Source organism: Ictidomys tridecemlineatus, chromosome 14 (assembly GCF_052094955.1).
Source record: "Ictidomys tridecemlineatus isolate mIctTri1 chromosome 14, mIctTri1.hap1, whole genome shotgun sequence".
Classification (NCBI taxonomy): domain Eukaryota; kingdom Metazoa; phylum Chordata; class Mammalia; order Rodentia; family Sciuridae; genus Ictidomys; species Ictidomys tridecemlineatus.
The window spans coordinates 18,408,940-18,553,118 of record NC_135490.1 but is presented as its reverse complement, the minus strand read 5'-3'; the positions used below and the strand labels follow the sequence as shown (position 1 = coordinate 18,553,118).

Sequence of the window (144,179 nt, the reverse complement as noted above, 5' to 3'; positions counted from 1 at the left end):
TTTTTTTTTCACGCTTATCCTACCTTAGCACACTGTGATCTGATCATCAAGTTACCTCATACCCAACCAAGATACATACTCAAGGACAGGAATTTTGAGGATGAAGGGAGTCACTAGAACGGAACTCCCCAAGGCAGGATGTGGTCTGTTATGCTCAGTGTCGTAGCTCTGGATCCTGGAGCAGTCTCTGAGACATGCAAAAATAGACAAGGGTCTCCATCTCCTGAGGGAAGGACACCCTTTGGCAGTAGGCATAACTCAGTAAAAGTAAGAGTTAGGTGAGGTTGTGAAGTGAAGGTTAAGAGTGCTAAACCTAGCAAGCCAGTCTAAGTTAATAGTTATTACCCCATAACCAACATCATAGAGCAGAACCCATCTCACAGTGAAACCCTGAGCACATTGTAATCTGTTCATATTCGAGAGGAAAATGCAACACAAATCTGAGTGTAAACTCTGTAACCGACAAAGGAATCACAAGTGAACCACTGCAGTTTATAAATTGGAATCTTTTCTACAAAAAATGAAAAGACATTGATTATAAAATCCCCCATATATCGATCATATAACCCATATTTTGTCTAAGGAGAAGGAATGGTTGGACAAATCATATTTAGTCAATACTTATTGAATTTATTTATTTAAGTCCTAGGCATTTGAATGATCAGAGAAAAATTGACTTATTAAAAATAAAATACACACACACACATAAATCACAAGGAAAGTTTAGATCATATCTCAGAATTTCTTACTTAGATTCTTAAATTAGTAGTGCCCTGAGATAGTGTGATGGTGTAACATATTTCTTAAATACATTTATAAGGGATAGATAGTATGGAATAATTGGAAGATCAAGATGTGGTAGCAGAAAGGTCTGGACTTCAGTGCTGTCTCTGCCATATTTTTTATAACCTTGGGCAAATGACTTGATCTCCCTAAGCCACACTTTTGTTATCTGTAAAGCAGGAATAATTATACATACTCTAACAGGCTATTATGAGTACTAAATGCAGCAGAGAAAGTGCAGAGTATGCAGTGGGCACCAATGATATCCCAACCCCCGTGACCACACACACAGCCTTTTGATACTTTCCAAACCCCCTTTACTTGCTAACGAAATCAATTAACTCAAATGTTTGCTTTTAACAGAGCAAACATTGGGCTAAACTGACTTTTTTTTTTTTTTTTGTACTGGGAATGGAACACAGTGGTACTTTACCACTGAGCTACATCCAGTCCTTTTTTATTTTTGAGACCGTTCTCGCTAAGTTGCTTAGAACCTCACAAAGTTGCTGAGGCTGACCTCAAACTTGTAATCCTCTTGCCTCAGCCTCCTGAATAGCAGGGATTATAGGTGGGCACCTCCTCACCCAGCTAAACTAGGTTAGTCAAAATCATTAAGCTCAAAATTTATGAAAAAAAATTCTTAATGTTAGAGAAGATTTTAGGGAGGATTAAAATTGTTTCTGCTGTTCTCTTTGAAGGGGAGAGCATGGTGTGGCCGAGCACAGGGCACATTGCTCCAGGGCAATTTGGAAGGTGAAACTTAAGGAGAGTGAGTGCTTTGCTGTGCTGTAGCACATGTAACATCGAGGTGAGCACTGTTACCACTGCAGCTCCACTCCTTTTACTGGCATTTTGAAATTTCATGAGAAAACTAGCAACAATTTAGGACCCATGGAGAGAGGGTAGGTGTGGCACTTTAATCTCATAATTCATCCCACTGGGTTGGAATCGCCCAGAGACCTATGGATACTTGCGTAATCCAAAGAGGGGGTGTCTGCTTGCCATTTCTGAACCCAAGAGCTCCTGGAAGAAATTCTAGAGAGGCTGAGGCACTTTGGCTTCCTAAGCTGGGTCTGCCAGCACATGTGTAGGTTACAGCTTGAGAAGCAGTACCCTGCCTGCCACCAAAGGCCCACTGGGCCAATCCCAGGTTCTCCCATGTACTCCTGCTTGGGCCTGCTGCTTTGCCGGCTGGTGGGCTGACCCCTCTGCATTTCCTTCCATTGTTCGCATCCTACTTTCTAGGTGCTCCAATTACTACCTCTGTTTCTCCTGAAAGATGCCTCAGAAAGGTCTGCGTAGTTGGGACATTCCTGATAGTGTACACTGGAGCAAATGACTAAGTGCATTCTGTGTTATGAATAATATACTTATATGCATTGTTATAATCATCCAAGCCCCATTTCTGTCTCTGGCTCTGGCTCCAGTGACTTGGAACAGGTTATTTACCCAAAGTTTGCTAGACTGCAAAATTCAGTGCTCCAGAATGCCAGGTCTGTTCAACTCTGACACCAAATGCAAGGGGTTAAAGTCCAATTACAAATCTAAAAGGGAAAGTTCACACTAGATCACCCTCACTTCTGATACCGACTGCAAGTTCAGGGGGCTCACAAAACCATGCTCACATTCTCTAATTCACTAGAAGGACTCATGGTACTCACTGAAGGCTATCATACTCATGGTTATAGTTTATTATAAGGCAAGGACACGGAGGGTTCCAAATGTCTCAGGATACGGTACCTTCTCAGTGTTGATATATATATGACTATAGAGAGAGTATTGCCAACAGGCAAGTTGAACCAAGTCTCCATGTGCAGAAATTTTATTAGGGTTGCATTAGCTAGGCATGACTGATTGATTGCCTACATAGGAGAAACTCAGCCCTAGGTTGGCAGATATATGATACAAAGGTCCCACCTTAAAATCACATGGTTGGCATTTCTGGTATGACCAGTTTCTACCCTAAGATTGCCAGGCATGGCCAGGGCCCTCCACAGAGACGTTACTATTAAGTATAACATGAATTATCTTCCAGAAACACAAGCAAACTCTCTTTGGGCAAAGTCAAATTCTTTTTTGTTTTAATTTTAATACCTGTATTTACTTATTTGGGGTCAAATTCTTAACTAGACTTCAATTAACATCTCTGAGCCTCAGCTTTTCATCTCTAAAATAAGGTGATAATCATCTCACCCTAAGACTTTTGAGCTCTAATTCATGAAGAGAGGCAGCAATGATCCAGATTCTGAAACTTTCATCTAAGAGGAGACTTTCAGTTTTCTGGCAAAATGGGCTAGTTTCTATATCATCAAATAGTTCTGTCTCCAAGTCACTTAACTTCTCTCCTCATGTGGATAATATGTATACCTGTGTGTTCTCACAAGGTAGTGATAAGATCGAATGTCAAAATTAATGTATATGTATTTGGAAATGCCCACTCATCCAATGTTATCCTAGATAAGGCTTCATCCCACAGGTGCTGCAACTTCTGTACCCCAGGAGAGTGGCTCTCTAAAGTGCTAAAGAAGTGACTGATGTGACAGTATGAAGTGTCCTTAGGTCACATCTAAATAAATGGAAGAGTTGAAATAGATAATATGGTCTGAATGTGTATGTCCCTCCAAAATTCACATTTTGAAAGCTAACGTGATGAATTAAGAGAAAAGGCTTCGAGAAGTGATACAATTATAAAGCAGAGACCTCGTGATTAAGATTAGTACCTTTAGGAAAGAGATATCCTCACCCCATCCATCACATGAGGACATAGCAAGAAGATTCTGCTGTGAGGAAGCAAGCCCTCCACAGACACTGAGTATAGTGGCACCTTGATCTTGGAGTTCCCAGTTTCTCAAACAGTGAGAGATAAATTTCCTTTGTTTATAAGCTACCTGTCTACGGCATTATGTTGTAGCCACTCAAAAGGACTAATATGATGAGTAACTGCATATTCTCCTCCAGAATACTCTCCACCAGAGTATTTTTATATGTTTTCCATTTCTTGGTTAAGTTTCTCTAGCAGCAAATACACCCAGTTGGAAGGTACAGTTGGCAAAGATATTTTTAGATTATGCAATACTTGGACTGCTGAGGTTGGGAATCCATCCTCCTATGTGACTTTTATACCTTCAGGAACTCAGAGACTCCTTTGTTGATGGAACCTGACTCTAGACTCATTTGCCCTCCCTCACTCCCTGAAACAGCGCACCTCCCACCAGCAGGCCATGTCATCCAGCTCTGCTTCCTTTCCTCCTCCGGTGAGCTGGCTGCACACCCAGGAGGGAAGGATTCTCCTGAGCCTTAACAGACAGCTCCTATGTCTTTTCCAACAGGTCCTGACAAGCATGTTATTATCCAGAGAGCCAAACAGACTTGAGAAGAAAGAAAGAGGAGAGAGGGTACATTCAAAAACCCCCAAAGCCTAGGAACTGCCATAAAACCAAAGATTTCAAAAATCTACAACCAAAGTTCCACAAGCCCATAAAACTTTAGAAACCACTGCCCCACCGTGCTATCTTCATTCTTGAGGACCTGTAATGTCTTTTCTCCTTCCGGAGATCCTTTCTCCCAGCCCCATTCCTCCCCTGTAAAATTAGGGAAGATGGGAGAGAAGAAGGAATATTTATCATCACTGCCTCTCCATGAGTAAGGTTTTCCTTCTTTCATGCTCCCAGGACTTCTTCTGGGGAGACTCCAGTGAATGGGGTCAGTTGTAGCTCCACCCTGGTACCCAAGGAGTTCCATCCATTCTTGGAGACCCTGAGGGAACCGCAGAGCCCCCGATCTGATGACACATTACAATGGAGCGTTGCTTAATGGCACCCTAAGTGCCTAAGATTACTATGGGACTACCCAGAAATGCAAGTTCTTTCCATTTTGTTGAATGATTTATAGTCTCTAAATGGTGTGGTTCCAAATGGCAAAGAGGCCAATTTCCTCACCTGTGCTCTGCTGCAGAGGCGGGCAAATAAGATTTCATAAGCAAAACACAAGACAGATGCAAACATGAATTGTTCCTGAAAGGAAAGACTGTTCTCCACACTGTCTGTGCACAAAGACCAGTGCAGCTTCACTAAAATCAATCCAAAAGACTAGACAGGAGGAGACTGTGTGTCTCCAATTGATGTGGCCCAGAGCCAACCTGTCAGAAACTTCATCTGCTCATTTAAGAGATAGGAAAACTATGAATTTGAAACACAGATTTTTTTTTCTGTAATTTAAACAGGCAATCACTGACATTATTTCTAAACAAACTATTGCTGTGTTTAGTATTGTAATCCATCAGGGTCTGGCAGAGAAGAGAGGGCAACTGGATAAGGAGATAGTAACAAAGGAGTGGAAATGCTTGGGAGAAGCCAACAAAGATGGCGCACTGTTATGGCTAACCACAGCAGACCCTGAGCCTGGGGCAAGGGAAGACGGGAAAAGCAGCTATACGAAAGGAGCCACCTGACAGGGGATGTAGGACCCACCGGACAGAAGAATGTGCCAACATGCAAAGACAGGGCAGGAAGTAGCTCAGGGAATAAATACCGTGATCTCAATCCCTGCCTTCCAGTCTACTGTTGATGCATTCCACTGGCATCACCCACTAGTAAGTCTGAGGATAAAGGAGTCATAGATGCAATCCAGACCAGAGAATGAACAATGGAGAGTGGATTTGGAAGTAGAGGGAAAAGGTAGTTTGCACTAGGATCCTTTATATGTTCAATGCTATGTGGGCAACCACCATGGTTTCTGGTATCACATCTTTTAAGTCTTCTAACCCTCCAGGTCTGACCTACATGGCACAAGTGACTCAGTAATATTAATGCTAAATAAATAATCAGTCCTGGCTATAAACTGGCCCACCTTTGAGATTTAAATCATTTAATAAATTACTAAGCATTTTTTTTAATATTTCTTTTTTGGAAGCTGAGTTTGAATATATATCGTCCTTCGGAACAGGTCATTTTTTGTGTATTTAAACATGCTAAAAATAGAATCTCTTAGTCATGGTAGATTTGCCTAGAATGTTTTTCTTCTTTTTAGCCAAGGTCTTGGAAATTCAAACGCTGACATGATTACAAAATTATACAGTTAAATTAATTAGAAATGACTTGAAGAGTTATCTAACCAACTCCACTTCAGACAAAATTGTACCCAACTCATTTCCAACAGATGAAAATCTACCCTGAGACTTTTTCTGTCTTTAAATTCTGTCACCTTTATAGTGGGTTAAATCGTAGCCCTCAAAGGATATGCCCATTTTCTAATCCTCAGACCTGTTAGTTTCCTTGAAAAGTAGATATACTAAAATTAAGGACCTGGGATGAAAAGATTATCCTGGATTAACTGAATGTGCCCTAAATCCCAATGACAGATGGCCTTTTAAGAGATAAGACAAGGAAAAGGTGATACAAAATAAAAGCAACATGGCTTCATTTCTGCCTCCTAGCATCCTCCTCACATTTATTCAAGCAATAGATAGAACTGTGTTCCCCCCAAAAAAAGATGTTCAAATACTAATCCCTGGTACCTATGATGTGACCTCATTTGGAAATAGGGTCTACACTGATGTCATTAGGTTACGGGGAGCCATACTGGATCAGAGTGTGCCCTAATCCAGTGACTGATGTCCAGAGAAGAGAGAAAAGTGGAGATGGAGATGCAGGATATAACTACAGAGGAAGAGATCAAAGGGACATGTCTCCAGCCAAGGAATGACAAAGCTTCTTAGCAACCCCAGAAGCTGGGAAGAACCGAGGAGTGATCCCATCCGAGTCTTTGAAGGGACTCAGCCATGGCTACACCTTGATTTCAGGCTTTAGTCTCCAAATTTGCAAGAGGATAAATTCCTATTGTTTTAAGTCTTCCAGGTTTGTTGCAATTTGTTATTGCAACCCTAGGGAACTAACGGACCACATGCACAATGTGTAAGAGTGTTTGTGTCCACGACAACAAGTGTTACTATCACAAATGAAAAAGTGCCTCCAGATGCCATGATTTCAGGAGGGAAGACAAAGGACAGCGTCACTAGTGTTCACAAGTTTTATGGTAACCACTATACTATAACCAATACTTGGGTAATACAAGATGATTCTATAATTAATCTGTATGTGACATTTTTGTGATTAGTTTAAAATTTTTTCTAAAGGTACCAAAGCAGTGATTCTCAGCCAGAGGCTATTTTGCACCTCAGTAACCTTGTCCATGCCTGGGGACATTTTTGGCCATTACAATTGAGAGGTGCTACTGGCCTCTAGTATGTTGTGGCCAGGGATGCTGCTTATCATCCACAAACCCAGAACAGTACCCCTACAACAAAAAATGATCCATCCCAAGATGTCGATAGCATCGAGATGGAGAAACCCACTCTAAAACCATGTTCCAGGAACATGGGGCAGGAAAACAATGTGTAACTGTAAAAACAATAAGCAAATCCAGATTGACCCTAGTAATGGCTGTTAGTATAGGGGACACAAGGGCACATCTTAGAGGTGCTAGGTGCCTACTGCTCACTGGGAACGATAGACAAAAACTTCCTGTTCCACTTCTCAGTAGTGAAACAAAAATGTCTTCAACTGTGATTGGCTTTCCCATTTTGAAATGGGGATTTGAAATAGTACATAGATTATTAGGAAAAAGGAAAGGAGAGAATGTAGCAAATATGCTCAATATGGCCCTGGGGGTCCACAGTAAACCCTCCAGTCATGGTGACTACCATTACCATCCACTGTCACCGGACTGTTATGATTGTGACCAACTGACTTGAGGAGGCCACCTCTTCTTTACCTTGAAATATCCCTCTTTTCTCATTTCTGAATTTTCTGCTTTGACATTACCTGATTCCCTGTGATCCTTGGAAAAATAAGTCGAAAAAAAATGTCGAAAACGAAACCCAAAATTCACTTCACAAAAATATATGGTAATGGAACTAAGTGAAATAGAAATCTTATTTTATTTGAACTACCAAATATCATTACCAACACCTAAGCTTCTCTTCTCTATTTCTTTATTTTGTGAAGAAAAAGAAAAAAAATCCTGATCCTTTATTTGGTTTTCTTTTGGTTTGGCCAGAATGGTGCTGGATTTTTCACTACTCAGCTCTGTGTCTGAGAAATGTTTTAATTATTTTATGTAAATTAAACTGGTTCCACAGTTCTATAAACATATTTAATTATGTTTAGTTTATCATAGCTCTTTCTAAAAGGCAGATGACTGCTTTCCCTAAATCATGCATCAGCCCAGAAAAAAGACACTGACTGATTTTGTGCACCTGATCTCAAGTAAGTCACATAATGACCAGGCAAGGGAGGTGTCTTTATTTTTGTTTTTCGATTATGAAGCTAAATCTCTGAGGAATTAAACAACATGCCAAACATCACACCGTCTATAAGCAGCTAAGCCCTGGATTTGAACACTGACATGACCCATTCCAAAGCCCCCACCCTTCCCGTGACTCATCACACTAGCAACCAGCAATCTGCTCCCTGGCACCTCAGTCTCCATATAGGAAGAGCAGCTGTTAACCAATCAGGACACACTAAAAGGTCATTGAAGTAATTATTCCTCCATGGGCTCTGGTGGGTCCAGAACAGGGTTCTGCCTAATCCTTTTGTAGCCAAAAATCTTATAAAAAGCAGTCACTCCGCTCATTATATCTGCATCACTAACAATTTTGATGAGTCAGGAGGCTGAGGCAGGAGGATCTCAAGTTTGAGGCTAGCCTCAGCAACTTAACAAGGTGCTAAGCAACTTAGGGAGACCCTGCCTCAAAATAAAAAATAAATGGGCTGGGGAGGTGGATCAGTGGTAGAGTGTCCATTGATTCAATTCCCAGTACAAAAAAAAAAAAAATTCAAACCCTCCTCATCCTTGCCCTGGTGCCAAATCTATAGCTCCTGTGCCCTTTCCCTTCATGGGCTATTTGATTCTGGGACTCACCCCTACACCTAGTTACTGTTTGTCTTTGAACTCAGAAATAAAAAAAGTGTCTGCTGGAGAAAATGTACTCTGTCTCCAAAGAAGAGTCCAAAGAGAACCATGCCAACCAAACCCAAGCAGAAGGGGGAGGGCAGGGAAGGGGGATATGTTCCTCTTTCCCTGATGCTCTCAGATGGCCACACCTAAATCCATTCCCTTCCTGTTTTCCTTCTGGAGTTGTAGCCAAGGCTCATTTTCCTGATGGGTTCTGCATTCCTTCGTACATATTACACTTCACTGTTAAAAGGATCCCAAGGTCTGCAGTAAACTGGAGACAGACGGCACAGGTAGTATTTGTGGGGCACTCAATGTGACCCAGCCACTTTGCTTAGATCATCAACACATGTCCACATGGAAGAAAGAGGAGAGTTGGAAGGACAGCCTCTGACTTCAGCAAATGTGAAGTGCCAAAAGCTACCTACCATCAGGGTTCGCCTGCTGTGGGATGAGGTTTATATTGGCACCCTGCAATATTTAGTCACCGGCTAACCAGCATCCCCTGGCCGAGTTCTTGTCTCCTAAATGATGGCCTTTAAAGAAAATGAAAACAAGAAAAAAAAAAAAAAGAGGTTCACAAGTTCAGGACAAAGTCTGGCATTTGAAAAGTATCAGAAGTCCATGTAAATGGGAATATTATGAAACTAAAAGGTTGCGTGACCTCAACGCTGCGGGGAGCTGGAGCATAAGGAATATTTGTGGCTGTGTGTTACCACAAAGCAGCCTGAGGCACAGCATCTTTTTCTGGCTTATATGCTGGTGCACCCTTGCTTTTGTCTCTGAGCAAAACAACCCAGTCAAGAAAAAAAAATTAATAGTCCTTTGAAAATGCAGGAAAACTTTTTCCCCAAGCAATTTTGCACAATTTTTCCCCAAAGCACTTAACTGGTTTGCTGTTACTTGGCACATAAATACATGGAAATACACACATCATAATCTCACACGTACCAGCAGAGGACTAGCCTTTTCATATCATCGGTTCTTCTTTTACGCATTCTGTAAAATAAGAAGAAAACTATTTCCAATACTTCCCAAATTATGGGGGAAGTTTAAAGACACCTTATTTTGGCTTTCTCTAAGAATTGGTCATTCTTAACAGGAAATTATTTAAAAATGAAAAAAGAAGCAAGTCTACCTAATATAGAAAATTTAAAAGGCAGAGAAGCATCTGCTCTCCCAGTCTCTCCCCTCCCACCTCTGACTCCAGGATCCATCCCTGTCCCCTGTATGTGTGGCTCATGGTGTAGGACTGCTACCTGCTGCTGAGCACAGCAGGGCACAGAGATACACAGGGCATGGACGAGATTGATAAAACTCCCATATCAAAAGGATATCACTGTATTTTTAGGGTTTTTTGTTTTCTTTTCTTTTTGAGGAACCTCCATACTATTTTCCATATTGACTGTACATTCCCATGAACAGTCTTGAAGAGGTTTCCTTTCTCTCCACACCCTCCCAGCATTTGCTATTATTATCTTTTTTATTTTAGTTGTTTTAATCAGGGGGAGATGTTATTGTGGTTTTGATTTTCATTTTTCTGATGACTTTGATGCTGCCTGTTTTTTCATATTGTTGGCTCTTTGTAATCTTCTTTTGAGAAATATCTGATCAGATCACTCTCCCATTTTTAATTGGATTATTTGGGGGGCAGGATTCCCCTCCTCTGTTGAGCTGTTTGGATTCCTTGTGTTTTCTGGATAACAGTCGCTTCTCAAATGGATAGTTTGTGAATATTTTTTTCCCATTCTACAGGTTCACTCTGCTGATTGTATCCTTTGCTGTGCAGAAGTTTCCTGGTTTGATGTGATTCCATTTGTCAATTTTTGGTTTTTGTTACCTCTGCTTTTAAGGGTTTTATCCAAAAATATATTGCCTATATCAACATCTTGGAGTCTTTCCCCTATGTTTTCTTCTAATAGTCTCATAGTTTCGAGTCTTACACTTAGGTCTCCATCTATTTGAGTTGTTTTTTATATATGGTGAAAGACAGAGATCTAGTTTCATTCTTGAGCATATGGATATCCAGTTTTCCCAGCACCATTTATCAAAGAGACTATCCTTTCCTACAAAGTGGTTTTTTTTTTTTTTTGATGTTTTTGTCAAAAAAATCAGTTGGTTGCAGGCACATGGCTTTATTTCTGAGTTCTCTATCCTGCCCTCTTGTTGTGTGTCTGCTTTTATGCCAGTTCCATGCTGTTTGGGTTGTTACAGCTTTTCAGTGTGTTCTGAGGACAAGATTGTTTCAGCTATTTATAGTCTTCCCCATGAATTTTAAGATTATTTTTTCTACTTCTGTAAAGAATGCCAGATACATTCTTAAGGAAATTGAAATCAGTGTATCAAGGAGACTTGTGATTTTGATTTTCCTGTGTTTACTGTGGCACTGTTCTCAATAGTCAAGGTATGGAACCAACTGAGGTGTCCACCAACAAGTGAACAGATTTTTTAAAAAAGCATTGTGTGTGCACTGTGGAATACTATTCAACCAAAAATATGATCCAGCCATGAAATTCTGTCATTTGTGGCAAAATGGATGGAACTAGAAGACATCATGTTAAGTGAAATAAGGCAGGCACAGGAAGACAAATACTGCATGTTCTCATTCATAGGAAACTAAAAAAGTAGATTTCATAGAAGTAGTGAATAGAATAACTGTCACTAGAAGTTGGGAAGGGTAGTGAGGAGGGAGAGAGAGGAAGCTTGGATAAGGGATGCCAAAAAATAGCTACATAGGAGGGAAAAGTTATAATGTTCTACAGCACAATTTAGAAAGTAGTTTACAAAAAAAATTATATATATATATATATTTTTTTTTTTTAAAGAACTAGAAGAGAGAACTTTGAAACTATCCCACACAATACAATGACAAATGTTTAAGGAGAAGAAATGCTAAGTACCCTGATTTTATCATTATACATTTTATATATGTATCAAATTATCACATGGTACTCACAAATATGTACAATTATTATGTGTCAATTGTTTTAAAATCAAAAGAAGGAGAGGGAGAAGAAGAGGAGAATGGGGAGTTGGAGGAGGAAGAGGAAGAGGTGGAGGAAGAAGAGGAGAGAGAGGAAGAATCGAGAAGGAGGTGGAGAAGAAGAGAAGGCAGAGGAGATGGAGAAGGAGAAGAGAAGGAGGTGGAGGAGGAGAAAAGGAAAAAGACGAGGAGGAGGGAGAAGAACAGGAGGATATGGAAGAGAAGCTGCAGCAGGAGGAGAGGTGAAAGAAGAGGAGGAGGACATGTAGGAAGGGAAGGACGAGGAGGAAGGGAGACTCTGGCTGACAGGCTCTGGCTCTCTTGCCATGGGTTGCCTTCCACCATGTTATGAGGTAGAAAGGCTCACCAACATGCAGCCCATTAACCCTAGGTTCCAGAAGTATTAGCCAAATAAATTTGTATTTTATGTAAATACTTTTTTAGAAAATATAAAGTTGGATGTGAACACCATCCCACAACTGGGCGTGACCCCAACAGCAGGTTCCCTGTGGGTTCCCTGCCTGTGCCCACCACCTTGCTCCCTCCTGCCCTTGCCCTTGCCCTCTACCATCAGTGCCAGTTTCTCTGGTTCCTCTCCATAGCTGTTACATCTCACCCAGAGTTTCTTTTGTATTCCTAAAATTCACTCTGTGTGGGGCATGGCCTTGGGGAGGCCATGTCTGAGGCCTGACTCTCCATCTTTCTCAGGGAATCGACATTACTGATACTTAAGAGTCACACCTTTTATGACCAAGTTTTGTGTGTAGTAGGACACTATTTCTGAGTCATGGTACGTTTTAACCCTACTTAACACCACCTCAAAAAGATTTTTAGTTTGCCTTCCATTTTGACTTTCTCTCACATTCCACAGGAAGCCTCTTTTGTAGACTGACAAGATTATCAGGAAAAGTACTTTAAAGCATATCTTAAGAGCAGATCTACTGTCTTCTAGTTAAATTTGTAGAGCTGCCAACCTCCTTTATTAGACAACCTGTGACTGCTGCTCAAGTCTTGTGAGACTAGTCCAGGGCACTTCCTACTCCCCCATACTGCCTGATCTCCCAGGTTAATTCTTTCCTGGATTCATTTATTGGTTGTAGTTTCACATATTTGTCAATAGAGAGGAAAGGAACCTAACTCTGCTAAGTTTCTGTTTCACTGAGGAAACCTGATTTTATATGTACCCGGGGAAAACCCAGAGTTAGGGCCTGCACTCTGGGGGTCAGGACTGTGGTTGGGTAGTATTATGGTTTGGATCTGGAATGTCCACCAAAAACTCACATGTTGAAAACATGATCCCCAAGGCACCAAGGTTCAGGGGTGGGGCTTTAGGCCATGATTGGACCATGAGGCCTCTGACCTCATCAGCGGATTAATCCATCCAATCGATAGCTGGATGGAGTATTGAGAGGTGGGATCTAGTGGGAGAAAACAGGTCACTGGGAGTGTGCCCTAGAAGGTTTTATCTTCTCCCCCAGCCCCTTCTTCTCTCTCTGTTTCCCAGCTGCCATGAGCTACCCTTCCGCCATGATGTTCTGCCTCATCTCAGGTCTGGGACAATGGAGCCAGCCAGCCATGGACTGAATCCTCTGAAACCAGGAGCCAAAATAAATGGTCCTCCTCTAAGTTGTTGCCGTCAGGTATTTTGGTCACCGTGAGGAAAAAGCTGACTGACCCAGGGAGTTGTAAGGCTTGGGGGCGGTTCCCTAGAAAGCAAGCTGCTTTGAGAGAGTCTGGGGCAGAAAATCCTCTTTTTGAAAGGGCCTTTCCAACGGGAGGGCCTATGGGGAGAAAAAATAATAATAATAAGAGAGCTTATGCTGGTCTTCTTCAGACTCTTTCCAAGGATAAAGTCAGCCATGACATAGAGTCCAGAGAGGCCGAGGCAGTGTGTGAAGAAGGGAAGTCAGATGAAACAGGAGGAAAAGAGGAAAGGGAAGGTGTAGAAGCTTGTGACAGATAAAATACACTGAGGGACAGGTGGCTAGGGAAGCAGTGGAAATGCAAACAAAATGGTCACATATCTTGTTTTGAAAAAAAATCTCGTAAATATAATATGCGGTAACTTATATACGGTTTGAGTGTGTCCTTCCACGCACTGGAAACTTAGTCTCTAATGTGGCAATGTCAAGGTAGGATGGGACCTTCAAGAGGTGGGGCTAATACTAGATAATTAGTGCATTGGCCACATGCCCTCAGGAGGAATTAACACGTTCTTCTGGGAGCCTCCTTAGTTCCTGCCATATGGTTTGTTATAAGAGAGCAATTGTGACCCCACCCCACTCCCCGGCTTCCTATCTTGCCTTGGGATCCCTCTCACAAGCGCTCCTGCCAGGATGCCATTCACCATGTAGTCTTCACCAAAGCCCAGCTGATGCTAATACCACGGTCTTGAACCTCTAAATTGGGAGCTAAATGGTCCTCTTTTTTAAAAAAAAAAAAAAGTAACTAGTCTCAGGAATTTTGTGATAGCCATGAAAACAGACTAATACATAATGCTACTAAGTTTGAAAGTGATTTCTGAATGAAAAAAAAAAAGACTTCCGCTTTTCCATTTTGTTGTTTTTGTTATTGTTTGGGTACAATCTCAAAGAATCTGGGGTGTCTATACTGGGCACATTTCCCATTCATCTACGTGGGCTACATATAGATCATATGGAAGGTCGCTCCCTGCTACCCCAGGTAAGAAGTTAAGTGTTCAGAATCTTGTGCTGTGATTATAGGGGCCATACCCTCACTTCTGCATTTGTGAATAAAAGGCAGAAGATACAACAAAACTAAGTTTGTGCAGGCTGAGCCTCCAGGATCATTCACCTAGTAAAAGACTGAACCAACAATCCAGCATCTGATCCTTCCTTTCACACCTGCCCATCAGCTCAGCTTGTTGGAACCTGGATTGACAAAGAACACATGGTGGTGTGCAGCTGGAGGTGCACAGTCTTCCTTTAAGGACACACATATTTGGTTTCAAAATACTTCTGTGTATTCAATGCACAAGGAAGTGTATTTTAGGTTTTAAGCAATGATGCTGCACCACCTCCTGCTTTAATCCTCTCTGATGAGACCTCGAATCCCACAGCAGTAGCTCATGTGGCCAGGTAAGCCACAGCCACAAATTGATGGAGCTCTTGTTAAATACTATTTCCTCATCACCTCTTCAAACTTAAGATTTAAAATAAACACACAGGGAAGCTGGAGTGAAGATTCTGGAGAAAAATACAATTAAAGACAAATGACTAGTGCTAGCTGATTTTCAGATAGTTCCACTGCAAAGACAAGGAATAGAAATGAGCCTGGCAGAGCCAGGCTGATCTCTCAGAAATTTCTAGAATAAGCATTAGTGTCAATGTAAGTAGAAAATACAATGTAGCCAGACAGTTCACTGGAAAAGTTGTAAATCATCTAAGCAGGATAATAAGAATGCATTATTACAACATTCACACTCAGGATATTTGACAAACTAAAACAGCTATTCAAAGAAAAACAGCCATAGTATCATTTTCTGTGTTGTGTTTTGTTTTGTGGTAATCAACTAGTGGTTTCTTAGGAATTCATTAAATATCCTGCTCATTACAGTTTTCAGTACATGAATAGTGTTTCTGCTAGATTAATTCTAAGAGCCAGTAATGATTTAATTCTGAAAAATCATGTAGAAAGAAAATATGATTAAAAAAATCACTTTTCTTCCAGTTCTGTAGCAGTTGCAGCAGGTAAATTTTAAATGTTTAAAAAGTAAAAGGGGTAAAGTTACAGCTACTTCATCAGCATGTTCTTTGTCCAGTAAATTTTCTAAAAGTGTCAGATTGTTTGCTGTTGGGAAGGTTCTGATTTTATCTACAGTTCATGAGAAAGCTGTTTTGCTCAGGTATCCACAGCTCACCTTTCACCTTGTGCCCCCTCCTCCAACAGCATTCATTCCACAAATATCCACGGGCAGATTCACATTCCAGTCACCCAGAGCAAAACTATCTGGGCAAAGTCCTCTGTCTTCAAGCAACATCACCTTCACACAGACAAAAACTGTTTCCATCAGCTTTTAACAATGCAGGTGGACACTAATCTCAAAAAAATCTTCAAATATAAATGCATTATGGTTTTATTTCTCTTTTTTCTTTTCATCACCATGGCCTTCACACTAATGGTTGGCCATTAAATAGCAATGAACACAAATAATTATTTTAAGTGATTTTTAACTTATTCAAGAACTACTATGGTTGATACTGAAATTATTACCAAAGAATGACCTTTGGTATGAAGCCCAGCCAGCGTCCTCACCACATTGTCAATGCTCCCCACTGAAGGTCATGAGCAGATGCAAGTCCAGTACAGGTCCCTAGACTCATCTTGATCTAAAATAGAGATAATCAGACCCAAAATTTGTTGTAACCTAATTGTATTCCATCGCTCTTCTGATAACTAGGGTTCCACCTCACATGTAAGCACTGGTCGCAGTTGTGGGTCTGTAACTGGGTTTCTTCAGGTCCCTAAGTACCAAGTCCTTTAACTTATCTTGTAAACTAGCACTGATAATAAAAATAGTAACATATCTTTGAGTAAGAGCAACACATTTTTGAGTAATAATAATTATACCTCTTTCAAGTAATAATTACAGCAGTAATTGCATTCATGAGTACCTATTTCATGCCAAACAGATTTTTTATTTGTTTGGTTTTAGGTCCTGGGAATTGAACTCAGGGGTGCCTTAACACTGAGCTACTATCTCAGTTCTTTTTAATTTATTTTTATTGTTTTTTATTTTGAGACAGGTCTCACTGAGTGTCCAGAGATAGGATCTTGACGTGTTGATCCTCCTACCTCAGCCTTCCAAATCACTGGGATCACAGGCATGCGTCACTATGCCCAGGTCTGCTAGGCAGTTTTTTAAGTGCTTTTTAAATTTCAATTAATATGGGCCTATGGTGCCCTCCTCACCAGCCTCACATCTGCACTGCCATCGTATGGTGGCCAGGAACCTTTGTCCACCAGCAAAAGCCTCCCTCTGCATGGACAGCCTCCTTGATGCTAAGGATCTCTGTCTCTTTATTTTCAAGTCTCGTCTACCTCAGCCTTCCACCTGACCTCAGCACCCCTGATATTTCACTTTGTACCTGCCACTCCACCTTGCCACAGTTTTCCCTGACTCTACCTTCAAAACCCAAAGAACTTCAAAAACCAGAACCTGCAGCCAGGCAGCTTCCCAGGAAATCCCTCCCCTCATGGGGAAGTTGGGGGAGAGAGTCGCACTGGCAAGTCCTGAAACATGTCTCTCTGCAGCATTAACATCAAAACCAAGCACAGCCACTGTGCCAAACTTCACAGTATCTACAGGGAACTCAGCAACATCATTGGATCCACAGTGATTCCAGGTGGAAAGAAGATATAAAAGAGGTGTTTATTGCATCTATTTGAGCAATGTTTTAAAATCATCTTCTTTTCGAATAGGTAGTAAGTACTTTCCTGAAACCCAAAATATAGCAGGTAGCATCTGTCAAGTAGTCAGCAGAATATAAAATACAGACACATCTGATCAAGAAGAATCCAGCTCTCTCTCTCTCTCTCTCTCTCTCTCTCTCTCTCTCTCTCTCTCTCTCTCTCAGATGTGCTGAAGAAGGAGGGAAGGTAGAATTAGGATGGGTTTGAAGAGGTCAGGCAGACATGACTTTTAATCTTGCTCTGCCCTTCATGGACTGTGTGAGGTGAGGAATTTAACTCTGAACCTCCTTCTTCATCTGTGGCATAGGAATGCTGCGACACTTCTTACCTTGCAGTGCTGCAATGGGGTCTCAAAGTGCCTGAGTTCAAGTGCCTCATCCAGAATGTGGCACACGATATATGCACAGTAATGGGGAGGGTGACGGTGATGGTGATGGTGGAGATTACAGTGACAGTGGTGACGGCCAAAACCCACGGCAGTGTGCTATTCAAATCACTGGTAGAGAACACAAGGTTAGCATTTAGTCACTGCTGGACGAATCTTCAAAAGAAATGAATGGAAAAGGAAAAAGGAAATGTGTAAAACTATTAGAGTTAAGATACCCTAACACCTAGAAGAGGGAGAAGAAACTATAGCATCCTGCAAAAACTTACATTAAGCCTCTGTTCTGGGGCAGACCACTCAGAAAACATACCAAGTCCATTTTGTCCAAATTGGAGAGTCTTTACTTAGCCAGCCAGCCAGTGACTACTCCCAGCAGGACCCATAACTGTCTCTGCAAGAAACAGCCTTGAGCCTAAGCATTTTAGGGTCTCTAAAGGCAAAAACCACAAAAAAAGACATCTGGGTTAACATAGCTGCAATCAAGCAGGAGTACAGAAGCTGAATTGAGCAGTTATTGAAACAATGCAATGGGTACATCGGTATTTCCCACAGGACTTTCCAGGTTGGCATAGCAGCAAGCAAGCAGAAGAGAAGTGGGTCAAAATGACCCTAGTTGAGTACGAGTTAGAGAATGGTCACTAAAGCCTAGACAATCAATCTCTGACAGGGTACATTGCCCAAGAAAAATGAAAACCAAAGAAAACAATTTTACATTGTATAAGAATTGCCATTTTGTGTTGCCAACATGCTATGCCAAGGAACTATTGATAGGTGCAGAGGTGAGGTGTTTCCATGGGAGAAGCATTTCTTATATGACATAGAATCTCGGGGTAAAATGGAGACTGTTTGGTCATTGCCTATATATCATGGCCCATAACAGCCTCATCAAGGTAATTTTTCTCTTCTGAGTCATCATTACAGACCATATTTAGTACTAGAGTAGATGGCATGGATGACCCTTAGCCCAACAAAGCCTCAGCCTCCCACGCTGCTGGGATTATGTATGTACCAACATATCCGGCTTGCCCTGTTTTTGTTTTTGGTTTTAATTTGTTCTTTTTAGATATACATGACAGTAGAGTGTATTCTGACATATTATACATACATGGAGTATAACGTCCCATTCCTGTGGCTGCACATGATGAGATACACTGTTCAGGTATTCATATATGAAGATAGGAAAGTTATGCCCAATTCATGCTACTGACTGTCTTTCCTGTTCCCATCTCCCCTCCCTTCCCTTCATTCCCTTGTCTAATCCAGTGAACTTCTATTCTCCCCCATCCCACCATTGTGTGTTAGCATCTGCATATTGGAGAGAATATTTGGCCTTTGGATTTGGGAGACTGACTTATTTCACTTAGCATGATAGTCTCCAGTTCTATCCATTTACTGGCAGACGCTATAATTTCATTCTTCTTTCTGTCTTAAAACACTGTTTCTTGGCGAATTTTACAGTGATTTACATTAACCACATAAAACAAGAATTATATACTACCCTAGAAACTCAAATCAAGATAGAGTTGATTCTTAAAGTCATCCTCTAGCAGGCAGGAAGGAAGAGAGAGAGAGAGAGAAGGGAGAAAGGATGGATGGAGGGAAGGAAGGGGAACACAAAGAAAAAGTGTAAAGAATCCGAGCATGGATAAGTACTTAGAATGATGTTCATTTTAACAACAAAACCAGAATGTGATCTATATACAAGGTGAGATGTAAAAGTCTGGGTCTATTCTATCTTGACATTTTTGAGGAAGAAACTCCAAATGCCATCCAATCATAACCACAGAAGACAATCCTCATGAGAATTCTGCGAAAGGAAGTTGAGTAATATGTTGGAACAGATGATGGCTTTTTCAGCCTCCCACAACACCAAATCATGGAAAGCTTTCAGAGGTTGTCTGTATAAATAAAATATGAATATCCAAGTTCAGAGTTCCCTTTGTGCAAATAATGTTTATCTTTGTTTATGTGAAGAATTGGCAATCAAAATATGAGTTAAGGTTGGCCATTCCTTCCATACTATGTCTGGTTTTCTTTGTCAATAAGAGAGAGGGGGAAAAAAATAACAAAGTTCAAAACGTGTTATTTCATTAAAATCAGCTACCCAGGCCCCTCCATTTCATACTTTTGTTGCCTAAAACAATTTGACTCTGCTGTTCATAACCCAGATCTATTTAACCCTCAGATGCATACCCTCCCTGTCCTGGCCCTTCAGTTATAAAACCACATCAAAAATCTCAATGCAGAGTTTCACTTATGCTAAGTTTATGTGAAGCAACAGTATAACATAACTTCCAACAAATGCTCTATATTAAGAGAAGTACAGTATTCAAATGAGAGAGCTGTTGGTCTTTGTTTTTTTGGGGGGAGACCAAACCTATGATATTAAAGTATTACACCTCTTAAAAAGTTTAAGAATTCAACATAAGATATCCATTACTTCTATTCCTATGTTCAGAACCAGTTGAAAAATAAGATTAACCAGAGACCTGAACAGGCAGGTTAAACTGTCCCCTTTATTACTGGTAAATTATTGGAGAAAATGATGTGAGACACCAATTCCCTTCTCTGTCCCAACACAGACTCAAGTCTACCTCAGCACACAAGGGAAAGGCTGGAGCTGCCTCTGGGGAGCAAAAGGAAAAGTTTCCACCCCTTCAGCAGATTTGTGGCATCTGATTTGCACACCTGTCACCACCTAACAAATAGGTAGCTCTCAGTTGACACCTCACTAGGTAAAACAGGAGCTTGGTAAGAGTGTGACCAGAGGAACGAAGATGGTGGACCAAAGGGAGGCAGCATTTCGTGTTGCTCTGTGATCCAGGTCTCACCTAGTCCGAATACTGCGTCTCTGAGGGTGTTGAGGACCCTATATAGCTGATTTCCACAAAAGTCACCAGCGAGCTCTGTGACCCTGCGCAGGGCTCTGGGCCTCTGAGCAGGACCCTGGACTCCCAGCTCTCGACACCCAAAGCCCAAGTTCCAGCATACGTAGAGCTAGGGAGCACCATAGCAGAATCTCCTCTCAGCACCTCTACAGAACTCCCAGATGTCTCTCTGCTCCCAAACAGGTCACTCAGCTGCTCCTACCCACAGCACAACACCATCGCCTGGCTACCCCACCTCACCAGACACCCCACACAGGAAGCAGGCCGCCTCCATCTTGGCTCACCTTCCTCGCCATGTTTGCTGGGGGCAGCTCCTAGATCCGATCTCCAGCTGGCCAGGTACCAGGTTTCCAACTTCCCCCTCTCCTCCCCAGCATGAGTAACCTAACACACTAACTGTCCAACTCAAAACAACTCGCAGTTGGACAGGTGTGCAGTGCGACCAGGAGCCCTGGTGTGAGAGGTCCCACAATTGGGAACTGCTAGGGCAGAGGGAGATGGGGCTAAAGTTTGGAGCCTAACAGAGAGACCAGAACTGGGAAATCTCCAGGCAAGAGAGGGAGATAGTACCAGGCGCTCAAGTCATATGAGCCAGTGGTCCCAAAAAGAGACCCGTGAAGTGCAGTCTCCCTGCAGGGACTAGCGGGTACCACTCCCCACTTCTAGGAGCCCTGCACTAGGGCCAGTCTTCCCACCCTGCTTGCCTCCACCATCCGAAGGGTAGAGTCACCAGCTTACAACAGACAACCCCACCTACTGTGTGAGAAGAGAAGCAGGAAAGATATGGATCTCTAAAACTAGCAACAACATTGGTTTTTTTTTTTTTCTCTTCTACCCCTCTATCCTCCAGGCCTCACATCCCCAACATAATGTGGAATCAAGAACTTTGCATGAAATAGGATTCTGAGGACTGAGTCATCTGAAAAACATAATATATAGGTGTTGTATATGCCTTTTTTTCTCTTTTTTCTTCTTTCATTTTTCTTTCCCCCTCCAAATTTTACTATTTTAACATCCTGTATTTTTCTGAATACATATGTGTGTTTGTTTTATGTACTGTACTGTCTTCCCACATACTTGCCTACCCTAAATTACTTCCTGTCTATTCTCTTGCTACCAACCCTCTTCATTAGATTTATCTTTCACATTCCCTAAGATATATTAACTCTATATCCTCACATCCTACCTCCTCAGCATATTGTCCTATGCCCAACCCCCAGTTCATGGTCCACTGTCAGAAACTGTAAACCCTTTTATAAAACTGCTGATTATATTATAGACAATAATTGAATCCAACATTTACGTACATTGAGACCAAATGTAAACGTCTTAATAACAACAAATTGTTCTTAGGTGGTAGATTGTTGATATTGGGATCTGAAAACATTCTCCTTCCCCCAAAAGGAGAGGTCTTGGAACCCTACAAGAACACTACAAACCTGTAGGGTAAAAACAATAACACCCCAGACCCACAGAGCTGGAAAGGAAGACACACAAGCAACATGAAAAAGCAAGGGAAGAAAGTGCCCCAAACAAATCAAGACATTACATTATTAGAATCACAGGAAGCCACAGCAGAAGAAATAACAGAGAAGGAGTTCAGGATGTACATGGTTAAAATGTTCTATGAACTCAAGGAAGATAGAGCAAATACAGGCAGTGAAAGATCACTTCAACAAGGAGCTACATAAACAAATACAGGAAGTAAGAGATCACCTCAGCAGGGAGATACAAAGGTTCTTTAAAAAAAAATAAAAAACAGAAATCCTTGAAATGAGAGAAAGAAACAATAAACCAGATTAAAAGCTCAAATGAAAGCATCACCAACAGAGTAGACCACTTAAAAGATAGGACATCAGACAATGAAGACAATATATATATAATCTTGAAAAGAATGTAGACCACACAGTGATAATGGTAAGAAACCACAAACAGAACATTCAAGAAATATGGGATAGCATAAAAAGACCAAATTCAACAGTTATTGGGATAGAGGAAGGCATAGAGGTCCAAACCAAAACAATGAACAATCTATTTAATGCAATAATGTCAAAAAACTTTCCAAACATGAAGAATGAATTGGAAATCCAAATTCAGGAAGACTACAGGATGCCAAATGTACAAAATCACAACAGATCACAGCAATCCATTATAATGAAAATGCCCAACATACAGAATAAGGATAGAATTTTAAAAACCCACAAGAGAAAGGAATCAGATTACATATAGGGGAAAACCAATTAGGATAACAGCAGATTTTTCAACCCAGACCCTGAAAGCTAGAAGATCCTGGAACAACATATATCAAGCTCTGAAAGAAAATGGGTGCCAACCAAGAATCTTGTATCCAGTAAAATTAAGCTTTAGATTTGATGATGAAATAGAAACCATCCATGATAAACAAAAGTTAAAAGAATTTATAGCTAGAAAACCGGCACTACAAAACATCCTTGGAAAAATATTCTATGAAGAGGACATGAAAGACAACAATAAAAATCAGCAGAAGGAGGTAGTACCCTAAAGGCAAAACTAATCAAAGAAGAAAATCAAGTCAAGTTAAATAACAAAAATAAACAAATATGGCTGGGAATACAAACCATGTCTCAATAGTAACCCTGAACGTTAATAGCTTTAACTCACCAATCAAAAGACATAGACTAGCAGATTGGATTTTTAAAAAAAGACCCAACAATATGCTGCCTCCAGGAGACTCATGTGATAGGTAAAGACATACACAGACTGAAGGTGAAAGGTTGGAACTAATCATACCACTCACATGGACTACAGAAGCAAGCAGGGGTTTCCATCCTCGTATCAAATAAAGTAGACTTCAAGCCAAAGTTAATCAAAAGGGATAAAGATGGACATTACATACTGCTCAAGGGAACCATACACCAACAAAACATAACAATCATATAAATATGTATGCCCCAAACGATGGTGCAGCTATGTTCATTAAACAAATCCTTCTCAAGTTCAAGAGTCAAATTGACCACAACACAATAATCTTGCATGATTTTAACACAACTCTCTTACCATTGGATAGATCTTTCAAACAAAAGTTGAATAAAGAAACTGTAGATCTCAATAATACAATTAATAACTTTGACTTAACTGACATATATAGAATATTTCAACCTGCATCAAGCAGATACACTTTCTTTTCATTAGCACATGGATCCTCCTCTAAAATTGACCATATAATATGCCACAAAGCAACTCTTAGAAAATACAAAAAAGTAGAGCTACTACCCTGCATTTTATCAGATCATATGGAATGAAATTGGAAATCAATGACAAAATAAAAAATAAAAATTACTCCAACACCTAGAGACTAAACAATATGCTACTGAATGAACAATGAATTTCAGAAGACATCAAGGAGGAGATTAAAAAAATCCTAGAGGTAAATGAGAACACAGACACAACATATGGAAATCTCTGGGACACTATGAAAGCAGTACTAAGAGGAAAGTTCATTGCATGGAGTTCATTCCTTAAAAGAAGAAAAAGTCGGGGCTAGGGATGTGGCTCAAGCAGTACCATGCTGGCCTGGCATGCATGGGCCACTGGGTTCCATCCTCAGCACCACACAAAAATAAAATAAAGATGTTGTGTCCACCGAAAACTAAAAAAATAAATATTAAAAAAATTCTCTCTCTCTCTCTCTCTCTCTCTCTCTCTCTCTCTCAAAAAAGAAGAAAAAGTCAACAAATAACCAAGCTAACATTACATTTCAAAGCCCTAGAAAAAAAGAACCAATCAACACCAAAAGCAGTAGAAGACAAGAAATAATCAAAATTAGAAATAAAATTGAAACAAAAGAAACATTTGACAAAACAAAAAGTTGGTTCTTTGAAAAAATAAATAAAATTGACAGACCCTTAGCAATGCTAATGAGGAGAAGGAGAGAGAAAACTCAGATTACCAGCATACATGATGAAAAAGGTAATATTACAACAAGCACTACAGAAATACAGAGGATAATTAGAAATTATTTTGAAAACTCCAATAAAATAAAAGATATTAAAGGCATCTACAAATTTCTTAAGTCATACAATTTGCCCAGATTGAACCAGGATGATATACACATTTTAAACAGACCAATATCAAGTGATGAAATAGAAGACACCATCAGAAGTCTACCAACAAGAAAAGCCCAGGACTGGATGGATACACAGCCAAGTTCTACAAGACCTTTAAAGAAGAATGAATACCAATACTCTTCAATTTATTTCAGGAAATAGAAAAAGAGGCAGCACTTCCAAACTCATTCTATGAGGCTAATATCACCTTGATTCCAAAACCAGGCAAAGACACATCAAAGAAAGAAAACTTCAGACAAATATCTTTAATGAACATAGATGCAAAAATTCTCAACAAAATTCTGGCAAATCAAATACAAAAACATATCAAAAAGATTGTGCACCATGATCAAGTAGGATTCATCCCAGGGATGCAAGTTTGGTTCAACATATGGAAATCAATAAATGTAATTCATCACATTAATAGACTCAAAGATAAGAATCATATGATCATTTCGATGGGTGCAAAAAAAGCATTTGACAAAATACAGCACCTCTTCATGTACAAAACACTAGAAAAACTAGGGATAACAGGAACATATCTCAACATCATAAAGGCTGTCTATGCTATGCCCCAAGCTAACATCATTCTAAATGGAGAAAAATTGAAGGCATTACCTCTAAAAACTGGAACAAAACAGGGATGCCCTCTTTCACCACTTCTATTTAACATAGTTCTTGAAACACTGGCCAGAGCAATTAGACAGACGAAAGAAATTAAAGGGATACACATAGGAAAAGAAGAACTCAAATTGGCACTATTTGCTGATTATATGATTCTATACCTAGAAGTCCCTAAAAGTTCTACCAGAAAACTCCTAGAACTAGTACATTAATTCAGCAAATTAGCAAGGTATAAAATCAACACCTATAAATCTAAGGCATTTCTGTATATCAGTGACAAATCCTCTAAGAAGGAAATGAAGAAAACTACCCCATTCTCAGTAGCCTTAAAAAAAATAATAAATTAAATACTTGGGAATCAACTTAACAAAAGAGGTGAAATATCTATGCAATGAAAACTACAGAATCCTAAAGAGAAATCAAAGAAGACCTTAGAAGATGGAAAGATCTACCTTGTTCTTGGACAGGCAGAATTAATATTATCAAAATGACCATACTACCAAAAGCGCTATACAGATTTAATGCAATTCTGATCAAAATCACAATGGTATTCCTCACAGAAATAGAAAAATCAATCATGAAATTCATCTGGAAAAATAAGAGACCCAGAATAGCTAAAGCAATCCTTAGCAGGAGGAGTAAAGCAGATAGCATCACTATACCAGACCTTAAACTGTACTACAGAGCAATAGTAACAAAAACAGCATGGTATCAGCACCAAAACAAACTGTTAGACCAATGGTACAGAATAGGGACCACAGAGACTAACTCACATAATTACAATTATCTTATGTTAGACAAAGGTGTCAAAAACATGCAATGGAGAAAAGATAGCCTCTTCAACAAATGGTGCTGGGAAAACTGGAAATCCATATGCAACAAAATTAAATTAAACCCTATCTCTCACCATGCACAAAACTCAACTCAAAGTGGATCAAGGACCTAGGAATTAAACCAGAGACCCTACACCTAATAGAAGAAAAAGTAGGCCCTAATCTTCATCATGTGAGATTAGGCCTCAACTTCCTTAATAAGACTCCTATAGCACAAGAATCAATAAATGGGATGGATTCGAACTAAAAAGTTTCTTCTCAGCAAAAGAAACAATATGTAAAATGAATAGAGAGCCTACATCTTGGGAGCAAATTTTTACCCCTCACGCATCAGATAGAGCTCTAATTTCTAGGGTATATAAAGAACTCAAAAAGCTAAACACCAAAAAAACAAATAACCCAATCAGACACTTCTCAGAAGAGGATATACAATCAATCAACAAATATATGAAAAAATGTTCATCATATCTAGCAATCAGAGAAATGCAAATCAAAACTACTTTAAGATTTTATTTTCTTTTATTGCTCCAGTCAGAATGCAGCTATTATGAAGACACACAATACGTGTTGGTGAGGATGTAGAGAAAAAGGCACACTCATACACTGCTTGTGGGACTGCAAATTGGTGCAACCAATATGGAAAGCAGTATGGAGATATCCTCGAAATCTGGGAATGGAACCACCATTTGACTCAGCTATCCCTCTCCTCAGTCTATACCCAAAGGACTTAAAAACAGTATACTACAGGGACACAGCCACATCAATGTTTACAGCAGCACAATTCACAATAGCTAAACTGTGGAACCAACCTAGATGCCCTTCAGTAGATGAATGGATAAAAAAAAAATGTGGCATATATACATAATGGAATATTACCCAGCAATAAAAAAAAATAAAATCATGGCATTTGCAGGTAAATGGGTGGTGTTGGAGAAGATAATGCTAAGTGAAGTTAGCCAATCCTAAAAAAAACAAATGTTTTATCTGATATAAGATGACTGACTCATACTGGGGTAGGGAAGGGGAGCATGGGAGGAAAAGATGAACTCTAGATAGCTCAGAGGGGTGGGAGGGAAAAGGAGGGAGCAGAGTATTAGCAAGGATGGTGGAATGTGATGGACATCACTATCCAAAGTATATGCATGAAGACATGAATTGGTGTGAACATACTTTATATACAACCAGAGATATGAAAAATTTTGCTCTATATGTGTAATAAGAAATGTAATGCATTCCGCAGTCATTTATTTTTAAAAAATCATTTAAATTTTTAAAAAAAAAAAAGAGTGTGACAAGCGAGTGGTGAGCTTGGAACCCCAATATCATGACAAATGGTTGCAAAGGCAAGTCTATGGATCTGATACCTCCTTCTGAGGGTAGAATGGGTGGGTAGTCCACTTGGCACTACGGCCTGTGGCAGAGACTCCTGCACATTTCCTGCATTCTGTTCACTTAGGCAAGGTCATGCGTGTGACTAGTCATTTTCAGACTCAGGCAATGAAAAGTCCACTCTCTTGTTCCCCCTCCAGTGACAGGGAGGCCGTGCTCCACCTTCCCAGCCCTACAGGGTGCGGCCTTGATCAACCTGAGTCCAGAGTGAATGAGAGAGAGTTCAAGAGAGTGAAGTGTTGGCCATAGAAAATAAGAGAAGGAAGCTCTTCTAAGAGAGTAGGATCAATTCTGATACCAGTAATGTTTTCCACTCCCAAAACAGAGAGCCTATAAAACTTCTGCTCAGAAAGATTTCAGAGTTTCAATAGACTGGGGAGTGTATGTACCTCTTTTTCTTCACACTTCAAAAGGGAGTACTGCTGATTTTTGTCTTGACTCTATTCCACCACCATGTGTTCGACGTGAGGAGTACATACAGCCTATTTAGTGGCCACATGCAGACCTGATCTAAAAAGACTAACCATGACACCATCACTCAGAGATCCAAAAATCATAATTGGATTTGACTTTAAATTGCCTCCCTTGTGGGATAAATCCTGTATTTGGGAAACAGGAGGAAAGTTGTGTTGGCAACCAGGAATGGGGACCATGGCAGAGATGTTGTGGTTCACCAAACATTATTGTTAAGATGGTGACTAGTTCTGGCCAATAAGCTGTGGGCAGGAATGACCCCATTCATCTATCCCTGTGACCAAGACAACAGATCATGTGAGACGGCAGAGCCACAAGGTGGAAACATTCTATATCACCAAGCAGGACAAATTTCCTGGAAATCTACATGAACCTATAGAGTTCACAAAATTTGAATTATTGTTAAGGTTATATAACACTGAGAATTGGGGGTGCTTCTAACCATAACATTTTCTGACATATATAAACCACCACGAAAAGAATTTTGAAGTTCTTTGAAAGCTCAATCCAGACCCTACTTTTCTTCTCACTTAATGGGCTCCTTCTAGGACATTTTATAGGTTCCCAGAGCTTTATGATCACCTATATGTAATTGACTATTTCCAGGCATGCCCTGGACAGTTCTAGATAATACCTACTACCACAACATAATCAAGTGTACCATTTTCATTCTCAAAAGTGTCCCCGTGTAGATGAATAAGTTATATGGCCACCTTATCTACATGCCAATATATCCAAATCTCTATCCCCAACCCCAAATTTCTTTTTAGAGCTTCACACCTAACCGTAGCAAACCCAACCACCCACTCAGCACCTCTACACACAGAAAAAGTACCTCAAATTTAGCATTTCCTATACTGAAGCTATTTTCTTCTCACTTCCCCAATCTGGTTTCTTTTCCCCCCCAAAGCACCCAGGTGCTCAAATTAGAAACACAGAATCATTTATGACAGCTGCCTCTCCCTCATCCCCCACATCCACTTCCTCACCAAGACTTGTCCTTTCTACCTCTGAAATATGTCACAAAACCACCTACTTCTCATCTCTACTGTCACAACCTGGTCCCAGCCACCCCTCTTTTAGACCCCTGCAATCCCGCCAGGTCTCTACTCTTTCTTCTACTCTCTACACAGGAGCCAGAATGATCTTTGACACATAAATTAGATCATGTCCCTTCCAAGCTCACAAACCTTCAGTGACTCTGAAACAACATCCTGAACCCTCAATTCCGGCCCGTCAGACCCTGCACGATTGTGCTCCTATCTACTTCTTGGGCCTTCTTTCCCACCTCTCACAACTCTGCCCTCCAAGCAGTCTTTATCTAAAAGCCTCCTTTCCTCCCCCAGTGCTTTTCTGCCTGCTGTTCCTTCCATCTGGCAGAGACACTTCAATGATCCCCCAAAGTCCACTATCCTCACCGACCCGGAGGCTCTGCTAGACTGCACTTCCCACGCTCCCTCGCGGTCCCCTTGGCCAGGAACCCAAGTCTAAGCAGTGTGATGTGAGCTTGGGTAGTGTACACCATTTCCAACCCCGTGATGAAAACATCCCCCCACCGTGTCTCTTCCATGCACTTTCCCCTTTCCCGTTGGCTGCATGGAGATGACCACCAGTGCCACACGGATGCACACAGGTGGAAGGCGGCCGATCATCTGTCAGAATGGGTCCCCGAAGCCAGAGGTGGTGGTGCATGCCTGAAACCCCAACAACCGGGGAGGCTAAGGTAGGAGGACCCCTCGCTTGAGTGCAGCCTCAAAGATTTGTCTCAAAATAAAAAATAAAAGAGGCTGACAGTGAGGATCAGTGGTAGAGCGCCCCCAGGTTCAATCCCCAATCCCCCCCGCCACACACACACACAAATAATAATAACAATAATAATAATAATGATAATAAAAGGTCGCAGACTATATGGAGAAAAGCTACCTCCTCTTTGTCTTCTGCCCAGTATAGTTATCTAAACAGAAAACACACTTCAGTGTGTCTAAGCCATTATGTATTCCGGGGATTACTATGACAGCAGTTGACACTATTTTAACAAAACTTTTACCTGGAGCATTGATCAACCATACCAACACACACACATACACACTCACACACACACACACACACACACACACACACACACACACATACTCACACATACTTTTTTTCACATTTTTTATTGGCGCTTACAGTTGTACATAATGACGGCACTGTTGTCACCTATTTGTACATGCACAAAACACAGCAATACAGTTTGGCCATTGTCACTCCCCAGCACTTCCTCCTTCCTCCTATCTATCCTCCCACCCATTGGTCTCTTTCCTGTACTGATCTCCCTTTGATTTTCATGAGAGCCCTTCTCATCTTTCTTTTCCTTTTTTCCTCTCTAGATTCTGCATAGGAGAGAACACACATGACTTTTGACCTCCTGAGTTTGGCTTACTTCACTTAACGTGATGGCCCTCCAGTTCATGCATATTCCCTCAAGTGACATATTTCCTTTTTTCTTTATGGCTAAATAAAACTCCATGGTGTGTACATACCACATTTTCTTTATCCGATCGTTTGTTGATGGGCACCTAGGCTGGTTCCAGAGTTGGGCTATTGTGAATTGTGCTGCTTTAAACACGGGTAATGCATGTATCACTGTAGTATGGTGACTTTAATTCTTCAGGACAAATACCGAGAAGTGGTATAGCTGGGCCATATGGTGGTTCCATGCCTAACCTTTTGGGGAGCCTCCATATTGATTTCCACAGTGGTTGTACTAATTGACAGTCCTACCAACAGTGTAAAATTCTTCCTTTTTCTCCACATCCTACTATTTATTATTATTTGTATTCTTCATGGCTGCCATTCTGACGGGTATGAGATGAAATCTGTGTAGTTTGGCTTTGCATTTCCCCAATTGCTAATGATGTTGAACATTTTTTTCATACATTTGTTTCCCATTTGCAGTTCTTCTTTTAAAAGTGTCTGCTTCATTCATTTGCCCATTAATTGGGTTATTTGGTTCTTTGTCACACACACATTCTTATACTTGGTCACTCTGCACTGCCCTCACCCACTCCCATTTTAGGTCTAGACTTTACACATATTTAAAAAAAAAAAAAAAAAAAAAGAATTCCTAATCATCCTCATCCAGTCCAGTTTAAGTCACTCTGTCATCCTTTCTCTCCACATCCTATTCTTTCTTTTCACTTTATTCATCACAATGCATAATTACATATTAATCTGTTTATATTATTTAAACTCTGTGTCCACAAGAAGATCCATAGAATCAGAACCTTTCATCCAACACAGTAATGAACAGCCTGCACACTGCTTGGCATATTGCAGTCAATAAATTTTTAAAATGCAGAAGATAAAGAAATGAGAAGACATTCTCAAGGGAAAACTGCTTTTCATATGAGACCACAACTTTTGACCAAAAATCATCATGAATTAAGATGCACACCTGGAGATGTGTTTTAGCCTTTATTCATTCACAAAGCAATTCTGAGCCAATCTAGGACCAAGAGAAAGACTCTAAACTCTGAAGGAGTGTTAACAGGCTGAACAATAAAACAATATTGCCCCTACAAGTACAAGCAGAAAGTCGATTTTCATTCTGTTCATAAAACCTCTTGGTAAACATACATTTTCTTTCCATCAAAAATGCATTAATAGGATCATGCTTATATAGCTAGTCGGCACAAGAGACGAATGACAATTTAAACTGAACTATTTAATTCTCGCAGTAGAGTGCTCACAACTCCAAGTTTCATCTGTTGACTTTCTCAATGGCATTCATTCTGTGGCATTGCCACCAATTACATTAAAGAAATCACTAATTTTTAAAAGCTAGAACTACCCAAAAAGTTCTGAACTGTAAATAACATCTGGAATAGTGCATTTAAGCCTAAAATGGCAAGATTATTTAAATCTCTTCTATAGTCCTTTGTGTAATATTCGTAGGGAAATGAATGCTAGATATGAGAATGAAATAGATTAGGTTCTTATATTTTTACCTAAGAGTCTATTTAAGTAATATTGATTAATATTTAGATGAGTAAAAAATAAATCAATGTTAAATATTAACTGCACAAAATCTAAAATAAAATGGCCACATTACATCCTACATTATATGACAGATTAAAAGCAGCTAGTTTGAAGACTTTTTAAAAGTTTAAAGTTTCTGACATCATTTTCCACCATTCCATCAATTCTTCCTTCTCCTCTTCTTTCCTTTCAGAAAATGACTCCAGTTCAAAATCAACCTAAAGGAGAAAAATTAGTAACATGTTGTTATCAAACTTCGTATTTTAAAAAAATGAAATAAAAATAATTAGAGCAGCTTTAGAGTTTATAAAATACACTCAATACAGCCACCTAAATTAAAGTAGACCCTTTAAAAATTTTATTTAAACAAACTATGCTTTCAGAAGATAAAAACAAAAAGCAATTAGGCCTCAATTGTGCTTTGATCTAATAGCATGAAGGACAGATGTAGTTCAACAAAAATCCCCTCCCCAGCCTCTTCCACTCATAAAAAAGATCTAACTATAGTGAATTTCATGCCTTTGACAGTTAGGAAGCGTCTTCTGTCTGCAGTGAACTTTCTCCTGATAGGAGGGGAATACAGAACACAGTTCAGTGAGCTGGTATCACAGTTCACCAGACCCTGTTTTCCCAAATTGTGAATGTGTTAAAGAAACTAACAGACGCACATATCTCCATATCACTCTCCCTGGGATGTGGGAGTCTTCGTCAGGTCTGTAGGGAATCCACACACTCCTGCATAAAGTCCAAATGTGCAGCCCCCAAACCAGTCCACCTCAGGCTCCCATCCCTGGAACTAAGAGTTCCTTGATGTGGCCACTGGAACCCTGGATATCTTGGAATGGGATTATGTACTTACTACTTCCTTGGACGACAGCAAATTAGAAAGACTAAGGAGTGTCATAGTTGAACATTTTACAACCTGTTCCTGGTTTATTATTTTTTTCCAGGTTTCAGTAGCCCAAATTTACTTCCTGATCTTAATACTCATATAGCCTAATATACACATAGACACAACCAAAATCAAAACACCAGTTGAAACACTTGAGATATTTTGTTTGCAAAAATAAAACATTTGTACCCCAAAATTCGGGTGCATAAACTAAAATATAATACATGTTTCTCAAGTAAACCTTTTGATTGGAAATCGTATTGGCCACCCTACAGGATTTTGACAGTTGTTAAACCCTGCTCTAGAAATTTGGGCACTATCACCACCACCTTCTTAACAAAATTAATTAGCTCTACTTAAATAAGATACAGTTTTTGACAGTGCTTAGCTCATGGTATGTTTTATTTGTTCTTTTCAGATATACATGATAGTAGAGTGTATTTTGACATATTATACATACATGGGGTATAACTTCCCATTCTTGTGCTTGTACATGATGTGGAGTTTCATTGGTCATGTATTCACATATGAACACAGAAAAGTTATGTCCAATTCATTCTACTGTCTTTCCTATTCCCATCCCCCATTCCTTCCCTTCATTCCTCTTTATCTAATCCAATGAATTTCTATTCTTTGCCACCTGCATCTCAGAGCATTAATCTCCAGGATATATAAAGAACTCAAAAACCTTGACACCAAAATAAATAATCAACCCAATCAATAAATGGGTAAAGGAACTGAACAGACACTTCATAGAAGAAGAAATATGAATGGTCAACAAATATATGAAAAAAATACTTAATATCTCTAGTAATTAGAGAAATGCAAATTAAAACTACACTGAGATTTCTTCTCACTCCAGTCAGAATGTCAATTATCAAGAATATGAGTAACACTAAATGTTGGCGAGGATGTGGGGAAAAAAGTTCACTCATACATTGCTGGTGGGACTGCAAATTGGTGCAACCACTTTGGAAAGTAGTATGAAAATTCCTCAAAAAACTTGAAATGGAATCACCATTTGACCCAGTTATCCCACTCCTTGGCATATACCCAAAGGACTTAAAATCAGCTTCTATGGTGACACAGCCACATCAATGTTTATAGAAGCTCAAGTCACAATAGCTAAGCTATGGAACCAACCTAGATGTCCTTCAACAGATGAATGGATAAAGAAAATGTGCTATATATATACACAATGGAATCTTACTCAGCCATTAAGAAAAGTGACATTATGGCATTTGCCAGTAAATAGATGTTCCATGGAGATTATCATGCTAAGTGAAAGAAGCCAATCCCCAAAATCAAAGTTTGAATGTTTTCTCTGATATGTGGATGCTAAACCATAAAAATATGGTGGTAGGGAATAAAAGTTTGTAGTATGTTGTTTTTTTGTTAGGGAAGTACCAGGGATTGAACTCAGGGGCACTCAACCACTGAGCCACATCCGCAGACCTATTTTGTATTTTATTTGGAGGCAGAGTCTCACTGAGTTGCTTAGTGCCTCACTTTTACTGAGGCTGGCTTTGAACTTGTGATCCTTCTGCCTCAGCCTCCCAATTCCCTGGGATTATAGGTGTACCATAGTATGTTCTTAATACATGTTAATTAATGTCTAAAATTATCTTGCAGCTGTCATATTTTTCAAATACCTATTAAGTAAGGCACTATGCTAGGTGCTAGAGATAAGAGTACAAGGGAAACAGAATTCCATTTAAATTGAAACCAAGGTTAGCAAATAAAAAATTAAATATTTTTAAGTTATTTCATTTTCTTGGGAATCTCTTCAAAAGTTGAGAAACGGTAATAGAGTTTCACACCCAATGGTGTTAAATCATCCAATTAGATCTTGGGCCAATCACTTAACTTTTTTAGGCCTCACTTTGCTCATCTGTTAAGTGGCTATAACAAGGAAGGAAACTTCCTCACAGGGCTATTATAAAGATTAAATATGCTGGACAATGGTGAGTGCTGAAGTCTTAGTAGCTTAATAATAATTATAGTCCTTAGCTATTATTATGATCACTTACCCCAACAGCAGGGCTATAAGGAACTGCCACTTTCTTTGTTATTGCTAAATAGCCCGGAGCTGAGGCTGTAAGTTTATAGTTCCCTGGTACCAGCAGTCTCCAGTAATCACCATCCTTTGCTGTAGGAAAAACAGAACATCAAACCACCAGGCAGGTGCACAAGCCAAATGCATAATTATGCCATCCCAGGAATCTTCATGACAGCTCAGTTCAAGTCCCCATTTCTAAAACAGACACGTGGCAACGTTTGGGCAATGAGATGAAATTCTATGGAAGGAGGTGTGAGGCTCTCCCTCCAGGTCTCATTTCTTAAAACTACGTTATAGACCTTAATGCTAAATTGTCTAATAAATCTTCTAAGATCGTGGATCTTCTACTCATGTCAGGAGTCACACAGATGAAAAAATACACCCAGTCCTCAAAGCAGTGAGGTCAGAGCATCTGGACACCATGATTTGATTCTTTCAGGGGAAGATCAATGTTTCACAAAGTATGGCCCAAAGGTAGTCTCACCAGAATCCCACAGGCACGGTCGGAAATCTAGATTTCTATAGGAGGGAGACCAGTAGAGGAAAGTGAGGGGGTAGGGAGGCACCGAGGAATGAAATTTACCAAATTATGTTATGTGCATATATAAATATGTCACAATTAATCCCACTGTAATTATAATGTACCCATAAAATTAATTAATAAGAAAACAAAAAATAAAAATGATCTATGAAATAAGCCTTTACTAAATTTTATGAAAAGTAGAACTAAGCTTAGCTTCTCCCTTCAACAGGGTTTCTCAACATTGGTGCTATGAAAATGTATCCAAATTGGCTGGAGAATTCTGTATTGTGGGATCTCCTGTATACCACAAAAGTTTGTTTTTTTTTTTTACTTTTTTTTTTAATATTAAGTTTTGGTTTTTGGTTTTTGGTAGTAAGGATTGAACTCAGGGGCACTTAACAACTGAACCACATCTCCAGCCATTTTATTTTTAGACAGGGTCTCAAGTTTTTTTAGGGTCTCACTAAGTTGCTGAGGCTGGCTTTAAACTTGCAATCCTCCTGCCTCAGCCTCCTGAGCTGCTGGGATGACAGGTATGAGCCACTGCACCCGGCCAAAAACATTTTAGATTTCTAAAGATTCAGAAGAATCTGTTAGCCTGGTGCACCTTCCAGGAACCATATTAGCAACAAGGTCTCCAGAGAATTCTTAAGCAAACCTATGATCTAGTCTCCTTTACTCCTCTGGGTTCCTTCCTAACCTATTTTGAGTTCCACGGCCCACCATTATATCACATGCCTTCACCTCACTCGCTTTCCTCCCTTGGCCATACACATTTAGCAAATCACCAGCCTTGGACAATTTCCAACTCCCTACCTCCATGTGGCTAGAAACACACACCCGTGGTGATATTTCTCCAATTTCTAGATATCAGACCTAGGGAGTCACGGTATATTTCTTCTTCGCCTACCTGGCCCATTCAATCTCCCATTTTCCTAAGTCACCACTTCTGGAACTGAAACAGGGATCCACTTCAGGCTTTAAATATAAACCTTGCTGCTCAACCACTTATTCTAAAGCTGACATTTTATTTCCTTCCTCTTTTTCCTGTTCCCATCCCTAACTTCAGGGGAAGTAAGACTAACATTCTGCCCATCCTAGGCCAAGTTATCTTTCCTTTGACTCACTGACCATAGGAATGAAGAAACCTAGACTTGGGAGATGGTACCAGTGGATCAAAGAAATGGCCATCTCTCGAGCCTACCACTTGAACATGAATTACGAGTCCTGATAGGCACACCTGGAGTTCAGCCTTTGCAACCCCTCTTTAAAGCCCACTGTTCCCCTGGCAGTTAGAATCGCCATCTCTGAGACAGGAGTCCCCTGCATTTCTCATTTGCTAGCTAACCAGTAATACCTCTTTTTCCTTTTTTTTCAAAACCTTGTCCTCTTTATTGGATCAGCAACTGAGACAAGGACTTAGCTTTTGGTATCAAGACATAGGTGCACCTCAATAACCCAGGAAACCTGACAAAATGCACAATCTGATTCACTAGCTCTGGGGTGAGGCGCGAGATTCTGCGTTTCTACCCTCCAGAGTGATGCTGAAGCTGCTAATAGGGACCACACTTTCAGTATCAAGATTCTAGTGGTCAATTCATACTTTCTCCTTTTCCCTAAGTCTCTAACACATCCTCATCCTCCTCACTCTTCCTTGGCACTTTACATCTTATTTCACTGTGAAAATAGAAACAATCAGAAAAAAAAAATTAAGCTCTCATCTACCTCTCGATCAATCTCCTTTCAGCTAGTGCAACATTAACTTCTATGCTCAATGCAGAATTTCTGGAACGATTGTCACTATTCTGTGTCACTAAAAGCTCTCTTTTCTTCTCTCTTGGACCCACTTGAATCAGGCTCCTACCACTTGCTCTCCTGAAATAGGTTTTGTCAAGATTCTCCATACTGCTAAATCTATTCGTTCACTCTCAAGAATCATCTTACCAGGCACTTTTTATTACTCCCTCCCTCCCTCCTGAAACACTTCCAACCTTCCAGGACCACACACTTTATTTCTATCTTTGACTTCATTGCTAGTTCCTTCTTATTACCCTGCCCTCAAAAAGCTGGAGATTCATAGAACCCTCAGAAATCATTCTGTTCCACCCAGTTATTCTCTCCACTTTTAGATTTTCCTCAACTTTTTAAGTCATGGAATGCAGAGAAAATGGTATTTACATGGCATTCCTGGGATAACAGAGAGAGCAGGTTTCCGGGAGCCAGAAGGTATCCATACCTCAGTTCCACCCTCCCTGAGGACTAAGGGCATGAAGGGGAAGTAGCATTTTGGCACAGATGCTGGAGCACTGGTTGAGAAGGCACGCTGGTACTTAGCGCGATGTTGATAAATATTTGTTGGATGAGTGAATAAACGGAGTTTTAGAGAACAAATGTTAAAGGTTAAAAAAAAAAAACAAAAACAAAAACTCCAAGCTACAAGTGTGAAGGTTAGGAAAGAAGTAATGATATACAGTGCTTTGGAAAACAAATCAATGATTATTTAATTATAAGGTTTGAAAATAGTATTAAAAGTTTATGGCTAGAAAAATATTGTTATTGTTTTTTAAAAAAATCCCAATAAATAACAGTTCAACTAAAATGAATGAGTAAATATTTAACAGCACGGCTGGGGATGTGGCTCAAGCAGTAGTGTGCTCGCCTGACGTGCGCGGGGCACTGGGTTCTATCCTCAGCACCACATAAAAGGAAAATAAAGACGTTGTGTCCACTGAAAACTAAAAAACAAAAATTTTTTTAAAAAATCCTCTCTCTCTCTCTAAAAAAAAAATTAACAGGAGTAGGTAGATCTTCTGGGGAAATACACCATATTCTCCAAACTGAGAAAATGAAGATGGTGCTTTACACCTAGAAATAACTAACATCACAGCCCAATTCTACAATATCCTGTATCATCCTGAATAACTCTAGATTTATTTTAAGGGTTAAACAAAGAAATGTGTGAGACACACAATATGCTGGGAGTTACCTTACCTTCTACTCTTTTCACTCCCTCCCGACTCACAGCTCTTTAGAAAAGCCACTCGTGGCTTTACCCCGGCTAGTTCATTTTCCTCTGAGCAACTAACTGCAAACCTCAGGCAGTGGACAGCACCAACTCACAGCTCTGGGTGACAGCTGAGGACAGGGCGCCACCTGCTGCACTCAGATTTTTACACGCAGCATAATTTCACTGTGTCTGACCTGCTCCCGCAGCCTACCTAGGTCAACGCTGGGCAGAGATTGTGTAAAGAGATCTGAGGCATCTCACTGTGTTGCTTATAGTGTGAGTTATAATTATGATAATAAAAAATCGTTCTCTTGTACATAATGCTAGATCATGGCAAAGAACACCCACCAGATGTAATATCATGGTCTATTCCTTCCACGGAGATGGTCGCATTGGCAATTGGGTTACCTTGAAGGTCTCGAACAAATCCCTTAACTCCTCGGTGTATCTGTGGAGATCAAGAACAACCAAAAATCTCATATTAGAAATGGCCTAAAAAATATGTTTTATCTTAAGCGTCTTCTTATATTCCTGCCCTGCAGGGAAGGAATATGATTCAATGATAGGTCAGGAAACTCGGGAACCTTAGAAGATTCTGATGTGAGTGGCCAGGAACAAGTCTCTGGAGAATTTTGAGAATCAGCTTATTCCAAAGATAGATGTGGGAAGCTCTTCTTAGCAAACTATTTCCCCTAATTAGCCTGACAATTCTAGTTTCTGCAAACATTCCTTTGAGATTTCCTCTCAGCCAATTACAGAATTAGATGTCCAAATTATCTATTTTCTATGAGTTCTAAACTAGTCTTTGCTTAGATTTTAGAACCAGGTGTTCAATTACCATTATCGCCACCATTATCAAGAAAAATAGGCCCAAAGCAGGACTTGTGACTGTCTACACTGATCTTCGATCCCCTGACTGCAGTATTCTGGGATGCAAGCAGCTGTATGTGCTCTCATTATAACTCCATTCCCACTGCTTCTACACAGCCTGCACCTAACATGATGTTATCTCAAGACTGATCACATAGATCTGTGGACAGAACAAATTTTCATTCAAAGTAGCTTAACGCAGGACTGTGTAACTTTATCCCTCTTCTTTTCAGCTTATTTCTACTATCAGACGGATTGGATGCACGTGTACCTACCACCATAAAGATGACAAATATTATTCCCTGTCCTGATGGCATGAAAATGTGTTTTATTTTGTTTTATATTGTGTTTTTCCTCAAGAACTGAGACAACTTAAGCAAGGCGATGATCTTATAAGCACCAACTATAGCAAATCCTATTTATAACTCCAAGAAGCCTTTTCTGAATTCCCAGGAATAGGTCTGGGAATCTTCTGTGTCCTGCCATTGTAGTTAATTCTGGTAGTTAGTCTTCATTTTTCCTTATGATTAGATATTCATGTTTCTGATCCCACTAATATGAAGCCTTGAGAGGGTGGTCACTAGCCCCAGTGCCTAACATAGTGCCGGGAATATAAAAGTAGCTCAAAACATTTTTTGTAGAAAAAAATATGTAAACAAAATGACATTATTTGATATCTAAGAGAACACACCAAATGTCCCCATCTTGCTTCCTCTAACCAAAAGTGCATTTCTTCCATTAACTTTGCCCTTGTAGGATCCAGTTAAATACAGCTCTCCTCAAAAAAAGAAGTTCTATAGGGATTCCCACCAAGGTTATTCTAGACTTAATATGGTTAATTATTCTTAGCTTTGTGGCAAAAAAAAAAAAAAAAAAAAAAAACACCAGTATACTAACACACAGCAGGAACCCACTAATTGAAAAAGTCCTGTGGAGCAGTTGTTCTTTAATCAGGACCCATCATCGGTGGATCTATTCCACAGTAGTCCCTTGGTAAGGTATTGTTTGAATATATGACATGCATAGAACAATTCTTAAGCTAATTTTACTTTAAAATAAAAAAAGAAGTGGTCTTATACATGTGTGTGCATAGCATATATAGCATATATACAATATATATACACAAGAGATATACAATATAAATACACTATATATGTATATCATATATATATATATATATATATATATATATATATATATATTAAAAGCATTTGTTTTTGACAAATTGGTTTAACAGATTTTTCTGGACTATTTGCTGGCAAGTAAAATCACATCACTCTATTTAACTTTAGGCCTAAGTGGTCACATACAGAATAGAATTTAAAGATGGCCAAGGCAAGGCAGGCAATACACTGAGCCTTTAGATCTTTCACCACCACTGCCCTGATGTCAATGCCTACCATACCACAGAGAGGAGGAAGTCAGCAAGGGGTGACCAATCTAAGTAGGTAAGATATTTTATTTTGACAGGTTGTGAGATCCCCCAAATTCTACACAGATACCTCTGGAATGATTACATAGTGACCGTGGTATAGATCTAGGATTAACTCATGAATGGGGATAGGGCATGGAGATTCCACAACCACACAACCTGGATTCAAATTCTAACTGAATAACTCCAGAAAAGCTGCTGAACCTCTCTGAGCCTCTGATTTCATTTTTTTAAAATAATTTTTTTATTTGTTTTAATTAGTCACACATGACAGTACATATCATACATTTGAACCAGATGGAATATAATTTCTCATTTTTCTGAGTGTACAGGTTGCAGAATCACATTGGTCATGCAGTCACGTATATACACACAGCAATAATTTAACTCCCAGGTGATAATGGTGGTGATAGTGGTGGTCATAAAACCTCCTTCTCGGGTTGTCGTGAGGCTAGGCACATAATTACTACATGTAAGGCATTACATGTATAACAGTAATGATAAACAGTAAATGCTCAATAAATATGCATTGTTGTTATTATTATTGCCTGGTCTCTAGCTGAATCTAGGGTAAGAGAAGTGAGGCACCAGGGCACTGAAGGAGACACTCTCAGGAGCTTTTCTCATATTTGTGTGACCCTGAGAGTGAATTTTTCCTGACGTTGTGCACTCTAAGTGCCTCCTTTCCTCACTCTTGTCCTGCCCTTCCTGGGGTGCCTCCTAGGGCCACTGAGATCAGGCTGGGACATGATCTTAGGACTTCCCTCACCTGCAAGAGTTTGGCTCACTTCTCCACAATTTTCCAGTGGGGTCAGTTCTCAGTGAATCGTCATGAGCCACAAGGTCTATGACAGGTGAAAGGCGAATTGAATCTGCTGACACCTGCTTTCCAATGACAGCATCTTCACCCAGGCTCAGACGGACCTCCCTGGACAGGACTCCTCCTAGAAGACTATTACACCACAGGTCTAAATACTCCTAAACATTCATTTGATGCTGGACACTCTACTTACCTGCTCAAGGTAGCTAATGAGGGAGTTTTTGTTATCCTCCCAGTAGTTCTTCAGAGACTCCTCAGGTGGGAACTTTTCACAGCTAAGCTCCACAGTGATCTCAAAACAGTTGCTGCTCAGGTAATTGAAGTCTTGCATTCCTGCAGAAGCAACAAATGACACGTCAATATATGGATGCGGTGGCTAAAACACACAGGCAATTCTGCTGAACTGAGCTAAATAAAAATGTACCATCCTGGGCCATCTGAGGGAGCTCCCTGGGAAACCACAGGGAAGTCACCTTCCATAGGGGATCTGAAAACATCCTTGCAAGATGAATCCATTAACTCTGCTTCCATAGAGAGGAGGGAATTGTCAAGAGGCTGGCCAGTCTGAGGAGGTGAAGTGTTTTATTTTGGCAGATCATGAAATCTATAAAATTCTCTATGGACCCCACTGGAATGGCGACATAAGTAACTATTTAACTTAATGCATTGCTGTTGCAAAGTGCAAAAGCAGATGTCAGCCACGGTCCATGTTGCTGTAACAGGCTTCAAAAAAGACAAGGTGAATGACTCGATCCCTACTGACCTAAAAGAAATGCACATCCTTCAAAGCCTTCAACGGAGTGTGAGATGATCTAACATACTGCTCTTTCCTTATGTCCAACCAGTACTGCAGTGTACACCTGAGGGACTAGGAATCCTGATAATGCACTATAGATTAATTCAATAGTCATTGAGTGTGCCTATAAAGGTCATAAACTTTAATGATACTTCATAACTCACCAAAGAGAAGATTCTGTATCCAGATAATTTTCATTGAAATTAAATCTAATTCATATTAATAGTGGATACTGTTGGTGCCCACCAGATCACTTCTATGGAGCCAGGGCACCCACCCCAAGCTGCAATAAGTGTGGGCTGTTAGGAGTTCACAAAGGCTGCTCCCCTTTCCTGGAGAATGCTTGATAGGAGCCACCTAATTTGGGAGGTTACACTCTCCCATTTCTCACCCTCACTTCTTTCTGGCAGCACACAACCAATGGCTAACTGGTATGCAGTCACCAAAGACTGTACCCTTACCAGAAAAAGATGACCCTGCCTGTGATTTATGCTCTGGACCCTTCTCCCAATGGCTCTGGTCAAGGCTACACCTCACCTGAGACATCCTTGCTCAGCTCTATCCTTTCCTTTTCCCTGCTCCCCTAAGGATTTTCTTAAAGTGTACTCCCTCAATAAACATCCAAACCACTGTCTCTGTCTCTGCTTCTAGAAAACCTCACCCAAGACATTGATTTTATTCACTATGTGGAGAACTAAAACCATCAAAGCTTCCTTTGACCGTTTGATTACTGTGGAACATAAGCATTAACTAATACTAATATTCTTATCATTGCTATTGCTATGCTAATATGAGCATCAGTATTTTACTAATATAGTTTATCTGATATTGTATAGACTGTATATATTTGTTCAAAAGTGACTGCACAAGGAATTGCTAAATTTTTATGAAAGCTGATGTATATTTTACTTCCCATCTGATGTATTTGATTTATTCCAAATCCTAAATATGACATAGACCTTTGTTCACAAATTACAAAAAAAAAAAAAAAAACAAAGTACTAAAACTGGTCTGGTCAAATGCAAACCGTAAATAAAAACAGTATCAACATAAACCAGAAAAAAAAAAAACAGGAAGAATATTTTTCTCAGGACATAATGCAACAAAATTAAACATATCTAACCAATCCCTGCAGTCATTGAATGCTGCTCTAATTCTCTTTTTTGTTTCCAGGTGGGCCACAGCAAAATTTTCTTAGGCAAAGTGAAAAAAAAAAGTATCAATATCTTTGCATCTCACCCTCATCCTTGGTCGAGGCCAGTAGCATCCTACAACTGTTATTCTTCTGGGTGGTTACAAAAATATGAACTCTGTGAAGTTCATATTGGCACAAGGGAAGCTTCCTTGATGGGCAAAAAGGGATTTCATGCACAGGGCCTTCTCTCTCTTTGCAGACTAAACCCTACCTGATCTGATAGTGTTTATTACACTAGTGAATATAAACTACATAATCCATGTCACATAGTCTCTTTAGCCCACCATTTAAAAAAAAACTAAAAGATGTATGCACCAAGATGTGCTAAAGGCCACAGGATGCCCTCTAAAATACACATTTATCTATTGTAAAAGCAAGATGATAAGGATGCTACCTTATTACCTAAAGCCTGAACTTGAAAAATAGAGCAATTAACAATATTCAAGTTATATTTTCCCACTGAATACTTCAGTTTGTTTTCTTTATGTAGCATCTCAATTTTTTTAAATCCACAAGAAAAAAAAATTACATATTATTCATGCATAAAATTAATGGAGGAATTAGGGGTTCCGCCTACTTCTTAATGACTGAAGAAGACTGAAGAGTCTCTAGGTGGAAATCGCTCTGTAAATCTAAGGAAGTCAACATCATCATCAGAGAACAAAATGGAAACTCACCGCCAGGTACACTGTACCAAGCGCCACCGTTGGTTGTTCCATCTACAAAGCTACTGTCATCGTCATTCTTGCGACAGGGAGGTCTGTTGGAGTCAGACATGGCCGGGTTGAAAGAAGAGTAGGCCCGAGCCACGCTCTTGAAAATGGCATCATCCGGGCAGGAGCTGTACTCATGGGCACTACCTAGAAAATAAATCCAAGAGACGGAAGGATTTGACACAGATCAAAAGGCACCATTTGTTTTCTGAAAAGTAATTTGGTGTTGAGCTATTGCAGATGTATTTTTTAGCTACATTGCTATGGGGAAGAGGTGAAGATTTAACTACCAATTACACTTAGTTATGTAATTTCCATTTCTAATACCAAAAAAAAAAAATGTAGAAATCAGATTGACTGAACATGCTACTTATGAACTGAAATTTCACAAGAAAAAGGTGATATGGTTATAGAAGATTGGACCTGGGAGAATAGCAAGATTTCCATTGTTTAAATTTTTCATTTCAAATATGCGCCCATATCAACCTAATAGCCACTATGAACCACTCTCATACATGCTATTCAGTGTTCGATTTTAATTCTTTTTAAAAAAAAAAATCTCCTATATGTGTTGTATGAGCAAATATTAGGTCTTTTGATCCCATGTATTCTTACTCCTATATTATAAATATGCCTGGCCTACCAGTTTCCCAGCTATTGACAAATCACAAAATCTCTAGGTATATTTAACAGTGTTGTTTAGCCAGACTTTCTTCAAATCTCAAAGTTTCTAATATCCAAGATCCTTATCCTTGTTTACAAAGAGCTTACTCTTCAAAGGTCCCTAAACTAGATCCAAAGCAGGAAATTTCCTGAAGCAACAAAAATTAAGCTGAAACTGTCTATCTGGTTAAAGGGTGCCTTGCGTGAAGCTTAACTAAAACTAGTTAGAAGAAAATAAAGGATCACTTCCCCTCCCTGACACCCTCCGACATGAATCCAATGAAAAAAATGCAAGGGGATGTTCAAAAAATGTACATGGGCCCTGATGAAGGACCAGAGACTGCTTCCATTTTTAGGCTGGTGCACCAAATTACAAGACCTCTGTAATCTCTCCATTTTACCAGGAGCCGGGACTGAACCAAGTTCATGATTTCTGTCTTCTCCCTTTCTCTTCTCTACGTGTTCTCTTAAGGTCATGTTTCTCTTCACCTCAACTTCAAAGAAAGTTACAGTCCTTTTTTGGCAAGTATGCCAACACTACGTGAAATAGGGTATGTATGTTAAACACATGTATTTCTACCGGCAAAACTGACTGGTAGCTTACAAGACTACTCCAGAAGTCATCTTCTAAACCTTTGTATCCTAGTAGTAAGCCTTAAACCACTCAGAGATGCAGGAAGGATACCTACCACTCCGAGTCTCATCGTATGGATAATTGGCGACAAGGTCTCCTCCATGGAGATTGGCGGAAAGCACAAAAGGAATGTCCATGATCCAGTGAATGACAGCCTTGGTCTCAGGGGCAAGCTGTATTCAAGATTAGAGATTAAAATGAGTATTCATTTGATGATCATTGGTTGATCACTTGACAGAAAAGTGAAAGAGAAAAAGAAAAGAAAAAAACCCTCAAAATTATTCATGTTGAGCCACTTTGTGGCTGTTTTCATAGAAAAACAAAAGTTCTTATAAGAGCAGCATTCCCTAGGCCTTTCTCAGACTTGTAAAAAAAAAAATAGTTCAATCACATTTAAATTTTCTTCAAAGTTCTACTTTTTTGGGATGCCAGTTTTCTCTCTCTGTAGCTTGGAAAACAGCAGGCGAATCACTCGGGGACATCATGTGATCTGTAATGGCTCCCGGGTCTTCATGATTAACAGTTAAAAATAAGACAAAGAAAAAAAAATGGTTGGATCACAGAACAAGATCCAAACTCTGTGGTGGTTCAGATATGTGGGAGATTTTATTTCCAATTTCAACTTTTGCTTACTATTTTTCCAATTTCCTTCAACTACTTCAAATATTGTCCTCCTATTGTACTTGGTTTCTTGCAGAGCTGACTATAAAACATCAGTTTACTTCAGAATGCTCATCTTAAATTTTGAAACAAAGGCAACGGTTTCAGGAATCATGTTGTCTTTTGAATGATTCATAGTCCCTCATAACTTGGAAGCAAAACAAAAGAGGGGAAAAAAAATTTATACCAAAGAATTAATCTGCAGCCAAAAACTTGATACTTTTATGTGATGAGTTTTTAATAGCAGCAAGAAAGACTATTAAACTCTAAGTACTTCTTTGATAAAAAGAAAAGCTTTTAACGGTGATGTGATCCATACTGTTCTTTTGGACAGAAAAAAATCTAACAGCAATAGCATTTGATGGCTATAAAAAGATCTTGCAATTGTATGTCTCTGTTCTGTTTAAGAATGGCTTTCACGTGCATTCTTTTATGGAGCTTTACAGCATACCCACTTCATAGAGAGGAATTTGATGGTTGGCTGTGTTAAACAACATGTCCAAGTTCACATGGCTAAGGATTCAAAATCCAGGCTATGAACTGATAAGCCCCACAATATTTTTAGCATATCAGCTAACGCTGATATTAAAACTGTCCTATTTTTCACATAATTATAGGAAAGTGTGATTCAGAATAGGTGTTGTCAACAGATACCAAAATAGAGTTACATAGGAGAATCAGTTCTAATGTTCTACAATAAAGTAGGGTGACTATAGTTCCAATTTATTATATATTTCATAATTAACTAGAAGAATTCGAAGGACAAAGAAATGACAAATGTTTAAAGCAATGGAAATGCTAATTACCCTAATTTGACCATTATACTTCATATGCATGTATTGAATGGCCACACTGTACCATATCTATATCTCCCATATTTACATTACACACACACACACACACACACACACACACACACATTCACACACAATTATGTGTCAATCAAAAAATAGAATGGGATGTTGGTTTTATCAGTCATTTGGTTGGTGTATTTTATCCTTGCTACAAATTAATTCTCATTGTAGAAAATGTAGAGAAGACACAAATAAGCACAAAGAAGAAAATTAAAGTCACTTCATAGGTTTACCATCTAAAAATAGCCACTGCTAAAACTTTCATATATGTGTTTTTGGTCCTTTTTCAACCCACTTACATAAATATTTAAAATGTGATCATTTACATGCCCTTTTATTTACTGTGGTTTTTTTTTCTGCTCAACAAAAAATAACATACCATTTCATATGACTGAATACCTTTCTATAATATATTAACGGCTGAGTAGTAATTATCTGATGCGTGCATCTAGCATTCATAAATAAAATCAATAACAATAAAATAATAGTAAATACTTCTAAAAAATAAATATTAAACACTTTCTATGTGACACGTTGAATTCCCACACCCTCCCAATGAGATAAGGGACTACACTTTCCCCGTTTATAAATGAGTAAATTGAAATACTGAGAAGTTAGGGAACAACATGACGTTATTCAACTGGTAGTGGTGGAGCCTGGCCTCAAGCCCAGTTTTATCTGCACAACTACCTCTCTAGCACTAGTAATCCCTAATTGTTGAGTATTGGGTTGTTTACTATGAAAATTTTTTAAATATTATCAATACCCTTATAGTAACCCTTTGTGCAGATCTATACTTTCCTGGGGGAAATCTCTAGAAATAAAATGACTTGACCAAAAGCTAAACACAATTTTTGCTTTTAAAAAAAAAAAGTTTAAATAAAATTTTATTTTTAACTAACACTGTTTAAATTTAAAAATATTCCAAATTGCCTCCCCATAAGTTATAGCAATGTATTCATCAACATCATATTAAGCCTTGCACCTCTAATCACTCTTACCAAGAGCATATTTCTGGGGTTTTTTTTAAAGTTTTGCACTATGATTAATAACAAAAATTTTAAATAGCCAGAGAAAGTTTTTATGTATTAATTGATAATTTATATTTAGTCTTTCATGACACATTTATATATGTTTTAACTGATTTTTCTAATGAAATGTTTACCTTATTAATTTTAATAGTTATTTAGTAAAAGCCTCTACTATATATTACACATATTTTTCAAATTTGCCATGTACCTTGCAAATTTTGTAATTAAAATGCAGACCATAAAGATATTTATGTTATGAATGATAACATCAAATTTACTGACCTTTTCTTTATGGTCTCTTCCTTTGCTTTTGCGTTTCATTCATAGTTACAAAACAGTAATTTTAGTGACCATCATATGCCTATTTCTACAAAGGGAATTTTAAAAGTTCTGTCTCCTTCAAAAATTATGTATCTGTTTTTTGTTTTGTTTTGTTTTTGTTTTTTCCTCACATCATCATATGTATTCTGTATAACAATGAGGGTCTCCTTCCATCTTCTGTGCAATTCCTTATCCCTCCCTTTCCTTCCCACCTCTCTTCCCTATGTAGAGATAATCTTCTTCCCATGCTCTTCCTCCCTACCCCATTTTGAGTCACCCCCCCTTATAACAGAGAAGACATTCAGCCTTTATTTTTTGGGGATTGGCCAACTTCACTTAGCATAATCTGCTCTAATGCCATCCATTTCCCTGCAAATGCCATGATCTTGTTATTTTTTAGTGCTAAGTAATATTCTATTGTGTATAAATGCCACAATTTTTTTTATCCATTCATCCATTAGATTGGGTAGAGAGAAGTGATGGGAGGGGAGGGGAGGGGAAGGGGGATAGGAAGGACAGGAGAATAAAATAGACATTATTATTGCTGTAAGTATATACTTGACTGTATGACCAATGTGATTCTGCAACCTGTACACTCAGAGAAATAAGAAATTATACCCCATCTGATTCAAATGTATGATATGTCAAGATCATTGTACAGTCGTGTGTAACTAATTAAAACAAATTTTGGGGGGGCTGGGGATGTGGCTCAAGTGGTAGCGCGCTCACCTCGCATGCGTGCAGCCCAGGTTCGATCCTCAGCACCACATACCAACAAAGATGTTGTGTCCGCCGAGAACTAAAAATAAATATTAAAAATTCCCTCTCTCTATCTCTCTCTCTCCTCTCTCACTCTCTCTTTAAAAAAAAAAAAAAACAAATTTTTTAAAAAAGGAAAAAAAATTACATATCTGCCAAAGTTCTCTTTTACTGGTCTCCTACACTTTATATTTAAATTAAATTTAAATTGAAGTTGAATGCATCTAGAATTTATTTTGATCTCTGCTATTTGTGAGATGGATCTGTCTCAATTCAATTAAATAATCCTTTCCACATTGATCTGAAATCTGTCCTCATTATATACTAAACTTTTATACATAATTACATCTATTTCTAAAGTTCAAGTAGTTTAAACTAGGTCCAGTATAACTTTTGATTAAAATAATCTAAAAATAACTTTAAAAGAAATTAAATTTAAAATTCTATAATGCACATTTTTATAATGAATTTATATTTTTAAGCTCAGCACCAACCTGATATTAGTATTATATGGTATGAATCTAACATAAATTCTTCCATAATATTTTGTTCAAAAGTTTTTATTTCGCTGCTAAATTTGTTTTCGGTCCTCTACCATGTTCATCCTTCATTCCCTATTTATTCAAATCCAGTGATTGGTCTGACCAATGAGTAAGAAGAGGCAGAAGTCACTGAGGTTTGGAGAACTATTGAGGACTTCAGGAAAGGGGTAGAACTTCAGGAAGGAAAAAAATAAGATAGGATTTGGATAGGAGGAGAAGGAAAAAAATGAGAAAAGTTAAAGTCAAGAAGAAGGGAGGGTAACCTGGCCATCTTTGGGAAGTAAGCAGAATATTCCCTGGGGTGGGGTGTCAGTGTTAACAGGCGCTCAGGTGCAAAGTCACTCTGCAACTGACTATTTTGCTAATCATTATTAACCTGCAAGTGTTTAAAACAGTTTGCACAACATGCTGCCATGTGTTTATAGGTCAATATGCACATAAAAATAATTTTGAAGGACACATACCAAAATATGAATTTTGCAATAAATGTTTTTATTTTTTAATATTTTTTAGTTGTAGTTGGACACAATACCTTTATTTTATTTATTTTTATGTGGTGCTGAGGATCAAACCCAGGGTCTCACACATGCTAGGCGAGCGCTCTACCACTGAGCCACATCCCCAGCCCCACCATAACTTTTTTTTTTTAAACTGCTATTTGAAATAAATTCAAAGATACAGTCCTGAATACACAAAGTTGTATAAAGCTCCTTGGCTTAGTTCATTGTTAGTTCTTGTATCTTACATGCACCACTACTAATATTCATGTTACAAGTATATTCAAAAGTAAGCAAGTCAATTCCACAATCTGATAAATTAAAGATGAGTTTCTCTTTGACTCTGAATGGCCTTTTAGGCTGACTATATACTTACTGTAATTATAGGTTTAAGTGATCTACAGAGTGGACCACAGTGAGCATCCCTAAAAGCAAGGCCCTGATAGTCTCTAAAACTATTTGTGACCTATTTTTAAAACTTCCATTTAAAGACTATAAGTATAACTCAAATGTTATGCCCTATAATTAGATGGCTTTGACTCTTAAAATATGTTGAAACTATATTTATTCTATTTTCTTCACAACTCCAGCCATTTAAGGTTCAGTGTAATCTTAATAACTTATGAAATGCATTTTATCCATGCTGTTCTCAAGCAATCAAGGCCAAGGTTCACGTGCTAAGCCCAGATCACAGTGAGATGACCAGGCTCACAAGCTCAGGGGAAGATGAGAAATGACAGCAAGAAGAACTGAGAGTATAGGAGACAGCTTTTATATTCAAAGGTTCAGAAGAGCAGGAGCTCATGAGTCTCAAGCATGTGTCTCAAGAGAACGTCACAGCATCTGAAGGATATGCCACAAGGTGCAGGTTCCTTCTCACCTCCTCCCCTACAGCACACACAGCCCAGAGCTCCTGGACCAGCCATCACAGGACTCTGCATTCCTAAGCCATGATTCCCAAGATACCCAACAGAATAACCCTCGAACTTTACAAACCTCTACAAGGAATCTAGATATCGGGCTGAGAAGAATTAAGAAAAGGGGAGTATCTAGCAGCATTAATGAATTGTCTATGTCTCGTACCAGAAGGCTCTAAACACTGTCTCATTTATGATGACAAAAACAAAAAAGAAATGAACTGGACACAGGCAATGTGACCTCACAATTGTCAAGCAGATTTACGGGAGACTTGGAACAAAGTCAACAAATACTGTTAATGTTCCAAAGAAGGGTCTAAAAAAATAATTTTCATATTTCTCGATGGTTTACCTTTATCTAGAAAATAAGTAATGGCATTAAGATCTTTGAAGTAAAAGTTAAGATTTAAAAAGAGTACCATGAACATGTTTTAATCATATTGCTTAAGCTAAAAATATGAAACCACCTCATATGGAGAAGGTGCAAAGATGACACAGTTTTAACAGGAAGGAGAAGGTCATGCTGTCTGGAAATAATGGCACCTACACAAAGTTGCCAATCAACCATCTTGTCGACATGAGCTCATTCGCAGTTCTTCTGTAGCAGGTGATCGGAATTATTTTCCTCATTTCTTTAACAAAGATGGCATTGACAGGGTAATGCAAGCAATGGGGAGTTTGTGTGCTCATATCAGGACTCGGCTTCCAGAACAGTTTTTCATTCCTGTTCCAACTGCTCATGGTTTATCACTCAGAACTTCCCTCTTTTTCACCCAACCATGGCCTTCAGGCTCTCCCTTCTCCCTGAAGATGGTTGTCAAATAACTGGGAAGTAGGAACCAACTGACAAAAGTTGGAAATTGCATGGTTTTGGTGATCAGGATAAGTGAAACAATAGTGGTTCTAAGAGAAAATACTTATTTCTGGACAGTCTGAACCTCAGTCCCAGGTACCACCAGATAAAGGGACCCAGTGAGCAAGTAAAACAGAAAATGTATGCTCCTGGAAGATCTAGAATTAGAGACATGGGTCTGGGAGAGCTGGTATAACAGCTAACTTTGCAGGTTCAGGAAAAGATGGAAACCTAGTGCAGCAGAGAGAGGTATCAGATGGGATCCTGAGGATAGCCAGCATGAAGCCAAGGTAGAAGAAGCAGGGAAAGAAACCAAGCAGTGATTTGAAAGTAGGAGAGAAAAGAGTTTTGTAAAGCAAGAAAGGAAAGAAGAAAGTTCTGTAAGAGAAGAAAGTCCAACAACGTGGAATGCTGCTGAGTTGCTAATGAGATGCACTGACAAAGGACCTCTGAGAGGGCCCCGGTGGCTTCCCAAGATCTACAACTGGCTTCCTTCCTCCTGTTCCTAGCCCAAACTTCTACTCTACAACCCTCATTCAATCCTAGGGAGCAAACCTAATATCCAGGCTCCCCCTCCTCCAGCCTTGGCTTCAGGTAACTGCCACATACCAGCATTTATTACTCCTGCATTCTTCACTATGATAAAGATTCTCAAACTTACTTTCTAGGTAGAGGACAGAAGTGGATCACTGGGGGCATGCCTTTGGGGTATATATTTTGTATCTGGAGAAAGGATTGTCTTTCTGCTGCCTGATCACCATGTGCACCCATTCCCTCCACCATGCTCTTCCACCATGATGCTAGACCTCACCTTGAGCCCTGAGGAATGGATTTGGCTGTCTATGAACTGAGACCTCTGACACTGTGAGCCCCAAAATAAACTCCTCCTCCTCTACAGTTGTTCTGGTTGGTTCTTTTAGTCACAGCCGTGAGAAGGCTGACTAAAACAGTGACTGAATGGAGTTGGGAGAGGACGGACAAGAGGTCTGAACTAAAGCCAGGAAATGAGCCCAAGAAAACTATACAAGTTCTCTACCTTTGTATTTTGATCCACAATTTTCTTCAGATTTTTCAACAGGTGGTTATTTGGACCACCTTCTTTCTCATTAACATAAACTATCCTATCCAGGTCTGGAAAGTTCCGGTTCAGATCTATTCCCTGGGCATTGCTTCGTCCCACAAACCAGTCCTTGAGTTCACCAGGCTAAAAAAAAAAAAAAAAAAAAATCAGTCATTTACTATTATTGTCACTATTTAAGGTCTCAATTAATGTTTTTAAAAATAATTTACTAAGATTATTTATTTTAACAATATCCTTCCACAATGTCATTCTTACTGTTTTACTGATATAAGCATGAAGGTATCAGATTTAAAGGATATGTTATGGGCATCTTAAAAATATTTTCAATCAATAATATTTTAAATATCAATAATAGTATTTAAGAGATATTTATAAGATTACAAAAAAGTCAATACATATTCACTAGTAATAGAGGACCTTCTCAAAGCATGCCACTCTAATTCAATTTTAATAAAATTTTCACTGACTATAAATAATAAGTGGCATATGTTTAAATAATCAAAAGAATAAATAAGATTAGAAGCTTAAAATGAATTAATACACATTTTTATATATTAATAACATATATCTTTCTTACACATTTAATCAAAAGAATATGAGTTTTATTTCAAACTCTGTAAGAAAGTATTTTGAATGTTTTCACCATATGAAATGATAAATGTTTGAGGAGACAGATATATTTACTCTGATTAAACATTACACAAAATATATGTATATCAAAGCCTCACATCATACCCCATAAATATGTATAATTTTATACTTTAAGTATCAATTAAAAATGAATTCTAATTTTAAATAATAATCTTTTTAAAAGTTCTAGAGCTCTGAACAAAAATTCTAAGGTTTTGTCTATATGGGGATTTTTTTTGTGGAGGGTGGCGAGGGGACCAGGGATTGAACTCAGGGGTACTCAACTACTGAGCCACATCCGCAGCCCTACTTTGTATATTATTTAGAGACAGAGTCTCACTGAGTTGCTTAGTGCCTGGCCATTGCTGAGGTTGGCTTTGAACTTGTCATGCTCCTGCCTCAGCCTCCCCAGCTGCTGGGGTTACAGGCACTGGGTGAGGGCTTTGTGGCTGAGGAATTTCTCTTCAATTTAACCCTTTCCCTAATGGTACAACCGGAACAACTGACAACCTTGTAAGACATTCAATTTTACTTTACAATGTGAATTTTGTTGTTTTACTATTAAATTATGTCAAATCTTTGATATAAACAAAGCAATCATCTTTTAAGCCATGTAAGCTAAGACACCTCAGATGGAGAAATAAAAATCTATATGACAGAAAATAAATAGCAAAACAATCTTTTGCTCACTTACAATTCTGAAACTGACCTCAAATTATTAAATAATTTGATTTTATGTTACTAGAATTTTTCTCTCATAACTTTAGAAATCATATCAATGTCACACTTTATAAAAATTCACTGGGTTTCTGACAATATTAAACTACAGGATTACTGGCTTCACTGTAAAAAACATTAATTAATGTGTCCCAATAAAATAAGAAAATGATTTCAAGCTGTAGACAGCAGCAGATATAATGTTCCCATCCCTTCCTAACCAAAAATGGATGTACAAACCATATTATCTTCTCTTCAAAAGTGGTTAATTTCCAGCCTAAGAGTTAAAATGTAATTTAATAAACTTATTAAAAATTAAAATATAAAATATGAATCAAAATTTATGCCATAAAATTATAATTTAAACTTTATAAATTACTTTCTATTTACGGTTGATTGTTTTTTATTTTGATTTTTTAAAATTTTATTCAACATTCATAAAACTAATGATTAAACATCAGTTGAACATTGATCTAGCCGAAAGTTTTTCTTCTTGATTTCAGTAGAGGGCGCTATGACATCGGCTGATCAGATACAACCATAGTATTTATTACACTACAGTAGATATTTTCTGAAATTTTTTAGAAGGAAATTTACCAGATCACAAATATGGATACATAAATTATTTATTTAGCAATACAAACAAAACATTATTAAAATATTAACCTATTAACTAAATTTCTCATTTGCAATCTCTGCTGAAAAAACTCTCTTCCCTTTATTCTTAACTTTTTTTCTTACCAACAAATTGATCATGTATCACTTACACTCTCCACTGAACTTTCTATAAGCTTTGTGCAAGGGTGTGATGCATGTATAAACACATATCTGCAAACATACAATGACACATGAAGAAAGCACGCCCAGCCCAACCTGCCTGTCACTCACCTGAGATGCTGCCTTCTCAAAGCCATCCGGGTTCAGGGAAGGCATGATGTGAATTCGGGTATTATGGATCAGGTTGACAATTGTCTCATTCCCCTTCTGGTACTCGTTACACAGGTACTGGGCTAAGAAAATGAGCAGTTCCCGTCCAACTGCCTCATTACCATGCATATTCCCAATGTATTTAAATTCTGGTTCACCTAAAAGAACAAAAACAGATAGTGTGAAGACATTTTCTGCAACACCAAAGCAAGGGCACACGGTGCCCGATATATAATTTATCTACTAATTTATTATGAATAGGCAACAATTTCTTTTCCCTCTAGAATTGATGCCTAAGAAAATCTACCTTACACATGAGAATACGCCAAACACCTCTTCCATCTTTCCATCCTGTTCCTCTCTTCCTGCTGCCCACTTGTTATGAGCTGAATTGCATCCACACAAAGTACGCGTTTTGGGGGTCTAACACTCATCATGACTGTGTTTGGAAATAGGACTGTGGGGGAGGTACTCAAGGTCAAATAAGGTCATAGGAGTGGGTCTCCAGTTTAATAGGTCATGTGAGGACACTGCAAGAAGGTAGTCTGGAAGCCAGAAGAGAGGCCTCACCAGAAACCTACTCTGCTGGCACCTTGACCTTGGACTTACAGCCTCCAGAACAGTGTCATAGCGCCCTCTACTGAAATCAAGAAGAAAAACTTCTGCTATTTAAGCCACTCAGTGTGTGGTATTTTTTTATGATAGTCCAACCAGGCTAATACATATCCCAACCCAATAACTAGGAATAGTAATATACTTTATGTGCCTTTTACTGGTTAAACATTGCGCTTTGCATTTTTTTTCTTATTTAATCCTCACCAAACATCTAAAAGGCAAGCGCTATTATCCGTCTCCATTTTATAGATGGATAAACTGAAGTTCTGACTGCTTAAGAGATCTGACCAATTCTGAAGTCACAATTCAAAGGCTGATCTTCAGCCTTAGTTAAATGTCTATGCTGTTTGTTTGTTTCCAACCAGAAGGATTAGAAGGATCCAGAATGCAAGGTTCCAACCTTGTAGCCAATTCTTACAAATGGCCTTGAACAAGTACTTCAGCTCTCTCTGGCTCTGTTTCCCCATCTAAAAAATAGACAGGATAGGTTCTACCTCATAAGGAAGGTTATGATGATAAGAGTTAAGTAGAGCTGAGCACAGTGATGCACACCTGTAATCCCAGCAGTTTAGGAGGCTGAGGCAGAAGGATCGCAAGTACAAAGCCAGCCTCAGCAACTTTGCAAGGCTCTAGGCATTCAGCAAGACTCTGTCTCTAAATAAAATATTAAAAAAGGACTGGGGATGTGGCTCAGTGGTTAAGTGCCCCTGGGTTCAATCCCTGCTACAAAATAATAATAATAACTAAGTAGAATTGTGAATGTAAAGGTTTAGAACCTGGAAGTAGCAACTGTTCTGTGTGCTTGCTCTAATTATTTTTTAACATTAGTATAATTACATCACATTATCATGGTGAGGTGTTTGTACCTGATCTAATCTTTACAACAGCCCACTAAGTTGTGGAGGGAAGATATTTTTATTGTCATGATGGTACAAATGCAGCCCAAAGAGGATAAGCAGGGCTGAAGGGCTCAGATTGAAATATAAATCAGGCTGCCCACGGCTGCTGCCTCAGTTGCTTTTGGAGAGGTGCTGTGGGACTGCAGAGAACAAGATTCCCATTCATCCTGCTGTTCTGCTCTTTCGGCTTCATCTATCCCACGGGCCCACCTTCTGCCAGGAAAAACATTCTCCCATTTATAAAATCACTAGAAAAGAAGTTGGACTTATTTTTCTCCTGGAAATGTGTTATCTAACCATTCTTTGCGTGAGATTCCTGCATGTCTGGTTTAATTGACCTCTCAACTGGGCTTATGCTAATCTTAATCTTAGTGGAAGCAGCATCAGCGCTATTAATACCCCCCTGTGTTGATACTTTGAAGGAGAGTCTCTAATAATAAAATTACCCGCCTCACGTCTTGCCCAAAAGGCATGAGAAGAAGTGTTTTCTTTGTTTCTGGTTTGAAAAGTGACAATACCTTTCCCCTTTCTGTTAAATGCATGTCCTTTAAACCTTCCCTTACTGGTTGCATTCATTTAATGGAGACACAGGGAAAATTGCAACAGCCCATTCTTTAAGAGAGAGAGAGAGAGAGAGAGAGAGAGAGAGAGAGAGAGAGAGAGAGAGTAACCAAGCAAGCAGAGGGATATTAAAAACCTTCTGAGAGACTCACAGCAAGAGGTTCTCTGTCCCTACCCCAACACAACTCAAAAGAGTGAACATGGCCCACAATACGTAAGAATAGATGAGCACAATGGATTCTTTTTAATTACTGATCTCATTTTAAATTTTTAAAAATCACTTAAAGGAGAAATAGCAGCCTCACAGTTACATAGCCAAATTTGGCCCCCAGATGTTTTGATTGGCAGAGTGCATTTTGCTTTTGAATGTGAATATTTGGGGGGAGAGTATGCCCTCCCCAGTTCTGCCCCAGGCCACACTGCTCCCTATTGCTTCTTTACTCATTTATGTTTGCAGTTCCAGAATTTCCAGTAAAATTCCAAAATGATTTCTCTTCTTCTTCAACTCTGCAAGAACTTCGTCTCAGAACTAATATCCCTCAATTTGTCTGTTCTATCTGTGAAGAGATAGTAATAATGACAATAACTGATGTCGCAAAATAAGATTCAAGGCACATAGCACTTAGCAAAAAAAAAAAAAAAAAAAAAAAAGCAAGTGTATCCTTGCCTTCTTTTATCCACAGGAATAATTCACAATGAATTCTGGTGGTAACATTATATAACCATGGCAAGCCTGCTGACATGTCCATGAGATGGAAAAGAGCCACAGCATTTATTCAAAGCATATATACAAATCCCAATGTGAGACACTACAGGGGGTCAAAGAGCAAATAAGGCAGCATTCCTAAACTCAAGGAATGTCGAATCTGGGAGGAGGACACAGACATGCACATGAACAATGTCAAGAGTGAGGCAACCATGAAGGAATGTTGGATACATAACTATCCAGCTTCGAGGTTCTAAATTAGAATATTCCCTCCGCCTCTTTGGCTTCCTCTCAATCCTGTTCCCTCCCATTGCCAGAGTTATCTTTTTAAAACACCACTCTTGCCAGGTTGTCTCTACTTAAAATCCTATCTATAACTTCATGATCCAGATCAAAATTCTCTGCAAAATCCTTAACTTCCACGTGGCCTGCCCTTGACCACCAACTCCCTGCAGCTGCCCCACTTCCCTCCTGTGTCTCAGCCATGCTTCCTACAGCGACAGGGCTCTTTCCTCTAACGTTATCTCCTTCTTGTGCACGTGTTGTGTTCACACCCTTCTAGTTTTGGATAAATATGGCTCCTTCTTTATTCCCAGCCCTGCTCCCTTGTTAATTTTAATGCCTCACTTTGAAAGTATGCATTCATCAGTGGGATTATTTGATTAACCCTCCCACCCCCAGAATGTAAAATCTGTTGGTCCCGAGGTGGTTTCAATTTTAGCTCCCAAATGCAGCATCCATGCCCAGCACAGAGTCTGGAACATAAAAACACAATAAATATTTACTCCATACATTCATGAGGGAGGGATGAATGAACAGTCTTGCTTTTAAATCCCCTCCTCACACTCCCTTGCGATGCAGGTGCAGCTGCAGCCGCCTGAAGAGCTCTTTGGCACCAGGAAGGGAACAAATGAATAACTGAAGGCGACTTGAGGAGCGTCAGGGAGTCTGCAACCCGGGCAGAATACCTAGAAGCTTCTATGCTTGCTGTTCTACCCGACAGCCCTTGGAGGGAATGGAAACTCTTCTTTGAGAATCAAGGCAGTCGTGCTGTGAACAGCTGATTTCCCATGAAGAAGATTAATCTCCATGGTCACCACAAAACCTCTCCAGGCAAGTGCCTCTCTAAGGCTATTTTTGTTGTGCAGTCTAAACAACTGATTCTGAAGAGACCTCAACCTCAGAATCTCGAATGCAGAAATAGAGATACAATGAAAGACTTTGGATTTTGAATGACCTTCTCTGTGTCAGTTTCCCTTTGATTTTTTTTTTTTTAATGACAGCTTTTCATTATCACTTAATTTTCTTCCACTAGGAAGGTGACGTGCACAACGGGCTGGCTCATGGATGACATATGCCTTCCTTTGTGCAGTGTTTACATAGAAAAACAAATCCCAGGTGGAGCAGGTTGGGACTGCCAGGTACGTCATTGTCATCGCTGGTGGATAGGCTGGTGATGCCCTGGGAGCTGTGTGCTGCTCACCTCTCTCCTAGCAACAAGACGTGAAAGGAAGCAAGAAGCACTCTTCTCAGTACGCTTGGGGATGGTTGTTTATATCCATCTTACTTTCGTCACTTACTACCAAATCCATTTTCCTTTTTAGGCAGTAATCCCAAGTTCACAGTCTTGCAGTTGAAAAACGATTCTATGAGCACAAGTTACATCGCTCACATTAGGAAGTACCATTCTCCTGTTACATCAATTTTCCCACAATTTTGCGTTGCTATCAGAATTCTAGATATTTCACAGGCACGTAGTTATCAATCAATAGAATATTAAAAGAGAATCATCTCACAAAATTAATCTAACCTGGCTGGGCCAAGTTTCTACCTTTTTTCCATTGGTAACACAGAATACATAACGTACCTGACGAGATTTGCATTCTCAGCAGAATAAGAATAATTTCTACCTTTTAAAAATGAGATCCACAATTTTAATGAAGTCAGAAATAGCTATAAACCATAAACCAGAGCAGGCAAAGGATTTTAAATCTGTACTTATATTTCTTAATTTGCCCAAATTATGTAGTAATATGATTTGAAATAACTTTAAAAACATGTAAAAAAAAAAAAAGAAAGAAAGAAATTCCTATTTCCTCAAAAGTAAAATGTTAACATTTTGTACCCCAGAAATTCATACCTATTAGACTGGGCTTGTGGGTGACATTTGAAGTATAAGGCAAGGTAGCGATGTTCCCAAAGGAAATTTAAAGGTAAAAGGAATTTATACCTCAAAGTGATCTGAGAGACCCTAGAGTGGTTCAGAGGACCACTCTGTTGAAGATGAAAGAAATGACCAAATAAAAAGGCAAGTAGACAAAGACATTGTCCACTTTCCTACCAAAAAAATAAAATAAAATAAAATAAAAATCACTCCTTTATTTGGCCCAGTGGCCTGTCTGTCTCCCTATCTAATAGTTTCTCCTCCTGGAAATAGTAGGCAGGCTGACTTCTGGATACAGTAATCGGTCAGACATCTTGGAAGACCCCTTTCTAATCTCAGAGTCACTGATTCAATGACCTTGATACAGAAAGAAAATGACAAAAAGAAAAAAACTATTAGAAAATGATATAAAAACTAATATGAAAGTGGATTGAAAATTGCAAAATTCTATGCAAGTGTAGCATCATTATTTAGAAAAAATAAGAAACTTATAGGCATTTTTAAGAAAACATCCATAGTAACAGAATTCTCCTTTCAACCTGAAAACAGATGAAATACAGAAATGAATCTATTCTTGCTCCAATATCAAATTTTTGCTAACATTTAAATCCACTAATTCCTTCAGAAGATAAAGTCATCCCTCTGTATCCAAGGGAGATTGGTTCCAGGACCCCATCTCATAAAAGATTCCCAAATTTGAGGATGCTCATGTTCTTATATACATGGTATATAGTTTTTATATATAAAACCTAGTCACTTTCTCTCCTATACTTTAAATCATCTCCAGGTCACTTATAATATATCTAGTGCAATGAAAATACTTTTTAAACTGAACTGTTTAAGGACTAATGTCAAGAAAAAATTCTGTACATGTTCCATAGAGATGATTATATTTTTCAAATATTTTTGATCTGCAGTTGACTAAGTCTGCAAATGCCAAACCCATGCATATGGAAGACTGACCATATATATTTAATTCATTGATTATATAAGTCTTAGAACTGGTAAGAATTTCAAAATATATGTTCCCGGTATATGTCTTATACTAAACATAACAATAATATCCATGAACAAAATCCCATTTCTCAAAGCTATCAGGATAAAATGTACACATAAGCAACAATTTTGAGAAATAAACTGAACCAATCGGATTTACAAACTGCTTTGCAAGCAAGTGGAACATCTTTGGAACAGATGGGCCTTTTAATCAATGAGCTTCCTCCCTCAGTGGTAATCTGGGGTAAAGACATTAGCTACTAATTGTTCCCACTTGTTTGACATTATAACCCATTACATATAGCCTGTAAATCATTCTCACAGAACCCTGTAAACTTCCTAGAATTTGTCAGGAAGAAAGTCGTTAATCAACTCATGTTTTAGCACACTTTAGCAGCCTAAAATGCTGAGCATATTCTTAAATGCAAACCTCCAGGGTCCAAATAAATAATAGATGGGTGTAGTTATGAATATAGACATCTCCTCTACTTAAGAAATTAAAAACAAAATAAAGAATGAAGGGAAAGAAACCAGGAAAAGATAAAAGAACAGAAAAATGGATGCAAAAGAAGTTACAGAATTTCTTTTCATGTGATATCCTCTCTTCTTGCTTCTTACTTCTTTGGAGTCCTTGTTTTTTTGTCTGTTTGTTATGCTTTTGAGGTTGGTAGTGGTACTGGAAATTGAACGCAGGGGAGTTTTATCACTGAGCTACATCCTCAGGGCTTTTTGTTTTTTACTTTGAGACAGGGTTTTAACAAGCTGCTTGGGTCCTCACCAAGTTGCTAAAACTGGCCTCAAATTTGCAATGCTCCTGCCTCAGCCTCCCAAGTCACTGGGATTATAGGCATGAGCCAATGCACCTTCCTGCAGTCATATTTAAACTAAGTTAACATGACATCTTAAAAATGAAGCCTTGACTTCATCTGATTTTTTTTTAATGGATGATCAGAATAGAATACATTACATAATCACCCTGCAGAGATATATTACAGAATCATTGTCTCAAATATTAATTATGTAATACACATAAGTACAGTTAAAGTTATCTTAAACATGCCATCTAGAATGTTTCTGGTAAAATCCTAAGTGAAGAAAGAGGTGTGAACAAAAGAACAGATGATATTTTCAGCCTCAGAAGTCTGTAACGATGTCAGAGTTCCAATATTAACAGAAATGACTTCAGTTTTTAAAAATGAAAGTATCTGATGCTGTCACAAAAGTATTCAAGAAACTTCACAAATACCCATACTCACTGGTTTGCAGGTAAGATGTTCATCAACCAACTTAAGACGCAATACTGTTTATTTCCATGGCGTAAACACTCTTACCCTGGCCAGTTTGAAGCTATGAATGTGAGATCACTTGGTTCACAAATTTCCTAAAATTAAGATTTCATCTCACAGGCCAGTACAAGCCTACTACAACACACTGCTGCATACAGAGAACTATTTGGAATAAATAGATTTCAGTGTTTCCATAGGTTCTCAAAAAAGTGAACTGAGGTTTAAGAGATCTGAAGACATTTTGTGTGACAGATATTATCAGACTAACCTCTACTCAACTGCTTTTTTTTTTCTTTCTTTACTAATTTTTAATTTTTTAAATTATTTATACATGAAAGTAGAATGCATTTATGCACTTTGATATACATAGATAGGGGTATAATTTCTCATTTTTCTGATGTATATGTAGAATCACATTGGTCATACAGTCACATATATACATAAAGTAACAATGTCTTTTTCATTGTACTATCCTTCCTATCCTTCCCCATGTTCCTTCCCCTCCCCTCCCTTCATTCCCCTCTACCTAATCTAAGGTAACTCTGTTCTTCTCTGGTACCCCCCGCCCTTATTGAGAATTAGCATCCACATATTACAGAAAATATTTGGCCTCTGGTTTTTGGGGATTGACTTATTTCACTTAGCATGATATTCTCCAACTCCATCCATTTATCAGCAAATGCCATAACCTCCTTCTTCTTTAAAGCTGATTAATATTCCATTGTGTATATAAACCACATTTTCTTTATCCATTCATCTATTGAAGGTTCCATAGTTTAGCTATTATTTATTGGTTCCATAGTTTAGCTATTATGAATTGAATGACTATAAATGTTGACATGACTGTGTCACTGTAGTATGCTGACTTTAAGTCCTTTGGGTGTAAATGAAGAAGTGGGGTAGTCTCACCCTGCACAAAAATCAACTCAAAGTGGATCAAAAACTGAGGCACTAGAACAGAGAGCCTGAGCCTAATAGAAGAAAAAGTAGGCCCACATCTTCACCATGTCGGCCAAGGATCTGACTTCCTTAATAAGACTCAGAAAGCTCAAGAAGTAAAATCAAGAATCAATAAATGGGATGGATTCAAATTAAAAAGCTTCTTCTCACCAAAGGAAACAATCAATAATGTGAGGTGTGAACCTATGGATTGGGAGAAATCTTTACCACATGCAGCTCAGATAAAGCATTAATCTCTAGGATATATAAAGAACTCAAAAAATCTTAACACCAAAAAAATAATAATAATAACCCAATCAATAAATGGGCAAAGGAATTGAACGAATACTTCACAGAAGAAGAAATACAATTGATCAACAAATATATGAAAAAAATGTTTAACATCTCTAGCAATCAGAGAAATGCAAATCAAAACTACAGTAAGATTTCATCTCACTCCAGACAGATGGCAATCATCAAGAATACAGGCAACAGTAAATGTTGGTGAAGATGTGGGGAAAAAGTTAAACTCATACATTGCTGGTGGGACTGCAAATTGGTGCAACCTACTGCTTTTAAGTTCTGTTTCATTCTGGAAGAATTAATAGAAGTTTGTTTGGTTTCAAGTTGTTGTTATTGTGAGCCAGGCGCGGTGGTGTATGCCTGTAATCCCAGCAGCTCGGGAGGCTGAGGCAGGAGGATCAGGAGTTCAAAGCCAGTCTCAGAAAAAAAAAAAAAAAAAAGCAAGGTGCTAAGCAACTCAGTGAGATCCTGTCTATAAATAAAATTTTTAAAAAACAGAGGGGTAGGGGATGTGGCTCAGTGGTCGAGTGCCTGTGAGTTCTATCTCCATAACCACCCTCCCCCCAAAAATCAAGTTGTTGTTATTGTTTTGTTTTTTTGTATTGAATCATTATCAATTCAACTTAGGAGGAAGGAAAAGTAAAGAGGACTAGAGAATTATTTTGGACTGAGTCAATGAGTTTAGAAGATGATAATTCACGAGATTTTATCACCCTTTGCTCTAAAATTAGCCATAATAGACCACTGAAGAAATTTTAACCTAATAAGGAGATTTTTCTAAAGTATCTAACAGTAATAATATCATATATCCAAAACACCTTCTTGGTCTCCCCATTAACAAGACTATCTTCATAAAGGTAGAGGCAATAGTAATTTTTATGCCCATTCACAGAAATTCCTAACTTCAAATTCACAGAAATAAACTACTGAAGATTATTAATGCAAACACTTTATTATTGTTATGCAAGAAGTTGAACATCCTTAGATACAGAAAAACACTTGACTTGTCTAAGGACATCTCACATGAGCAGAAATAAGTTTTAATATGCAAATCAGATAAGACAGAACTTGTCCTACAGACAGAGCCTCATGATTTGAATTCTTCCTGTAGTTATTAATCACCAAGAAACACCAAGAAGTATTTATTAAGTACTATAATAATTACAGGGGCTGGGGATGTGGCTCAAGCGGTAGCCTGCTCGCCTGGCATGCGTGCGGCCTGGGTTCGATCCTCAGCACCATATACAAACAAAGATGTTGTGTCCGCGGAAAACTAAAAAAAATAAATAAATATTAAAATTCTCTCTCTCTCTCTCTCTCTCTCTCTCTCTAAAAAAATAATAATTATAGACTTCATCAGAATGTCTCTGTGGACGTATTACTGAAGAGGCTTTTGGGATCTTGTATCTTTTAGCAGTATCAGTTTCTAATTATTTTCGATAATTCTCTTAAGATTCTGCAGTCTTTCATGAGTATGCTTATCAAATCAAATAAGATGTAGAGAAAATTGTATCTAAGAAGTCAAACATGAAACAGTTTAATGACTGGCTCTTGACAGTGCAGAGAGAAAACACAAGTGCACTTGACTTATGGCAAGTATTATGACCCAGGTCTTCACTGATTTCTCTCATTAATATATTTTGTGTTGGTCTGTATGCCCACTTGTGGAGTTTCATTTCATAGCTTGAGAACTACAAGTGGCAGTGTCAAGTTCCCAAAGGTTGAAAGTCCCTCAAGGTTTGTTGGTTTGTTTGATTGTTTTTAATATTTTTAGTTGTAGATGAACCCAATACCTTTATTTTATTTATTTAGTTTTATGTGGTGCTGAGATCAAACCCAGTGCCTCACAAGCACTCCACCACTGAGCTACCACCCCAGCCCTCAAGTTTTTGACAGTTGTAATGTGCAGCCAGATTTGATTTCTTCTGCAAAATTCCAGAGACTAAACTAGAGACAGTAACTAGAAGGTTCAGAAACTGGGCATTTAGCACAGCTGAAGAACAAGCTTGCTTTCAGTTAGAGCTACTCAAAGGCAAAATGGCTGCTGGGAAGCCATTAACTCCCACACAGGCAGAAAGGTAACTGAGAAAAATGCTGCAGAGGTTTCAATGATCTCTTAAATCCTATGATTCTATAAAAGCAGACTTTATATCTTTAGTTTGACAAACTAGTAGTATTCAAGCTCCCAAAAATGTCCTATACAAGTCATGCTTCTTAATAAATGTGGATTGACAATTTTGATAGTTCTCTGGAACCAAGAGAAAGCCACAGATCATCACAGTGTAAGACATGATTGCAAAACGTAATGGAAAAACACCAGTCCATTGCCACTAATCATCCTGCTTTCTGCTGGTGAATGAACAGCTCATCCATTCAAAGGTAAATAGGCAGAAGATGAGTAAAGGTGATGTCATCAGAGCCTGTGTGGGTGGAAAACGTCAAACGGTTCCAAGAGACATAGATAAATTGAAGAAGAAAAACTTCAATTGGCTAATAAGCAGATAAAGAGGAAGTACAATTAACTACCTAAAATATAATCAATGATTGTAAAAGCTGATTTGAACAATCTCTTCTCGAAAGATACTTAGAACATTTTTTTTTCAATTCTCTCAGGAAGAAGATAAAATAAAAGTCAAATTGATTTGTCAAAACATCTTCAGGATGTTATTTTTCCAACATGGTAACTAAAGTCTTGCAATGTTGAACATGGACCAGTTTTCATACACCAGCACTTGGCTGGCCATGAGTTCCCCATGGAAGTGCTGGGCCTACCCTGGGCCTCTCTCCAAGAGATCATTCCAGATCAGGGCAGGCACGAAGCATCCTCTTTTGTTCAAAATTCGTAAAGAAAATTGTGCTGACTTACAGCACTCCAGATGAGAAGAACTTATGGAGCTACTTACACATGCAGCTTTCCGAGCTCCATTCCCAACGATCAAGTTCAGAAGGTTCCAGAAGGAGCCCAAAGATCTGTATTCTATAAAAGGTCTACAGGTGATTGTGATGTCCTGCCGGGATTGAAAAGGAATGATTTGGGAGGGAGGCACCAGGAAAGTCTAATAATGGTTGGGTGTTTAGTGACGGCAGCAGACAAGTGGGAATTCCAACAGCTGAGGGTCACTGGGATATGGGATGAGTTGGGTGATGGTTCAGAACAATTTGTGGGTCATGACCTTTTGTAAAAGTTTGACTTAAACAAAATTATGAATTCTCTCCCCCACAAACACATTTGCAAAAAAAAAAAAAATCACAAGTTTTGATAAAGATTTTACTTATTTAGGGAACTTTATACTAGACATTTGCAAGTCAGAATCAAGAAATAGACACATCACAGCCACCATAAATATCAACACACAACCAAGATATAGGCTTGTTTTCTAATCCCAGACAAATGGGAGTCTCCTTTATCCCCTTATTTCCTGCAAGTAGAACAAAGCATCAGGGAAGCACAGACTTCTGTGAGACAGACTTGGCTTTGAATTTCCGCTCTAACATTATATATCTAATCTTGAATAAGAAATCCTTTCTATTATCCTAGTTTTCTTTTCAACAAATTAACTTATTAAAACCTCTTCTGTTGAATTGTTAAGGGGATTAAATAAGATATAGATGAGACATTCTGCACCATGACCTACAACCAGTGAGTAACCAATAAATGGAAATGATAGTGCCCATGACTCACACTGTGGATAATGATATGGGCAATCTTCCCTACCAGAGACACAAAGAAATAAACTTCCACCAGGAATATGAGGAGTCCCTGGGATCTTTCAAAAAGCTAGCCACCCTAAGTGAGTTTGGAAAATTAATCCTTCCAGGAATATAGACAATAATCTTAGCCTGGTCTTGATCCATCCCATATGGCAGGCCTTCTCCCACTTGGATGTGCACATGAATGCCCTGAAGATCCTATTAAAATGTGGATTCCAATTCAGCAGATGGGGAATGGGGCCTGCAATTCTAATAAGAGCCCAAGGGAACCAGGCTGCTAATCTGTGGACCATAGTATGCTGCAGGCCTGTGGATTGCTCTTGAGTATAGAAAGGCTATTCGAAAATTCCAAAAATCAAGAGTTGGGCAAGAGATACTGACTTTTAAACAGTGGGAAACACACAAACTTTAAAAACTCAAGTGCATTTACTTATTTTTGGCTACTCTAACCATTACCCAAAGGTACAATTTTAGAGGTCACTACATGGCCTCAAATCTAAGACTCACTGTAAGTGCTAACCTCCATAATCAAAAAGTCAGTATCTGCTAATGTATATTAAATCCAATATTAGATGCAGTATAGTGCATACTGACATAACCCCATAATGCATCAAAACCATCCACACTACAGGCAAGTGTATTGCTCTTCTCCATTTTAAATTCAATATTTAAATTTTAAATATACATTAAATAATTATGCATGGTTTTACATTTTTAATGTCCTTGTGAATAAATCATGAGTGATCATGGATCCTTATAGGAGACAGACTAACATATTTTGTTTATGATTCTCTCAATAAAGTACTTGAAAGGCTTTTACCAATTGCAACTATTCTAATTTTACCTCCCACTCAATCTCATCCATCTTCTGCTTTTCTTTTATTTATTTCTTTGGGGACAACAGTAAGACCTTTAGAGAATTTATTTTCCCAGCAAAAGAGGAGTGAATATTAAAACTAAGGACAAAATCTCTTACAATGTCAAGTAGATAACTAAGCAGATTCATAGTTCCCCCAATAAAGACTTGAGATTTGTGATGCTATAATGTTTTTATTAGTTTGTATTAGCATTTTACCTGGCACTTTCCTTGGAGATCCTTTAATGTTAAATATAAATCCTATAAAGCATTCAAAACTAAAACTAAACTTGAAATGCTTTGCTGAAATATAAACCCCTTGGCTTCAATGAAGAAAAAAAGTTACTAAATATTAACTAATAATCTTTGATTTCATGTTTCCCCCAAGTAAACATTACATACGATCTTAAAACATCAACATAGAATTTTATACTGATCCTCGTGATTGTTTTTGCTAATGAGTTCATGATTCTTTTAAAGCTATTTAGGAATCTTTATTTGGATGGTTTGATATCTACATAGATGTACTCAGCACACATCTCAACTTGGAGGGTAGGAAATACCGTCATTTTCTTCAGGTCTATCACCCTATTTTCAATGCTCACTTCTCCAGTTTATGGATCTCTTATCTCCACCATATCCACAAGATAAAAAGACATGCCTCATAAAGCAACAAAAGACAGTCATGGAAATCAACTGGAGTCACAAAAGAATTGGGTCCCTCCTAAAATAGGCATGTCAGCATTCAAATGTTTCCCAGCCTCTAATTCATCTTACCCTTCTTTAAACTCATGGTGTAAATACATGCAGGTGTTACTGCAACCGTGGTGCACACGGAACAATCTTGACAAAGTAAACCATCGTCTTGGATCTAGACTCTGAGGGCTAGTGTCATAATAATAATGACCTGTGTGTACTTGGGCTTACCCTGGGGCAGGCGCTATCCCAAGGGCCACTATGAGTGAATTCATTACACACACACACACACACACACACATACACACACACACACACACACACACCCCTCTATGGGTGAGGAACTCTTTTCATCTACATTTTATAAATAAGGAAATAAGGGACACTTGGAGCTTTGCTTTCCCTATACCAGAGTTTCCTGAAAGTGGTCATGGGATTGGACACCCCATGGTTTGGCTGCACAGCCAAAGCACTTAACTGACTTCTTTCTTTGCCTCATTAATTAAGTTTTAAGTGCTCGCCTCTTTCCATTCTGGCTTTCCCTGACTATCCAAATTCCAGTTTACAGAAATGCAGAAATCCCCTGACTAGTGCTCTAAAGCTCATCTGCATTCCGTCAAATACGTCTTGCCAAATCTCAAGCCTTGCCTATCATGTTGGTTTTTTTTATTTTTCTTAGTATTTTATAAAATCTCATTCCATGTTAAGTACATTGAACTTTTGTTTGTCCTGCAGTTTGGCAAATATTTTCTCACTCAAAGCTTTTTATATTTTTTACTTTTTCCATGCATTTTTCAACATAGAAATTCATAATTTTTTAAAATTAAAACCATCTGTTTTCTTAAGTAGCATCAAGATTTTTCCTGTTCTGTTTTTTTGTTTGTTTGGTTTTTTTTTTGGGGGGGGGTACTAGGGGTTGAACTCAGGGGCATTAACCACTGAGCCACATCCTCAGCCCTATTTTGTATTTTTTTATTCAGAAATAGGGTCTCACTCAGTTGCTTAGTACCTCGCTTTTGCTGATGCTGGCTTTGAACTCACAATCCTCCTGCCTCAGCCTCCTGAGCTGCTGAGATTACAGGTGTACGCCACTGAGCCTGGCGGTTTTTAAGAAAAGTTAAATAAATACAATAAATTTTTTTCTCCTATTATCTTATATTTTAATTTTTACATTTACATCTTTATTCCATATTCATGCACGTGTGAAGTGGTAGCTTCACTATTCCAACTGGAAGCCAATTATACCAACATTACGTTTCCTCTAAATTTAAATTCTACCTTTATCATAAATTAGATTTCCATATATACTTTAATCTATTTCTAGACCTTACTCTACTATTATACTTGATTCTTCCTAAACTTTATACCAGCTATTTTGATACAAGAATCTTAACAATACATAGAAAAGCAGATAGGACTAGTATTCCACTCTAAATACTTTCCCTAAGATTGTCTCTAAAACTGATACAGTTATAAATTTCAAATAAACATGCAATTAATTTTTTCATTAAAAAAATATAAGATTGTAATTTCATTAAATTAACATAATAATTTTAGAAAAAAATTGCTATTTTCATAAGTCCTCCTATGAATTCAATTTCCATTTATTAAAATTCTGTCAATAAAGTACATCTTCTTTCACATGAGAGTTGCACCATTTGTGTTAAATCTATTCCTGGGTATACAATTGTGAAAGGAACATTTTCCCACTTCTATATCTAACTTGTTATTGCTATTATTTTTAAAAGCTGCTATTTTTTTTCTTTTTTTTTTTCGGTCATGACATCTTTTCAAATCTAAGGAAATACCAAATTCTGCCACAAGAAGGTAGGAGTAGAGATTTTAGGAGTAGAGATTTTAAAAGCTGAAGGCCAAAATTGACATTTTAAAAACATTAAAAAAATGTAGAACAAAGGACAAACAACACCAACAAAATAGAAATAACATTAAAATAGAACAGTTCCAATCGTAATTAAGGAGAAAAAATAAAGAGGAAATTAAATGTACATGCTATTAGAGGAATGGAAATGGCATCATAGGAAGAAGTTAAAATAATTTTTTATTCTTTTTATTGAAAGAAAACAAAGTAGAGAAAGCTGCCCAGCTTCCAATAATAAAGTTGCTACAGCCTCCTTCATTCAGATGGCTGGGGGAAATGAACTTTGCCATAGCCCAAGGATCACTCACCAGAAGTTTCCTTCTCCAGATAAAACTGGGGAAAGGAAATGAAGAACTGAGAGAGAATACGGCTGAGGTAGCAGGAACTGGGGGAACTGGAGTTGACAAGTGTGACCAACAACAGAAGCCAGTGTCTACAATGGCAGTACCCAGCCTCCTGACCTGGCCATCAGCACCCCAGCGCTCCACCTCAGCATGGCTCTATTCTTTCCTAATTGGTTCAACCCCACATGGATGGCCAACTTACGAAGATCCAATATCTCGTCTAGTGGTTTAAAAATGCAAGCTCTAGGTCACACAGGTTGGATTTCTCTTTATGTGCCATCATTTATCAGCTGTGAGACTCTGAGCAAGTTATTTATCATCTGGGCCTCAATTTTATGATACGGTGTAACTAATAATAATACTTCATAGGTGTTATGAGCTAAACTGTATTCTCCCAAAATTCATACTTTGAAGACAGTCTTAGTCTCATTTGGCTGCTATAACAAAATATAAGATACATAGCTTACAAAAAAAACGAAATTTGTTGCTCACAGTTCTACAGGCCAACATGTCCAAGAACAGACACTGGCAGATTCAGTGTTTTGTAAGGACTTCTTTTCTGGTTCAGAGATGGTGCCTTCTAGCTGCCTCGGCACATAGAGGAATAGTCAAGGCAGGTTTCTGGAGTCTCTTTTACAAGGGCACTCATTTCATTTGGGAGGACTTCACCCTCACGATCTAGTCACCTCAAAGGCCCCACCTCCTAATACCATCATTTTGGTAATTCAGTTTTCATCATATGAATTTTGGAAGAACACAGACATTCAGACCACAGTAAATCCTTAATCCTAGTACCTAAGGATGTGACTGCATTCGGAGGTAAGTTCTTTGAAAGGGTAAGTAATTTAAAAGGAAACCGACAGGATTGGCCCTAACTCAGTCCTTTTAAGAGGAACTTGAACACAAAAGACACACCAGCAGTGTGTGTGCTCAGGGTGAGACTGTGTGAGGACACCAGAAGAAGGCAGCCTCGAAGAAGAAGGAGAGAGGTCTCGGGAGAAACCAAACCTGCCAACACCTTGACCTTGGACTACCAGCCTCCAGAACTTTAAAAAATAAATTTCTGTCATTTAAGCCACCTAGTCTGTGATGTATTTTATGGTAGCCCTAGTGAACCAATACAGTAAAGCTGTTTGGAGGATTAAATAAAATAATATGTTAGAACAACTTGAAAGAGTGCTAGCATTTAATAAATACCCAATAAAATTAACTGTTTGATATGATGTTGGATAAGGGAAGGAAGACAGAGAAGAGGTAAAGGAAAAGAAGAAAAAGGAGGAGACACTCAGTGGCCCACTTTGTGTTCTAGACATAGAAGATGTCTCTCATGTCTATTGCTTGCTGCTTCTCATAAGTTCCCGGGAACCCTAAAAAGTTACTCCAAGAGATGCCTTATGTGTTTATAGTTAGGCCTATTTAACTGTCTTTGCTGAGCTGTTTCATGTATTCATTTACTAAAGTGTTTGTTGAGTGTCTACTTTGTGCCCAGGTTCCAATGAGGCTGATAAGGTCAAAGAAGACTTAGACCTTACTGTCATGAACCTTAGCATCTCCTAGATCTTGTGTCTGAGTACTGGGACAACTATGCCACTTTAAGATTTCACCACTCTTCCCAAAAGTAACACACAGGACATCCCATATTCCTCTGTTGACTAGCACTATCAGGATTAAAGACAGATTAAAGGTCAACTCAACTACATTTTCCCCAGAGAATAGAAATCATTGTATACAAGGTCTGCCAGTGTCTCAGCACCATGAGTGTCCAGTAGGGTTCTCTGCAGTGGCACCAGTTTTCTGTGTCTGTGCTCTCTAGCACAGTGCCATTTAGGCACTAGATATGTGACTGATGCATTGAAGGAACCAGATTTTTAATTATACATAATTGCAATTAGTTTAAATTTAAATCGCTGTATGTGGCTACCACACTGAGTCATGGAGTTCTAACACTTCATGCTTTTTTGATCCAATCTTGAAACTGAAGTTAGTACCTTTGTATAAATTCCCTGTGTGTTGAGTTTATTTACATCTCATGAAGACAAGTTTGAGGGATTTCAGAAGGAAACCTGGAAAGTAGTACTGTACACATGCTAGTTTGAGCTGCAGTTCCATTGTATAAAAACTCATTGCTTTCCTGTAGGAAGAAACTTTCCCTAATGGGGAAAAATGTTCTGCCAAACCCAAAACACTATTTAAATAACATGAATTTACAAAGTATGGAATGTATTCCTACTACCTTTTATACAAACTATGCTATTTTTTATAGAATATGGAATGGATTACTAAGAAGCATTTACAAAAGTTGCTTTGAGTGTATCTGCATTCACAATCTAGAGCAGCAACAAAACATTTGGAGCAAGTGGTCATTTTGGTTTGGTCAAGATGCCCACATGTCCTCAGCCATAACTCATGCCCTCTAGCTAGGGATGAAAACTAAACCCAAAATTTCCAGTGGCCTCAGAACCAAAAGAATTAAAAAAAAAAATCTGTAAAGGAAAGCCTAAATATAATGGAATAAATAATTGAGAGTAGCTGAAAACGAGATCTTAGGGAAAATACCCCCTCCAAAAATGTTAATTACTGGTTCTGGGACAACTTGGAAATAGAGTGAGCCTACAGAGACCTGGCTTGACAGAACCCTGAAAAGTCAGGTCCCACTGGGTTCTGGTCCAAAGGTGAATTGCAACAGAACGTTCCAACCACGGCTTCATTCTATGCCAAAATGGAGCTGAGTCACCGTGATGCCCTGTGTCACAGGAAAGCCAGTGTCTGTCAAGTGCGGCTAGGAGTTTGGGTTCTATGTGAGCCACCCCTTCAAGTTGTTCCAATTCAGATACACAGTACTCCAGGTTTCTTTATGCTATTTGAGCCATTAAAAACAATTTCATGGGCTGGGGATGTGGCTCAAGCAGTAACACGCTCGCCTGGCATGTGCGGGGCCCTGGGTTCGATCCTCAGCACCACATAAAATAAAATAAAGATGTTGTGTCCACCAAAAACAGAAAAATAAATATTAAAAAGCTCTTTCTCTCTCTCTCTCTCTCTCTCTCTCTCTCTCTCTCTCTCTCTCTCTCTCTCTCTCTCAAAAAAAATTATTATTCATCAGATTCCCTACCAAGTCAAGCCTTCTGCACAGGAGAGGGTTCTCAATTTTTTTTAAGACTGGGCCATCCTGTGCAAAGTGGCATACGTGGTCACCCACTTTGCACAGGATGGAGGTGCAGAGTCAAAGTCAGGCGAAGTTACAGCACTCAAGTTCCCCCCACAGTTTGCTTCCCTCCAAATGCACCTTTGTGACGATTCACTTTCCATCCAGGGACATTCTGCAGTTCCTTTGATTTAACAGCATTTTATACTTTTATTACTAAGATTAGGTTGTCAGAGCTGCATTTGGAAGATTCATGTCACACTGACATTTGTGGATGCTGTACATGAGAATGCACTCCAGCTTCTTCGGCAATGGAGAAGTTCCAAATCTCAGAGGAATTCTCGAGTGCTAATTAGCCAGTGCCTATCAAGGACTCACATGCGTTGAGGAAAATCCCTCAAGGCAAATATTTCCAAACTGGAGGAATAGAGACAGAGGCAGATTTTCCAGCCTCATTCCTTGGAATTCTCCCTGCAGAGATGCTGTTTATTAAGGGCTGTGGAACCTCAATTGGGAAGGGATGAGGAAGAGGTCCTGTGAAGTGTATGAAGTCTTCAAGCACATCAATTATAGAAGCTTACTCATCCACTCCCATGGTGATCGTATGAATCATAAAATCACTTTCCAAACTCTGCACCTCAGATCCCTGGTCCAGAAACCATGGCTTGGAAGGGGTTCGGCAGCCACAGGGGAGATTCTGCAAAACACGCTTGGTTGTTTCTCGCTGTAAATGACATCTTGGTAGCACTTCCATTTTGCCAGTGTCATTTTGCACTGTAAGAAGGATTCAGCTCAAACTGATCCAACTTCTAGATTAGAGACAGAGTTAGTTTTTGAGATGCTGAAGTTTAACTGCAAAACCACCATTATTCCTGTCTCCCTGATAATGAGTCATTTCTGGCTTCACAGCCTGGGAGACACATTGAAACCTTGGAAAGGATACACAGAGAGTAAAACAGAAAAACAAACACACCTGTCCACAACCGCTTTTAGCAGGAAAAACCAGAGGAGGCAAGAAAGGCTGATGTGGAAGTCTTCCATGACACTATACAAAAGAGAATGATTGTATTACACAAATGAGCTAAGGTATGAGATCGGAAGGCACTCCCGCCTCATTGATCTTATTAGTCTTTGTGCTTAGGTATTAAAATCCAAAAATTTCTAGAAAGCAGAGAAATAAACTCCACAAATAAGCAAATTGTGTTTTGTTCGTTCACTGGGTTTATGAGCTGATCTGGGGAGCAGTTTGACCCTCTCGATATTCTACTGGTCCCTGTCACATCAATGTTCTTTTATCTAAAACAATGGCATTTTCTCAATTTTGCTGTAAGCTACTCTCCTTTTCTGATCATATTAGACTGCCCCAATCTTTTCATATATAGACATTTTACAGCAACAACTGTGCATATGTATTCTCTCATTAGGTGCTGTATCTCCTCTTATTATTAGCTTCTCTGAATTTTTTATGAGTTAGAAATGCAGATAAGCCTCTTGTCACTCTGAGATATGAGATGTTTGAAAATGAAGTAAATCTTTAGAGTGATATGAGTCACATCCAAAAAACTGCTTCATTGGGCTTCTGCTGCAACATATTGTTCCTTTTATAAATTGGCAATCGAGAACACAGATGGCTCTTCCATGAATAATTTATTTCTAACAATTTAACTAGGAAATGAATTTCTGTTGACTTATATATATCAGAATGATAAACAACAAAGACATGGTCTGATATTCTTCCCTCAGTTAATTCTGCTTTTTTTCCCCCACATTTTCTTCTACCTTATCTATTTCCCTGTCCCATGATCTTTCTGTTGTCTTACCAAATGTTAAAGTTGGCTCAACTTCAGGCCACCGTTTGGGAATTACCCGATAACTGGTATTTATTTACGTTGCTATTATTTTTGTTTTGTTGCTGTTGTGGTTGGGGCTTTTTCAAACATGAAATAAAACAAAACTCATCTTCAATGAATTTGGCATAGAAGGTGTTTCTATTTCTTTTCTAGGTCAGAATTGTAAAAGCCAGCTTCTCTGAAGGTTTGAGCCTCTTTTTGACTGCAAATCAGACACTTCTGAAAACAACACTCTTAAAACACCAGGGTGCATATTAATCAGGAGCCCTTGCATCGAATCTGCATTAAAGAGACCAGTCCTTGCACTAGATTTTAAGAGCTGACGATCTCCTCTTTGGCCACTGGTGCTCATCCTTTGAGCAAGTACTTCTTGAAAATCTGTTACAAACTCTACCCTCCATAAGTTCCAAGAAAACCAAAATTCATCCCATATATCGCCCAGTCACAGCTCCTAGCATTAACCTCTGCAATCCTTAACACAGTTTGCCTTGAAGCCAAGACAGACCTTTCTTCTGCACTAGAACAATTTTATTTTTTAAAAAACCTTTTTTTTATGTACTTTGGGGACTTGTAACACCCATGATGTTTGAAATTGCACATTCTGTCTCTTCTACTAGCCTGTAGGCTGCATGACACCAAGAGTTGAGATTGCTGTCTTTATATTGGGATCTCATCCCAGTGACAATCATCTAGAAGATGCTCAGTAATCAGAGCTGATGAAATGAACCAAGACAGGAGGGTAAATGGGACCAGCATAGCTGTGCCTCAAAGAAAGAAGGGGAAATGTCCAGTTGTTTCCCTACTCCTTCCTCAGGGGCCTCTTGCACTTTGCTTCGTCTAGATGTGGATGGCCTTCCTAACCTGTGGACTCATCTGGGAGCCCCTCTCATCTGTGGACTCATCTGTGAAACAACTCCGGTTACCAAACTTTGCCTATGTTCCCCTCATCTGTTCTTTTCTGAATATTCTTCCATACATTCTCATCTTCTTCACCAGGTCTGTTAAAACAGTCTCCTAATGTGTCTCTCTTCCCACCTCCAGGGATGATTAGATCCTCCTCCATCCTCCACACAGTCTACAGTCAACACCATGAACTTTCTGAAACATGCATCCCCTAAGCAGTCCCTTCAATATCTCCTTATTTCTTGTAGGATGAAATCTAAGCCCCTTTGTATCTCAACTTATTCTAAACGCTTGGTGGTTTTGTGTTGATTTCCAACATCTCATCCTTGCCCACCCCTCCAGCCCCTTCTGGATTCACTCTTCGCCCCTAAGCAATGTTAAATTATTTGCAGTCCGGCCTTATCCCCTATGCGGCTCACGATGTTGCTTTGCCAAGGTAACTTGCTCCCCTTTCTTCATCCAGAAACTTCCTCATACTTCAAGGAGCTCAATTGTGAGCTCCTCCAGGAAACCTTTCCTGAATTCTCTCCACATCCTACACTCTGCTCCCAGATGGGCTGTCTGTCTTCCCTCCCACAGTCCCCAACACATGAAGACAGCCTAGCAAATGGGCTGCTGTCTGGAATTTACAGATTTATATGTCCTTTATGAGACATAATGGCCATGACTATGCCTCTCCCTTCATCTTTATATCTCCAGATCCAGCGGACTGCCTGAATTATTATTTAATAAGTGTTTGATCCAAATGATGTCCATTTAATCCTCCCACTTGGATCCAGGTGCTGGGAGGCCGGCAGAACAGAGCTGATTCAGATAGGATCTAGGTCCTGAGTAAAGATGCCTGAAAATATTACATAAATGGGACCTACAGTACAGATCTTAAGCTTTTTCTAACCAGAATTAATTCCTTGTTAAGTAAAAGCACCATGATTTCCTCCACTCAGTTCTTATGACCCTAGACCTCGCTGACCAGCACCTTCCATCTCTCTGAATACATCTACTCTCTCAGGTACAAACATGTGACTGACACAAGCCAGAACAATAACTCTGAAGTAGGAACTTGTACGAGAACATATCCTTCTTGGAGAAATGCCCCTCTGAGAAAGGAAGTCTTCAGAATCTCACATTCACTCTGGATCCAGCTATGCCTGAAGCTTATTCTGTCCCGGGACTTGTCATTTCTACGATCAGGACATTCCCTTTTTTCTCTAGATTTGGTATGTCTGTCACTTGCTACAAGAATTCCAAGACAGTGTCCAATTTAAATAATCACTTGGAATATCCATAACCAATTTTTGAATTCAAAAAGCAGTAAAGAATAACAACTAGTGAAGATTATGACTTCTCCAAAAATAGACGTGGAGTTCTTTTTTCAGATCCCTGAATTCTGTAACACTACTTTAGTTGAGGTTTTAAAAAGGACCATTACATAAATTATTAAAATCTTTTTTCATTGGACTGTCTCTAAAATAGACTAAATAGGAAATTGGCTGGACTCTGAAAAACTCCGGCCCAATAATAACGTCAAGCTATTCTCTAAATGTGTTTTCATAGGTGACAGACCAAACATCAAGGGGAATTTCAAGCAGAATAAAAGCATCATGCACTGGCCTAAAGAAAGACTGCTTGAGGGCAGAGTTCTAAAGATAGAACGACATACTGGTATGAAATTCCCAAATGCAAGGTGAACGCTTTCCTGAGCCCTGAAAATACAGGCACCCATGGTGGCTCTAGAGGGACTCTGGTTCCACAGCCTTCCTCCCTGACCTCTGTGCACAGATGGACAGGGGGCCTGGGCTGGGAGCAGAGCGTGGCCCTCATCCTCAGCTCAGGAAACGACTATTCTGAGGTCCCATCGGCAGCCAGATGAACAAACTCAATTGGAGAACAGACCACAGGGGAGCCAGTCAGGTACAGGTGGAGCCCTCTGGAAGCCAAGGTCAGAAGTCAGCTGTAAGGGGGACCATGTCATCCAGCCCGTGAATGGGACTGACTACCCGCAAACGACAACACGGGGCATGCCCCTTCCCAAATGCTGTTCACATTGAGCAAAGTAGTTGAATTGGCTTTGTCGGAATTCTCAGGATACTCGTGAACTATAGAGAAATAAAAGATAGTGCATAATTATTGTACATCAAGCCTATAGCACTCATAGATTAAAGGAAGTAAATAGAAAAAAATCCATAGAATGCTCTTCAACTTATAGATGAAAAAAAAAAAATGAAACCATGTGGCCAGCAAGTTGCTATCCTAGAATCCAGATTTTGATCTTCCTATCCCAAAGTGCTGGCCTTACTGTGTCACACCATTGCTCTCAAAAATGTCATGTGTCCACACAACTAAAATGCATCTATTCTGACTGTATACCCAAGCATCCTTTCTATGTATGATAGGCAGATACTAAATGTAACCAGTTATTTACAAAACTACATAACCAAGATGACAAACCCAAGGAACACTGTGGGAATTTAGGATTCAGAAAAAGCCACAGAGCTTATTTTAGTTTGGACAAAAAGAATTTAACAAAAGAACACAAGGGTTTTCCTTCAAGGCAAAAAGCCAGGAGAATGGCTTAATAGTATCCATTACAATATGAAGAGACTCTAAGCAGAGATGGAGAACCAGAACTCTTCTCGGTGGACTAACACACATTAAAGAAATGGGTTTATGCTCTATGTGTTAACAATGTAGATAACCAAAGGACTGTGAAATTTAGGGCTGATAGGGGTTGGGGTTGTGGCTCAAGTGGTAGAGCGCTCGCCTAGCACATGTGAGGCACTGAGTCTGATCTTCAGCACCACATAAAAATAGAATAAAGATATTGTGTCCATCTAAAACTAAAAAAGAAAAAAAATTAATTTAGGGCTGATAGTCTGAAAAGGATTATGAAAGCTTTTTCTCTGGTTCCAAAGGTTTATGTAAAAGCATAATTTCTATGCTTAAGATGATTCAAGAACCAGTCTTTCAAAAAGTCTTTGGAACATTCTAGAACAGGGTTCAGCATATCTTTATCCATGGGCTGGCCACCCAATTTTTATAAATAAAGTTTTATTGGCACATAGTCACACAAGAGTATGAGCTTTTCAATATTTTAGCAAAACATTGTAAAGATCACGAGAGAATGATAGCTTTTCCCCATTGATTATAAAGATTACAGTGCGTTTTTTGCTATGCACAGTCATTTTTATGGTCCACACTGTCATACAGTGAAAACTGTGTATATTTAGGTATCATCAGCATGAAAGTGGCATCTAAAGCTGTGAGACTATATAAGACCACTTAGAAAAATGGTTTGTTTTTTTTTTCAACTGCAAATTGTGACCTACTAAGTGGAAAGTGAAATTTCATTTGGCAGATGTGAAGAGGATTTTTTTAATGACATAGAAAAGGGAAGGGAAGAAAAGAAGAAAGGAAAAGGGAAAGGAGGAGGAGATCCGAGTGGATTGTTTTGGGAAGACTAGATTCAGAGTGCCCTGGAAAAGGAATGGTATAAAATATGGTTTTTATGCAAAAGATCAAAATGAGTTAAAAAGTCATTGAGCTAAAACATGTACAAACACCGGAAAGGAGGCGCAAGGACAGAGTCCAGGGTCTGTAAATATTTAAGTTTGTTAAATTGAGAAAAAACTATTAAACAAGGCAAACAGAGAATTAGCCAGGAGGAAACCAAGTCCTGAACAACAAGTGAAAAACATGTTCTATGAAGGAAAGAAATGATCAACAGGGTCAACTGCTAACCCACTCACTACACCTTTAACAAGACGCTTAGGATGTTCTTGATCATCTTTAAAGGAAAAATAAGGTCAAAAGCCTCACTGAAACTGATTCAAGAGAGGAAGGAAAGTGAAGAACCAAAGACAAAGGTTTTACGTTAACATGCAAAGAGCGATGTCTAAATATACAAGGAACACGAGAATGTGAATAGGTGTCCGTACACATAATGCCATACATAAAACACAAAACATGTTCGAATTTGTGTGTGATATTGTTTTTTGTTTGCCTACTATACCTTTTATGAAATCACAGAACTAAAAAGGCACCCAAGAAGTCATGGTCCTCATAATTCTGGCTAAGACTTATACCCAATTTTCATAAGGAAAATTCTCTATCTTATTTTCCAAACTTTTCAGAGATTGTTAATATTTTAAATCATGTTTATAATGATTTTTTTCCGTAGTTAAATAACCCATAACAGGATCCATTAATAACTTTGTTACAAATTTACTCTTAAAACACAAACTTTCTTCCTTCCTTCCTTCTCTTCTCTGGGTTCTTTTCCAGGGTGTTTGCTTCCAGTAGCTTTAAAGTTATTTGCATTTCTAATCCCTGAGAAAGCCATCCCTGTGCAAAACCATGGTCCCTTTTCATTTCACTGAGGCTGTGTGAATTACTTGACACTGTCACTCTCTACCTTTTTCCTACAGCTTTGGCCAACTAGCTCCAAAGACTCGGGTGGCCATGCATTCAGCTCCTCTTTCTGACTACTTTACCACTGGCAGCGTCCCTGTTTCTCACTTCCAGCACCTCACAGCCATCAAGAAGTTATTCAGTACTCTATTCGATGTAACTTGTGCCAGGTGGGCATGGTGGCCCCCTCTTACTGTTCATCATTCCCCCGAGTTCTCTAGACGCTGGAAGTAAGCCACCAGAATCGCATTGAAGTGTAATTAAAATAAGAGAAAATAAGTTTCTTTTACCCTCAAAAAAAAAAAATTACATTAAAGCGTATGAAACAGCTTTGTTTGCAGGTCAAGAACAATCAAATGGGTTCAACCTAAAAGTTCTTGCAAAATCCATGTGTTTCCATGGCATCTAGTTGAATATTACCTTTCTATTTCACCTTCTAGTTGAATACTACATTTCTCTTTCACCTTGATTCAGATTCAAATTTATTTATTTAACAAACAGCTGCTAAGTATCTACCATAGGGGATATTAGATTAGATATTGAATTCAGAGTTTGAAACTCAGGCAGGTCCCTGACCCTGGGAGTTCACAGTCTAGGAAGGAGCTAAATGTTAAGCAAATAATCACACCAATATTTATTTAGTTAAAATGCAGATGAACATTATGAGGAAAGTATGAATATAACAAAAAGAACCTAAATTAGTTGGGAAGGATAGGGAAGATTTCCCTGAGAAAGTGACATTTGGGCTGAGAACAGAAGGTAGAGTGGGAGTTTGGAAAGTAAAGTTTTCCAGGGAGAAGAGAACAGCTTGTGTGAAGGTCCTAAGTCAGGAAGGAACTTTTAAGGATCTGAATGAAATAAGGCCAACAGGACAGGCGCACAGAGAGCGAGAGGGAAAGGCTGGAGATAAGCAAGATAAAGAAGCAAGTCATTGCCAATGTATTTCCTTGAGCAACTGAGAAGCAATTAATTACCTTTAAGCAGGGGCTTTGCAAGACCCATGTGCATAGAAGAGGGATCACAAGCTACAGTGAGGATCAGGGCTCCCCAGCAAAGACCAGTCCCACTGTGCCTGATTTGTGAACAAAGTGTTCCAGGACACAGCTTGTTTATGCTCCTGCTGTGGTGCTGCCTTACCCATGGCAGAGGTGAGAAGCTGAGACTGTATGGTCAGCAACATGGGAAATGCACACTATCTGGCCCTGTACTCAAAAGGTTTGCTGACGTCCCATGTGGAGAATGCAGGAGGGGACAAGAGGGTCACCAGGAAAGGAAGTCAGTGTGCATTGGGATAGTCTTTGCAGGGGACGCCATTGACCTGCACCAGGAGGGTGGTCATGGTCATGGACAGCAGCAGGCAGATCTGAGGAAAATTAAGAAGCAGAACTAATGGGGCTTGGTGATGGCTGGTGGGCAGGAGTGGGACACAGCCAGAGGAGCAGCTAGGCAGGGTATGGGTGCCACTTCAGCTCTGTGCAAATGAAGAGTGAAGGGGTTTAAAGAGACAGATGAGGAACTGACCCTGAATGGGAAGATAAACAAGAACAATTCATCTGAAACCTATTCATCAGGGGTAGAGGTGTGGGTGAGAAACCACACATTTTTACCCCATTTTCTAAATTGTTCTATTGAAAATGTTTTCTTAAAGATTCTGCAAAATTTCTGCAGTTCTTTTCTGCTCCTCACACTGTGCCTTCTTGCCGACCACAATGTCTGGAGCCTGGCTGTGCTCACAAAAAACCCTGTGAACAGGAAGGGAGCAAGCCAGTATTCCTCCACCAGACCACGTGTGGGGTTTTGCACACCTAAAATACGTCTTAGAAGTGCCCTTGTCTTCCACAACCTTTTTTCTCTTTGGTCTGATAGCTCAACATGGTTTGTCTTACGTTGACTGATTTCATTTGGTAATGATTTTCTTTTTTAATGGGGTTTTAAGGGAAACAGAAAGGGAGGTGTTTTTGCATCAAATATATCCATCTATCTTTTCTCTGTTACCTCTGCTCTCTACAGCCACTGCAACAGATGGCAGTGTTTCATTTATTCTGCAAAGCCTTCAATATTATTCTTTCCCTTTGGATCTTTCCTTATATATTTAACGATTCTAATTACTCTCTGGCATCTTTATTACCCTTTACCATATTTTAATGTCTTCGTAGTCAAACAAAAATCTAATCAGCTTTCACACATCACTGCCAAAAATTCTAAGTTCCTTCAGTGTTTAATTTCAGACACCAACATTGCATAATATAGACTCAAAAAAAAAAAATCTTTCCATTTCACAAGTTGCAAACTGGTGAGGAAGCAGTACGTTGTTGTAGAAAAATCATGTCTTCGTCAGAAATGTTCCTCCTGCTACTAACCAGGCATCCTCATTTAATGGAGATATTAACACCTGCTTCATAGAGAGCTACGGTCATTAAAATGAGATTATGTGTAGAAAGTACCTGACCTAGGGTTTTCTTCACTCTTTCACCTTCCTCTTCCCTCTTTCAGCCAAAAAGGTAGTTCTGCCAGGTGCAGTGCAGCACACCTGTAATCCCAGCTACTCTGAAGGCTGAGGCAGGAAGGAGTATCTCAAGTGCAAGGATAACTTGGACAACTATTAATGAGACACTATCTCAAAATAAAATAAAAAGGGCTGAGGAGTTAGTTCAGTGGTAGAGTGTCCCTGGGTGCAATCTCTAGTACCAGAAGAAAAAAAAATCTGCTTATCACTTTTTGGAAGTATGATTTTGTACTGCCAACACATCTGATCCTCAGCTAGACTGGTATGGAGCAAATGCTGGAACTAACCCAGGTGGTGTACGTAGGTGTAGACAGTGGAAACCAGGGTATCACATTAGGACAGGGAAGTCTTACCAGAGCAAGAAGCAGTAGGTGTTGAGATAAATCGACACACAGCTTCTGGAGGTCCCTAAAACATGGCTTACAGGTCAGTCAGAGAAGATCTGAGAGGGGAAAGTGGAGAGGCTGGCAGAAGGCAGCAATGAGGTACAGACTCCGTTCTAGCATTAATAGGCCCTGCAGGAAGCTGGGGCCAGGAGCTAAAGTACCATCTTTACAGCAATCAAGTCCCCACCCATGTGGGGGTGAGTTATTGGGAAAGGCAAGAGCATAGGGCTGGTCATGAGCCACCAAGGACAGTTTCTCCTATAACGGCACGTGCTGGGTTGGGAACAATGAGATGGCAGTTGAGGCCTTGTGCATACTCCACTCTATGATTAGAGCCCTTTGAGTGTGATAGCATCTATCAATCTTGGTGTTGACCAAATCCAAATATTTAATCATTTTCTGATTGTTCTTTTTGCTTTTTCTGATATACTATCTCAGCCTACTCTCTCATTAAGTCTGAAAAGTATAGATCCCTTTCTTTTGACTTCTGTAGGACAGTTGTTAAATATAAATCACTTTTCATATTGTTTTACATTTTTTCCATTCCAACATGAGATGAAAGCTACATTTTTTACAATCCCACCATTTCTACCATACATTATACTGTAAATTTCAGAAAATCTTGCTTTGGTATTTTCATCAGAAATGATGAATGTTGAATATTAATTAAAAACACTTCTAGTCTGTTACCTTCAAAACAGCACTAAAATGGGATCTTGGAAAATATATCTAAAAATGTCATTCTAAAATCCCACACAAGCACTTACATTTGAAAAGTCAACCTAAAAAAAAAAAATAAATGTGTTATTTTGTCACATTGTTGTTTTGTTCTTACTTTGAAAATTTTTTGTGCAAATTTCCCAAAGTGACATTTTCTCAGAGAACAAGAAAGTTCTGTAGTATGACTAAGATTACTTCTTCCAAAAAATGAATCAACACATGTGATCAATTTAGCCACATATGGGTACTTACAAGCAGTAATTTTTTAAAAATGAACGCTGTCTCTAGGCTATGTGATTTTGGTAGCTATTAAAAACTGATTTTAAAAAAGGCTCCAATCAATTCATTTTAAAGAATACAGTAACGATAACAGTATTATTTCTTTTCTTTTTTCTTTTTTGTTTTTTGGTATTTTCATTCAGCTGTCAAATAATCAAAAACCCTCTGAGGTTCATGGAAATTACCTGCAGAATGATCCTAACACAATCATGACTGTCTCATGCCGACTAAGTTTCTACCTTCCTAAGGGATTACTTGTTAGACACACAATATTACGCATCTGTCAGTCGTGTATACAGCATGAAAAATAACCCAAAACACAAGCACAGCATAAACAAGGACTTAAAATTTCTCATGGCTACTCTCTGCTACTATTCGTGTTTTTCCATTCTACATAAACTTCAAGTATCTGTATATGAGAGAAGTTTAGTAATTTTTAAAATATATTTTTAAAAGAATATGCCCAATGTACTTATTCTGGAAATGTTTTTATATAAATTTGGATTGACATAAGTATTAAAAAAGGAGATGCAGAAAGTTGTTAAATTAATTTTCCCCGATGAATCATACCTCTGGAGTCCACATCTTTTGTGGTCCCCTCTGGCCCACTGCTAATACACAACCAAGTGACAACTGGCCCCACCAGCCATTCCCAGATGAAGCCCTACAGGTGGGACTAGCAGAAGAATCACCTAGCTAAGCCCAGCCCAAATTTCTGACAGAAAGAATTATGGAAAACCTCAAACAACTGCTGTTTTTAAGTCACTGAGTTTGGGGACATAGCTGTCAATAATTTCTCATTGCTTACGGATGGTTTGTTATGTAGCTATAGGTAAATAATATAGGATAGAAGAGTGATAAGGTAGGTTAAGAGAAAGAGCAAGCAAATATTGGTGTTATAGGCTGAGAAATAAAACACAATGACTCCTCAACAGATATCCATGTCCTATCCCTGCAACCTGTGACTGTCACCTTCTATGACAATCACAAAAGGGTCTTCACAGATGTGATCAAATTCAGGATCTTAAGAGGGGAAGATTATCCAGGATTAACAGGTGAGACCCAAATGCAACTACCTGTTTCTTTGTGAGAGGGAGCCGACACACGCTGGGAGGAAGAAGATAGCAAACCCACAGGTAGAGGGTGGAGTGATGTGACCACAAGCCAAAATGGCACTGGAAGAAGGAAGGTAGGGATTATTCCTAAGAGCCTCTGGAGGGGCAGCAGCCCTGAGCACACCTTTATTTTAAACCAATGACACCGACTTCACATTTGGACCTACAGAACTGTAGAAAATAAACTTCTATTGTTTAAAATCATCAGGTTTATGGTTATTTGTTACAGAACATACAGGAAACCAATAATATGATCAATACATTTATATGGGAGATGGTTCTCTTTATGTTGTGATATCAAGGGGAAAATCATCTCCCATTACAGGTAAGTCTTTTTTTCTTTGATCAGCAGGTCAATTCGTTGAGTGCTTCCACATTGAAATACTTAAACCTGAACAAAGAGTGTAAGAAAACACAACCTAAACATGCAAAATCTTTAAAAGAACATAAAGACTAGTAAGTCATAAAACATTATTTTTATATTATAGAATAAAATACAAATGCACCTGAATTTCTTTCCAGAAGAAAACTATATTCAAATATCAAATGTTCGAGTTATGGGTACCTTAGACTGAACTACACTCAGATTGATGGAGATTCTAAATCCCTGTCCCCATTGCTAGAGGAAAGCCCATGAAAAATACAAGGAAGTACTGTATCCATTTCTGTTGTGTGACTCATACATCAAAATGCTTCTCACAGCATCCTAGGAGATACAGCATCTTGGACAGGCAGCTCTGTTCAGACTACAGAAGGCAGCATCTCTTTGGAGAATCGACTGCCCAGAGAGAAAAAAATTTAAATTTTCGTGTGATGTTATCCAATACCCGTGTCATTTTTTTTCTTCAATTAAGAAATTGTACTGCACAAAATGATTAAGCAAATCATGGAATATTATGCAACCGTAGATATGTCCCCCAAATAATTGGAGAAAATGATTGAAAAATATTTATGATACAATGTTTAAAAAGGCAGGTCAAGGGTTAGCTGTGGTTAAATTACTTCGACTGAATTTTCTAACATGCCTGTATGTGTATGTACTTCTTTTGTAAATCGGAATTGGCCAACTTCACACAGAAACAAAGGAGTTTTGAACTTGTCTTCCTTCTAAAAGAACTTGAGGCAACTTACACAACTTTATATTACATTAAAAAGAGCACTGCAACTCAAAAAAGATACATCTCAAATTTTAACATGCATATGAATTACCTGGGGACATTGTTCATGTGCAGATTCTGATTTGATAAGACTGGTCTGGAGTCTAAGAGCCTGCATTTCTAACAAGGTCTGCATGTTCCTGTGTTGCTGGTAGAGCAGTAAAGTGGGCATGACCCTTTAAGCAGCAGCAGCAGCAACAAACAACAACAAAACCAGGGCATAGATGTCAGAGAGCACTGGAGATGATTTAATCACCATAACTGGACCCTGGATTTAGCATTTTCCTGTCTAAACCAAATAAATCACTAAGTATAGCAAAGGTTAACCTTAAAATGTAATTCAGCAGAAAGAATTGCTTCAATACCTAACCTTCGATTTTACCATTTTAAAACACAGAAACGAAGCTTATTCATATCCTTCTTGAAGGAACAGTATTTATAGATTGACATAAGGTTTTGGTTGAGCCACTAAGAATAGAACCTTAAAAGTCCAGGATTGAAAAGCATTTCCCTAGAGAATGTTTTCAGCGTGGGAAAAGTATCAGTTATTTTGTTTGGTTTAGACTCTAGATCACAGCTTGTGAGAGCCCTGAGCTCCTGACTACACAGTACAACACAAAAAAATGTATTGCTGAAGCCTTCATCCAGGCACCGATGGGTATTGCCTAAACTAAAATAGGCACTAATGATCTTTGGGGCCAGGTCTTCCTTTCTGGTAGGAAACTGCCTGTGCATTTTAGTTTCTTAGCGGTGTCTCTGGCCTCTACCTACTAAGTACCAATAGCATGTCTCTCCACTTATGATTTTTGCACAGCCACAAAAGTTGTGACAACCAAAAACCTCTGCAGACATGGCCAAATGTCCCAAGTAGAAAATACCATGCAGTTGAGAACCATTAATCTAAAACCTCTTCTTGGACTTTATTTTAGACTAATGATACTGGCCTCACATTTGGACCTATAGAACTGTAGACAATAAATTTCTACATGTTATGTATGTATGTGGTTTTATGTTTGTTTGGTTCTGAGGATTGAACCCAGGGGCGCTTTACTTCTGAACTACATACCCAGTCTTTTTTATTATTATTATTTTATTTTGAGAAAGGTCTCACTAAATTGCTAAGGCCTGACTCAAATATTGGATCCCCCTGCCTCAGCCTTCCTAGTCAATGCACCACAGTGTCCAGCATTTTTTTTTTAAAGAATTAAATTGGTGAAAAGTAGTATTTCGTATTTTCAAAAGATACAATAGCCAGCTAGGAAACCCTGAATAAGGCAGCAAGAAAATATATACAACAAAAACCTTTGCAAGAATGAGTAGAAAATAACCAAACACAATTAATTAGAGACCAATCCATCTTCATCTGTTTATCAAGTAGACAAAAGGAAGGATAAGGGAGATTTTAAAAAGAAAAATAAAATGAATCAAAACATACCCATTTTAATAATCTAGAAACAGAGAAATCACTTTGTAATGTACATAAGAAATAAAATAGCTAATTAGATAATCAGTCACAGAAATTTTAAAAGGTAAAATTTTACAAATCAGAAAGAATCTAGATCACATTCTCTAATAACCACATAATAAAAAGGAAAATTAATCAAACTTCAAAAAGACACATAGAATAGGAAATTTAAAAACTATCTAGAAAGTGAGGTCAAAGAAAAAATTAAAAACAAATCACTCATGTATAAAATATCTATAATAAGGTTGCTAAGTAGCAAAACCTTTAAAAAGACATATTCAGAGATAATGTCATAGCTTTAATTTTTTTCTTTTTCAATATAAAAAACAAATGACCTAAACAGTGTTTAAATTGTAAAAAGATAGAAATATTTTTAAGTGTAAATAAAAATTAAAATATATGTAAAAAGAAATCAGGAGAAAGAAAACAAATGCCTTGGATAAATAAATTCTAAAGTTCCTTACTTAAAGTAACAATATTGATGGTGAAATAAAGTAGCACTTTTCAAATGGATGTTAAGAAAAAAAAAAAAATCTATCCCAGAGATAGATTGCTGTGCCAAGAAAAAGTCTTACTCTACACAAATAAGTTCTTTATTTTAAGTTCTTTTAATCTTTAAGTAGACTTCAAAAGTTTCTCCTTTTACTTTAAAACTTCTCAGATCTTTTCTTATGTTAATATGTACTTTGAATCCTCAAAAAGGGTATTTAGTACAATTTCCCAAGCTTATTTGCCCATTTTTTTTAGTATTCTGAGGAGAACAGCTTACAAAATACTGAACTAAACAAACCTCTTGCAAAACTATTATAGAAAAAAAAAAAGAGAGAAAATCAAGGGAGATCAGCAGAGTAAAGAAAAGGAAATAGGGAGGCTGTTGGTGAGGAGAGGGAAAGGAGAAATACTGGGGAAGGATATTGGCCACATTATATTGGTATATTGTATATATGTATACAATATACAATATGTATATTGTATATATGTATATATATATGTAGGAATATGTAACAACCAATCCCACCATTATGTACGAGTATAATACACCAATAAAAAATATGAAAAAAAATAAAATTTATTTTATTTATTTCCATCTATTAATTTCTAGAAATTAATAGATGGAAATAATGCCTAGAGGAAAACATATTAAAATGGAATGCTATGTACAATTGCACATTACTTAAAATGGGAGTACATTGAAAAAGCACTACCTATCCAAATACGCTTTCCTGCTTGGATAGCTTGGGTCCTATGTCAGGATATGATATTAACTAGCATTATAAGGCAGATGGAAAGGGGAGAAAAAGGTGCTTAGCCATAATTAAACAATAGGCAAGCATTCTATAATGGCAACTCAAATGTACTCTTCTGAAAAAGAAGATCCACTAAAGAAGGATGGCAAGGAAACTTCCCAGGTCCTATTGTAAGAGCAGGAAGAACACAGAATTAGTAAATGTGAAGGATTCATTGGGCAAACTTGGAGAAGAACAAAGAATTCACCAATCTGGGAACTAGCTCCATCTGTGTCAATAAGACAATAAAGATGGAAGTTATAAATACCAAGTCCAGGAGATAGAACAGAGGCAGAGGTTATTTCCTATCAACCATACAAATGACATCAACTAAGATTCAGCTCCCTCGGTCCCCACCGGAGGACAAAGAGCAATGTCCAGGCAGGAAGTCCTGAAAGTACACATTTCAACATATCTGTCATTCTCTGCCCCCAAAAAACAGTTGCCTAAAAAACACAGCAATGAAAAGTCTCCAAATCCTAATAAAGGGGAGTAAGGACTAAAAGAAAACCCTTCTCATTTCACATCCTAAAATTTCCATGATCTGAATCTATAAAACAAATGGACACTAGAAAGATCAGCAGGAGAAAAGACATACCAATTTCTTAATGTGCAAGGAAGCAGGAGTCACACCAAGTAGGAAATTCAAAGAAGGGCCAGATGGTTGATGCTTAAATAACATGCTGAGCTACAGAAAGAAGTACAGACTTGGGGTTTCTGGGAATAGGTGGCAACAAGGATTAGAGATAGATACAGGCCATGGGAGGGTAGGGAGAGGAATTTCTCAGCTAACAAAGGCTCTCTTGTGAGGCAAAGGAATTATCCCAGGTAACAGCCCTCAGAAAAATAGATGGCTGATCAGTGATACAATCTCTCTGCTGTGAAGCGTTAGGCCTTGGATCTCTTTTCCTGAGTTAATCTTCCCTGTTTCATGAGATATCAGAGAAGAGATCCAAGGCACCTGCATTCCATCAGGAGAAACTCCTTTAGTCAGATAAGGGAGTTTCCAAGAGAGCACCTCCCTGCACTTCAGGAAAAAAAAAAAAACAGGTTTCAGAGTGGATAGTCAAAAGCCATTTTCTGAACCCAACAGGAGGGTTAGAAAAGAAGCAATTTTTAAAGTACTTTCTGCTGTACTACTACATGCTCAATAGGTTTCTGCCTTAAGATTGAGCTTAATTTGATCAGTCTTAGGCAGTAAAGAGGAAGTAACTAATCATCAGAAAAGTGCTAAGAAGTACAAGTTCCTTGTACAACACAGACCTGACATAACCATTACACTAATTGTATTAGTCAGCTTTCTGTCACTACAATGAAATACCTGAGGCAATTAACATATAGAGAAGGGTACTCTATTCAGACTAAACTTGCATTAAATTCAAAGCTCCTTTTAAAAAAAGTATAAAAATTATTTTTAAAAAGAGAAAAGGTTTATTTTGGTACATGATTGTGGAAGTTTTAATCCAAGATCCAAAGACCCCAATGGCTTAGAACCTCTGGCAAGGGCAGCACATCATGGCGGGAACCTATGGTGGAGCAGAGCATTGCCCTCATGAGCCAGGAAGCAAAAAGGAAGAGGAAGAGGTTGGGTTTAGCTTCAGGGCACTAGGGACTCCCACAAGGCCCCATCTCCTAAAGATTCCACCACCTTCCAATATCACCACCCTAACAATGTAAACTTTAACACATGGTCCTTTGGGGAACCCTTATCCCAACCCATAGCATTAATAAACACATAGACCTCAACGATGTGGTTTTCTGAAAATACAATCCAACTCCAATTCCAAATATGACAAAAAAAATTTTTAATTTATAAAATTAAAAAGTGCAGGCCAAATTCTTTTATGAACGTAGATATGAAAAGCTAAATGAAACAGCAGAAAATAAATTAAAAGAAGAACCTGGCTCAGAGTTTATTCTTAGTATCCTTTAAATAAAAATTCACCTTAAAACAAAATGGCATTTAATAACAACAAATAAATTATTCCAAATACTGAAAATATTTATTCCACAAGATCAAGAGTAGTTCTTTACATGTTTGAGTGTGCATATGGGCCATCATACATGACAGAAAAGCTAACATCGGGGGAAGGATGCCTACTGGTATTGTCATGTAAAATGCACTAGAAATTCTGAAATATTAAATTATACATATGAAAATCAATATATACAAAAATTGATAAGCTAAATGCAAATACTGTGCACAAATTGTGCAATATACTCAGAAAAAAAGAATCAACTGGCCAGCAACTGGAATTTAGAGCTCAGCAAATTGGCCAAAAATAAGAGGTTTATATAAAAAAATCAATAGTTCTTGTACAAAAATAATGAAAGATAATTCATCCTCGGTGGCAATAAAAAAATTATTTGTACAGGAATGACTATAACGAGAAGTATATTCCCAACATTAACAAAATTGTTGTAATTTTCTGAGAAGCAAAAATATAAAATATTGGGGTTGGGGTTGTGGCTCAATGGTAGAGCACTCGCCTAGCATGTGCAAGACCCTGAGTTCAATCCCCAGCACCACTTAAAAATAAATAAATAAAATAAAGCTATGGTGTCCATCTACAACTAAAAAATAAATATTAACAAAGATATAAAATATTATCATTTTTCTGAAATTCAAACTTCAGTGCATTTTTCACTCAAAAGAAAAAAGACAAATTTTATTACATGATACAATGATTCTGAAGGCCTCCTACAAAAGAAAAACTAGTGAAAATTTTTTGAAGTTATTAAAGATAAAAACATAAGAATGAGGATGAGTAAAAGCACCATTCCTTTGAGATAGTGATACCCACACATATAGCTATAAAAGTGAAAAAGGTGTAAAAGCACAAGAAATGGGAAACAACTACGTGCATGTGAAGGCATGTGTGTGTGTGTGCGCGCATGTGTGTATGTGTGCTATTATATTTTTTAGTAACTAATGAAAAAAAACACTCTAAACCTTTGGGCAAAATATATTATTCAGTGAAGGAGGTTGGTTCAATTGGCTAGCAACTTGAGAAAAATAATGTTTAGATCATCACCTACCATCATATAATAAAGACTATAATGGTCAGTTAATTGGTTGGTTGGTTGGTTGGTTGGTTGGTTGGTTGGTTGGTTGGTTGGTTTTTGAAACTCTGGACAAAGCAGGTCCCAGCTAGAGGTTCAAATCAGAATCTCTCTTGGAACTTTTTTAGTGTATGTATGCCTGAGCACCAGCTCGGAACAAGTGCAAAGAACAAGGAGACTAATGGACAATGAGATTAAGTGATGTAATGTGCAAAATCCATTAGGAAGCACTGTCATAATGAGAGCAGCTGGAATTCACAAGAACTCAGTTCAAATCCTAACCTTGTTCCTCAATAGATGTGGGACTTTAGGAACTTTGTTTACATGATCCTCCAATTTCTCAATTATAAAATGAGAATGATAATAATCACTTTTAAAGGCTATTTTGAGGATTAAATAAAATAACTTATGTAGAGTGCCCAGATTTCATAGTTTTCATTTATTCCAAAATATACTAAGGGCTAGAGTTGTAGCTCAGTGGTAGAACGCTTGCCTTGCACAGGTGAAGCACTGGGTTTGATCCTCAGTAGCACATAAAAATAAATAAATAAATATAAAAGTTTTTTAATTTAAAAATATATATATACACTAATATGTGGCTGGGGTTGTTGTTCAGTGGTAGAGCACTTGCCTGGCATGTGTGAGGCACTAGGTTTGATTCTCAGCACCACATAAAAATAAATAAATAAATAATGAGGTCCATCAACCACTAAAAAAATTAAATTAAAAAAATGGCTGGAGATATAGCTCAGTTGGTAGAGTGCTTGTCTAGCATGCACAAGGCTCTGGGTTCAATCCCCAGCACCACAAAAAAAAAAAAAAAATACACACATATATACATATGTATACATCAATATATATCACTGATATGTAAGTTTGCTTCTCCATCTAGAAAACCATGCCTTTAAAAGTAAAACAAATTTCTTTAATGTTTTAAATTATTTCCCTTCAGTTCTCGCTGGACTGAATAATCCCTTCGATTGTCAAGGTAAAGGGCAGAAGCAGCACCACACAAACCACCTCCCAGCCTTTTCCTCTAGTCTTTAAGTTTAAAATATAAAATTTACACTTCAGTAAGTGTGGCTAAAAATCAAAGAGAAAAACATAAAAAAATCTCTGAGAAGAATCCAGCATATTAAATTACTATTCCTTCTAAAGAAAAATAGAGCATCTGACATTTCTGATGCATGAAATCAAAGACCGTGTTAAAGCACATAACTGGAAGGGTTTAATGGGCTAGACCTGGGTTAAAAACCCGAGCCTATTTGACTTCTCAAGTTGGACACTGCCATGTTCAAATGGAATAAGTAGCTCTGACCTAAAATTTCAGCACAGAAAATTAGGTCCTTTCACTTAAAAACTAATCCCAATTGTGAATGTTCAACCACATCTCAAACATTTACAATGATTATTTTTCAAATCCTCATCATAACTTTGCAAGTGATCAGTTTTCTCTGCTCTAGTTTTTCTCAAAATTTCAAATTAAAGTTCTTTAAAGCTCAATGTTGTTATTTCTCATTTCCATACGCTATTCCAAAAATCTTTCCAGGAAACAGAGAATGTCTAGTACTTTCTTTCCGTTAGGAAAGTATCATTGCTGCTTTAGGAACCTACTAACACTTTTAGTGGAAAACTTTCTTATATCAAAAAAGGTGGAAGAAACAGGTCTTATACAAATCCAACTGTTTGATGCAAAAGAAAACACTTGTTACAATGTCGGTCACCATCTCTAAGTAAACAAAATTTCCATTCTGATGGAGAAACGCATCTCACATTTCTATTATCCTGGCCCAAACACATACTTACTTAATATTCTGTGGCTGTACTGTCACCCTTCCTTGCAGCACTAGCCAGGAGTTTACTTTTCCTCTAAACCCAACTACAGATGGAGATCTTCATCATTTTTGCATCATCACCCCTCACTGAACACTTCCTGTTGCCATCTGCCTCTTTTAAGGCCAACTAGGACTTTTCTTGGCTTGTTGATTTTTCTCCCAGTCTGTTGTCTGGCATTTCCCTCACCACCTTCTGGCCTTCTGTGATTTTGGAGAGCTGCTCCAATCTGATCGACTCAGCTCTTCCCACTCTCATGTGTCCTCATTTATCCAACAGGTTTTGAATGTCAATCAGTAGGCTAACTTCTCATTCACACAAAATGCGCTCCTATCTCCGCTGGCTGACAGTTGTGTTTTAAACCATTTTGCAAAGCCATGAATCCATGATTCTAAATGACCACCTGCATTGGTGTCCTCCATCTTAGGCTAAAGGCTTCAAAGGCAAGAAACTCTCAGTTCCCTCAGAATTGATTCCAAGAGTGAGTATAATAGTAATACGTGGATTTGATCTTTGAACTTCTTCATAATTCACACTTAGTGAAATTGCCCTTACACAGAATATGACAACAAGGTCATGTTTTTCATAATAAATGGAAATGATTTATGGTCCTCCACTTTCTCATCAACCATAAATTTTGTATTAAGTGCCCGCCATGTTCCAACCACTACTCTAGGGACTAGGGATTCAGAGGTTTGGGGGAAAAAAATAGACCAGTTGTTAAAGCTGTAATAAAAGTAACTAAACTTAAGACCCTGCACACTTTGGGATGAGAAAAAGGAGGCTTCACATTTATACCAATATGATCTGCCTAAGTTAGTTTTCTTTTCTACATGCCTTCTCTGGGATAAAAGCATAGTTAGAAGTGAAAAGCAATAATTACCACCAAAACAGACAAAGCAATAATAAAAAAAACATTTACTAAGTGCTGGGGAGTGATATTAACCAAATTATATTGTTATATTTTATATTGTGTGCATGGGACAAATACATACCAACAAATCACATCAGCATGTATAACTATAATGCGCCAATTAAAAAAACATGTGGGGGAAAAAGCATTTACTACCAACAAATATTTGTGGAATGAAAGATGAATAATGATGAGCTCTACTTTTTGCTAGCTTTTTAACCCTAAAGTTAACTAATCCCTCTGAGCTTGTTTCCTTAACTGTAATGGAAGTATAATTCCTTCTTCATTACATTGTTGTATTAAAGAAGATAATCCTATGAAGGCCTGGGCCTGTAGAAATTGCTCAATAGTGGGTATCCCTAAGTCAAATGTCATTCAAAAAGATGAAGGGAATCATTTTTTAGTTCAAGTAATTTTATATACCTACTTTGACTTCTAGAAAATTCACTCCCTTCCCCCCCAAAAAAAAAGCCCAAAACTGAACAGTATGTCAATAACCACCAACACCACACCTTCTGCCTGCTGATCCGCCAACCCTTTTACTCTCTCCCTCCTCCACCCCTTAATCAATTTCATATTACTTTCCAATTGAGAAAATGGCCCCATTTCTCTTCTCCCTTTTCCCAGTGGTTGATTTGCATCTTTTCTGAGGAAACTTCCTGGTTTTCTAAGTAAAACCCAGCCATAGTCTTGCAAGGTTACAATGAAGGAAGCATCCCATATGGTGAGGGGAAGCTGAGTGTCAGCATTCTGACTCTTAATCTGTGCCCCCACGCGCCCCCCCCCCATCTATTTGCTCATTGATGCATTCATTCATCCCGAAGTATTTATTGAGGGCCCACTGTGTGTCTGGGACTGTCCAAGGTGCTGAAAACAAAATAGTGCCACAGAGTGTATGGCTTAACAGGATCAACAAGTGCAAAACAGGAAGATGAGGAGGCATATCTAGGACAACTGTATACCATATAGGGACAAACTGAATCCAGGCCTCAAGAAGCAGGAAGATATGACACCCACACAGGAATCTAGTGAGTGAAAACAAAGAGCCAGGCAATGCTGGAGAAGGCAAGGGAAATAGACAGGAAATAGCATGTACAAAGCCTGGAATGGAAGAGCTGGGGCCACAGCTCAGTTGTCCAGTGTTTGCCTACCATGCACAAGGCCTGAGGTTTGATCCCCAGCACCACAAAGAAAAAAAATCAGTAAAGCAAAGCCTGGAATCAAACAAGAGTTTGGGGGAGCTCTGGAGATCAAGAAAATTGCACTGAAGAACCTAAATTGTCTACTGTATTTTCTCCCCTTGATGGTTTCTATTCTGCTACCCCAAATCCTACATCACCCTTTTGAATAAGTGCTTCACCTTCCTGTGAGCTACACTAAATGCAGAGCATTTGAGAGGAGGAGGGTCCCTACCCCATCCCCAGCTATCCTAGGGATGAGAGGTCCCAGCAGGGTAGAGAATGGAGGAAGGGTGGGCAGTCAAGGCCAGAAGCTAGTTAAACCTTTCTTTTGTCCCTTGTCCATCCACTGCCAAGCTTGAAAAATCAGGATTGGCTTTATTAACAAGCTGGAAAGCTCCCTTATACCTTACCTTAAGGCATTGATTCACACATTTCAAGTCATGGCTGAGTTGGCATCAAAGCATGGAAAGGGCTGAGTTGGCAGGAAAAGTACAGATGGGATCTTGACTAGTCCAGCACCTAAGTTACAAAAAAACACTGATTCCATGCCTAGGACTGGGAACCAAAGCCAGGTTCCAATTCCCTTTTTACATTTGGTTTTTACCTTTGGTGGATATAGATCCTCGAGAAAATTAAACTAAACAAAGAAGATCGGCCTCCTTTGAGGACCAGATGCAATAACATTACAATGTTTAAATCACTATCCCATAATACTCAAAAAGGAAGATGAAGAACTATATGCAACAACATGTCTGGTTTCAGAGATTTTCATCCATAGACAGCAGGCTCCGTTCCTTGGGGCTGGAGGTAAGGCAGAACATCATGGTGGGAAAGTGTGGCAAAGGGAAGCAGCTCACATGATGATCAGAAAGCACAAAGGTGGTACATTAATTTTGGTCTATACATTTCTATATAATTTAAGTTATATACTTTAGAGTTATGAAATAATTAGGCAATGGCGGTGAATAAGACAGACACAAGAATTAGAAATGTTTCACCAAAAGTCTTATTCATGGTGAAAATTGAAGTATTGGTCATTACTAATTGTCCCATGTATATAACATGGGTGCCTTAATTTTGTTTCTAATTTAATTAAATTTTATTTAGCATTCCTACAGAATATACAAAAGCCACAAATAACTGAGTCTAACAAACCATGTATGTATGTTTTCCATAGAAAGGCTGAGAGAGAAGACAAAAATATCATGAGTCTTCAGAACTTGTGAATGAAGTAAATGGTTTTCTCAAACAATCTAGCTAAGCGCAATTCTCAAATTCATTTTGGGAACCCTATCAAGATTCTACCAGTCCAGATGTAATCAACAAGTCAAGATTTCCTCCTTGGTATACATATACTTCCTCATTTGGTACAGGAGTCACACACTTACAAAGTTCTACAGGACTCTGGCTACAGTTTCCCAGTTTACTCTTACTGAAGAGGCAAAGGCAGGTGTATATTATTATGGCTTCAGTATGTCTTGCTTTATATATTCTCTGAAGATATCAGATAAAATCCTTTTAATAGTTTCTATTTCTTCATAGCAATATTTCTTATTTCAGGATTTCCTTCTAGATGTTTTCAAGGTAATTGGCTTGCTATAGTATGGACATTCACCAAAGATGATTTTAAAACTCTGTCTACTAGCGAGTAGTCCTCTCAACCACTCCTATAAATATATTTGATGGAAAGTCTGTCCACACTGGGAATTAATTCACACTTGATCAGGAAAAGTAACATCAAGTTTATAGGCATAACAAATTCCACAATCCATAGTAAAATCATATTTTTCCAGGATACTATGAGCTGGAAAATCAATTTCTAAAACATCTTTCAAATTTTGTAATAGACTGTTTTCTGGATCCCTAATGTAATTCTGTACACTGTTGCACTCCGTGTAGGGTTTTCTGACTCAAGTACTCAAGTCAATTTCATCCATAACATCTCAGAATTCCTTCAGTGATTCTAATGCTGCCAAAAACTGACTATGAATGCTTATTAAGGAGTTGGTTTCACTGATCTTCATCTGTAGACAGCAGGCTCCATTCCTTGGGGCTGGAGGTAAGGCTGAACATCATGGTAGAAGAATGTGGCAGAGGGAAGCAGCTCACATGATGATCAGAAAGCAGAAGGTGGTGCAATAATTCTGATCTATACATTTCTATATAACTTAAGTTATACACTTTAGAGTTAGGAAATAATTAGGCAATGGCAGTGAATAAGAGAGACACATGAAATAGAAATGTTTCACCAAAAGTCTTATTCATGGTGAAAATTGAAGTATTAGTCATTACTAATTGTCCCAAAACATACAATAAGATAAAATAATATTCAAAAAGCATTAAAGATTATGGTGACAGATCCTCTGAACAAGCTCCTCGGCTTTCATTTTGCTGTACTTAGTCCAAATGATAAAAGAATTTATTAAAATTACACTCTATGTGACAGTAATATTAAAAGATAATCCAAAACAGTTCTTATACAATAGTTCCCTAGAGAACAACAATAGATCCTACAAAATGACAGGGGAAAACACACCTGTATGCTGGCCCCATATTAAGAGAAGAAAGAGATTAATTCACTGTCTTGGCAACCTGTAAAGAGCTTTCTCCAGAGGTCTTTCCACCAATCAGAAAGTCAGTGATCCAGAGATAGTTTCAGGATGGGCACTATAAATGTTTTCATTGAGGCTGAGGATGAAATAAATCAGATTCAAAACCAAGGTCTCATTCAAGCATACCCAATTGGAATTAATTCCTAGCAATGAGGTAATTCTGAGACACATTCTTCTAGTGTTAAATATATTTTGTTTTTTAATAAGTCCTAATCTCTCAATGTGGCACTTTGCAAAGTCACTATAACTCACTTCACAATATAAATTCCTGCTAAGATGATAACCAGCTGTCCCTGCAGTCATGTGAGATGCTACTTTTCAAGTTCAATTCTGTTTCTACATGCATTCTTCTTTTGAATTTATATATTACCTATATTTTGTTCAGAATTTCTTCAAATCCTGTGAATCAGTCACCAAATTACCTTAGTAATGAAGCCAGGTAGGAGCCAGGTGCCTTACAAAGAAAGACTGCTCAGGCTGTTAAAACACACACACAAACACACACACACACACACACACACACACAATTTATGCAAGAAAATATTCTTAGCTTCCTGGTTGTATCATTGTTTTTATTTATATATATATATAAACTATTCTTAGAAGCATAACAAATTTTATTTTGTAGGAAAGAATGCCTGACTTTAGGGTAGGTACAAATATACTCTGACTAAACTCATTTTTTTTAAAAACAGGTCATCCTATTCATTGTAAGATTCCTAAAAATTTAGTCCTTTGTTTTTCCCCTCTGTTTTTGTTATCTTAAAAAAATCCTTTCTTTGGAATAAAATAGATTTTTATCCAAAGACACAGACCTATGTTCAAGATAACTTCAATATGACCAACCTGATAAGGACCCTCTTTAAATGGTAATTGCACAAATAATTTTAGTAATTCATGAAGCAGTCAAGATGTAAAACAAGAATTACAGAGATTTTTCTAAATTCTTTGTGGATTTTATTTTTGCTATTATGTTGCAGGAGAAAAACAAGTAAATTTGCTATTTTTGAGAAAAAAAGCAAAACCAAGATGTTTTTTCCCAGTTCACTATAAGCAAACTCAGGAAATGCTTCAAACTAAACATTCTTCTTGTCCATAGTTAAATAGAATATTTCTCAAAGGCTATTAATAATTGAACTCAGAATAGAATCATAAATATGAATGAATGGAAGATCACTAGCTCTATCCTTAGTTCAGAAGGACCTTGGACTACGAATTTCCAGAAAGATCAACACCTGCCCAACTCTCAGGTCTCTCCAGGCATATCTATGCCAGCAGCTCTGAGAAGACAAAGGAGAGGCCTCAATGACATCTCCTCCCACCCCTCGAGCTGTCTTGGTTGCCTCCTCCTCTGTGTTCCACAGCACTCTGTTCATGCCTGTGTCGTAATACCTAGCATGTGCCACAACTGTCTATTTCCATGTCCATTTCCCCCACAAAACTTTCCAGGACATTTTAGTGAACCCCACTTTTTATATGAGAAAGCAAGCTCGGTAAAGTTAAATAACTTATTTAATGTCTCACAGGTAAAATGTGACATCTGATTCCAAAGCCCCTTGAATTCTCCATTATACAACATCCCTCTCTATCTGTGAGGGATTGGTTTCAAGACCCCCTCACCAAAGATACCAAAATCCCTTCTAATGACATAGTGTTTGCATATAATCTATACACATTCACCATATACTTTAAATCATTCTATGTTACTTAACAGTGCTTAATGTAATGTAAATGCTATGAAAATAGTTTTTGCACTATATTGTTTAGGGAACAATGAGAAGAAAAAAAAGAGCCTGACATGTTCAGTATAGATGCAAAAATTCTGCACATATTTTCACCCTGCACTTGGTTGAATCTGGGGATATGGAGCCTATGGATACACAAGGACTACTGCCCTAGCTTCTGCCCACACCTGGCATTGCAGCTGACAAAGTTTGACAATGAGCTGCTCAAAAGATGCTGTCCATTGATTAAATGTCCTGGCACATCCCCTTCTGTGTGCTACAGAGGAACTGTGTGATGAGATCCCCATTCTATATCCCCCTACTCTCCCTTCTGTCCCACCATCACGGGGTTTCCAGTGGAGCAAAGTCAGGAGTGAACAGGCAACTACAACACATAGTGGAGAGGCAGCATCTCGGTGGAAACTGAGAAAAGAAACAGGAGTGGCATGCATGCCTGTAATCCCAGCAACTCTGGAGGCTGAGACAGGGAGACTGCAAGTTGGAGGCCAGCCTCAGCAAGTAAGACCCTAAGCAGCTTAGCAATACCCTGTCTTGAAAGGAAGGAAGGAAGGAACCACATATGCAAGAAAGAAGGGGCCAGAAGTGGTGACACATGCCTGTAATACCAGCAGCTCAGGAGGCCAAAACAGGAGGATAGGGAGTTCAAAGCCAGCCTCAGCAAAAGCAAGGTGCTGAGCAACTCAGAGAGACCCTGTCTCTAAATAAAATATAAAATAGGGCTGAGGATGTGGCTCAGTAGTCTAGTGCCCCTGAGTTCAATTCCCGGTACCTCTCCCCCCCCCCCAAAAAAAAAAAAAAACAAAGAAAGAAGGTACAAGTAAGAGAGGAGAAGGAAGGGAAGAAAAGAGCATGTGAGGCAGAGGGAAGAGCATCTGCAACATGTGAAAGGGAAGAAAGAGAATGTCTTGTTAAAATGAGAAGAGTCACCAGGGACAGCGATGTGCATTTATGATCCAGCAACACAGGAGGCTGAAGCGGGAGGATTCCAAGTTAGAGACTAGCCTCAGAAAATTAGTGAGAGATTGTCTCAAAATAAAAAACAGACACCCATTTTTAACAAAAAAAAAAAAAAAGATTTTTAGTATCAATAAAAAATACAATATAATAGAAAAGATTTTTAGTATCAATAAAAAATAAAATGCAATAGAAAAAGCTGGGGATGTAGATCAATGGTAGAGTGTCCCTAGGTTCAAGTCCCCAGTACCACAAAAAGTAATGATAAAAATGAGAAAAGGCCAAGTAGGACCAGAACTCAGAGGGGAAGAAGATGCACGTAGTAAATTCAGTGCAGGGGTGAGCAAGGACCCATGAAGGGTCTCACAAGCATGCTAAGAAGTTTGGGTTTGGCTCTAAGTATATAAGTAAATAACAGGTTTTAAGCAGAACAACAACACAGATTTTATGTTTAAGAAAAATCATTCAGATTATAAGGGTGAAGTTGAGATGCCAGTGAATCAAGCATTAATCAAGGCAAGAGGTGAGGGAGATGAATCTAGAACTTCTTCACAACATGCAGCTTTAACCAAGGCAATTTAAAATTTTCAAAATATTTTTGTATTTGCTAATGCAATGGGAACAACCCACTAAGCCTTCTTTGCAGTGTTAATTTTAAAATTAAGTCTGCAGTGACAGAGCTGACTGAATGAGATGGCCAGGCAGTGGTTACAAGCACAGGATCAGATTAAAAACAATCTGAGTTTGAATCCTGACTCCCCCATTCCCTGACTATGAACCTTTGAGCAAGTGAGAGAGCTTCTCTCTGCCTCAGTCTCCTAATCTGTAAAAGAAAGATAATAACAATACCTGGGCAGGGCGTGGTGGTGCACATATGTAATCCCAGCAGCAAGGGAGGCCAAGGAAGGAGAATTTCGAGTTCAAAGCCAGCCTCAGCAATTTAGCAAGTCCCTAAGCAACTCAGCAAGACCCTGTCTCTAAATAAAATGCAAAAAAGGGTTGAGGAGGTGGCTCAGTGGTTAAGTGCCCATGGGTTCAATTCCCCAGTACCAAAACAACAACAAAAGTAGCTGATTCCTACAGTTTATTGAGAGGATGTAATTAAATAATGCATGTTTTATTTATTCTCTTATGCAGCATCTAGCATTGCACCTGATGTATACTAAGTGCTTACTAATGTTAGTATTTATTGAAAAAATATAAAGTACTATGTAAATATAAGGTGTAAATATAACCGGCATTTAATATCTACAATTTTTCCACCACCAAGAAAACTGTATTTTCTAAAATCCATAGTCCACATAACTGTTCTTCTAAATATCAGGATAAGTTTACCTCTTTCTCTTTGTTTCTTCTTCAACTTTTCCATAGTGTGCTTCACCCTTTCAAACAAAACCTCTTTTGTTTAACAAATTTATAAACCCTAGCTTTCAGGCTGGCTGAGGTCCAAATGCTCTCTAAAAATAGCTAATTCTGCGCTACTTATAGACAGAGGCTGTTCCACTATAAAAGTTGTCCCTTAGGGGTAAGTGTGACGCTTTTGAAAAACATCTTAGCTCAGCCAAGGGTAGCAGCTCAGCAGCCGTTTACTGTGGCCAAAACAGTTACCAATGATTACAGAAAAGACGGCACCCTTGTGGATGGGAGTGCTTTCAGTTTCAAGAGGTGGTTTCAAAAATTTTAAAAATGACTATGTAGTCACTACAGTATATATGTAAGTATGATTTTTTGTATGCAAGCAATTACCTTGATTTTTGTGATGATATCAAAGATGTTTGCATATATCCAAACTCATCAATTTATACATATTAAATGTAGGCAATTTTTTGTATATAAAATTTACCTCAGTAAAACTTTTTAAAAAAAAGAAAGATGGTTTCAATCTCTTGGAGGGATTAGACTCCAGCCGCCAGTTTTTCACCATACTACTCTTCTGCCCACTCTTTCTGCTATAGGAAAGTTTTCTCCCTGAACCACCAGCAGCGGGTGTAGCATTTCATTTAGCAGAATTAGGATAGTAATAAGAACACATTTTTCTTTTTATTGCATTAATCATTTGAGTAAATTAATAAAAGCAGCTTGCATAGACCCTATATCCTGACCCATACCTAAAAACTCGTGAGAAAACACCCTCAAACACAACATAGGGTTTCCATATGTACTAGAAAGATCAGGCTCGGGTTGTGGCTCAGTGGTACAGCACTTGCCTCATATGTGTGAGGCACTGGGTTTGATCCTCAGCACCAATAAAAAATAAATAAATAAAATAAAGACATTGTGTCCATCTACAACTAAAAAATAAAAATTAATTTAAAAAAAATAGTTAGACTTAAAGTGGCCATACCCCAAAGAGCAGGGGAAGCTATTTCTCATTTCTCATTCAGTGGAGAATTTGAGGATGCATCCATTGATCAAAGTTGTTCTTGGCCGTTTAGCAATTTACACGGTACTGATTCAGCAATCGTGTACAATGTCAACTGTACCAGATGGTTGACAGTGAGCTCTGCAGAATAAGATAAACTAAATAAAACAAGGGTTCAGGGAAAGAGTAGAAGAAGGGAAAATTGAAACAGAGAAGAGAGAGGGAGAAAGAAAGATAGAGAAGGAGAGATGAAGGAAAAAGTTCACAAAAAAAGTCCATTTTTAAGAAGTCCAGATGGTTCCTGTCTTGCTACTAAAAACTCCTTTTCCAATAATGCATTTTTGTTTTAATAATTTCTTTCCTCAGAGGAGAAAGAAAGGGGAAAAAATTCTCTTTGGAGAAGAGAAAGAAGCCAACTCTCAGAAACAATGGGCTAGATTTTTATCTTAAGACTGTGGTGGAAATCTCCTAGATAATATTGAAATAATCACTTCCCGGCTTCCTTTGGGGTTGGAAAGAGATGCGGTATCCTCCATTCACCTCTCTCTGGCGCTGGGTTTATCTATAAGTGCAGCCAGGAATTTACCACTGATGTTCCCTGATCCAGCCCTCTGCTGAATGTTGTCCTTAAGCCTCCTGTTTTGAAGTAGCCATTGCAAAGAAACCCCAAAACGCATGAGCACGCGTGCACACACACACACACACACACACACACACACACATACACACACACACACACACACACACACACACACACACACACCCTCCCTCCCTATCTCACTAAAATTAAGAGACACAATGACATCATAAGGGAAAAGAAAATTAATTTTGAGCTAGAAGTCCTCATTCTCTAAGCTAACTTCAGGTTCTCAATTAGATCTTTGAAATATCTTCTCATAAATTATTCTACCTTCCCTTTTTGGAAAGGAACAAACACAAAGACAAATATGGTTCCCTCTCTTTGTTATCCTTACTTTCTTTTTTTTTTAGATAAGCTAAAGTCTTATAAGTTTGCAGTTATTAAATGAAGTACTAATGAGTTTCTATTTCAGGACCTTCTGGCATGACAAGATTCTAAATGTGTAACAGAAATACATCACCATTAATAGCTGGTTCTTTGACAACAGAGAGACCTCTGGTCTCTCATTTACTCACCCAGCGTGACTACGATTTTTCTCCTTTGGACACAGCTGTGAATAGAACCATTAATAATAAGGCTGCATGCAAAAGGAGTCTGTTCAAAGCTCTGCAAGTCAATGATTTAGTTTTTGACCTTGACCTTTTAAATTGAAATTGTTCTTCTCAGTAAGTCATTCCTATAGTTTAAAACTAGCCCACTTGGCTGGGGTTGTGGCTCAGCAGTAGAGCGCTCCAGGGCCTGGGTTTGATCCTCAGCACCACATAAAAATAATAAATAAAATAAAAGTATTGCATCCAACTACAACTAAAAAATAAAAATATATTTTTTTAAAAAAAGACTAGCCCACTAAGATCTCTGATGTAGGAGGGAGGGTATTTTTTTTTTTAAGAGAGAGTGAGAGAGGAGAGAGAGAGAGAGAGAATTTTTAATATTTATTTTTCAGTTCTCGGCGGGCACAACATCTTTGTTGGTATGTGGTGCTGAGAATCGAACCCTGGCCGCACGCATGCCAGGCGAGCGCGCTACCACTTGAGCCACATCCCCAGCCCAGAGGGAGGGTATTGACAGATAAAATTACTTCAGAAAGAGAACCAACCAGTTCACAATCTTAGATTCCATAAATCTAGTTAATTTGGGATCTGAAATGAAATTTTATATAATTCAACAATATGAAGGTCCCTGGGTAAACACATCGTACAAATAAATAAACTATACTGTAAAACAGTTAATAAAATCTGGCCCATCCACGTTTATTCCAGGATGAGATCACCACAGTACTTAATAGTTTCTCAGAAAAGCATTAATATCCTGCTGTTATTGATATTTTCTTTATCAAGATTTCATATAGTAGATTTAAAGACTCAGAGTTTAAAATAAGTTATCAATTAAGCCCATTAAGTAATTTTATTCTCTCCACATAAATGGCATCAATTCACTGGAGCTGACTATAGGAGATAAGGGTAGCGAGAAGATTCTAACACACTTCATTCATATTACTTTCCTGCATTTGAAGTAACAATCTGGCTGTCCTCTCTGTAGTTTTCACACTAGCCATTCTAGGATTACTAGTCACTGAAAAACAGCTGCTTAAACATACTTGTAACAAACAAAAGAAGGGATAGTTGCTCTTCTGTGATTTCATCATTCAGAGGAAAAGATATTATTCATAAACCAATTCAATTCTATAATATCTCCTGCAGGAATATTTTCCCAGTCTATGTATACTTCACCCCTTTGTAACTATTATTGACTTTATATTGTTTCCTCTACCACAACTGGAAGCTCTTTGAATATCATGAATGACACACACGGGAAACATCACAGAGTGCTACAGTGGCTCCAAGTGTGGTCCCTGAGCCAGCAGCATAAGCATCTCTGGGAACAGAACTTAGAAATGCAAAATCTCAGGACGCACCACAGATCTGAATCAGAAACTCTGGTGGTAGGGCGCCATCAATGTTTGTTTTAACAGCCCTCCAAGGCTTTACCGCAGGCTCTCAAGATTGAGAACCACTGGTACATTGCAACAAGTCTAGATATTGGAAGGAGATCTTTGGTTTTTAAGTTCCCGTTGCACCACTTGTTAGCTGATGATGTTAAGCAATCCATTATTCTGTCTCATATGAAGTGGAGAGAAAACTAAAAAATGACTGACAATGAATAAATCCTCAATAAATGCTACTGTCTTTATATCTTTAATCTCTGGTATCTAGCTAACAATCTGAAAATACTTTACCTTCCATACCTGTTCACTTAAGTCAGCCAGTTGAACTGAATGAAATGAGAATAGACAAAACCCTTTGAAACCAAACTTTTAACTCATCTGAAAACACTATCTATGCTAGACACAGGTAATGGGTACAGAGGAATCGCATAGAAAATAATGAGAGAATATGTAGGCCAATAATCCTGTCTGTTTTGTCACATGGTGACCCTTCCATCATCTCCAAATTCCTGCCATATCTTTGTCACAATGGGAATTCCACTCTGTTACAAATAAATACTTCATCCATCTCCAAAATTCTGCCATACTCATTGGGAATAAGTATGGTACCCATTTAAACTTTAAACAGGGAAGGAGTTTGTATAAATCAAATTATCTGATAAGGGACGTGGTTCCAGAATATACAGGTAACACTTACAACTCAATAATAATAAGACAAATGGCCTCATTAATAATGAAGACATCTCTCCCAAGAAGATAAACACAGGCCAGTAATCACATGAAATGATATTCAATATCTTTAGCCTTCAAGGAAATGCAGATCAAAACAATGAAATATCACCTCACACTCAGCTGCATGACTATAATCAAAGTCACAGCTAATACCAAGCTGGTGAGGACATAGAGAAATTTGAACCTTCATACATTTTTGTTTTGTTCTTTTTTTCTAAGCTTAGGTCAAGTGTAAAAATTTTCATAGTTACTTTATACACTGTTGATAGGAATGTAAATAGAGTAGTCACTTTGAAAACAGTCTCACAGTTCTTGAAAATGCTAAACAAAGAGTTACAATATAACCCAACAATTCAACTACTAGGTATATGCCAAAAAAGAAATAAAAACATATCCACACAAAACTTAACTCAAGAATGTTCCCAGCAGTATCATCCAGAATAGTTAAAAAGTAGAAACAATCCAGATGTCCATCAACTGATGAATAAATAAATAGAATGTGGTATTTCCATATACTGGAATATTACTGGGCAATAGAAATGAAGTTCTAATACATGTTACAACATGGATGAACCTAGAAAACATTATGCTAAATCAAAGAAGCCAGATAAAAAAGACGACATAGTGTATGATTCCGTTCTCATGAAATGTCTAGAATGGCACATCTATTAGGACAGAAAGTACTGTGGTTGCCTAAAGTTGATGGAGGAGGATTGGGAGGATATAGAGCAATAATTAGTGACTGCTGTTTGGAATGGGGCTTCTTTTTAAGGCCATAAAAAATAAAGTTCTAAAATTGGGGTGATGGTTGCACAATTCTGTGTATATAGTCAAGAGCACTTAATTTTTAATCCTCTTTGTGAATTGTTTTGCTGTGAATTCTCATCTTGATAAAGTTGTAAAATTTAATAATAATAGGCTGGGGCTGTGGCTCAATGGTAGAGCACTTGCCTAGCATGTGTAAGGCACTGGGTTCGATCCCCAGAACCACATTAAAAAAACTAAATAAACAAAAGAAAGGTATTGTGTCCATCTACAACTAAAAATATTTTTTAAAAAATAATAATAATAACAGGAAGAATTTTTTTTTCCCAGCCATTAAAATAAAAGAGGCAAGTTTTAGGATGGAGATTGAGACAGTCCGACTCTGAAATCTCAGAGAAAACCATGAAGTCAGTTCAATTATATTGTCCTGGATTATCATGAAATCCCAAAAGAGGAGAAACAAAAGATGAGAACTAAATTAAAAACATGAATAACAAGAGGCTTTCCACTTCCTCTTTTAATGTTGTTAGCAAGCCAGCGAAGCACATTCCCCATGGCATATGCTGCAATTTAAATTTGGTACAACAATTAAATCATTGTCACGTTAATAGTGGTGGCAGGATTTTACAGCTGGACCTTAATGAGCATCTATTCCAGTTTCCAGATTTTACAAAAACAGATTTCTTGAATGTTTTTCATACCACTACTCCACAGTATTTCCTCATCAGCATGTACATATTAGTTTTTATTTAATACAATGCTCATAAATTGTCTTCTGGAAGATGTACTTCATTCCCTCAAGAGTGATTCTTTTATTTTGAATTTCTTACTCTGCTTTCCTTTCACACAGCGAGGCTTTCTTTGTTTTAATGGGAGATGGTGGTGGTTTTCCTGCAATATACACACATCATAAACCAGACACCCTTCAGCTATTTCCTCTTAATAGCTTTCTCAGAGCTATAAAATGAACCAAGTAGCAAGCAAAATACTCTCCATGATCACCAGGAGCTTTCATCAATTCTCAGCATTGACTTCTTTAATCTGAGCTCAAACTTGGTGTGCCCACACTTGAGTACAGGACCACATACCTCCCAGTGGCTGCTGGTTCCAAAGTGAGAAAAGGGGAACAAGAAAGTGGCACTTCACTTTCCAGATTTCAAAACAATAATCTTATTCCAAAGGAAAAAAAATCTTAAGTATTATAAAAATGAAAATAGTTTTCCCCTTTCCATTTTTCAACTTGCCAAAGTCTTAGGTTTTTGTACCGACTCTTCTTCTTAGTAGGAGAATAAATCTTTCTGTGATATATTTGAAGTTTATATATATTTTTTGAAGCTTATATTTTAATTCACATGAGCCAGAGTCATCTGAAGCACAAACATCCTTCAAGAGTGAATGATGCATCTCAAGAATTCTCAGTAACTCTGAGAATCACAGAGATGATTCAGATGGGACCAGTTGTTTTACAAAATTCATTCAAAGACATAAAGAGGTAAAGGTCTAAGTGAAAACTGAGCAAATTGGGCTAAAAATGTTGCCACCATTATTATGAACACATCACCCTTTTCTATCATGAATATACTGACTCAAACTAAAAGTGGTGCCTGATCCGTAAAGATACTTTCACTGAGTATTAAATGTCTTATTAATGAAAATTAATTCTAACTAAAGTAGAAAGAACTGACACAAAAAGTAAATAATCTATACATTTACTGATTTTTGTCTGTCTTTTCCATCGTTTCCTCTTCTTTCCATTGTTACCACTCTTCCAAGTCCTGAGTGAATTATTCCAGCATTGACTTAACAGCCTCTTGGCTACTTCCCTGCCCCAACTTTTAATACATTTGGCTTAATATTCAAATAAATAATTTTACTCTAAGACCAATTTCCACAGAACCATTGGTACTTAGGAGCCCACAGAAGGCCCAGTTGCAGACCATTATGTCTAAACTCCTCTTGCCAGCTTTTGGGGACTCATACGGGGTACCACCAAGTCTTTTCAAGAGCATCTTGCATTCCCCTGAACAAACACTTTCTTCTACTCATATAGGCAAGTGTTCCACACCTCATCAATACAGGGAGTCATGGGAAGGTGTTACAGTTTGGAGACTAATAATAATCCCTTTGATTTATCAAGCGCATATTGTGTGCTATGAAATGTGCAAGGCTCATTACATATACTATTTCATCCCCACATAAACCTTATGGGACAGGTTTTATGATGTGATAGGATAGAAATTAAGCCCCATAGAGAAGAGATTAGAGATATTCTCCAAGACCGTTAGCTATTAAATGGCAGAGATGACAACTTTTAAAAGTCTAAGATTGGATGAAGAGAGCTATAACCTCATCCATTGATTAATCCATTTGGTGAATTAATAGTTTGATGGACTACTGGGTGGTAACTGTAGACAGGTGGGCGTGACTGGAGGAAGTCACTGGGGATGTGCCCTTGGGGATTATATCTTTTCCCTGGTCCTCTCTCACTCTCTCCCCCAATCTCTTTCTCTCTCCTCTCCTCTCCCTGCCTCTCCTCTCCTCTCCCCTCCCCTCCTTTTCTCTCTCTCTTTCTCTCCATTTATGACTGCCATGAACTGAGCAGTACCTTCCACCATGCTGTTCTTCCTCACCTCAGGCCTAGAACCGTGAAGCTGGCCACCCATGGACTGACCTCTAAAACTGAGCCCAAGATAGACTTTTCCTCCTCTAAACTATTCTTGTCAGGTATTTTGATCACAGTAACAAAAAGCTGACACATCATCCAAACTAGGGCAGTTTTTTTTGTTTATTTGGTTTTTGCAATACTGGGGATTGAACCCAGGACCCTCTACATGCTAGGTAAGTGCTCTACCACTGAGCTACATCCCAGCCCTTCAAACCAGGACAGTTTGAGAGCTAAAGAGTATTCCATTTATTCCTTATCTCTGTGTCTCACTCTTTCCTCTTAACCCTCCTGAAGCTGCTTTACCACATGTCCTCAGTGACCGCAAACCAGCCCTGGAGCGAGTGACTTGTACCCGTTCCTCCACTTCTTCAGCTTCCATGGCACCTGGCATTGTCCTAGGCCCACAGTTCTGCCTTGAGACTCTCTCTTTTTCCATGATTTCTTTGGCACTGATTTACATCATTGTCACTCTTTGTCTACTTCTCTGTGTCTTTTCATGCTTCTCTAATCTAAAAAAAAAAAAAAAAATGCTGGTGCCTTCTAAGGATCTTTCCGGAGACGCCTTCTCCCTCTATCTCCCTACCATGGCAGTCTCATCCACAATGACCACTTTCACCTTCACCAGTCAGGCAAATGACTCCTAAATATTTTCCTCCATCTTTAAACTCTCCCCTGGAATGAATCTTCATTTCAAACCAAGGACCATACAGTGACCTCCAGATGGGCAGTATACAACACCTCCTTAAACTTGCCAAAGGCATGCATTACCTTTTTTACAAGTTAGTGACTCATCTCAACCCTTGGTCTAACATTTAAGGATATCCATGATGTAACCAAAGTCTGTTAAAATTGTTTTTCCTCTACCTGCACAGCAAGCTCTAGGCTCAAGGCATTCGGGTATTATTTTCTAAACATTATCTTAGGGCCACTCTTGGAAAAGATGGGCTTCTATTACTGATGAATAGTTTTGCTTCTCATAGAATTCCCCTCTCTCTTCAACTACACTGGCCAAGGCTCAGGCCAATCAGGGACCACTTCTTCCACAGAGGCTTCTAGCTGTCATTTTTAAGTATATCCTCCTCCATTCTTTAATCTCAGGCCTCACTTTGTATTTCTTGGTTTTATGGTACTCACCATCTTCTAGCTCAATTACTACATGCATGTGTCTGTCTTAACCTCCCTACGTATTGGAAGCTCCTTAAAAAATGAATGTCTTTCAATCAAAGCACAACAGATATTTATTGTTCAAAATAATAGTTTCATTATTATAATAGGTACATTTCTCACCTTCATATATCCTTCTGAAAATCCATAATTTTTATCACTCTCAAATGTAAAAACTGACAACTGTTCATGCTCTGACATATTAAGCATTCTTAATAATCACTGTTTTAAAAAATATTTCTACTTAAACATTACACAGTGTATACATGTACCAAAATATCTCATCACCTGTTGTAGCCAAGTTCTTCACTGCTGTGACCAAAAGACTTGACAAGAATGTTTTCAAAGGAGGAAAGGTTTATTGGGGGCTCAGTTCCAGAGGTCTCAGTCCACAGATGCCCAACTCCACTGCTCTGGGCCAGAAGTGAGGAAGACTATCGTGGCAGAAGAGCATGGCAAAGGAAAGCAGTCCAGAACATCGCCCCAGGAAGCAGAAAGAGAACTGTGCTCACCAGGGATGTCCCCCAGTGACCCACCTCCTCCAGCCGCATCCTACCTGCCTACAGTTACCACCCGGTTAATCCCTCTAAGGGGATGAATGCACTGATTAGGTTAAGACTCTCATAACTCCATCATTTTCCCTCTAGACCTTCTTGCATTGTCTCACACATGAGTTTTCGGAGACACCTCATATCTAAACCATAACATTACCATAACATAGCCATAACGTTAATATATATAATCTTTATGTTTTATGTATCCATTAAAAATAAATTCAGATATACACTTATACATATAACAATTTGGTTTATGGATATGTAATGTGAGAGAACAATTTATCAAGTGAAATAATCTGCAGGTATTTCAAGATTAACAATGATGATGTAGTGTGCAGTGTATTTTGTAACATAAGGCTGGGGTTGCAGCTCAGTGGTAGAGCACTTGCCTAGCATGCATGAGGCACTGGGTTCAATTTCCAGCACCATATAAAAAAAACTAAATAAGCAAAATTTTGTAACATAAATAAACTCAATAGTAAACTCCTTTAATTCCTAATGCCAAAGCCTAGAATCGTGAATTAATTGGCTATAATTATGATTTTAATTGGAATTTCTTAGTCATTGCTTGGTTAAAACACCTAATGCCTGCAAAAGCTAGGTTTGACACCTTAATGTTACCTGGCACTCTAACAGAACTGTACCTTTAAATGCAGCTGATGACAGATGGTCTGGTTAATTAAAAAAAAAAAAAAAAAAGCAGGAGGCAACATATAAATTCAACAAGCAAGTCCACAGATACTCAACCAATGAAATCAATCGGCAGTTGCTAAGCTGTTTTATCACCATGGCAACACTACTTCAGAAGAAATATTGAATTTTCAAGACAAATGAGCTACCCATCTTAAAATTTCAGATCTCTCAAGCTATAATGATCAGGTACTTTAGGGGAAATAACTGCTTATATTTTTTCACTGACCTCAAATTAGGGATATCTTAAAAAGTCATTTGCCCGTCCAGTCCCACTTTCTAGTTTTCTTGATTTCCTAAGCATATTCTATTTAAAGATGTGTCTGTATTTGTATCTGCATATACTTGTAAGCTAATAGTCCTAAATATAAAGCCAAGTGTAAATGTCTTAGAAATTTTCACTGATACATATTGTTTTTTCCTAATATTACATCTGATTTGAATGAGCAATCAATGAAATAAATAATACACAAAGAGTAGAATCATATTGTTACCAGCCTCCAAGCTACTAATAAAAATGTTCAAAATAACAATTAAATATTATTTGTAATACAGCTTCATTTATTTGTTGACAAGATAATTTGTCCCATAAAAGAATAATGATCTTGTTTTACCTGATGAAGATGCAGAGAACCTGAGAAATACTGTTTGGAAATATATTATAGAATCAAGATAATGTGGGAGATTGATGAAGGGTATTAAGTTACAGTTAGAATTAAGAAATTCTGGTATACTAATGAACAGTAGGGTGACTACACATAGCAATAATGTACACTTAAACAGTAGAGTAAAGGATTTTGAATGACTTCACCATAAAACGATAAATAGTTAAGAAGATAGATTTAACTTGATTGAAACATTACGCAATGTATTCATGAACCAAAACATCACATGGTACCCCATAAATATCTACAGTTTCATGTTTTTATGTATGTTGACTTTTAATTTAAAACCAAAGGCAAGCCAGGCACCGTGGCACACACTCAGCAGCTCGGGAGGCTGAGGCAGGAGGTTCGTGAGTTCAAAGCCAGCCTCGGCAGAAGCAAGTTGCTAAGCAACTCAGCGAGACTCTCTCTCTAAATTAAAATATAAAACAGGGCTGGGGATGTGACTCAGTAGTTAAGTGCCCCTGAGTTCAGTCCCCAGTACCAAAAAAAAAAAAAAAAAAAAAAGTCAAGATGGTTTGGTAGAAAAGATGTTGACTTTAAAAGCATAGAGAAAGGCTGTCTAGGAAGACAGGAGCAGCGCCCCCTCAAGTCACATGTCATGAAGGAAAATTTCCCTGAAAGGGGAAGGGAAAACAGAAGTGTTTTAGGTAGCTTTTTTGCTGCTGTGACTAAAAGACCCGACCAGAACAACTGTAGAGGAGGAAAAGTTTATTTGAGGGCTCACGGTTTCAGAGGTCTCAATCCACAGACAGCAGCTCCATTCCTCAGGGCTCCAGGGGAGAGTACACCTCAGGGCAGAAGAGTGTGGTGGAGGGAAGCGGTTCATGATGATCAGAAAGCAGGGAAAGAGAGACTCCACTTGCCAGATACAAATATAGACACTAAAGCCACGCCCCCTGAGCCCCACCTCCTCCAGCCTCACCCCACATGCCTTCAGTCCCCACTCCATTAATCCCATCAGGTGCTTGATTACTGATGGGGTTAAGGCTCTCACAACCCAACCCTTTCCCCTCTGAACCTCTCACTTTGTCTCACACTTGAGCTTTTGGGGGCCCCTCACATCCAAACCATAAGAAGTGTTAGGTGCAGGGCAGGCTGAGCTAAGTCTGCAGGGCAGGCTGAACGAAGGTTAGCTGCAGGATAACCCACGCACTCGAAGCCCCGTCGGTCTGGTCCTTTATCACCTGTTTGCATCAAGTCTGAACTCAACCCACTCAAGGCTGAACACTTAACTCCCCTTGTGCCAAGAAGGCATCCTGCAGACCCACAGACCCCATTAGATTGGGGCTATAAAAACTCCCTCTGCAGAGCCCCTCTCTCTTGCTCTCTCTTGCTCTTGCTCTCTCTGTCTCCCTCTCTTGCTTTCACTCTCCCTTGCTCTTTCTTCTCTCTCTCTCTCTCTCTCTCTCTCTCTCTCTCTCTCTCTCTCTCTCTCCTCTGTTGCACTACTGCAATAAAGATCTCTTGGTCGCTCCGAGTGTTGTGGTCAATTTCTTTTCATTGGTGCCGAAACCCGGGAAGAGGGTTAAAACCCACTTTTGGGTCCCTCTTCCTTTGGAAGTGCCACTCACCGGAGACGGCATGAACCCATTTTCTCAACCGCCAGAACGCCATCCACCACCGGCCTCGATTGATGAGTTTCCCTTTCCTGGAGCCCTAAACCCAATGGTGGTGTCTGGAGGATTTGACCCTCGATCATCCGGCAAACCTCTTTGCCCACCTGCGCGGAGGAAAGCACCCACCACAGCCTTCAAGACCACGGTGGCCCTCAGGGACTCCTTCTTCGGGCAGATTAGACTCCTGGGTTCAAAATTATTCCCTTCCCTTCCCAGCTGGTAGTTTCCCAGCATAGGCTTGGTAGGTCTCCCTCGGAGGACTCGGTAACCTCCGGGGACACAGGACAGAGAACTGAACATCACCCCACCCAGACCTTCACAGTCTCGGTGGCTCATAAAGTCCTAGTCCTCGCACCTTCAAGACTCGGCCACTAGAGAGACGCTTCCCCTCCCCTTCCTCCCTCTTGCCCTGCCTCTCTCTCTCCCCTCTTTCTGGCCCTGAGAGTCTCCAGCCTCTCCAGGAGAGGCCTCGACCAAGGTCTCCCATGGCTCTGGCCCTGTCCAGGACGGGAGCCTTGGCTGTCAGGATTCGGTGACAACCAGTCTCTGCAGCTCAAACCTGCCACTAGGCACTCCTGGTTTTTGGCTCTAGCGGGGATGCCCCTTTTGCCAATAAATCAGTTTCCTCCTTCTCTCTTATACTCTCTTTGCGTCTCCTTCCCTCTCCCCTATACTATGTTTGCCTCCCCCTCCCTCTCCCTTATACTGCGTTTGCGACATGGGTAATGCTCCTCTCTGCTGGTCGACTCTCCCCTACAATGCCTCTTGGATAACCTCAAAACCCTCTCCTTGACATCAGACATCAAACCCCCAAAACTGATCAAATATAGCACCCAGGCCTGGCCCACTTATCCCCTAGACAACCAAAGCAGATGGCCCCCTTTTGGGTCTCTGAATCCCCCTATTCTAAGGGATCTCTAGAACTACTGTGAGCATTTGAAAAAATGGGTAAACATCCCCTATGTCCAAGCTTTCTTCTTGCTTGTGCTCTGTGCACCTCTTGCAAACCTCTACAAATTTTTCTAGCTTGCAAACCAACCCCACAACCACCGATCCCCAATCTTCTCCTCCTCCAGACTCATCCACTACTTTTGACCCTGCTGATGAGCCTCCACCCTATCACCAGGCTCCAATAGGTCCTCACCCTGAACCTTCTGCCCCAGCCCCTCCACCGTCTCGCCCACCTCAATAACCTGCTTTCTCCCCTCCAATGACTAGATCAAAAACCCAAACCACTGCCTTTCCTCAAACCATTGCCTCCTTGCTGAGGTAGCAGGTACTGAGGTACCCCTCCACCCACTCACTCCTCTCTTCTCCTGTCAGTGCCCACACCGGGTCCCACCAGGTCCTCTTACCAGCTAACCCAAAGCTCAAACCAGCTGAGGAGAGCCCCAAGGCCCCTATCCAAGATCTGGTGAAAATGGCCTTTAAAGTCACTTTGTCATCACTGAAAACAGATTTTAAAGTCCCTTATAGGCTTTTGGGGATATTCACTCCCGTCCTCCCCTCTGCTCCACCTGTTCTGCTGCTCAAGTTTTCCTTGCTAGGGAAAATCCCAAATCCCGTTCCCATTATTCTTTTACATCTTCTTCCTCATTCTCAGATCCACAGGGGCTGCTCTCAGCCCCGCCTTCCCGTCTTCCCCCTCCCTACCCGACCCACAGAAAAGTCTTCTCCAGAATTCTTCACCATGGCTGATTTTAGGACTGACAGCAAAGAGTCCCTACAGAAAAGTTTAATGTAGATTAACTTCCTATTTTCATGTTGCCCTGTTTTACTTGGTCACTGGCTGGAAAAATCAGCACTCCAAAAGCTAGACACCCCCTTACTAGTTTTTCACAAAATATGTAGACAAGGCCTCTGGCCTTGAGCTGGGCTTCACAGTGATGACTACATTTCTAAGATAAAGAAGTTACCAACTGGGCTCCATGGTAACAGCTGGCAGGGGGAGGAAAGAAAGGGGAGAAGAAGCTCTCCCCTTCTCGGGTGTCCTTGAAGGGTTAACTTGCCCAGAAAAGAGAAAAAAAACAAAACTGTTTTTTGTGAACTTCTGCAGACTGTGAACTTCTGAGCCCCATCCCTTACATGCTGGGTGCAAAATTCTGAAACTACCTAAATTTGGGGTTCAGGGGATTAATTGATTACAGCAGAAGCTGTGCCCTCTGAATCTGCAACCAAATAAAACTGTTTCCCTACCTTCGGTGCTATCTTAGGTGCCTTGTCTTGTCCGTCCCTACAACAGTATAATTCTATACACTTAAACATTGTTTATGTTTTCAGAAATGGTCAACAGATGTGATTAACTGTGTACTGCAAATAATAAAATATCTCTTATTAAAATGGAATAACTTGCCTAAATTCAGAAATTTACAAGGATTGTTTCAAAATGTGAATAAAGAGGGAGTTAACAGGTGGGAAAGAGAAATTAGAAGGTTCTAGGTATGGATTTAATAGAAGGAAAATGTGTTTCTGGATAAGACAGTCTATGTGATTAAGTAAATAAGAGGGTTTAAGCAAGTGATAAAGAAGGTCTGTGTAAGTTAGTTATATATGTAAGTTTTTTGAGCAAGTATCTTGAAGGAATTAAGCATTATCAACTATGGTTAAACAACAACTGTTATTTTGCAATATTGTAATATGTTATTCTTTAAGAGCTAAACTTGATTAATACAAAAACATCAATGTAAAGGTGGTACTATTACTCTTCTTTATATATTAAATGTGTTCATATTTTCCAGGCATAAAAGTCATTAAGATAGAAGCTTTAAAAAAAATATTATATCAAGCTGATGTTCTCCAAAAGGTTGCATGGTAATTTTAGGCTAATAAAAATAACATATTGGAGATTTATTTATATCATTTAATGTTCTATAACTGGACCTTTTATCAATAAGATTATTATAAAGTTCTATAAACTGGGGTACAATTTAAATGTAATATCATATAGTGTTAGCTAGTATTCATGTGACATCAGGCAACAATATATGTAAATTTTATAAAATGACATTTAAGAAACAAAAATCAACTTCAATACTAGAACACTTTACCTAACATTTCCCCGCCTTACCTGAGATAAGGCTGTGCCTCCCATCTTACTACATGTCAGAATGACTCCAAAGTAGGCCAGACTTCAGCTAAGGTCCAGTACTTTTAATTTAAGGTGAAACTGGCTTTGCTGGATGTTTAAGATCAAGACTTAAAGTTAAATTAAAATGGCCAAGAAAACTAATCTTTGGCTCTGGCTCTCTGAGTCAGTCTGAATCTAGGGAACAGGGAACTTCTCTAAAAAGCTTTGGCCACATAACCTCCTGATCAGGAAGATTAATGAGACCATTGGAGAATGAAAAGCCTGTCAATAGGAGGGTCATTGGAGACAGGAGTCATCCCTGATGCTTCCAAGGGAAGCCACATGGTCAAGCAAGACCTGGACCCATCCTAACATAAATGGCACTAGCAGAACTAAGAAGCTGCTCTCAAGTTCCCCACAAGTGACCCCTATGGGAACTCGGCTGACTCTTAACAATAGATAGAAACAAAGTCAGTTTTGACCAGCTTGATCTTAAACACCTGCCAAAAACAGTTAAACCAAAACATGGTCATTCCTGGGAGTAATGAAGGACAAGAACAGCTAGAAAAGAGGAGACAGCAACTAGGCCAACAGTCTCCATAGGGAATGTTCAGTCAAGTGTGGCCTTGGCTCCTCCCCCTCGCAGGACTCCTATTAGTCCTCTTAACGTTTCTCCTAATAGGACCACGTCTGTTAAATTGCCTACAGAAGTTCCTGCAAGATCAGATACACAAATTCACCAACCAGTCAGTCAATCAACTACTTCTTAAGACTACCAGCCCTGATGCCCAAGACACGCCCAAGGAGTTGACTCATGATCAACTCCTCCAGCTCCAGAGACTCTGCCCCCACGTAAAACCCTCTCTAACCTCTTTTCCATATTTTACAACCCCTCTTTCACTTCCTAGGAATGAGAACTACTCTCCAGCAGATCCACTCTGATTGCTCTGTCTGTTCTACAGCATCCCCACAAGGAAGCATCAAACCTAAACTCCCCACACATCAGATGAGAAGCCACCAGCCAGACGAAGACTGGTAGATCAACTTCACTCATGTGCCTAGGCACAAAAAGCTTCGCTACCTACTTACTTGGGTTGATACTTTTTCAGGTTGGATGGAAGCCTTCCCTACATCCAGGGAAATTGCTGACACCGTTGCCTCCATCCTCATTGAGGGGATCATTCCCAGGTTCGAACTTCCTGCCTCCAACCAGTCAGACAACAGTCCAGCCTTCACTTCTTAGGTTTTTCTCAACTAGTCTCCAAAGGCTTCAACATCATTTGGAGGCTCCACATCCCCCACCAACCCCAATCCTCCAGTAAGATTGAGAGGCCTAATGGCATTCTCAAGAATCATCTCACTAAACTTGCTATTGAACTCAGGCTCTCCTGACCCAATCTCCTGCCGTTGGCCCTCACCTGAATCAGGCAGCCCCAAGGGCCCCCTCAGGCCTTAGCCCCTTTGAGCAACTCCATGGGTGCCCTTTCCTATCAACCAAAGCCTTCCAATCACCCCTCCTCCCCTTGTGTCCTGCCTGCCTAATCTCACACTTCTATGCTAACTCCTAAGGGAACATGCAGAATGGTGCCTTCCTGCACCATTCATTGCCTCAATCCCAGCACAACCACAAACTGAATTGGACCCTCTTCAACTGGGTGACTCAGTCTTACTTCAGGAACTGCATCCTCAATCGTTGGAACCTCGCTGGACAGGACCCCATACAGTCATACTTTCTACCCCAGTGGTGACCAAGCATTTAGACACTCCCCCTGATACCATGTCTCCTGCCTTAAAAAGGCACCTGTTCCAAATGTCCAGTCCTGGACTTCCACCATGCCCTCCAAACTCAAAATTTCTCGCCAACCCTCTTCTTTTACTAATCATTAATCTCTCTCAAGTTTCTATCCCAACCACAGATGGCACTTTAACATCCAAGCAACTTGGCACCAGGATGACACCACCCACTCTCAGTTTACGGGTCAAGGCAATTGCCCTTCCACTGAATTCAACCAAGCCACCTCCGATACTTCCTAGAGTCCCTGCGACAGGACCAATGGCTGATACCAATGATCTCCTCTGCTCAGATATGGTTTGATGCCGTTGACAGCCTATGGCTTCAAGGAACCTTTATGGACTTTGCCCCTTCCAAAATAACTGTCTATAGCCACTGGATGTTATTTTAGGCTGCCCTGGTGTTCCCAGACCTGTTCCCCCACATTCCTCCACGTTCCCTCCTAGGTCCTACGCCGCCCACATCAAGCAGGAAGTAGCCAGACAATTTTACACCACCCCCATGTCACCTAGAAAAACAAAAAAGGAGGAATGTTAGGTGCAGGACAGGCTGAACTAAGTTGTCTTCAGGGAAGGCTGAACAAATGTTAGCTGCAGGATAACCCACGCGCTCAAACTCCCCTCTGTCTGGTCCTTTATCACCTGTGTGCATCAGGTCTGAACACTCAACCCACTCAAGGCTAAGCACTCAACCCCAGCTCAAGGCTGAACACTTAACCCCTCTTGTGCCAACAAGGCAGCTTGCAGACCCAGAGACCCCATTAGATTTGGGCTATAAAAACTCCCTCCTGCCGAGCCCCTCTCTCTTGCTCTTGCTATCTCTGTCTCCCTCCATTGCTTTCGCTCTCCCTTGCTCTCTCTTTCTTCTCTCGCTCTCACTCTCTTTCTCTCTCTTTTCTCTCTCTCTCTCTCTCTTTTCTCCTCTTTTGCACTGCTGCAATAAATATCTCTTGGTTGCTCCGAGTGTTGTGGTCACTTTCCTTTCAAGAAGGAAGAGAGGAGCCAACCTCAGAGGCAGGAAGAGAGAGCAAGGAGGTGTCTAACATACTGTTCCCATGAATTTACTTAAGTGTAGCTATGTATCCACATATTCCACTCTTGGCTTGGCCACTTGGTTTTTCCACAGGTTCACCCATCTGTGATTTCAAACAAATCAATCTTTCTGTGCTTCAGTTTCTCAATATTTTTTAGAATGCGGATAATAATCAGGGTTATGAGGCTGAGTTAAGATTTTAAAGCATGCCTGGTATACAGTAAACATTATCTGAGTAAAAACAAAAATAAAAGAAGTGAATTCATATTTGATTTGTAACATTACGTGACTGTTTTATCTTGAAGCTTTATTTTCTTTGTTTTCTAACTTACCCTATGTTTTAATGATTTTTGTTTCCAGTTGGCTTCATTTTCTCCTTTTATTTCAAATGTTTTATCTTGGTCTGCCTTAATCTTTTTAGCCAGCTTCATTATGTTACTTTCTTATCTGATATTTACAAAATTCAATAGGTCACTTTTTAAGAGCTTTCTCAGATCCAGGTTGTAGGAGATACCCAGAGACTCCAGGCCACAAACCACAGTGGGTCTGAAACCAGCAAGAACTTGTTCAGGGATGTGCTGTAACGTATTCCCAAGGGACCAACTGCCCTACTGTGCCAAGAACAAATTTGATGATCTGAATTGCATTTTTTTATAAAAAGTCTGCTAAACTTGAAATTTCCAAGTTTCACAGCACACACAGTTTTTCCTTTGGAGGAAGGAAAAAAAATGGAACAACTTTAGGGAAACCCCTTTTCGTAAGAAAAAAAGTTGCACAGTGGTCTTAACTGCGTGGATAGAAGTCAGTCTAGTTTTCACTTACTTCAGAGAAGGGAAGTCGGGTATGGTGGCACATGCCTATAATTAGTGCTACTCAGGAGGCTGACACAGGAGAATCCCAAGTTCAGCCCAGCCTGGGAAATTTAGTGAGACTCCTGTCTCAAAGTAAAAAATTTAAAAAAGGCAGAGGATATAGCTCAGTGATGGTAGAGCTGGTGTTCCATCCCCGGGACCAAAAGGAACAAAGAGAAGGGAAGGTTCTTCATTTTAGAATTAGCATAGCCTCACCCCATAAGTGCAAGATTGGGTTCAAAACCATTTCAATGTAAGTTTCTTAAATAATCCCACTTCTGAAGTATTTGGGGCATCTACAAGTCTTATATGTAGCCAATGAGCATGCTCTGAAGTTAAAAAATAAATTACCAACAGTCCTATACAATTCTCTACATGTGAATTAACACATCAACACCTTTGAACTACTTATAATGCACAGAATTTCTAATTTCAAGTTTTACCCTATGCTGACTTTAGTTTCTAGGCTGAATATAGATTTAAAAGGAAGCAAGAAACAAGATCAAAGTTAGTCCACATTCCTTTCATTCTAATCAAGTTTTATGAGAATGTGGAGGTAGACCCTAAAAAGTTATTTTTTTATTGGTGTGCCAAAGAAACAGATGCTGATAAAACGGACCAACCAAGTCATGACCAGTGTTGTTCATTGACCCTCAACGTACATAGAACTCTCCCTCACCTTTTCTTCCTAATCCCACATGTGATTAGGCTCTGGGCCCTCTCTCTTATTGACACTCTTGTTATGACTATACACAGATCAAATGAGGGAGTAAAGCAACAGTGCAAGGGATCCAGACCAATACTCCCACCAGAAATAATATGACAATCAAAAAGAAAGTTATTTCATCCCAAATCAGCTGTAAAATTGTCTCAAGTTTTTTCATTGCCTTATTAGCTCCTTGCCTGATGATAGGTGTACACACCCTCTCACCAAAACATCAGCCTGAATACATTGGAATATTCTACTTACTCATATACTGACTATAAATTTCCAACAGAATTTATCATCTAATCCGTCTGGTAGAATTTCTCACGGGGCAAAAATCCAAACAAAAATTTCACTTATATGTATTTCATATGTATTCTTAAATGCTTACAATCATGCATACTATTTCTGTATAATAATTTAAGGAGAGCCTTTACTCCAAATATAGTTCTTATCTTAATATGTGCCATTTATTAAATATACAATATATCGATAATTCTTAGAGCATTTTCATGTGTATTTTATATAACAGTCTCAAATATAGAATAACATTTTTTGAGAAACTGTGTGCTGATTTTTGGCTTGGAAAACATTCTCAGCAAATACATGATTCCCTATTTAGCACAAATGACTTTCTACACACTGACGTTCATGGAAAAGTGGGAACAGGTCAGCACAGGTACCATTTTTTTAAAAGGAAACCTCACCCAATTTTGGTTATTTATATTCTCCGCTCTAACCTCCAACCACACAACCCATGATTCATTCTGCACGATGCACACAAACCTGGAGTTACCCTTACAAACCACAATGCCCTCCTCCGAGGGCCTCTCCCAGTGTCCATATTCTCCCCCGGGGGGACGAGGATTCCAGGTTGGAATACATAACAGGAACCTTCACTGAGAGTTAAGTCCAGATGGGAGATGCCTGGCTTCTATCCTCCCACCCTGAATCACTTTCATATAATTCTTTCTAGAATCCACTGTGGCATAGAGGGAATCTGATCCCCATTAATAAGTTCTCATAATTGTATGGTGATTTCTGTCCTCCCACGGACAGTCTTAGCTTTTGCCCGTGACTATCTTTCTCTTTTCATTTTTGTTTTTTACTGGAGATGGAGCCCAGGGCCTCGTGCACGCTAAGCACGTGCTCAGCCACCGAGCCACACCCCCAGCCCTTACCAGTCCTATTCTGGAGCAAGATTGAGTCCTTCATCCTACACCACCACCACCCCTCACCCTGTAATCTTCTCCACTAAACATGATGGAGCCTGGTAAATTCTGCTGATGCTCCCATCCAACATTTCTGTTATCCCACAGTTCCCCTTGAGTCCCCATCCCTTCAGTCTTTCTCTCCCTCTGTGACTCCCCACAGCCTCTCTTTTCATTCTATTTAGCTAATTCCTTAGCCCTGAAGGCCCAGCCCTCCAAAGAGTTCATCAGAGCCATCTTCCAACAAAAGCTTGTTTCTTCCTAGAGAGTCGATTTTGCTGCCAAGAAAAATAACATTTTCTTCGGGTGCTTATGGTATGCGAGAGTGATTTATGTCCATCCTTTCCTGACTTTTCACTACCCCAGGCCCTGGTCCATCCCACTCTGGCACAAGCGTCGCCATCCACAGCCCACAGGTCAGGAAGCTCTGCTCGAAGGAATGGAAAACATACTGATAAGTCACATTCCAGGAAACTCTCTCCGACGGGTCCACACAAACAGTTCACAGCCACGTCAGAAACATTTGTGTTCATTCTCCTCTGTGTACATGACAGTAGACCATGCTCTGAAAACAATACCCAACCGAACACCAGGAAAGGAATTCCAGGGATCCGAGGCTTCCCAACCTCGTGCAGGTCATTGAATCTCTCTCTGAAGCTCAGTTTCATCATCTATAAAATGAGAGTTATTCCTTCCAGCTAGGAAAAAAAAAATCTATAATTCTAATGTTTCACAATTCTATGGAACACTAATGAAGATTGGTTTCAACATTAGGAGTGATTCAAAATAAATTTACCCTAATCAAAAACCTATAATTGGAAAAATTAGTTAAATACTAAATATTTCCACATAGTGAATTTCTCTCCCCAAAGCATCTGACAAACTATATGATCATTATTCAAGTGATAGACAAATGCAGCTGGATGGATGCTCTAAAGCAGCTGCCAATTCGCAGAGAAAAGCTGTGGACTGGATTTTCCTCCAGAAACTCAATACATCACTTTCGTTGTTGTTCTTTTTGTTTGTTTGTTTGTTTGTTTTGGTTGTCGTTGTTGTTTTGTGTTTGTTGCTATGTTATTCAGACTGGCCTTGAACTTCTGGGCCCAACTGATCTTCCTTACCTCAGCCTTCCAAGTCAAGAAGCGCAAGCCACAGCACCCAGCACCCAGCACTAAACATGGTGCTTTAATTGTATAGTCGAAACAGAACACAAATTGAGCATCTTTTTACTCAGTGACTTACTAAGGAGTCTTCAATAATAACTACCTAGGAAATAATGTTGGTAACTAATTATTGCTTACTATACTACAATATATATTTAATATAATTATGTTTATAATTATACACCATAATATAGGAAAATAATATGTAATATAATCATATTATAGTATGCTCTTTATTTGAATATGTATAAATAAAATATTGATATACTCTCTATCCCAAATAGTCTTACTATCCTGATGAGGGAAATTGACCCCCAAAGGACAACAACCCCAACATTTTATTCTCACATTAATGGAATATAATTAGCTGGTATAATCTGTTTTGAACACTTATATATGTCACCACGTTGAGGACAATGAAGAAAAACACACAAGAAGCATTAATGGTCTTCTACTGGCAGAATGAAGTTCTCTTTTACTTTACAGATTTTATTCACCTTTTAAGTCCTACTCAAATCCCCAGCTCCTTTTGAAAGACCTACTTTCTCTCTCCCTCTCCCTCTCCCTCTCAGCTCCAGTAGAAAAAGATTCAATACCTCCCTACTAGGTACTTGGTAAAACACTGCTGCCTGTTTCTCCTTTTTGAAACACGTCTTCAAATTTACAGAATGTCACTCATGTGGTAAGCACTTAGTTATTATTCTTAGGTAAGAACGTCAGAACTACAAATATAATAACACATTCAGAAATGAAAGACACAGTATTTTATTTACTGCCCTCTACTACTCAGAGTTTGATTTCCAAACGTGAACTAGTATTTCCAAACATCAGGTAAATGAATGTCTTTATATTTTTCTTCGTGATCTGTCCAATTAGGGTGATTTATACCTATGAGTTGTTAAAAGGGCCCTTCTTATAATAAAGAATTCTTATGACCCTGGTCTAAGAACTAAGAACATCATGGAAAATGTGGCATGGTTTAAAAATGAGAGCCTTCTTGGCTTTTTGGAAAAGTTGGCCAAAGTGTGAATGTTTTCCTTATGCTACTGTCTTTATAGAGTCCATAAAAACATTACCTGCATCCAATGAATTTTTGAGAAAATACCAGTAACTCTCAGCCTTCTGTACATTCATTCAAGAAAAACATTCCCATTTATTCTCTCTCCCTGTCTACAAAGGTCACAGAATTGTAGCAACCAACACTTTCAGCTTCGACATTAAAACAGCAAATAGCAACAAAAATACAAGTTCTTAAATACTTATGAAAAATATCTTCAAACTCACACTAAATTGTTGCTCCTTAAAGCTACATGTAATTTTTTAAGATACAATTTGTGAAAACTGAAATAGAACTGAAGCAGAAAGGAAAATGTTAAACTATTACAAAGTGCCTCCAACTCCCATCTATTCAACAGTCTGAATCAACCATAAAGAATGCACCCAGAAGTCTAGAAATAATGGAAAAGGGGTCTCAAAAATGCTACAAACAATTATTACATAGTTCATGGTTTGTTCTGTTAGAGTAAAGCCCGGGGCTGTCCTTAATCTACAACACACTAATTTAGACACAAATACATTTCATAGAGTCTTTTAATGATGTGTCTCCTGATGGTCCATAGTGACCAGTGGAGAGCAAATTAGGAGCTGCAATGAGTTTAAGAAGTGCATAAAACTAGATTTAACTCATAAAAACATTAAGCTCAATTAATTCCAGATACTACAATGGACAGCAGAACACTGGAACCAACCAAAGACATGTTATGTGCTTTAAGGAGACATTTCCAAGAAATATTTAACCCAGATGCTATTCTAAGTTGAAAAAAAAATATGTGAGGAAAGCTTGTACAACCCTTTTCTACATTGACACGTAGAAGGATGCATTTTTATAGGATATTTTGCATGTTTAACACCACCAACATTTTCTGCAACTCATGCATTTAAAATCAAGAAATAGCAAAAAAAAAAAAAAAAAAAAAAATTTCAGAAGAAACCTCCCTACTTTAAGAATTGAGCTCTGAGGGCTGGAAATGTAGCTCATCAGTAGAGTGCTTGCTTAACTTGTTCAAAATCTTAGGTTCAATCCCTAGCAACATTAAAAAAAAAAAAAAAAAAAAAAACTTGAGCTCTGAAACACTGCATGCAGAAACCAATGTTCAATGCAAGTTTTTGTGATGTCCTGAAGAGTGACTTATGTGACTATTGAGAATTGTAAATTAATTTGTTTTTTTTAAATAATACTCAACTTACTGGGTTGTAAATTGTAAACTCAGAATCTTAGTTATTCCATACGCAGTTAAGTTCTGTTTACAACTCTTAATACTCTATGAAGAAATTTGGCAGATTCTCTATTCACCTTAAAAGGAGATTTCCTTTTCAGTTAATCAAAGTGTTTTAAATGTTTTAAATTCAATGCACTCAATTCTATTAAACATGACATGGTTTAAAAGTACTTAAAATTCTAACTACATACATGTTATTTCTAAATTCCCTTGAAATTAAAGATTTTTTTCCCCAAAAGGAAAACAACATGTCAGGGTACACAGTTTTAGAACTACCTGCCCAAGGATAATGGAGGGCTGGGAGTGGGGAGGAAAGCTGGTACTATTACTATGTTCTATCACTACTTCATTTTCAAATTGAATTAGAACCAGAAATTTCCTCCCAGGTGACTATATGGCTAACTTTAATTTGCATTTTTTTGGCTCTTAAAATATTTATTTTTTAGTTATAGGTGGACACAATGTCTTTATTTTACTTTATGTGATGCTGAAAAGATAGAACCCTGTGCCTCAGGCATGCTAGGTGCATGCTCTACCTCTGAGCCACAAACCCAGCCCATTAAAACGATTATTTTCCATCTCATTCAAAAAAATTTTTTTTCTTCCTTTTCATTTTCATCCTCTTTGCTAGGACTACATAAGTCTTACAAATATTAAGATGATATTCCATAAATGTCATTAAAAGTCACTCATGGCCTTGACCCTTCCTTTACAACTTCCAGGTTTGTCCTCCTGATAACTGGAAGCCCTTAGTACCTTGGTTCTCTTATAAGAAAGCAGCCAGAATGATGTGGCTCAGCATAGAACAAGGACCCATGTCTTAATAAGCAGCAGATCCGGAGGCAACGCAGAGCCATGGCTCTATGTAGAAAGGACCAGAATAAGAAACAGGACCAGCCTAGGGTAGAGGGTTAACAGAGGACCCTGTTGGGATATGAGAGTCAGGCACTGTGGCAGAGATGACCCACTTCTCTTCCAGCTCCCAGGAAAGGAGAACAGGACTGTTCACTGATATACTATTTGGCCTGCAGGTGCAAGAAGAGGTATGCTTGCTCACCCTCAGTTAAAGATATGGCAGAGTATCTGTATATCCAACAAGTGCGTCATTCATTCTGAAGTGCCTCTTTATTCATTCATCAGTTCATGGAGAGCTTACTACAGACTCAGCAGATACACTGGATAACACACAGCAAAATGTGTAGTCAGTATCTAGGTTCCAGGAGAGGGCAGACAGGTTAGGACTTCTCCTCTTAAGAAATGGGAGGAGGGGCTGGGATTGTAGCTCAGTGGTAGAGCCCTTGCCTAGCATGTTTGAGAGGCTTTGGGTTCGATTCTCAACACAACATATAAATAAATAAAATCAAGGTCTATGGACAATTTAAAAGTTAAAATAAAAAAAGAAAGAAACAGGAAGATACATCACTTTATCATTTGGCAACTTGGAAAATGAATCACCAATGTTACAAAAAAATATGTCCTGAATTTAATTTTAAGTCTGATTCTCTCTAGATGTTTTGACTTGCTCATGTATTCCTTTAATGACATTTGAAGAAAGTTTATTTGCCAGGTGTTTTTAGAAAATTTAATCCATAAATGATTATAAGTTCCACAATCTTGCAGAAGTTTTAGTATGTTTGGCTAAGAAATTAGCAAGAAGGATGGTCCTCCAGAGAGAAGGAAAACTACAGAAAGCAATATTCAAATCATGAACTGTAAATGAATTTACAGCCATGTTTTTGAAGCCTCGTTTTACAATTATGATTTTGTCAGAAATGAATATGAAAGTGTTAAGGACATCAACTAGAAGAAATGAGGCTCTTTTAGGTACGGATAGCCTGTCCCTGTCTGATACCAAGATGTGCCTATATTAAGACTTGTTTCTTCTGGAGCTCCATAGAACCTCTTGAAAATAACCCCCTTAAAAAAAAAAAAAAAAAAAAAAAAAAAAACAAGCTCCTTGAGTAACCTCTCTCAGAGTATAACTATCCTTAGTACGCCTACTAAATAACAAAAATTCATGTGCATGTTTGTACGGAGGAAATTAAGATCATCCTGACAAGATCATCTTTTCAAAAGAAAAAAATTTATGTGTTTGACTTTTGCTGGTTCGTTTGTTGCAGTGCTGGTAATTGGACATTGGGCCTTGCATGTGCTAGGCAAGTGCCCATCCACTGAGCTACATCCTCAGTCCCTGTTTGTTTGTTGTTGTTGTTTTTTAAGCACTTCCACAAAAGAAAAGTTCTACATGCATCAAGTTCTTATAAATAAGTAAATATATATATATATATATAATTTATTTATTTATATATAAAATTCCTTACACATGACAGATACAGAGCTACCATTAATACAGGACCAAACTGGAGGATGCTTCTAGAGATGAACAGCTATGGATAAAAGGTTGGCAGTAAATGTGTTGAACACATCCCATGTGCTTATAACTCAAGTTCTTTAGACAAAAGCCTGCCAATTAACACGCAGAGCCATTCTTCCTTCATTATCTTAATAACCACAAAAGAGTAGGAAAGCTACAGGGAGGGAAGAGGAAAAAAAAAAAAAACATGGAACCACTTTAATATTCACTACACTCTCCATACCTACTCTAGAGGGTACCCAGTAAGCATCTTCACAAAAACAAAGGCAATTCAAGCCCAACTACTTAAAATCCTGGTAGAATATCTGACCAAATTTGGAGAAGACAATAATAGACAAAAAAAAAAAAAAAAAAAAGAAAGAAAGAAAGAAAAGAAAAACTTCCTGAAAGAAAAGCACTTTGAGAAAGAACTTTTTAGAAATAATGAGCTGGGGATGAGGCTCAAGCGGTAGTGAGCTCGCCTGGCATGCGCGGGGTGCTGGGTTCCATCCTCAGCACCACAGAAAAATAAAAAAAAATAAATAAAGATTTTGTGTCCACCGAAAACTGAAAAATAAATATTAAAAAATTCTCTCTCTCTCTCTCTCTCTCTCTCTCTCTCTCTCTCTCTCTCTTCTCTCCTCTCCCTCTCTTATTAAAAAAATCTATATGTGTATATAGTATTTCAGTATATATAGCTACACGTTTTATCCTTCATATGTCTAACTGGTATTCACATGAGAACTATCTATTATATTTTTATTGTTTCAGTATTTTTGGAAAAGTGAATATAAGTCTTGAGAATATGCATTTAGCAAGCTGATTTGTCTTTGTACAAGCTTTCTAAAGGTCCTGTTGATTTGCCAGGTTAATATAGTTTTTGAAAGTATGCAAAATTAATTCTAATGATGCTGATTTTACTGAGAATCTGGCTTAACATTTACTCAGTTCCCACAATGAATAAAACCGATTTCCTTTACTAGTAAACTTAAAAAAGGAAAATTTGTGCTGAGCAATGTCACAATTTGAGACAATGAAAACAATTTCAATAGCACTGTTGTATTTTAAAATCAGATGTCCAACACTGCCCCTAAAACACAAAAAGGACAAATTTTTTTTTCTTTGGCAAATGTCTACATTTTCAGTAGTTTCCTCCATACATGCTGTCATCATATTTGCTACATCAAGAAAGGAAGGGGAAAACATTTCACCCTTGCATCTATATGCAGCAGACATTTTGCAGAATCAAGACATGCACCCACTGGTTATACAGTATTCAAACTAATTGCACCCACTATAGAAGAGTGAATCCAAAGCAAGAAGTGAAATAACACATCCCAAGATATGTGAAGGCATTGCCTCCAACGGTGACTGACAGATCAACTAAAATGGCAACCGGGCATCATGGTATGGGCCTTGTATTTCCAGGGATTCAGGAGGCTGTTTCAGGAGGGCTGCTAGCCTGAGGCCAACCTCGGCAATTTAGCAATACCCTGTCTCAAAATTAAAAATAAAAAGGGCTGGGATGTAGCTCAGTGGTAGAGCACTCCTGGGTCCAATCTCCAGGAAGAAAGAAAGAAAGGGGGGGAGGGAGAGAGGGAGGGAGAGAGAGAGGGAGAGAGAGAGAGAGAGAGAGAGAGGAAAGAAGGAAGGAAGGAAGGAAGGAAGGAAGGAAGGAAGGAAGGAAGGAAGGAAGGAAGGAAGGAAGGAAGGAAGAAGGGCATACATATAATGTGTATTCATTAAATATTCCCTAAATTAATTCAAAAGTATTACTCATATTAACAAAGGCCAACATTTTCTTTTTACCCCTGAAAGCTGATTTCAATGTGGAATGCCACATAGCAATATTTTACAATGGTTACTATAAAAGGTTGTCTTAGAAATTACTCCTTGGCTAGATAAAAGAAACAGAAAAGGGTTATTAAAATACTGGTTGGATAACAACCCCAAATTTATCATTTCATTATTGAAATTTTTCATGGTCAAGGGTTATGATTTAAGAAAGTTGTTGAACTTAGCTCTAGATATAGTTCCTGGGGGAAAAAAATTATACAACCACAGTGAATAACAGCTGCATAGCCAAGAAAAGATTTTCTGGATTTAAATATTTAGATGATATAGGGAAAGAAACTAGGTTAGGTCCAACTAAAAAGCCTCACTTCAGGATCAGAACACATGAGGAGCTGCCTGCGGTGAGCAAATAAATGAAGTAATCATTTCTCCCAATTACCTTGACATGCATAACCTCAGCAAGGGAATTTTAGCAACCTGAATTTAAGTTAAAAGTTTTCTTTAGGCTCATTTAAAAAAATAAATGATCTACATCCATTTTTTAAAATAACCAGTCTTGTTTGGAATGTCTTAAGATGAAGGGTCTTATTTATTTTATTTATTTATTTATTTGTTTGATATAGTGATTAAACCCAGGGACACTTAACCACTGAGCAACATCCCTAGCCCTTTTTCTATTTTATTTATAGACAGAATTTCACTAAGTTGCTGAGGTTGCTTTGAACTTGCAATCCTCCTACCTCAGCCTCCAAAGCCGATGGATATACAAGTATGCACCACCATGCCTGGTGGTTTTTTATTATTGTTACAGAACTATGATGCTTTATAGTGTTTTATAGTTAAACAGGTTTCTGTAAAAAGCAAAATATTGACTAGCAGTGGAAAATTGTTCCAGGGTGTATTATCACAATTAACAAGTTTATTTTTGTTTAAGAGTTGGTCAGTGATACTCTACATATGCCACCTTATCCTGCAAAGATTACTTATTTGGCCATAGGTAGCTCATTTGAAATAATAAAATGCACTGGAAACATAAATGAGCTGTCCTCTTTGCCCACGTTTTATTAGAAAGAGCTGACTGTTATTAGAAAGAGCTTGCAAAACACCATATCATGAATTTTAAAAGAAACATTTGCAGAGCAATGAACCCAAGGCAATTCCTATAATTAATGGGAAGAGAAGGAAGGAGCACATTTAAACATGTTGTGTATTTAGGGTTGTTTAGTCCATTGGTTTGAATACCAATTTGAATACCATTTCATGAGGAAAAGGAAATTTAAGACCTGGAGACACATGACTTCGATTTTCAAAACAAGCACACACGGGCTGGGGTTGTGGATCAGTGGTTGAGCACTTGCCTCACAAGTGTGATGCACTGGGTTTGATTCTCAGCACCACATACAGATAAATGAATAAAATAAAGGTCCATCAACAACTAAAACATTTGTTTAAAAAGAAAACAGGCACACAATTTTAGCATGCAACACTAACAACTCAGATTTTTTTTTTCCAGTACTAGGGATCAAACTCAGTGCATCTTACCCCTAAGAAACATCCCTAGTTCTTTTTTATCTTTTATTGTGAGACAATCTCCTTAAGTTGCTGCAGGTCTTGCTAAATTGCTGAGGCTGGCTTTGAACTAGCCCTGCTCCTGCATCAGCCTCTGAGTCTGGCTGGGTGGGTGCCACCAACCCAGCCTCAGGAAGATTCTTTAAAGATTGAATTTCACTAAATAAATTTCGATTGATTATCTTTAAAACTTGGATTTAACATTTAAAAAAGAGCTTAACTGTCTAAAATGTGTGAAGAATGAGGAAGCCAAGAGGTAGTGTCTCCTGCTGGTGAAGCTATTACAGATAACAAACAAAGCAAGTGCATCCCTGAAACTTGAGAAGACAGTAGTTGGTGCATTTCTCTTTTATGCAAACCTAGATTGAACACAATTAGGTATGAGCATACACATGGGGAAAATAGCACTTATCTCCTTTTTTGTTATCACACTTCTGGCAGGCTAACACGAATAATGTCAACATCGACCTTCATCATGGCTCTGTTTTATCATATGCATTTTTATCTGTTTGAGAAATTGCATTTATTCAATAAATATTCACTGAATGACAACTATGTCCTAAGCATAGTATCACATTTGTGATACAGAAACAAAATGCAATCCTTTAGCACAAACTTATAATCTATTGAAGGAACACACACACCAAGAGTGGAAAGGGCCAGATAGAGGTAACAATAACTGCCACCACACACTGAATTAAAAACTTCATATTTAACACCTCACTTAATTACCACATCATATTCTTTCCATAGATGATACACTTAGGACTTATGAGAGAAATCGACTTTCCCAAGAGCTCTCAGTTGAAAATATGAACCAGGATTTAAACTTATGGCCCCTGACATCAAAATCTATACTGTATACCTTTACCATATGGTGCTCCAAAGAACAACAACCAAAAAAAAAAAAAAACTACAAAGGAAAAACCCCAGTTAACCGGTATCTAAGCACTTTCATTGTAAAATTTTTTAGGAAAATAAGTTAAGAGTTAGATTGCCAATAAAAATGCTCAAATCATCCGAGATCTATTTAACTACCTAAAGTAACAACCAGAAAGACATTCTCAGATAATGATGAACATTTGGTTCCTATGAAGCAAAATAGAATGTCAAAGAGGGAGAAGAGAAGGAATGTCCCACATTTTAAAAATTGGTAAAAGACAAACATTTGTGTGCAAGAAAATAGTATTAGCAGGGAAGAACACTTTTAGAGTTGTCAACCAGGTCTGTGCAACACCATCCTAAGAGGTGAGCAGATGTCTTAGGATGACATCGGCAACAGCTCCTAGTCTAAATAAAAGCCCATGGAACACATTTTGCAAAGCAACTGAAGTGAAGAAAAGTCGTTACAAATTAGCCCATCTTACTAATAATTAGATGCAAGCAACTTCATTAGATTCTTTTCTATATCCTGTATTACTTGGGCCTCACAGCAATCCTGTGAGGTAAAGTTTTATAGATGGGGGGAAATGGTAAACAGGATTTAAAATCAGGAAGCCACTTAACAAGAATAGAATTGGAATGCATTGGTCTAACTTTAATCCTGTCAATCAAATTGTTTGTCCTTGCCCCATAGCCTCAAAATCATGCTCTGAATTAAATGAATATATCTTAGTGTCTACTGTACATAAATCATATTCTAGCTGTTTTTAGGTGGAGGAAGAGGAGGAGAAGGAGGAGGAGAAGGAGGAGGAAGAAGAAAAGACATTCTTTGTCCTCCTGAAGAGCCTGCTAGAGAATTGCCAAATGAATCCTTAATAACATGATGATCAATAACAATGGGTTAATCCTGTATCTCAAGGTAGGATGATATTAGTTTCATGATAAGCTCCTTTAAAAAAGAAAGAAAAGATTTTATTGTCAAAGAAAATTGGAAAGCACTGCATTATATCCATCTAACATGGAAATTTGGAAATATCTGTTAGCATATTTTTTAATATTTTTATTAATTGTTGACAGATCTTTATTTTATTTACTTATTTATTTATATGTGGTGCTGAGGATCGAACCCAGCGCCTCACACATGCTAGGCAAGAGCCTACCACTGAGCCACAACTCCAGCCCCATGTCTGTTAGCATATTAAGGACTATAATGAATTTTGTAAAATATAAACGTATTTCTTTGTTTACCTAATACTTACCAAATCATGCTAAACTAATGTTCTATTGAATACACTCCAGAAAAGCTGGGTTAATATGTCACCCCTTACAGGGCTCTTTTGTATTTCTTAATAATGCCTTTTCCTAAAGGTGGGGTTTTCACCCCTTATGGTAAACCAAGATGGCAAATGATTCACGGACCACCTCTCAAACCAGTTTCATAGAAAGTCTCTTCTTTTGTCTGAGCCCAGGATATAAAGATAGGGACCAATCTAGTTTCTCCTCTCTTCCATTAGCCAATCACAAGTCAATCAAGAACCTCACTTCTGGCAACACTGTGGTGACTCATTCGGGTCTAAAAATAACTCTTGACCATGTGCGGTTTGATCGAGATTCTCCTTCAGAATCTAATATCTATCTTCACATACTGTAAAATGTTACTTAGTTATAATATTTCACATGAATACATCCTAATCTGTTAGGAAAAGAGGCCACACAAATAATTAAAATTTCCATTTCTTTTTTTCAAGTTGTATAGAAATTTTTCCAGCATTAAATGTTCCATCACAATATTTGGCAAATACATACTGGCATTCACACGCTTTAAATTTCAACAGATTTGTTGGGGGAATGGGTCCAAAATAATCATTCCAATCTCTGAGAAAGGAAAATCCATGCTCTAAAGAATGTGTTTAAGATAGCATTTCAGCTATAAATCAGATTTACTTCCAAGAAGCAATCTTGAACTACATGTGAAAGAATCAATGTTTTAAACAAAGGAGTCTTAACTTGTATTTAACTCTGATAGGAAAGTTCTGGAAATACAGATTTCATTACTTAGACATAAATTGATAGATGTTTCTTTTATGAGTATTTCAGACAAACATCAAGCTGACTCCTATGGTGTTGAGACAATAGGTATAGATATTCCTCCCTCGTGCATTAAAAAGGGAATTTTCTTTCCCTTTTGATGACTTCAAATGTTGAATATCTGAGAGAATCATTTTCAGAAGATAAGTTCAAGTTCACCGCACAGCGTATACCAAACAAAGAGATCATTTCTTTCAACTAAGGAAGATAACTGGTGGTTTTAACAAACATCTGGCCACAAATTGCTAATCTCACCAAGTGAACCTCTTGCAGGTTTGATTGCAGGGAGAGGCACTTCAAGTTTATGTTGTTTTGTTTTGTTTTGTTAGAGTTCTTCTACTATTCTACCTAAATCCTTAGAAAATAGCTAGGTTCTTGTCCTTCTCCTCCTTCTTCTTTTCTTTATTTTTTTTTCTTGCCATTCTAGGCAAGTGCTCCACCACTGAGCCACATTTCCAGCTCACTACTTTTTTTTTATGAATTCCGAAAAAGAATTTAGATTAAGAAAACTAACAAACTCCACACTTCTCTCTTGCTAGAAAATAAAGTATAACACAACTTCATCAGAGTTTTAGTCAAGTAAACGAAATGAAGTTAAACACTATTTCCTAAAACTGAATCAAAAATGTTATTTTGAACAAACCAAAGGGGGGGGGCATCTATAAGGGAAAAGTAGTTGAGGCAGTTGCTGTCTTTCCAGAGCTATCTGAGCAACACTGGGGTTTAGAAATTTCAGTAATCTGCACCCTTCTGGCCTTCTGTTCATACACTCTTCAAAAACCCAGTCCTCCAGCCTAGTGTCCCTAAACTGCTTTCTCCAGTCTTCTCTCAGCTGTTCTTACACCCTACACACCTTTTATGTTGTCAAACCTCCAATTCTCCATTCTCACAAGGTCAAGCACTATCTTCTAGACAATCCATGGAACTTGACTCACCTTGAGTACACATTGTGCTTTTTTTTAAATAAAAAAAAATAAAAAAAAAAAAAATGTGTTGAGCATGGTGGCACGTGCTTATAATCCCAGTGATTTGGGAGACTGAAGCAGGAGGATCCAAAGATCAAAGCATTTTGTATAGACATGTTGTATTCTATTAGTAAAGTAATACCTGAACTTCAATTAATTTAGTGAGAGCCTATCTCAAAATAAGAAATAAAAAGAACTGGGGATGTGGCTCCATGATAAAGCATCACTGAGTTCAATCCCCAGTACCAAAACACAAAACAAAAACACTGTTTTTGTATCCCCTATCTTAGACTAGATATGGATATTTCTTTTTTATTTCTTAAACTAGATCAATCTAAAAGGAATTTGAAGGCCATTAAAGAAGGATGGATGTTTTCTTTATTCAAAACTTCCTAAAAAGTTAATTCACAAAAGAATTATCAAAGTTTTATACCAATCAGATCTCTACATTTACTAGTAGCCTACAGATATCTAGCTTACTTACCCTCATAAAGGGGGAGCAGAGGGGAAAATCATCCTGTAGTGTTTTAGTGTTAGTTCATAAGTTTTTTATTTTTAAAAATGCAATGGACATTTTGTATTCTATTAGTAAAGTAATACCTGAACTTAAAATTAAGTTTCCTGCATTTAATAAAGAATTGTAAAGCACATATTATACAACATTTTTAGTATCTTTGTAAATGAAATGAGAAATAAAACTTTTTTTAAATACTATGTTGCCCAGATATTGACTGGTCATTTTTCTTTTTTATTTGTTCTTTGTAGATATACATCAATGATCATTTTTCTATGATAATGTTGAGTATTTTTCCATAATGTGTATTATTTCTAATGTATATTCAGTCCCACTGTGTGCCATACCCTAACTGGGTGCTGGAGACAGACCCTACCTCACAGAGCTTGCAATCTACAAGAAAGATCTGCAAATCTTGCTGGACTATCTATTCATTCCAGATATTCAAGCAAAAGAATCATTATATTCATTTTCAAAAGCATATTATCTCCTTACAGCATTATCACTTATAAATTTTATTTCTAATTTTGAAACAAGACAAGATAAACATTAACTTTCACATAATCTCTTTGAAATAATAATGTATCAAACTCTAAGAAGCAATTTACAAAAAAAGTAAAATAACAAAGGGTTCTAATTAAGTAAGTAGGAAGCAGGAGAATCAAAAATATTTAGATTAGCTTTAGTTGTCTGGGATGTCTTGGCTTTGGTTATTTGACTTAGGTGAAAGTGAGTCATGACATTAATTTTTTTCTTTGTGTTCAGATAGCAGTATCAAACTAATTTTCCAAATTTCCAATTCTACATGCTGAATTCTGCCAGAGTACATTGTATTTAATGTTTTCTGGGGCCTCATTTCAGGATTTTGAGAGCAAATTTATTCAGGAATTATTTGAAGGTAAGAAATATTTTTGTTTACATTATTTGAAGGTAAGAAGTATTTTCTAAAGATTTATTTTTGATGAAGCCATATGCTACACAAAATCAAAATGTTTCTATTGGTCACAAATTTCAATCCCTTAGTTTGGTTCTCATATATCATTATAAAACTATTCTGGCACTGCCTTAAGAATGGTTAGCCTATTTTTCTTGCTTTCTTTGTCATTAAAAAATAATAAAGCATTGAGTGCTGATATCATTGGTTCAGATTACCTTTATTCTCAGAAGGAAGATCAGGCCTACGTCATTTCCAAAAAAGCAGAAAAAAAAATTTTTAAAGCTCCAACACATTTTAAATACCTCTTCACTAATACTAAATGAACGGCATTTAACATAAATTAAGATATGCTTTAACCTACTCTCAAGGAAGGTGCATACGATCAGTATCTGGGAACAACATTTGGAATAAAATCCAGTCACAAACTATTCATTCCAACGTGGTTAAAGCAGAGAAAAATGGACTATTCCTTTTTCCTTAAGTCATGTGCAGTTTCAAAATCTGAAAGCTTGTCAGAGACCACTTTTCCACCCTACTAGGAAGAGCTGCGTGTCTGAACAACCACGGCCCCAGATTGGCAATATCCTTAAAATTCCTGAGCATCCAAAGCAGTGAGTGTGCCGAACACGGCGCGTACAGGTAGAGATGGAGACGCCGAGCCCACAGCACCCAATAAACTGATGCTCTGGAAATTCGGCAACAAATGATAAATGACTTTTCCCGGTTTTCTCTAAAACCCCGCCCTCTGCGCCCTGTCTTTCCACTCCTGTCTGTAAGGACAGGCAGCCGCCTTCCTGAGGACTCGCAATCAGTCCTTGGGGTGCTTGATACAGCTGTAAGAGTGGCCGCCGGGTTGGCGCGCACGGGGATTTGCTGGCTCGGTACTCTTGTCCCCCACCCTCTCCAGCCTCTCTCTCTCGCTGGGGCTCACCCAACAGTGGCCGTCAGGGCTGTGCTGGTGGCTTGGGGCTGGGGGGATGGGCGAGGGGGACAGAGATTAGGCTCCCGGCCATCCGCAGCAGTCTAGGTCCGATTCTTCCCCATTTCCAGCCGCCTTCTGCTTCCTACCTACGCTAGGTAGCACCCCTTACCAGGAGGCACCCCTGGGCCCACCTTTCCCTCCGTCCCCCACCGCCACCAGTCCCACCCTCTGCCGCCCTCCGGGACGCCTCCAGCGCTGGCAGGGGGCATCGCCCTTACCAGGCTCGTGGACCCCAGGGTTGTCGGACAGCTCGATGACCAGGAGCTCCCGACCCTCGAAGCTGCGCCCCACCGTGTAGATCCTGCTGATGGCGGTGCACTGCAGCCACACGGACACCAGCGCCTCGCGCAGCTCGGGGTAGCGGTGGTACTCGAAGGAGATGCCGTCTTCCTGCTGCAGCCTCCGGCGCCGCCTCATGCCCGCCGCGGGCGCCCCGGGCTCCTGGGCTTCGGCACCCAGCAGCCACCCGCAGGCGGCCAGTGCCACGCTCAGCGCCAGCAGCGCCCTGCCTCGTCGCCCGACCATCGCCGCGCTCCGCCGCCGGCCGTGCCTTCCTGCCCTGGCGGCCTCTTTTGTCTGCCCGGCTCCGGGTTTAGCTGGCAGGCGCTGCGCGAGCGGCGACAAGTTCCGCACCCGCCTCGTGTCGCCTCACCTTCTGCGCTGAATGAGTGTCACCGCGCGCTGGGGCCGCCCAGAGGAGAGGGGCGACGCGGCGGCTCTGCGGGCTGCACTACTGGCCGCCGAACCCAGGGGAGCTGCAGGAGAAACCACTGCAGTCGGGGGGGCCGGCCGAGAGAGCTGCAGCCGGCGCGCGTCGGGGAGGGCAGCGGGCTCTGTCTGTGGGCTCCAAACCTCGGCCAAAGCCGAATGGAGCCTGGGGCAACCCAGGTGACACGACAGCGTAGGTCTGGGCTCCCGGACGTTGCTGTCATTGAGAAAACCGTGACCCGTGACACTGCACGTGGAATATAATTCTTGGATTGTTAGTGGAACCTTTTAAAGAAACATCTATTCCAAGCAGAACGGGGTTTCCATCTTGATGCATTAGAGAATTAGAGAGTATTCCAGGAAGAAAAAGAACAGAAAGGAAGTGTTAGGAGCCACTTGCCTTCTCTTCCTGAAGCATCACTGTATCAATAATCGAAATACAAACCCAAGGGTGGGGATTTCATTTCTAGCAAGGCCTGGCTAGAAACCAGAACATCAACATCGTGCACTTTGATTAAAGATTTAAAAGAATAGAAATGCTTTCTACCAATTTGCAGCTACTGTCTTTAATTGTATTTATGCACATTCTCGCAGAGGGGGAAAATGAGAATGTCATTTGGCAGTGCCTGTAAGAACATCGTCTATAAACACCCCCCTGGGAAAACAAATACAGCTCTGCTGATGGCTTAGACAAAAGATTTAGTTTGGCATTAAGATTACATCCTGATATAGCGAAAACTGATTATGACTTGCCACCTCCAATCCTTTCACAAATTGTAAAAATGTAAGAATCATTTACAGCTTTAAATATGCAGTCTTAGGTAGGATTTATATTCATGGACCATGTCTGGAACAGATGTTACCCTGTAGAGGTTGCCTTTTATATTTAAGAACAGCACAAACCCGAATAAATAAATAATCCATTGGCAATTGCAACCAAGAAGAAAAACTGGACCCTAGATGGGTAATTTTTTACCTTAAGAAATTTTTTTCTAAGCTTCCTCTTTCCTCATCTGTCTAGTAATGCATTGCACTAAATAAAAACTTTTACCTGTGTGTTACCTTTTTCATCACTATGACAAAATACCTGAGAAAATCAACATAGAGGTGGAAAGATTTAATATGGCTCATGGTTTCTCAGGTTTCAGTCCATCATAGACTGGTTTGACTTTGCTGGGGGGACCTGTAAGAGACAGAAACATCATGGCAGAAGGGTATGATCAAGCCAAGCTTCTCATCTTAAGGCAGTCAACAAGCAAAGAGATAGAAAAGGGCTGAGGACAAGGGCCTCTTCCACCAAGCACCCACACCCCTCCACTAGATCCCACCACATTCAGTTTACACACACACACACACACACACACACACAAAGAGAGAGAGAGAGAGAGAGAGAGAGAGAGAGAGAGAGAGAGAGAGAGAGCATTCAAATTATGACTCCATCAATGGATTAATTCAATGGTGAGGTTAGACCTCTCATGTTCCAATCATTTCCTAAAAGCCTCACCTCTGAACATTGCTACATTGGAGACCAACCTTCAACACATGAGTCTTCCCCAAACCATAGCAATCTATAAAAGGATCCAGATATTTAAATGATTTTATTGGATCAAAAAATAAAAAGCTCAGATATGGTTGGTAAGGTGCCCCTGGAGAGGCAAGCTTCAAAACCTCCTGACTGTCTTCATTTCCTACAGTAGCATAGATCTTCTTTGGGGTGCCTTGAGTGGAAGCTGCCACTTTATAAAATCTCTGTAAACAACTGCTTAGTTGAACTGATTTGGGTCCACCCATTTTCCCTGTCTGTGTAAGCAGAGCTAAAAACTATATTTTCCACTATGACTAGTCTGTGTTTGATTACGTGGTCCAGAAGTTTGAAACCAGAGTTATAATTACATTTCTAAAACCATGCCCAAAGAAGCAACCTTGTAAATCTAGAAAAAAGAAAATAGAGTAGCTAAAACCAATAACTTCAGAAGTGGGAGGTTAAGATTTTCATGTTAGTAATTTAAAATAACCACACTAATTTGTGGTGAGGTGGGCATATTGAATAGTAACTGCACATATAAACAACGTATTTTCATTGAGGTCCTGTGTTGCTCCTTAACTGTCTCTTTAAACAAAGAATGTTTTTCTATTTTCTCCCAAAATGTCAACTGTATGGATTATGAGTTTTTTGTTTGGTTATTTTTTACTTTTCTTTAGTGGGTGGGATTGTATCTGTTACATGGTCTCACTTGTAAAGACTTCCTTACATTTTAGATACTTGTTTCCCTAATGTATAAAATGAGAGGTTTGAATCAGATTATTAGTCTTCTAATGTTTATATGCAACAGAATCATCTGGATAATTTATAAAAATATGCAAATTCTCAAGCCCCAACAATTCATTGAGTCTAAGGTGAGTTTCAGGTTTTAATGAGCTTCTACATGTTAGCAAGAAAACCAATTCTTTCTGATTTTAATGTTTGATTAGCAAACATACTTTGATAAATAATGACCTATATGTTTTGTAAGGTCTCGTTCCAATTGAAAATGCTGTGATGCTGGAAGTTTTCCTTTTGAAATAAATTTCTACAAGCCAAATGGATGGTAATGCTCCTCAAACATTGTAGGGCAGACAACATACACCAAGACATCAGTTCAAAGAAACTAAAACTTGGTGTTTGGATTTCTGAGCTATTTTTGGTGAAGGTCAGCTGTCCCAACTTCACTAGAGCATATATTATTTGTGGCTTCATAGATAATTATGCAGTTGCCCA

General features: G+C 38.7%; 1 protein-coding gene and 1 non-coding gene across 2 annotated transcripts; both read right to left on the bottom strand.

Moving 5' to 3' along the window:
* Nucleotides 1-31,279: 31,279 nt before the first annotated feature.
* Cpe (carboxypeptidase E) lies at nt 31,280-141,491 on the bottom strand. The gene is made up of 9 exons (XM_005329264.4): nt 140,932-141,491; nt 55,211-55,407; nt 52,931-53,098; nt 45,516-45,633; nt 44,128-44,310; nt 41,653-41,792; nt 38,686-38,785; nt 34,779-34,897; nt 31,280-32,074 (listed from the first exon to the last, which is right to left on the bottom strand). The coding sequence occupies exons 1-9, from the start codon at nt 141,236-141,238 to the stop codon at nt 31,976-31,978; spliced, it is 1,431 nt and encodes a 476-aa protein (XP_005329321.1). The 5' UTR covers nt 141,239-141,491; the 3' UTR covers nt 31,280-31,975.
* On the bottom strand, nt 111,965-112,036 carry Trnaa-agc (transfer RNA alanine (anticodon AGC)). Its single transcript has one exon. It is a non-coding gene; the product is annotated as a tRNA-Ala (tRNA).
* Nucleotides 141,492-144,179: the final 2,688 nt, after the last annotated feature.

Excerpts from the sequence above, each read along its gene's own strand:
- Cpe (XM_005329264.4), bottom strand. The coding sequence starts at position 141,238 with ATGGTCGGGCGACGAGGCAGGGCGCTGCTGGCGCTGAGCGTGGCACTG. Across the intron at positions 41,793-44,127 it reads TTGGTACAGTGTACCTGGCG|GAATGCAAGACTTCAATTAC; the intron begins GTGAGTTTCCAT and ends TTGCTTCTGCAG. Across the intron at positions 38,786-41,652 it reads TCATTAGCTACCTTGAGCAG|ATACACCGAGGAGTTAAGGG; the intron begins GTAAGTAGAGTG and ends TGATCTCCACAG.